The sequence below is a fragment of the Pinus tabuliformis genome, chromosome 5_1, assembly GCF_031772625.1.
Source record: "Pinus tabuliformis cultivar Carrire ecotype Pingquan chromosome 5_1, CPIR1, whole genome shotgun sequence".
NCBI classification, from domain to species: Eukaryota; Viridiplantae; Streptophyta; class Pinopsida; order Pinales; family Pinaceae; genus Pinus; species Pinus tabuliformis.
The window spans coordinates 82,055,150-82,199,328 of NC_142305.1; the positions used below are offsets into that span (position 1 = coordinate 82,055,150).

General features: G+C 39.5%; 1 pseudogene; it reads right to left on the reverse strand.

The window, feature by feature from the left end:
- Positions 1–32,890: 32,890 nt before the first annotated feature.
- LOC149163541 (lysine histidine transporter-like 8) lies at positions 32,891–63,556 on the reverse strand (annotated as a pseudogene).
- Between the last annotated feature and the right edge of the window lie 80,623 nt (positions 63,557–144,179).

Here is a 144,179-nt window from a genome sequence, read left to right on the forward strand (position 1 = left end):
TTAAAATGTCTCTCATTATCGGATGTTATTTGAAGTTGCTGATGATTTTTTTGAGAAAAATCAACATTTTTGGATTGCAGGTTTCTGTGGAGTGGTTTTTGAGAGTTTGAATTCACAAGATTATCATAAATCAACATCTTCAATGTCAAAGTAATTATCATAAATGACTTCACAAGATTCTCTAGATTTCCCTTCAATCTCATCCAATATATCAAAACAAGGAGGGACAAGAATTTCATGTTCATTAATAGCAAAACAATGATCATTAATTGCTTCTCTATCTTGATAAAAACTTATTGGTAATTCATTTAGATTAGTCTCTGTATTTTCTGAAATATCATTAATACCAAGAGGGGAAAAATTACCATCATTAAAAATATCAGGATAAAGGAAAAAATGTGAATCTGAAATAATGCATTTAAACATGTTTCTGTTTGAGAATTCTTGTACATTTTGCTCATTGTAAATTTCAGATTGCAGATCATTTCTCTGCGTACTCATGCTTTTTTGAAGAAGATTGCTTTGTTGCTCTGATCTCGGCATTTGTTCATCATGGAAAGATTCAAAAATTTGTACAGCAGTTTGCATGTTATTATTTACTTCAATTGCTGCTTGCACTTACTGATTTGCAATCTGATTTTCTGAATTTACCTCAAAGTAGCTTTCAGATTTCAAAGCGGCTCTTTCTCCAAATTGTTGTTGTTGTCTTCTTGCATTTAATTAGAAATATTTTCCAAGCTTTTTGAAACCTCTTCATCACAATTTATTTGTACATCCAAATTGGATTTCTCATTTATATTGGAAGGGGATGGAACAAATCTTGAACTAGTTTCATATGGATCGGGAATAGGAGGAAGAGAATAATTATGTTCAAACCAATCTAGCGATTCTTCTTTCATAGGTTCATCTTTGACATTAAATTTTAAACAATTCAAATAAAATCGAATATTAAAATCTCTAACTGACTCATTTTCATTTCGTAGATATTCAATTTCATCACATACCTGATCATAATCATAGTGGTCAAATTTACAAACGAAAATTATAACAAATTGATCCCAACGGTGAATTGAGGCAACTGGAAGAGTTCTACACCAGTTTCTGGCTTCTGCCACAAATGTGAGAGTGAAAATTCTGCATAAGATGCCTTCATCAATTCCTTGAAAATCATAATTTGAAACATTTTGAATAAATTGAAGGACATGATTAAAAGCAGAAGAATTTCTCTTACCATTGAATTTTACCTGAGACAAGAGTCTTACCACTTCGGGTGGAGTATTGGAAGATGCACGTCCATGGATACAACTCCAAATTGGAAGTTTAAGAGGAGTCATCGTGATTAAATAAAATGTTAAAATTGAAAAGACTCCAAAAGACAACAAGTTTCAGGCCCTCCTTCTAGCGCCAAAATGTTGAAGCCTCGAAAATCGCTGCAACAACATGGGGGATGACCACCCGGTCCGGACCTTAAAGCAGCTCCTTTTCCATTTGGAATGGTGGTTCCGACTGGTTCAACTAGGTTCAGTTACATTCTCTCAATCTCTAATGGCTTTAAAATATGACTTTCATTCACCAATGGAAAAAAGACATCAGATCGTCCTTCCTGTTGATCAGGCAAGAAAGTGATCCTTAAGCTGATTTAGGGCTCAGCCAATCCACTACTAAAGTTTGCCTCTTTGGGAAGAGGATATTAAAAGAATGTATAATTTACTCTAAATGCAAACTTGTTCTAAGATGCAAGCAAAAGAAACTATCTTAATCCTATCTCAATTAGGCAGATATAGATCTAACCTAACCAAGAGTAGGTATTTAAAATATTGAGATTGAAATATGTCTTGTTTATAATGAATATCAAGTTAATGAAATAGTTCAATTAACTGACATTATGGATAGAAAAACACATCCTATTGAGACCTTTTAACCGAAATAATCAATCAACAACACTCAAGAAATAGTTCACAAAATGGAATTGATCATTTAATCAGTAATTTGAATTATTAAACAATAATATGCGGAACAAATTCACAACATATCACTATTTATTCATCCAATATTAAAAGATAGATTTATGAGTAAATAGTTACTCAGAAATCAGAATTCAACCCATAAAAGAAGAGATAAATAACAACATAAAATAGAAGCAAATTACCCATACCGACAAAAGTGCACAAATATGTAAGTAAATTGACACCATTCCTGTTATCATAAAACAAAACCAGCATTTAAAATAATAGTATTCGAAATACTAATTTATTGAATCCATTTCTCCAACTCCAGTCTCTAATAGTCCTTTACAATGCCCAAGCTCCTGTTTTCAAAAGCAAAGCTACAATAGTGCAAACTCTGTTCATTATACATAACTCATGATGTACAAGAAAAACTTCAATAATCTCCAGATCTGAGATTCCACTCCTCCCACCTACAACTCTGTTATAGACATTTTTGGGCCCTACAACCCTAAGCATGAAATGTCCATAAACCAAGGGCTCCTAAGTCCCTAAAAGTGTTGTTCTAACCCCTAAAGGAACAAGGTCAACAGATTACAGCTTCTCCCAGAAGTTCTCCATGAGAAACTGCTCAGAATTGGTCAAAACAGGATCATTGCAGCTGCTCCACTGGCTAAGTGCGTTGCATCTCACCCAAATACACTGTGAGGGTGTGTTGCATTTCAAAAGTCCCTTTTGTGGGGTGCGATGAGCGAGAAATGACAAATGGCAGTGTCATTCCGCGAGGTGGAGAGGCAATGGAAGCTTCCAGAATCTTCTCCTGTGACACTTGCCTCACTGAATTTGACCAAGGATGAGTAAGAGGCCATTAGTCTCCAAGTGGAAGCAAGAACTATCAGAGAGAAGACACTAATCAAATCACAAGATGACTCATCCCCCTTACAGATATCTATATATGGATCCCTCATCACAGAGATCCAGGGGCTGGAATTTTGCATATTGTAAGGAATTGCTGTTGGTTTCTTGAGACAAACATCAGATTGTTGGGTGATCTAAGCTTTGTTTGAGGTGAAGAGGGGCTTCTTTGATGGGAGGTTGATGCTGGGTCAGAACAACTGGTTGTAACTCCTCTTGGCTCTTTTCTTGTTTATCAATAAAAGCTATTTGAGTTTTCCTCCATGCTTTTGTGTCATTGATGCTTGCTACATTTGTATGGTCAATTTACATCTGATCTTAGATTGTTTATGATTATAAATCCATGTCTTTGTATAGTGCTATGCTTCTGTGATCTTACAGGTACTTTGTGAAGCTGGGCGTGTAAGGGATCAGGTAGTGAGGACTATCAAAGAAGAGAGGGATCAAATCGGGAGATTAGCGCAAGACAAAGGTTGGTCTTTCTGTTCCTCTCTATCTATAATTCATAAAGGAAAAACGAAAGTAGCTTTTCTCTGTTTGTTTCTAAGGCAGCTGTCACACCTTAGTGGGATAGAGCAGTTCTATATAGACACTTTTCCCTGTAACAAAATGGCGACTCCGCTGGGGAGATAATTAGTTTGTTTGTTTATCATTCTTTGTTGTTTGTTTCATAAACTTACAAGTAGCATTCGAATTGCATTTGCCATAACAAATGCAAAGTAGATAACTGCTGCTTCAATCCATCCACTAGATATGTTTATGATTTAAACAACTGATTCACAAACTATCTGATTGCCCTTGTGATAGTTCTTAGATCCTCCTTAGATCTACCCCTGATTGTTGCATTACTGATTACTTTTTGCTTGGCCAAAACCCAAGAACTAAACTGCAAACTGTGACCCAGAACTCGAACAGAGTCTCGTTTTTGGCCCAGTGCAGGTACTGTTCAGAGATTCTGAATTTCAGCGCTCTTCCCGAGTGGACAACCTGCGCTGCATTTCAGATTTTCTGTGTTATAGGTGCGCTGATCAGACTAGCTCTGTGCAGTTGTGGCTTCTGTGGTTCATTCTTTCCAGTTCTATTCCTGAATTTTGCTACCTATGATCAGTATATGTCTGTTTGAAACCAATTTTCCTTGTTGTTATTCCGCCTCCTTTGTACAAAAGAACTGTAGATGTTTTTGTGTGTTTGTTGAGTCATTTACAGTTCTCCTTTGCAAAAGTAGCGTAATCGTACTGTCGTCCTTTGATTTGAAACTTTCGCAAGTGTCGAATTCAATCATAGGAAAGAGTTTGATTGCTGTTGATGGTCAATTATCCTGTTACTATTGCTTTTGGTCTGAATTTGTAATTTTCTAATGTCAAGAACAAGTATTCAGTTCAAAATCGTAAAGTGTTGTGATCGTCTCCATTTTTGATTTCGAAAAGAAACTTGTTGATATTTGTCGCTTGAAAAGAAATTCAGATTTGTGCATCAACTTTCTTTTTAGCATTCATATACTAAGAAAGTCGAAAACAAATACATGCATGTGCATTTGCATATAGACAGTCTGATTGGATTAATTTAGGAAAGTGCATTTAGAGTGTGCTCTTTGCTCTTTGTGAAAAGATTATGTCTTTCTTTTCCCTAGTAGCTAGGATTTTTATTGCATAAAGGAGATAAAAAGTTTGTTTATCATCTTAGATTGCATTTTAGGAATTACATCTACATCTCGTGGTGAACTCGAAAGGCAAACTTCATAAACAAGATCAACTTAAAATAAATTCAATGAATCTAACAACGCTTTGGAACTTAACGCACAACATTTAGAAGTCTAGGCTAGAGGCGTATTCCGGCATCGTAAAGCCTGGTAACTGTTGTTCTCACTGATGGTTGGGTGATTCCTCCACTTTGAGACGATAAGTGCCAGTACGGACTTGTGCTCCCACGTACCGTCGAGTATATTTTGGGAGACCCCAATAGGCTTAATCCTTTATCCATAGGAAGCCGTGTCTGCCGCCCTATCGATCGCAATGCACTGAACACAGCATTCGGGAAGATTGACTGCCGTACCGTAAAAATTATTCTGTAGTTTTGCGATTGGTTTGGTAATCCCTCTACCTAGATTTCCAGAGCAGTCCCTTTCGTTCCTTCTAAGACTCCTTAACAGAAAAGGTCCATCAAAGCACTTGTCACTTCAGGCTCATTAAAAATCGAAGGAGACTAGAGTCATCTTTTGTTTTTTCTCGACTCTTAAAAATTGAAAAAACAAGTTGTGTCAAAGCATCTAAAATTTATTTTAAACAGAATATTCATTACCCTTTCCTACGTTGATCTTGGGTTGAGAAAATGGAATCCACCAACCAAGGAATTCCCCTTGGAGGAAATCCTAGTCCGTTCTCCTCTTGGGGAGATGTTGGTGCACCCCATATGGCCACATTGTCGCTTCCAGGACCGACAATTGGTTTACCTGTATGGCTCTTCTCAACCTCTGTCGTTCAAAACACCACACTTCCTGAACAATCGAATCAGCAACTAGACGAGTCCAGAGTTACCCACCAACCTTCTACTTCCTCTAATTCTTCCTCTCCTCCTTCCTCTTCGCTTGATGGGGCTGGTAAAGCCAAAAGTCAAGTACCTAAATAGAAGAAGGAAAAGAAGAATAAAGAGAAGAAGAAGAAGGAGCCAAAAGCAAATGGGGGCAAATGAGTGTCATCTAGCGAAAATCCACACACTGCATCGACCAAGCCTAAATCGCCATGTGTCATTTGCAAAGGAGACCACTATCACAGAGATTGTCCTTGCATCCCTTGGATCTTAAGGGACTGGTCTCCTCGTTTGCACAACCCGGTGTTGTTAACCTCTGATAGTCATGTTGAAAACACACCGTCAACTAGTGAAAGTGAAGCCCTAGGACAAAAAGGAAAATATAGATTTCCTTGTAGACTGTGCAAAGGCGATCATGCCGTCCACCATTGTCCCTTCTTAGACGAAGCTGAAAGAGTTTTGGACGATCGTCCGGTTTCACCGTTACGACTTCCTCCTGGATATTAAAAACTCTTGCCGAGTCCGTCACTAGTTGAAAATCCGGCTAACCCGCTCAGGTGGTCAGCCAAAGCATCTATCATTGAAGATAAACCATCTGAACCCATACCAAACGAAAGTCAAAAGGTCGAAGCGGCAGTTGACCTGGTCTTGCCTTCAGAGGTTCCATCTTCAGATGATACAGTCACGAAAGAGAACAAGGATGACACTATCCAAATTCTTTTCATAAGCACAGACTCCAATGAACATGGGGGCAATTTACTCGTTCCTTTACCGCAGGAAGGAAGTTCGTCAGAGTCATACCCGGCTGTCTATTCGGTCCCACCTCCAAGCAAACTAGTTGTCTCCTTCAACTGGAATCAACTAGGCAAACCCCGTTTACCAGCTAGTATACCATTCCGAATCATTGTTCAAATATATAGAATGGTTATGGCTGGTACCATCATAGATGAGGGGGCTTCTGTGAGTATCCTTTCCTCAACTGCTTGGAAAGCGCTTGGTTCGCCATCACTTTTGCCTGAGATGAGAAATCTAACAGGTTTTGATAAAGGAACCAGTGGACTGTTAGGGATCCTTCCCAATGTGCCCATAACAGTGAGAGGGAAAACCATTCACATGAACGTTATGGTAGTTCAAGGACCCCTGGATTACAATCTACTCCTTGGACGAGACTATATTTATTGCATGAGAGCCATTGTCTCATCACTCTTTAGAGTGATGTGTTTTCCGCACGAAGGAAGAGTGGTCAAGCTCATAGACCAGCTTTCATTTCCCGGATCACGCATAGCAAATAGTCATATACCATCCCTAAATGGCCTTTTCACGCAAGAAATGTGTCAATCTCCAGTCTGTCCACTCGATGAGCGCGAGTGATTCGAGGGGACATGACTGAAACCCAGGGGGCATGCACTCTGGTTTGCTTCGGCAGGAAAACTTCAGGTATAGGGTAGGTTTCCGCAAGAAAATATGACTAGTCTGTACTCCCGTCCGTGATTGGAAGAGGGGGTTATTCTAGAACAAGATTCTTTTGTCAAAGTTATGTGAGTGGAGTAGCCTTCTTCACTCACCCTTGTCTATTTCGGTAAACATCACCAAAGAATTGTTTTGTTTGCGCTGTGAATAGAACAATCTTTCGGTAACCTGTAAGAGGTAGGCCTCTTTCGGTAAAACAAATGTTTTAACGGACTAAAGAAGAGGTAACCTTGAAACTCTGTTTTATACCAGGGGGCATGCAAACCTTTTGGAGTGCAAGCAAAGAGTGATCATTTATCCGTTTTTTGGATTGGTCGTTTCCTAGCTTGCATAAAGAAAGGATGTGGGGAAAAACTCTAAAAGTTTCCGTTTTTATATGAGACATTCTTATCACACGACTGGATTAATCGAGCAGTTTTAGCACATAGTTCAAGCTCGTTAAAAAATAAACATAAGACATGAGCAAATGTTTCCCCCCGCGTTTAAGCTCGTTAAAAAATGAACTATTCCCCGGTAAATAACCACAGTGAATGTAGTACTTCAGCCATTAAAGCCTTGGTTGTGTTTGCACCGTCACCTCCACTTTTTTCATTGGCCGATCATTCACCTTCATTTGATTGTTTACCCATTTTGAGGAACAGCTGCGAAGAGTGATCTCACTAGCCATCCTTGTGACACTACCGTGATTGGAAAATTCCAAACCTTACCTGGAATCAGCTGCTACCCATTTTATCACTCGTTCCTCAAAAGACGAGTCTCCTTTAAGCTCTTTTCAACTGACTCGTCAAATATGAAAAGATTGCCGAGTCATTGGCCTCTCCAACTCTTTAAAGGGACAGGAAGTGCTATCCCTCCTCTAGATTTTAATCTTTTTGGACTTGAGGGATTATTACACAAAAAGATCGAGTGCTTGTTTTGTTCGGCTCGTTAAAAGTATCGAAAATTCATCCCTTCTGTATTGTTTTATACTTTTTCGTACTTAAGGGATTAGATGATGAAAAAGGAATTTTGGAGTTACCTTTATGTCCCTTTTCAGACTCTCTAAAATTGAAAAGGACCGAGTTATCTTTGTCGTTAAACTCGTTAAAAAGATTAATAGCGACAAACTTGTCTATAGACGAGAACGAGTTTCACTATCGCTAGGCTCGTTAAAACATAGCGATGGGTTTGCTCGAAAGGAAAATTATAGAACAAGCATATGTTATCCTCCTCAAGCTTGACAAAAATAAAGAGGTACTGGTCAGCAATGACTGGGGAAAATTGGGAAGAAAACTTAAAGAAACTTTGTTGGTAGCAAGTCGCTCTTGAAGTTGACACTTCCACTCCGTGTCCGAGTCGGGTTGGGTTGTTTCATTCACCGGTCACATCACCATGGTCATGCCATACCATCCAAATTTGGGGTTAATGCTACCAATCCATCACATCAGTGTCGCCGATATGTTTAAGAGAAGTCATTCAGAGAATTCACCTGTGTCTCACCCACTACCATACATTATACTCCATTCTTTCATGACCGCCACCCTGAACCTTATATCACCAGATCGTTTTCACCTCCATTAAAATCATTTGCTCTATTCCATGTCATTGATGTGGGATTCATTAAGGCCCTCCTGTGATGGATCACTTCTTGTCGACATCAGCTCATTATCCAAGAAGTTGATCTAGGAACACCCCATTCAGTACTTTGAAGCTTGCATACCTCAATGGCAAGTTTCTCACTTCCGGCGAGAGGTTTACATCAATGGCCTTCGACCGAAAGTTTTTGCGTGGTGTTCGACGCCAAGTCCTTTATTCACACCACGTGAATTGTACTGCAGTACCTTGAGGGTCATTATCATTATCGGTGATTCCTCTCGCGCTTGTTAACAGTTTACATCATTGAAGTGTAATCAAGCGATGTCTTTCCATGTTCGACTTCAGAACATTTCTCACATGGATTGACTTGTACTTTGAGTGAAGATCGGACGAGATTGAAGACCCCGGATCTAGTTTCATCCATCCGGGCTGCGATATATATTCAGGGAAATAAAGGCATTAAATGTACATCATTGCTGCACAGATAATCATCCACTCAAAAGGATGATGACTCTATCAAAATCATCAATCTACACTCAGACGATTGTCTGTCCTATGTACATGAAAATGAATTTATAAAGCTGAGCATGAGAATGCCCGCCTCAGCTAGATCATGAAAATATTATGAAGATAATGTATTGTATTGTATCTTATTACAGGTCTCCGCTCAGCATTGAAAGAACTTCGGATCCTCATAATAAAGCATTTCACCCGACATCAAAAGATTAACGGCCTCATGCTTTAGGGGGAAACTGTTATAGACATTTTTGGGCCCTACAACCCCAAGCATGAAATGTCCATAAACCAAGGGCTCCTAAGCCCCTAAAAGTGTTGTTCTAACCCCTAAAGGAACAAGGTCAACAGATTACAGCTTCTCCCAGAAGTTCTCCATGAGAAACTGCTCAGAATTGGTCAAAACAGGATCATTGCAGCTGCTCCACTGGCTAAGTGCGTTGCATCTCACCCAAATACACTGTGAGGGTGTGTTGCATTTCAAAAGTCCCTTCTATGGGGTGCGATGGGTGAGAAATGACAAATGGCAGTGTCATTCCGCGAGGTGGAGAGGCAATGGAAGCTTCCAGAATCTTCTCCTGTGACACTTGCCTTACTGAATTCGACCAAGGATGAGTAAGAGGCCATCAGTCTCCAAGTGGAAGTAAGAACTATCAGAGAGAAGACACTAATCAAATCACAAGCTGACTCATCCCCCTTACAGATATCTATATATGGATCCCTCATCCCAGAGATCCAGGGGCTGGAATTTTGCATATTGTAAGGAATTGTTGTTGGTTTCTTGAGACAAACATCAGATTGTTGGGTGATCTAAGCTTTTTTTGAGGTGAAGAGGGGCTTCTTTGCTGGGAGGTTGATGCTGGGTCAGAACAACTGGTTGTAACTCCTCTTGGCTCTTTTCTTGTTTATTAATAAAAGCTATTTGAGTTTTCCTCTATGCTTTTGTGTCATTGATGCTTGCTACATTTGTATGGTCAATTTACATCTGATCCTAGATTGTTTATGATTATAGATCCATGACTTTGTATAGTGTTATGCTTCTGTGATCTTACAGGTACTTTGTGAAGCTAGGCATGCAAGGGAGCAGGTAGCTGAAGACTATCAAAGAAGAGAGGGATCAAATCGGGAGATTAGCGCAAGACAGAGGTTGGTCTTTCTATTCCTCTCTATCTATAATTCATAAAGGAAAAACGAAAGTAGTTTTTCTCTTTTTGTTTCTAAGGCAGCTGTCATACCTTAGTGGGATAGAGCAGTTCTATATAGACACTTTTCCCTGTAACAAACTCTAAATCCCTATTATAAAAGTGCTTTTAGAATCCCAGAATTGCAGAGGAGAGCAGCCCCTATTACATTCTGTACTCTGCTATTTATAATATTTTCAACAGAATTCTTGAGAGGAAAGTTTGTTGAAGAAAAATCTGTTCAATCAAATTTTATTTGCTCAAAATTTCAATCTTTAATTTCTGAAGCATTCTCATTGATTGAGATACTTTTCTCCAAATTTCTTTTACTATTTTCCTGCGAGAAGAAATCAAAATAAATTAAAATACAACAATAAAATCAAAATATCATTTCTGGCAGATACTAATATTTGTATGTATGTGACCATGTTGGAACGCTGTAGCGGTGGAAAAATGCTGGAAGGACTGGAGCCTGACTGCTAGGGTTTTGTACTATTCTCAGACGGCGCAGCCTGATCTGCGCAGATAGCCATCGCGGACCTGACCCTGCACCCAGAAATCACTCAACTGCATTGTAAGGGAACGAAGGGCAAATGGATAACCCCCAGGGGGGGTTACGGCGACCTCCCCCAAGGCAAACAAATCGCAGCACCAAACCGAAAGAACGATACTCTTTGGATCGATCAACGAGAATGTGATCAACCAGGAGATCCCGCGCCGGCATGAGCGCAATGGCAAAGACAAACTGGAAAATAAGGCGGATGAAGAAACAGGGCGGAATAACCGACCAGACGGTACCCCGAAGGTCTCCTCGACCACCTGCAAACCAATAGCAACAGATCGACCCAGAATCGAACTGCCGGGAGAAAAAATAGAAGAAAGAATCCAGTTTATGACAGATCATGCACTCATCGGAAAATTTATAGGGTTTTGGCCGACGGAAAAAGCCCTACACAGTTGGATCGCAGCGAAATGGAAGCCTAAGGGCGATGTGACTCTGCAGCTAGGCCCAAAAGGATTCTTCACAGCGATCTTCTTTTGCCTGGAAGACAAATACAGAATCCTAGTTGAGGGACCCTACTTCTTCAACTCAGCCGGCTTATACTTAAGGGACTGGGCACCCAGATTCAACCCGGATAAGGAGGACCTCACATGGGCTCCGGTCTGGATAAGACTATACTCACTCCCAGATGAGTACTGGGGTGAGGATATCCTGAGAAACATTGGAAATGGTTTGGGGGAATACATAAAGGCTGCTGAAGAAACGAAAATGCGTAGATACACATCATACGCCCGCATCTGCGTCTTCATGCGTCTGGACAAAGCTCTGCCAGAATCGGTAAGTCTCTCTCACCGTGACTATGAATGGATTCAACCCTTAGACTATGAACATGTCCCGTTTCGATGCCGTAAATGCCATGCCATAGGGCATCTTTTTAGAGATTGCCCCCTAAATGTTAAAGCTACTGCCCCTAACCCCTCTGACTCTCTGACCCATGATGGCTTCACCAAAGCCCCTACCCGCAAACGAGCTCATAAAAAATCAACAACAGGGAAGAAACCCCAGCAAAATAATACCTCTGACCCTGCGGTCAGAAACAGCTTTGGAATCCTGGCTCAATCCACGGAAGAGCAAAACACATCCTCTCCCCCCAACTCTGATATCCCTTCCTCCTCCACCCAGCCACCTCCTTCAGCCCCCTCCTCTGATCCACCTCCAACCAAAGCAGCCCCAGATAACCCCTCGGAAAGCAAGGAAAAGCAAGTGGAAAAAGAAAATGAAATGGAGGTTGACGGATCCTCAGACCCTCTCCAAAGCCCAAACATGCCCACGGAAGAAGACAACCAGATGCAACGCATGGAGGAAGAACCGGAAAGTATAGATCTAAATGGATTAGACATATTGGAACTAGAAGCAGCATGCAAAAAGAAAGCTTATGAAAGCATCCCAGAGTTTCAGCTTAACAAACTGGAAATGGTTATTTCCAGAGCATACCATCAGCACCAGCTTGGTATCCAAGCAGGAAGCCAATGGGATTTAGGCCAAACTCCAAAAGACTCCAAAAAAAGAGGAAGAAGAACTGATCTCCAAAGAACAATAGCGGTAGGGAAGATCCTGGTAGACTCAGGCAGGTATGCTAAGCTTACGAAGTACTACAAGCCCTCTACCAATAGTGAATCATGAAGCTCATTTCATGGAACCTAAGGGGGCTCAATAGCCCAGGAAAACTCAGAATGCTAAAAAATATGTTAAGAATGGAAAAGCCGCAAATATGCTTTCTCCAAGAGACAAAATGTAACAGCTCAACTCTAGAAGTGATCCTCTCTAAAGCCTGGCCAGGATGTCAATCGGTGGCTGTGGATGCCTCTGGCGCATCTGGGGGGCTAGCTATCGCATGGAACTCTCAAGCACTTACCCTCACGGACTTTCATGCTTCACATAGTCTAATTCAGGCTGCTTTCCACATAATAGGCACGAATATACATGGGAATCTCTCGAATGTATACTTCCCTCAGGAAGCAAAGGAAAAAATTGCTCTCCTCCACACCATAGAAGCTCTTAACTCCAATAGAAGGCACCCGCTCTAGATTGTTGGAGGGGATTTTAACATGATAACAAAATTGGAGGAAAAGATTGGAGGCAGAAACAGGCTGGAACAGGAAAATACCCACTTTAAAGACTTTATCTAGAACGCATCCCTGATAGATTTACATTTTTGCAATGGCACTTTTACGTGGAGCAACCGAAGAGCAGGAAAGCATCAAATAGCCTCCAAGCTAGATCGGTTTCTAATCTCAGACAACTTGATTCACCTAGGGGGAGACTTCTCGGCAACCATTCTTCCACACTCAGGATCCGATCACTGGCCGGTTGCCCTTCAATGGCAACGTCCTGGCAGCACCACAAGAAGACCTTTTCGCTTCGAGGAATTTTGGTTCACCCATCCCTCACTGAAAGATTTGGTTCACTCTACATGGACATCCTTCAGGCCTCCAGACGGCTCCAAGATGTACCAGTTCCAACAGAAACTCAAACATCTAAAGCTCTGCCTCAAGCGATGGAACAGAGAGACCTTTGGAAACATCTTCAAGGCGCAACATGATCTTCAAAAAGCCCTGAAGGAACTGCAGCAAGAAATAAGTACAGAAGGCCACACAGAGAGAACCCTTAAGCAGGAGCAGCTCATCCACAATCAACTTGAGGAGAGAAGAAAGCAGGAGGAGATATACTGGAAGCAAAAGTCCAGAATCAGATGGTTAAAAGAGGGAGAACGAAACACCAAATTCTTTCACAGAACCACTGTGCAACGTAGAATGTGCAATAATATCCCTTACATTCAAAAATCAGGAGGAGAAAGGGTGGAACAGCACGAAGAAATTGAGAAGGAATTCCTCAACCACTTCAAGCAAGTCCATCAAGAGCCTGATATCAACAGACGTCCTGCAATTGAAAGAATCATACGCAATGTGCCAAAATTAATCACAGCGGAGCACAATGAACTCCTCCTCAGTCCAATTCAAACACAGGAAGTGGACGTAGCTATGGCTCAGCTTAAAGAAGGTAAAGCTCCCGGCCCGGACGGTTTCACCACCACTTTCTTTCACAAGTTCTGGGAACTGATAAAATTGGAAGTATGGGAAGTGGTTGAGGAATCGCGAGTGAATCACTGGCTGCTTCCCTCACTTAACTCCACCTTCATAGCCTTAATCCCAAAAGAGGAGGACTCGATCAAACCGGACAAATTCAGACCGATCGCACTCTGCAACGTAATATACAAAGTCATCTCCAAAGTCATTGCAAACAGGCTAAAGCCCCTCTTGCCAATGCTCATTTCTCCGGAACAGTCAGGATATGTGGAGGGGAGACAGATCATGGACGGCATCATCCTCTCGCATGAGATCATACACACTCTCAAGCACTCAAAACAGGCAGGTATGCTCCTAAAACTTGATCTTTCCAAAGCATTTGATAAACTCAGCTGGGATTATGTACAGCAAATGCTAACTGCTTTCGGTTTTAGTCCCGCATGGATTCGCTGGGTTATAAGCCTAATCTCCTCCACTAGCTTTTCCATACTCGTGAATGGGATCCCCTCTCGACCCTTCTCCCCCTCCCGAGGCATAAGGCAAGGGGACCCTCTTTCCCCCTTCCTCTTTGTATTAATGGCTGAAGGACTGGGACGTCACATTAATAATGCCCTTCACACTCATCAGCTTAGAGGTCTCTCCATTCATCAATTGCCTGCCATTTCCCATCAGCAATTTGTTGATGACACCATGCTCTTTGGTTACCCCTCCGTTCAAGAAGCCTCCAGATTTAAAGCCGTGCTCAATGACTTTGCCGAAGCCTCTGGAACCAGCATCAATTGTTCCAAATCGCAGATCTTCTTCTTTAATACCCCTCCGGTTGTTAAGTCTGCTATAGTCCAAATTTTGGGGTTCCCTATTGTCTAGTCAATTTAACGTCTTAAATTGCTCTACATAAATTATCAATCCGGGTATCGTAAACTGATGAAGTGTGGTGCACTATATGTGCTTAGTTAACCTTTTTCTTACTTCGTTGTTTTATAGTTTATTTTGTTTATAGTAATGATTTTATAAACAAATGAGTGATTTGTGTGTGTATGGTGGTTTCTAAATGAGTGAGTGTGTGTAACTGGTGGTTTCTAACTACCTTCTAAACTTGCAAAGAAAGAGCTTGAAAGAAATAACTTGAAATGAAACTGAAAGCAAAGCATAAAAACTACTTTCTAATGGCACTAGTCACTACTCATGCTGCTGCAATAAAAAGGTAAGAAAAACCACTTTAAAGACCAATTATAATGTTCATCTCTTCCTAACACTCTGCTTCCAACATATAGTACTATGTGAAACATGATTAAGAAGTAGTTAGATATAAGTCTAAAAAGTAATCAAGCTCTAAGATGACAAATTATAACACCACTTTGCCTTTCTCCAACATTCTGCTTCCAACATACATTGTAATGTGTAACAAGTGAAGAAAGAGTTAGTGATATAAGTCAAAAACTACTCAAAGCAAGCTGTGATTTATTAGTATTATGATCTCTTAAAGATGAACAACTTATGATAAGGAGACCATCAATATGTTAGCATACAACTTGAGAAACTAAACTTAGAAATCAAGCTAGAAAAATAAAATAAAGGCAGCAACTTATGAATATGACAATTGAAAATACCATTAGAGATAAAGCAAATACAACAAAGACATCTGTACAAGGCAGGGGCCCCCTACCACCTATGAAATCAAAGCAAAATTAAACACACTTGCATAAATTAAAATTGCATAAATGAAAATCTAATCTACCTTACATTCTACAAAGCAATATTTACAAAATGAAATCTACTCTACTTACATCCTAATATGCTCCATGACATCTACTTCACATCTCCTTCCATGTTGAGAACATCAAAGCTTTATTCAATTTCTTCAAAAGTACAAAGTACAAAATCTTTCAAAAGCCATGGGACTAACAAGCTAAAAGGACTAAGAAAAGACTAAAGGAAAGACTAGCAAATGAAGGAGAGAGATCTCCTATTTATACAAAAAGATGAGAGCCATCTCATTAATGATAGTCCATGAATCTCTCCCTCTACCTCTAGAGTCCTAATCAAAATAGGAACTGATAAGACACATGTCTTTATAGAGTTACAATACAATTAGGAGATGTGACACATATCCTCATGATCCTATGATTCTTTCCAACCAAATTCGAATTTGGCCTTAGAGTGCCACATAAGGGTCTTCTAGAAGCCTCCTTTCAACCTACACATGTCAACAAACTCAACCCATTTGTTAGGTATAAGCATATGCACATTATTTTATAATGTTTAACCACAAATTCACTTAAAAGGCTTAGAAATAATAAAGATTGGAAAAACATAAAGGTGGCCCAATGATAATGAAAGTGGGATGAATGTGGTGGCATAGTAGTGAAATGGAGGTGAAATGGAAGTGACATAATGGACATAATAGTGAAAGTGTAATGCAAATGAATGACATTTTCAAGACTCAACATACCCCCCAACCGAAGCTATTGCATGTCCTCATGCAATATATATTACATTAACTCTTTTGATCCTTGAGCTTTGGCTTAACTTTGCATGATATCATTTGATAACTTCATATTTCTGCAAAGTGTTTCACTTGAATTGCAACATGGTTGGTTCTTGTGTTACAACCATTTTTTTTCTTTTGTTGCCTTCTATTTTGATCTTTGAACTTTGCATAATGATATTTTGATTATTGTTGCAAAGTATATCTTTATTGGATTGCATGATGGTTGGTTCTTGTGTGACAACCATGATTTTGTTTGTATCCAATTTATCCTTTAAGCACTTTTTCAAAAGCCATTGTATGCTCATAATAGCAATGTAATATTTAATATATGTTGGAAGTATGTGAGCTCTTGAATATGATATGGACATGGCAAGATATGAATATGAATGTATTCCCCCCCCCCAACTGATGGTATTGGCAATTTTATGAAATGAGGAAGAGAAATGTTTTTCCAACAATTATCATTCTAGCTTTTTATGGAATTCTATGGTTAAAAGTTAGAAAATGTCGTACCTACACTTACCCTTTGGAATGGATGAGTTGTATGTGTAGTGGCTGAAAACTTCTGATCATTTTCTTCTTCAAGTGGCTGATCAAGAGGAGTCATGGATAGAGAGATAAGATGACTTTTTATTGCTTCTACTAAAACTTGCTGAATCTGCTCCAAAATGCTGAAAATAATAGTCTTCATGTCTTCAAAACTCATTGGCACAATTCCTACTATGTGAAAAGATGTTCTGATGTCGAACATAGTAGGAAATTGTTGGCTTAGTGGCCATTAATGGATGCCACTAGTCAACACGAGCACTCTCACCATTGATGACAATGGGAGTCAAGATGCCCAAACACATCTTGCTAGGTACGAATGAATTTGCTGATGTCGAGTCACCTAGAAGATCTAACGAACAAGGGACATTAATGTATTCCCATTGTTTGTCAGCATGAGGACTTGCCATTAAGGCATGCAAGCCTCAAGGTGTTTTTACAAAGAAATTAGACTCAAAAGACTATGGACTCAATAATTTGCATTGAAGCAGGGTTTATTTGCGGAATGAAAATGACAAGGAATGGAAAATGAAAATGGAAAATGGCAATGGAGAAAAGAAATGACAATGGGCAATAAGCATGTGAATGTGCCTTTTGCTTTTATTGGTGGGTTATGAATGGACAAAAAGAGATGGAAAGTGTATGTGAATGAAAATGGAAAATATGGAGTGGAATAAGGTGAATGGTTTATTATGAAGTATGGATGTGATGGATGGATGTGATGGAGACAATAGTATCTGAAAGTTTTTCAAGTGTTTGGATCTGATTTTGCATCAACATATTTCCTCTTTGTTGCTGATCATCCTCTTATGAAACAAATTGGTCTCTTAGAGAGACACCATTCCCTTGTAGTCATTTGTCCTTCCTCCTGGAACCTGCAAAAAAAACTAATACTTCTTCTGCAATGGAATGTAAGATTATCAAAGGAGAGAGGTGGCCAATCTCTCTAGTTATGATATTTACACACAAAACTAAGAATTTGTATTACTGAAACAAGTTCTCAAAGGAAAAATCAAAAGAATTTATACCTGCTTTGGAATTAGTGCCTCAAGTTGATGTTGCTTCTTTTCAGCAATTTATTTCATTATTTGCCATTTCAAACTCTAATGATATATTTCTCATTGTATAGATCTTGTTGAGATCTTTCCAATGGTACTTAAATCATCAAAATCTGATTTTGTATGAGAAAGATAGGCTGATTTGAACAATGAGGTTTTTCTGGCTGCGGAATTGGGGAACAGCTCTGTAGCTAAAAATCTTGAATAAAAAGTTAGCCATTCATCTTTCATTATCAGTCCAAAATTAATCAATACCTTCAGAAAAGTGAGAAAATAACTTGTTCATTTCATTGATTCAAAATTATTATTTTTTTCTTGACATGCAGCGACTTAGTGTGGCGACTCAGTATGGCGACTTTGTGATAATACACAATTTGACTTCCCTTTGACCGGGGTCTTTTTCATCAAATTTGACCGAATGAATAGGACACCGTCCATGTACTGACATTTCCCTAGCTACCCATGTGACCTGTTTTGCCTGATGACACCTACAACCTAGAGTTTAACAAAACAGCTGCGGAATCTGGGATTGGTTGCGGAAACGCTGTATTGGCTGCGGAAACACTGTATTGGCTGCGAAAAGTGCAGAGTGTAGTAATTACAACAAAAACCTCAGATCATATCAGGGGATCATATGACAAAAAGTTCATAACAAAATTATTTTGATCCTTTGGAGTCCAAATCTTAATGTTTTGTTGTTTTTTTTTCTTTGTGACATGAATTTCCTATATGGGAAGATGACGGCATCATTCTCTGCTCTCTCAAGGGCAGCAACAACAGAGTATATCTCTCAAGGGCAGCAACAACAGATTTTGTAATAGCAAAAGCAGTAGCACATGGTGAAGAGACAGGCATTATGGACATGGCTTTTCGTCAATAATATTGATGCAAGATTAATTTAGTAGGATAGCCCTAAACAGGTTGCCCATATGTAGCAGAGCCATAACCAAAAAAATTCATGTGAAGTGGCTATAAGATGGTTACAAATGACGGCATGTACAAGTTCAACCTGTTCTCGAACTTCATTTGACAATTCAAGTTCTACATAAGCCAATTCACTTAAAGCCTGCTCCAACTGAGGAGTTACATTGTGAAATTTGCGCTCTGAACAGCTTGCTACTCTTGTGGCCAAACTTGAGGGTCTCCACAACATGTTTAAGAGCCAAGCGCAGAGATGTCAAGGCCTACAGGGTATTATCCTTAAGCAGGGGATCCGTCAAACATGATTTTCTCCCAACATCTAACCGACAACGACTTCATGAGATTTAATGGCAGAGAGTCGTGTTCAATTGGAACACGTCTCTAAACAGGTTTGAATTGAATAAGAGGGAAGGCGTGTAAAGGCATGTAATTGGTGTTATATGCTAGATTGTAATTGATCCCAATTAGAATTCCTTCCCTCAGGCACGCGGAGTTAATCCATTAATCAAACTATCAGTTTAATAACTCAATTTTTTCACGCGGTGGCAAAAAAGAGGCTCCAAAGAACCGAAGATTTCTCCCAGACCGCCACGAATTTTCTCAAACGGTTTCTGGGTTATTGAACTAACCCACCTGGAAAAGAAACCCATGTTTTAGTTTTTTGAAATTCATCTCCATGTGGGCAAATCGAATGTTTGAAGTTTGACGTTTTTACTGTGTTTACGTTTTTTTTTTCTGAGTTTTACTGTTCTCTGTTCTGCATTCTTTCTGAGTTGATGTTTTTATTGCTGCATTCGTTGTTCTTGTTTGATCTACTGTTTTGCAGGTGTGTACAGGTTCAACACATCCAAATCATTCAAATCATTCAACCCCCTGCATCTCTGTACTTTCACAATCCGTACTGTTTGCACACATGTTTTCTGCAAATCCGATAATCAGCTAAACATGAGTTTCATGACTCCAACTTTGAAAAAGGCCCTAGCTGACTTGTATGTCATTGATAAACAGTACGAGAAAGCTTTTGCAATATATGCAGATCTGAGGAAACCTGGCATATTTGAATTTATTGAGGAGCATAATCTACATGATGCTTTGCAAGATAAGGCGTTGGCACTCATGACTTTAGATCCAAAAAGGGCAGTTGCCTTACTAGTCCAACAAAGAGAGTTTATTAAACCATCTGAAGTGGTCTCACAGCATATGAATTTTGATGAGCTTGTTCCATTATTGAAATTCTATTTTCATGAAGAGGTTCAGAACATCAAAGCTACTCCGAGCTAGAAAACTGGCCATGGCTGAAGGACAAGCACAGGGATGTAAGCAACTCTCTGTTTGACTGATAATGTAGCTATCCAAGGGTGAAATCAACTCAAAAATATGCCACTAAATGATGAATGCCTCCTACAGGAACCAACCTCCAAAACTGCACAATTCGGTCCTTTTTGTTTTCTCATATATACAGTGCATTTTTTATGTTGCATGTTTATTTCAGGCCAAAGCTTGATCAAGGAGGCAGATTTTTTATTGAAGCCACAATGAAAACTAGGAATGGAGACAGCCATAGATTGCTTTTCTCTTTTTTTTCTTCTCTGAAATTGTAAAATTTTATAAAAAGGATTAATGATTTTCAATTTCAGGCAGCAAATACTTAAAAAAAAAACATGCTAAAAACAAGACTTTGACTGAGGTCTTAGGCTAGTTTTTCATCGATCTGAGATGGGTGACTAGGATAGGATCCATGTTGGGACAACTCTGGAGATGCCCATGTGGTCGGTTTTTTTATTAGATGCCTGTAACCTGCTAAACCTTGAAACAACTGCGGAATTGTCAGCTAGCTGCGGAATCAGGCAGTTTCCGCAGCTAAGTTGCAAAACCTTATTAAAATAGGATACAGTGTTTTGAAGACCACCACAAAGCATAACCAGACAATTTTGGACAATTTGAACCTATCAAAGCACTTGAGTTTCATTTTTTCATCATCATTTTTTTTTTTTTTTGAATCAATTGAAATGTTAAAGTTTATTTTGTCTCCTATTTTTTCTTAACAATTCTTTTTCTGATCCTCCAGATCACACAGAGTGCAGGAGGAGAGCATACTCAAGAATTATTATTTTTCTTTTCTACTTAACAATCTTTTTTCTGATCCTCTAGATCACACAAAGTGCAGGAGGAGAGCATACTCAAGAATTGTTAATTTTTTTTTCAGATGTAAGAAATAAGGTCTCCTAATTACACTTCCCCGGCAACGGCGCCAAAATGTCTAGTCAATTTAACGTCTTAAATTGCTCTACATAAATTATCAATCAGGGTATCGTAAACTGATGAAGTGTGGTGCACTATATGTGCTTAGTTAACCTTTTTCTTACTTCGTTGTTTTATAGTTTATTTTGTTTATAGTAATGGTTTTATAAACAAATGAGTGATTTGTGTGTGTATGGTGGTTTCTAAATGAGTGAGTGTGTGTAACTGGTGGTTTCTAACTACCTTCTAAACTTGCAAAGAAAGAGCTTGAAAGAAATAACTTGAAATGAAACTGAAAGCAAAGCATAAAAACCACTTTCTAATGGCACTAGTCACTACTCATGCTGCTGCAATAAAAAGGTAAGAAAAACCACTTTAAAGACCAATTATAATGTTCATCTCTTCCTAACACTTTGCTTCCAACATATAGTACTATGTGAAACACGATTAAGAAGTAGTTAGATATAAGTCTAAAAAGTAATCAAGCTCTAAGATGACAAATTATAACACCACTTTGCCTTTCTCCAACATTCTGCTTCCAACATACATTGTAATGTGTAACAAGTGAAGAAAGAGTTAGTGATATAAGTAAAAAACTACTCAAAGCAAGCTGTGATTTATTAGTATTCTGATCTCTTAAAGATGAACAACTTATGATAAGGAGACCATCAATATGTTAGCATACAACTTGAGAAACTAAACTTAGAAATCAAGCTAGAAAAATAAAATAAAGGCAGCAACTTATGAATATGACAACTGAAAATACCATTAGAGATAAAGCAAATACAACAAAGACATCTGTACAAGGCAGGGGCCCCCTACCACCTATGAAATCAAAGCAAAATTAAACACACTTGCATAAATTAAAATTGCATAAATGAAAATCTAATCTACCTTACATTCTACAAAGCAATATTTACAAAATGAAATCTACTCTACTTACATCCTAATATGCTCCATGACATCTACTTCACATCTCCTTCCATGTTGAGAACATCAAAGCTTTATTCAATTTCTTCAAAAGTACAAAGTACAAAAGCTTTCAAAAGCCATGGGACTAACAAGCTAAAAGGACTAAGAAAAGACTAAAGGAAAGACTAGCAAATGAAGGAGAGAGATCTCCTATTTATACAAAAAGATGAGAGCCATCTCATTAATGATAGTCCATGAATCTCTCCCTCTACCTCTAGAGTCCTAATCAAAATAGGAACTGATAAGACACATGTCTTTATAGAGTTACAATACAATTAGGAGATGTGACACATATCCTCATGATCCTATGATTCTTTCCAACCAAATTCGAATTTGGCCTTAGAGTGCCACATAAGGGTCTTCTAGAAGCCTCCTTTCAACCTACACATGTCAATAAACTCAACCCATTTGTTAGGTATAAGCATATGCACATTATTTTATAATGTTTAACCACAAATTCACTTAAAAGGCTTAGAAATAATAAAGATTGGAAAAACATAAAGGTGGCCCAATGATAATGAAAGTGGGATGAATGTGGTGGCATAGTAGTGAAATGGAGGTGAAATGGAAGTGATATAATGGACATAATAGTGAAAGTGTAATGCAAATGAATGACATTTTCAAGACTCAACACCTATTGCCACCCTTCCCTCCAAATACCTTGGGGCCCCCCTCACTGTCTCTGCCATCAAGCACTCCTCATGGCGCAACCTTATTGAAAAGCTTGAATCCCGTCTCAACCAGTGGACGCACAGAGCTTTGAACTTAGTCAGCCGCGCAGTGCTCATAAAGGTCGTTCTTCAAGCAATGCCGCTGTACTTATTTTCCATCCTGGCTGCACCAAAGTGGGTCCTAAAAAGACTAAGGAATATTCAGAGAGGCTTCCTTTGGGGCAGCAATGCAACTAATCGCAAATGGGCACTGGTAAAGTGGAGCACTGTATGCAAACCAAAAGCAAAAGGAGGCATTGGTCTAAGAGATCCCGAGCACAGCAATGCCATCATGGGAGCCAAAATATGGTGGCAATGGCTCACCAATCCAGGTAAACCCTGGGTCACATTATGGACGGCAAAGTATGCCAATCATCGACCCCAGGAAGAACTCATCAGATTAAAGCCCAATGATAAAGGATCGCTAATTTGGAATGCAGCCAAAGAACACTATCAAATGATTCAGCAGCACAGTTTCTGGGAGGTAAGAAACGGTCACACCACTAGATTTTGGACAGACGCCTGGAACCAAATGCCTATTCTTAGCAATGTTCTGAACCTGCCACCGGACACCATTGAGGAGGAGACACAACAAGCTAAGATTAGGCAGTACTGGGCTCAGGAATCTGAGAAGGGCTTCAGGATTTGGAAACCGGGTAACCATGTACTCACAAATGAAGATCTCCAAATTTCCATGGAGCTGGAAAGGGAACTCAGCAAAAGGAAAATTAGGTGCGACGAGAGTAGAGACATTCTAAGGTGGGGATACCAACCGAAAGGAGCTTTCACCACGTCCGAGGCCTACAAAATCATATGCAATGACTCTGTTCCCCAGGACCCAATCTGGAGTAAAATTTGGAGTTCTGGCTCCTGGCCCAAAATCTGTCACTTTCTCTGGTTGGTAGGACATCAGAGAATTCTAACCTGGGACAAGCTTAGAAGAAGAAACTTTCATGGCCCCTCCATCTGTTTCAACTGCAACGCCCATGAGGAAACTCTCCAACATCTGCTGGACTCTTGCCCCCTGGCAAATCAACTTTGGGAAAAGGCGAGCTTTCGGTGTCAAAGAAGATGCAGACTTGAGAATGAAATCACGAATTCTATACGTCAGTGGCAACAGGACCCTTACAAGAGTGAAATCCTCAATCATCTTTGGAGACTAGTTCCCGGGCTAGTTTTGTGGAGCATATGGAAGGAGCGAAACAAGCGTATTTTTAAAAATCAGTGCTCCTCGATAGACAGCATTTGGAACCTGCTCTGCAGAAATCTTCAAGAGACTCTTATGCTAAAACCCTGGAAGGAGGAGGACTGGCCTACGCTAGCCAACGAGAAAACCATTATGGACAACTGGAAAATACATCATACTCAAGGCTCTCACAAGCTGGACCACTCTAAAACCAGCAATAAAAATCAGAACACATGGAAGCCCCCACCAAAGTATACATTCAAACTCAACTTTGATGGTGCCTCAAAAGGGAACCCCGGTCTCGCAGGCTTTGGAGGAATAATAAGGAATCATGAAGGTGTTCCCCTGATGCTGTATTTCGGAAACATTGGATGGGACACCAACAACTCAGCTGAGCTAGAGGGTCTATGGCGGGGATTACTACTTGCTGGGGGACACAACTTTCACCCCCTGGAGGTGGAAGGAGATTCTCAGATCCTCATAAACATGGCCAAAAAAATCCTAAATGGATCTCAGGCCAGGAAAATAGCCACCAGCTGGAGGCTTGAAGCAAGACTGGAGGCCATAGAATGTGAGCTCCATAACAACAGAGCAATCACCTTCACACACACAAGACGGGAGGGCAACAGGGTTGCAGACTTCATGGCCAATGTGGGAGTGGAGACTGACCACTCTCTAATCACAGGGCAGCTGAACACTATTTTAACACATGACAAGGCTCAAGAGTGCTCTCGACTGGTCCAGAAAGACGCAGCTCCCCCGGATGCGGGTGCTAACTGAGATGGGACAGGCGAAGGGGGATGGCCACATGCCGGCCAATGGCCATCACGTGGCAGCCGTAGACAATACAGCTATCGATCGCAGATGGTATAAGGTGGAATGGTAGGGGTTAGTTAATGCTCCGCGAGGTAATTCGGCTCAGGCGACAGCAACAGTTATGGCGGGTGAGCTCCAACGCAGGGCCGGTGAAGTCATAAGGGATATCACAGTATATGATCAGAGAATGTTGGTGGTAATGCAGTTGCCTGGCCTCTCCGTCTCTGTCAGGATATCTTCTCCGTCTGTCTGGTTCATCCCTCAGTCGGCTCTGGTTGCAGGGGGTCCGGTTGTAGGAGGTCTGGATTACCCCGTGGTCTGTTGGAATTTCCTTCCCTTGCCTCCTGCGAGAATGGTGAGACCTCAACAGCGTCTTCTTAGCCACCGAGGCACTTCCAGAGGGGGAATCTCGCGCAGTCATGAAGCAGACAATGTTGTCCATTGCTGCCACTGCAACATTGCTCGCTCCACTGGCGCTAAACCCCTCCATTCCAACCAATTCATGGATGCAGGGGCTTCGAGCTCGACTGCCTTGCCTGCCTTTGGCTCAACTATCTTCAATTTCAGCAGTGCCATGAACAATCCGCGGATCAGTGCGCATGTCTCAGTCTTGTTCATCGAAAATGCCCGGGAAGATGAGGACGCCCTGGATGAACAGGGGTAGAGGACGACTGACAATCAGAAGCATGAAGCACAGGCCCCTGAAGCTGATAAGGAGCAGGAGGTTAAAGGTGTGGCCTCAGATCCGGAAAACGCAAAGCAACGCAAGCAAGATCAGAGGACGGGAACTGGCGGGGAGGAAGACACCTTTCCCACCGCTGCTGAAAGAGAAGCCTATGGTTGGTGCCGGGTAGAGGAAGTGCAAATGGACGATTGATGACGCCCGCGCACAAGGTTCCTATGGCTTTTTGTTTGGTCTTCTGGTCTCTTCTGCTGTTTGTTTTTTGACTCAGTTATAGTAACAATGCTTCTGGTCTCTTTCGTTCCCTGGTTTAATGTCTCTGTTCCTGAATTTTGTGTCAATGATTTGGGTAAGGTCAGTCTCCCCTGCGTGGGATGAAATGGTTGGTGCCCCTGCGTGGGCGTGCTCTTATGGGAAGTCTTGCTCTTGTGTCTGGCGCCCCTGCGTGGGCTAGTTTTTTGGATGCCTCAATTGCTCTCGGGTGAGATACCCAGAGCCTGATTCTCTCTTGTTTTACCATGATGTATTTTTTGACTCCTGTACATAATATAATAGTTTAGTCTTTTACCGAGAAAAAAAATATCATTTCTGGCATTTAAAACAAATCCAAACAAATTTAATTCAAATAAATAATTGAAAATAAAATATAAGCTCTCTATTGATGCCTGGGATGGTTTAATTGGCCAAGGATATTATTGACGAATGGATCTGCAATTAGAAGAGGCTTGGGACAAATGAAAATGCAGAAAATATCTCAGAGAATTGATTTTGTTTTATAAATTCGGAGCTTGATCTTCTACATGATTTTTGATTCAATTAATGACCAAATCTATTAGTGAAACCTCCTCAGAAATATTATCCTTGATTTTTTCTTTTCAATGAGCTGTCCTGGGCCTCATTTGGTCAAGTAAAACTCATTTTATGAGCTTCCAAAGTTGATGAGTCGAATCTGACATAACTCTGGAAATTCTGTTGCTGGGCTAAAAAGGAGAATTTTAATTAAAAATCTAATCTTGAATTAGTATTCTAATTAACTAATAATTAATTCTAATTTACTTGTTAATTATAAACTAAACCAATTATTTAATAACCTGCTTATTAATCTAACTAATAATTAATTTTAATTAAATTAAATTAATAATATATATATACACATACAATTATTTTAATTAAATTAAATTAATTATATACTTAAATATTAATTAATTTTAATTATATTAAAATAATTTAATAAATAATTTATTATTAATATTCATTAACTATATTAAATTTTAACATAGGGCCTGGAGTATGCCCTAAAACTGCTTCTGCTTGGCTAAGAGCTCGTCTTCCTCGGACGTAAGGAAATAGGTTAATGGCCCAAGACCCAGAGGCATCTGGCAGGAGTGAAAGCCTGCTCCCTTACGGACCACCAGCGGGTTATTTCAGGTGGCGTGGTTTTCCTTGATAACAGTGATGTGTCAACTGACATTCGCGGATAGCAGCCAGAGATGGCTGTCCTCACTGTTGGTTTGACAAACTGAGTTTGATAGGTTTTTCCACCTTTTGAAAAAAAAAAAAAAAATATTAAATTTTAACATGAACGTACATATATGTTTCAAAATGCATGAAGAATAAACCAAAAGCTAATTAAGCCAAAGTTAAAACCTCTCTCCCATTGCCCTCATCGCATGTGTGCTTTTTGGTTTAAGTGGTCGTTTAAGAAACATGCGATAAGAATTATGCGAGAAATATGTTTTGCAGTATGAGATTTCATCGCATCGTATGAAGGGTTAAGTTGGGTTGTAACAATTGAGGACTCCGATGCGATGGAGCGATCGCATTGAGACTTAAACACATGGTATTTTATTAAATTTTGGTTAATGCTTGAAGAGCCATCGCGTATCGGGAAATGAAGGTAATCGTGTTTTTTAAGATGTGCATGTTATTAAAATTGTGATGGTTGCGATATGCGATATAATTTTTTGTTTTATATATATATATATATATATATATAATTTTATTTTCATTAAATTAATCATATTAATTTAATTAATTCAAAATTTAATATTAAATATCATTTTTTTATTTTTAGTTTTATTTTAATGAAATTAGTTATGAAATTATCTAAACTACAGCCACTCCGAAAATAAATAAAAATAGCTTTTTTAACCCAGATTAGATAAATGATGAGACTTCAAAGGAGTACCATTTTCAAACCAGTTGACCAAATAAAGCAAAACAAGCGTCAATGAGAAGCTTATAAAAATTTGATTTTAATAAATAAATAAATAAAAGAATCCAAAGAAAATAAAAAATTAACAAAAACGTAGAATAATCAAATAAATAAAAATCCTAAAAGGCGTTTAGCCAAAAATTTATAGAAAGGGTCCCCATTTTTTGAAGTGAACAAGTCAGAAATGGGGGTGTTGTGTTTTTACCACAACAGGATGAAACTCATACTTGAAATCAAAATTACAACTTTGGAAAGAATCCTCACATGTTTGCAAATCCTCTTTAAATAAAAAAGGGATATTATTTTGTTCACTCTCATACTTTTTCTGGCCTTATGCAGTGAAATGGAGTATTATTGGACCTTGAAAAATGAAAACTAGTGACCCAATGAGACCTTGAATGTCTAGACTCCATGTGGACTTGACTGACACAAAACATGATGAAATGAGCTTTCATGATAAATGTATGCTCAGTAAGGCACAAGAAGGTGGACTAGCAAGTATAGATTTTTTGAGGGAGAGTGAGATTTTTGAGTAGGGCTACCATCAGTGAGTAAATTTTTGAATGAGGACCTAGGTGGAATGAAAATATTTTCATAATGGGACCCTAATATGATCCAAAAGAGGAGTTTTGATCACTAATGGAAATATGCAAATATTGACTCTAACATCAGCGGTATTTGGGGAGTTTAGCTCCTTGGAGGTGCCAAGAACACTTTCGACCAAGTGTCTAACCATGTGGGCCAATACGGTCAAAAACTTAGACTAAAATGCATGTCTGAATTCCGATAACTCAAATAACACAAACTGACTTAAAATAAATTAAAAAATGACTCAAAATTGACTTACTTAACTGATGATTGAACATTGAAAATGGAAGAAAATCAGTGAAGCTCCATGGCCTTCACTTCAGGCTCTGAACTCTAGTGATTTTCTACTTCACACTTGCAAAAAGTTAAACTGTTATGTATAATCAAAACCGGGACATTTCCAAGAAGCATATTTCAAAAAAGATAGTGCTTAAGGAGCCTACCATTAACTGGTCCTCCTAAGCATGGTTCTCCATTCATCTCATCCAACAAGAAATCATTTTGCCCTTGGAAAGCTGAAATCTGATAAGGGCCTTTCCACAAATTTTCAAATTTACCATGCTTACCCTTGTCTTTGTTTCTAGCATCCCAACAAAGCACCACATCTCCAATTTTGAAATCATCCTCCTTTGTTTTCCGGTCATATATTTTCTTTATCCTATCATGGAGCTTAGAGGTGTTCTAAAATACCTCATCCCATGTCTGCTATAGGTGAATCATTTGATTGATCCGACATTGTATATCATTCTCTTCACTTCCTTCTTCTTGTAACAATTTCATGACATGGACTGTTAATGATGAAGGAAAAGAAGTATCTACTCCATATACAATTTGAAAAGGAGAAAGTCCAAGAGATTTCTTACTACTCACCCGATCTTCCCATAATGTATTGATTAGCTTTTTGTGCCAACTCTTTTTGTTGGCCTCCAACATTTTCTTGATGATGTTGTTAAGGATTTATTGGAGGACTTTGCCAAATCATTTCCTTTTGGATAGTATGTTGTAGAATGTCCAAACTTAATGTTATATTTGTCACAAAGCTCAGTCATCCTTTTAGACTTGAATGTTGCCGCGCTATCTGTGATGATCTTATTAGGACAACCAAAATGGGACAAGATATTAGTCTCTAAAAGCTGAATGATAACTGAATTTGTTGCTTTCCTGGTTGGGATCACTTCGATCCATTTAGTAAAGTAGTTTGTAGTTGTCAATATCCACTTGTGTTGTGCCGATGATGATGGGTTAATCTCACCTATGAAATCTTGGCTCCACTGCTAAAAAGGTGAATGAAATGATATAGGTTGTAAAGGCAAAGGAAGAAGTTTTTTTTTTACCTTGGAAAACTTGGTACTCGAGACAACTCATCACTACCTTGTAGATATTTTCAAAAAGTGTAGGCCAATAGTAACCTGCTCTTAGTACTTTGTTGGTCGTGGTCTTCCAGTACAAGTGGCCCCCACAATCTCCTTTGTGGAAGTCATTTATTACTTCTTTATATTCATCTTTACAAGACTTCAACTTCAATGACCTGCTATTAGCCTTAGACATGCCTGGAGGGGGATTTATATGTTTTAAAACATAAATAATATCAAAATATCATGGAGATGATAAAAAGATATTAGATACCTGAATGAGATCTACTTCTTCTTGATTATCAGACAATGCTGCTACAAGGTTGATATCTAGAGCATGGAAATTTGACTCAGCCATGAGTTTGGCTAAGCCTTGACCCTTGATCAACTTGGTAAGCTTGATCTCAAGGTCATATTCTAATAATGTTGCTATCCATATACCTCTTCTACCTTCTGGTTCATTCTGCACAAGAACTTCTTTTACCACTGCATTAGGCACATAAGCAAGAGTATGCGAATGTAAAATGTAAACTTTGAAATCTTTCACCGCCTTTACCAAAGCCAAAGCCTATTTCTCTATGATTTTGTACTTAAGCACTGCATCCCTGATATTGCGACTGAAAAATGCTATTAGAAGCTCAGTTTTATCCTTCTTTTGCATCAATACTACTTCCATGGTATGCTTAGAAGAAAAAGAGAATATTATGAAATCAAGGGAGTAATCGGGACTGATAAAACAGGGGCAGTGGTCAAGGCAAGTTTTACTGCATGAAAGGACTTGTGGGCTTCTTCGAACCAATTTACATCATTATATTTTTTCAACATATTTGTCATCTCTCTAAGATTTTGAGCCAAAATAGGAATAAATCTGCATAAGAAATTCATCATACCATTGAATGCTTGTATTTATTTCTTGTTGCGAGGGAAATCAATTTACTGAATAGCTTCTACCCATGAAGGGTCAATACTGATGCTGTCCTTTGAGATGATGTGGCCGAGAAGTTCTCCTTCCTCCATAGAAAAAAACTTTTCTTCAGATTGAGAGAGATCCCGAACTTTCTACATCTCTGGAAAATAACTCTGAAATTATGTAAATGCTCATCATTTGAATGTGAAAATACCATTACATCATCTAAATATACAACCAAGAAAACATCTTTTTCATTGGAAAAGGCTATGTCCATGGCACACTGAAAAGTGGCCCCTGCATTTTTTAGACCGAATGGCATTTTTTCATATTTGAATGTGCCCCAAGGTGTGGTAAATGTTGTCTTGTCCTCATCATCCTCGTGCACTAAAATCTAATTGTAACCAGAATATCCATCCAGTAGTGACATCCGGGAAGTGCCAACAACTCTTTGAAGGATATGGTCCATTTTGGGAAGCGGATAATTATCTTTCAGAGATACTTTGTTTAATTTTTTGAAGTCTATGCAAAGCCTAATTTCTCTGGTCTTCTTTCTCGTCGGGACTAGATTTGATATCCAATCAGAAAATCTGATGGGAACAATGATGCCCACCTTGAAAAGTCTATTAATTTCTTTCTCTATGGATGGCAGCAACCTTGGGTTAATCCTTCTTAGCTTTTGTCTAAAGGGCTTTTGATTTGGTTTAATTGGGATGGTATGCTGAATTATTTTCTTGTCATACTCCTTTAAGTCTGCATAATCCCATGCAAAAACATCAGAAAATTCAAACAATAAATGAATATATTTTTCTTTTACCTCAGGAGATAATGATTTGGACAACTTGATCATTTTTGGTTTGTCTATTTTTCCGATGTTTACGTCTTCGACACCTTTCTCTGTAGGAACCAATGTGGGTTTCCTTGCTACATTGTCCTGATCAAACAATTCTTCCAAAGGTACAAGACCTTTCGGAATATTGTTATCCTTTAACTGCAGTACATCAACTTGGGTTGCCTCGATGACTTGATCATCCCTGTCATAAACTTCATCCATGGAAAAATTCTCAAACTCTCCTTCACTTTGAAGAAAATTATTTACCTACTTATCATCCCAGAATACTTGACAATATCGCAAGTTGTTAGGAACAGAGGGTCGATGCTTTACATGAATCTCAAATTTCTTGTTTTAAAAAATTGGGATTTTGAAATTGTTTGCAGTTGTAGGAACTTGTAGCTAATGAATCGGCCATAAGATTTTGACTCCTTGGTACCACCGAAAGTGTATATTCAAACATTCTCAAAATATCTAAAACAACATTTCTATATTATCTCATCCACAGATGGTGAGCTTGATATTCACCTTTAACTTGCTTGATCACAAGTTCTAAATCACCATACACAAAAATTCTTCTTGCACCCAATCTTTTCAAGATCTTTAAGCCTGTGATCAGTGCTTCGTACTCCACCTCATTGTTAGTGCAATAAAAAGCTAACTTGCACGAGCATAATCTAACATTTTGAGGGACCTCACCTTGCTGATGATGTGTACTTCAGATCCAAATCCCAATGCATGCCCCATCTTTCCCGAGAACACCATCAAAGTCCATGGTCCAAAGACCATGCTCCTCTTCCAAGGGTTGTAAATCTGGTCTCTACTTTGGGTCAACTTTTTGAACTTTCTCTTCAGGCTGTTGTGAATTTTCCATTACCTTCTTTGATGGTTGTTCTGAGCCTTTCTCTGCCTTGTCCGATGGCTATTTTTGTTCACACCTAATCTTCAACGATTGGGTAACTTGGAACGTGAACAGTCATCAAGAAGATGAACTGATCCGTCCATTTTATGTATATAAACAATAGCTGTCTAATGAAATAATCAATCAATTTCTTCTGTCCATTCTGGAGTTACCCTGGTCTGACATGGTATCAGAGCTAGTCCTAAGAATAGTCGTAACTCCTCTCATTGATTCTCTGCACATCGGTTATGAATACCTGAGCGCTGCCTCTGTCTTGCGCCCATGAATACTTGTGCGTCTCATTGATTGTCCTGAGTCTCTGCCACGCCTGTGCTGCCCTGACGCTCTATCACCTAACATTCTCACTTAACGCATCAGTATCTTAACGCATCTGTATTAACACATCTGTAGTTTTCTCATCCGAATAGACCGTTGTTAAGATGCTTTCACCTATGTCGGCCTCGTGGGTATACCAAAGCCTTATGTTCCAAGAGATTGACCGCAGTTGGTATGAAAACGCATAGAATTTTCCCTATTATGTCCTCTGGCATGTTGCTGTTATCTGCAAATGCAATAGCTATGTACAAGGTACATCTGCCGAGAATGTTTACCAGTCCGTTGGCTATGGTCTGGTAGACCAGTTGGAGTTTACCACAACTAGCCAGGTTTAATTCTCGGTGCATTGCTCTCTTCTGCCGTGTATTTTCTGGCTGCGACAGTAGACATTTGCCGAATCCGGCACTGTATTTTCCATTCCGTCAGCCGTTATCTTCCATAACGGTGAAATTACCTTCAGACCGCGGAAATGTTTCAAAATTGCCCGGCTCACCATTATTTTCCTCTGTGCGGACAAACTTGAAGATGAGCGGAGATGATATCTGGTAAGGTATATTTGCTACACATATGTCAAAAGTTGGCAAGTCTGTTCGTAGTATGTCCCCTCGCACCAACTGTCCATAACAGAAAAGAAAAAGGAGATAGTCATATTAGAGAAGAGAAACTTTGATTTATCGTAATCCCAAAAATTAATAAGGTATCACCAAAGACAGCAATCACAAGGAACAAAAAAAAAAAGGAATTGCAAGAGACAATTACGAAGACATACGGCGCCAGATAACCTAACTGCGTATGGTAACAAAACTGTGTTTGGTAGTTCAAATTGTATTCCGCAGTTTATATATATCATTCAAGGCGTTTATATAAGCAGTTTTCAAAGCATTCAAAGTTATATCAGTCAGAGTGTTTTATATATCAAAGCATTTGTAGTGTTGCATGATAAATTGATATATTGAAGTGATATATTAATACATTGAAGTGATATATTGAAGTGATCCCTTGCGCATTTTTTCAAAACATAATAGCATTGCAGTGATATGTATAATGAAATGCTGATGCTTTTAGCAAATATCAGAAGGATTTGAAGGCTGTAACGTAAGGATTTTTTTTTATCAGCAGAAGTAATTTTTTACAGAATGCATTCAATCATCTCTATGGTCGGAATAGTTCTCACTGGCAAGGAGAACTATTCTGAATGGTCTCGGATGGTAAAACACACCCTCATCTACAATGAGTTGTGGAAAGGAGTGTGTGTCGGAGAAGAAGACAAAGACCCTGTGCAGCCTACATCAGATAAAGAACTTGTCATTTGGGAAAACAAGAACATCAAAGCCTATGCATTGATCGCAACATCCATAAATGAAGAAGTAAGTCGTCATATTTCATCCTATTCCACTACCTTTGAAGCTTTACAAAAGCTGAAAGAACTCTATGATACACATTCTGCACTTGAAGTTGTTCAGCTCATGATTAAACTCTTCACTCTTGAACTGAAAAATAATGATCCTCTTGCTCTTGCATCTGAAATAAAGTCTATAATGCATGATATTAAATCCACTAAGGTTGAGCTGGATATCTCTCTTATTTCCTTTCTCAAAGCACTCTATCCTACCTACTCCAATTATCTTGAGTCATTACAAGCAAATGGAAATCTTAAAGATATAACCTTTGACTCTCTTGTGAAAAAGTTTGCTGAAAGAGAGAAAGCCTTTGGAAAGAAGACAGTCCCTGAATCTTCTGAAGAGACTGTTTTCCTTGCTCATAAAGAAAAGCATCCTGCTCAAGATTCTACAAGAGGAAGAGGTGGACGAAGAGGAAGAGGAAGATACTTCAGAGGCAGGGGGGGCAGAAATTCTCAAGAAGAAAAAGCAGATCTGCAATGCATTCGCTGCAAACGAAATGGATCACATGATGCTTCTACATGCAAGCTACCATGGGACAAAATTGAGCAGAGAAGAAACCAGCAGAAAGGTAAAACTGATGACACAGACAAAGGTAAAGCACCTGAATCTGCTCACTATATTGAGGCACAATGTAACATTGGAGTAAATGAAGATTTGTTTAATGCTTCACTTGCTTCTTCGAAAAATGATTGGTTGCTTGATTCAGGAGCAACCTGTCATATGACTCATAGGAAAGATTTTTTTGAAGATTTCACTGATAATGTTGATGGAGCAGTATAATTTGCAGATCAGTCAAAAATCAAGCCATCAGGGCTTGGCACAATCAAGCTTAAACTGCCTGATCTTCCAGACTTTCTTCTGGATCATGTTCTATATCTCCCACAGCTCAAGAGAAACTTGTTGTCCTTGGTCCACATCCGCCAGCAAGGTCACTCCATTCATATGTTTGGAGGAAAGCTTGAGGTAAGAAAGGCATCTGACCACTCACTTGTCATGAGGGGAATAGAAGAATAAAGACTTCTTAAACTGCAAGGAACCTCTGCTCATGCACAACATTTCTCATATATTTCTCATCATGAAGAAGGTACACTTCCATCAAGTTTATTATGGCATGCTAGATTTGGACATTTAAACTATGATAGTCTCCGCTTGTTGAAGAAAAATGGTGTTGCTGGTTTGCCTACAATTCCTAGAAAACATAAGCAATGTGATGCTTGCATTCTAGGAAAGCATAGCAAACAGTCTTTTCATGATTCACATTCAAGAGCACATAGGAAGCTTGAACTCATTCATTCAGATTTATGTGGTCCAATGCCTGTTCCTTCTGCAAATGGAAATAAATATATCATGACATTTATTGATGATTACACCAGAATGTGTTGGGTTTATTTATTGAAGAACAAATCTGATGCTTTTCAAACATTCAAGAATTTTCGTAAGTGGATTGAAAATGATGCACAATCTCATATTGGGTCTATTCGCACTGATAATGGAAAAGAATATACATCAAATGAATTTGAAAACTATCTTCGCCAACATGGAATCAAACATCAAACAACTATACCTTATAATCCCCAACATAATGGTGTAGCAGAAAGAATGAATAGAACAATCTTGAATATGGTACGATCCATGCTTTTCTTCAAAAATGTAAAGATAATGTTTTGGGCTGATGCTGTTCTATGTGCTACATATATAAAGAATAGATGTCCATCTAGTGCTATAAGAAACAAGACTCCTTATGAATTGTGGTATGGACATGTTCCTTCGGTAAAACATCTCAGGATTTTTGGTTCCACCTGTTATGCTTTAATACCAAAGGTACATAGAAACAAACTTGGTGCTAGAAGTCGTAAGTGTATCTTCCTGGGGTATTCAAACACCTCTAAAGCATACCGTCTCTATGATGAAGTAAATAAAAAGTTTGTTGTATCTAGAGATGTCATTTTTCTTGAATCATCCAAATCTGACAGTGTTGTTGAGCGGCAACTTGATCGCTTGGATAGATTCACAAAAACGAAATCATTTCAAGAGTTTGATAATCAGATTCCACATCTTGAAGGGGGGATTCCTATACTAGATCAACATGTGGAATCTTCTTCTGAAGAACAATCTCCCGTGCATGAAACTCCAACACCGGATGATCCTTTAAGTGATGTAATTGATAGAATTGGGAGACTCAATCTTGATTCAGTCCCAACTCAATCAACAGAGCAGCCTAGACCATCTCAGAAAGGTCCCCCAAAGTGGCTGACAAAGACACTTGAAAGTGTTCATCCTGATGAAATTGGAAAAACAGGAACCAAAAATACAAACCGACAAGATGGAGGTGATGTAGATAACACTAATTCACCTATTGATATGGATGTTACTTATGATTGTGAATTGAACTTGTCTATAGATTTTGAACCAACTTCCTTCAAAGAAGCTGCTTCTCATGATGAATGGAAAGAAGCGATGCAGAAGGAGTATGATGCCCTCATAAAGAATGGCACTTGGAAGATGGTTGATCCTCCATTTGGAACCAAACCAATTGGCTGCAAGTGGGTCTACAAGAACAAGTACAAAGCTGATGGCTCACTTGACAAGCACAAAGCTAGGCTTGTGGCAAAAGGTTTTGCACAGAAGGAAGGGGTCAATTATGAGGAAACTTTTGCCCCCACAGCAAAATGGGCCACCATCCGGACACTCTTTGCACTAGCTGCTCAGAACGGTTGGAAAGTCCATCAAATGGATGTAAAAACTGCATTCTTGAATGGAGATCTAAAAGAGAATGTTTTTATGTCCCAGCCTAAAGGATTTGCTGTGAAAGGACATGAACACAAAGTATGCAAACTTGTGAAGTCCTTGTATGGCCTCAAACAAGCACCACGAGCTTGGTATGAAAAACTAACTGAGCATCTTCTGAAACTCAACTTCAAACATTTTGATCTTGATGATGCAACTTTATTTGTCAAGAAAGTTGGCAAAACAGTTGTATATCTTGTGGTATATGTAGATGATCTTTTAATGATAGGGAACAATGAAAGCTATATTGCATCCATAAAGAAAGAATTAGGAAAAAGTTTTGAAATGACTGATTTGGGCTATGTTCATTACTATCTTGGCATTGAAGTAACCCAACATCCAAAATCCATATTTCTTTCTCAAAAGAAATACATTGGAGATTTGTTAAACAGGTTTGGCATGACAGAGTGCAATCCTCTTTCTACTCCAATGGAACAAAACTTGAAGCTCACATCTATTGAAGGAAAGGAATTTGAGGATGCAACAAAGTATAGACAGCTTGTAAGAAGTCTCATCTACCTCACTACTACCAGACCAGACATTTCATTTGCTGTTGGAATCCTCTCTAGGTTTATGCAAAAGCCTTGTGAGGGACACTGGTCTGCTGCAAAAAGAGTTCTAAGGTACTTGAAGGGAACTCAAGACCTTGGAATCAAGTATACACAGGTGGACGACTTCAGCTTGATTGGATACTCTGATTCAGACTTCGATGGAGACAAAGAAACTGGGGTATCTACTTCAGGATATGCTATGAGTCTTGGATCAGGAGCTGTCTCCTGGAGATCACGCAAACAATCAGTTCCAGCAGATTCCACAATAGAAGCAGAATACGTGGCAGCAGCTGAAGCAACGAAAGAAATTGTGTGGCTCAGGAAAATTCTTGAAGATTTGCAGGTAAAACAAGTACAATCAACTCCACTCATGATTGATAACACCTCTGCAATAAAGTTGGCCAAGAACCCAAAGTTCCATGATCGTACTAAGCACATCAATACTAAATATCATCTGATCCAACATCATGTTGAGGCCAAAACAATCCATCTCCATCATTGTTCCACAAATGAGCAAATTGTAGACATCTTCACCAAAGCGCTTGGTAGAGAAAAGCTTGAAAGATTCAGAACGATGCTTGGACTCACCAACATCCCTTCAGATTAAGGGGGGGAATGTTCACACCTAATCTTCAACGGTTGGGTAACCTGGAACGTGAACAGTCATCAAGAAGATGAACTGATCCGTCCATTTTATGTATATAAACAATCGCTGTCTAATGAAATAATCAATCAATTTCTTTTGTCCATTCTGGAGTTACCCTGGTCTAACAATTTTGATGAACTTGGAATATTTTATTTTTCCCGATCTAAAACTGTCCTTATACAATTGGAAATCTGCGGTACATATTTTATTTCCACAAGCTGACTATCTACATCATTTAATCGACTATCATTATATAAAATAAATTATTCTAAATCTGTATGTACAACATTTATAGGATGATTATTTGGCCTCTCCTTGCTAGTTATCATTAATTTCATTTTGGTTTCTCGGTACAATTTCCTCAATTGCCTAAAAACTGAGATGGTGGCATAGGAGAAGTCTAACTGCAGTGTGCATCTTAGTTTCACTCCCAGGACCTTGACAATAACATATGAAACCGTGGTGATATATCAGCTAGCACCACAACCATTATGACATTCTTTGTTAGGATTTGGTCGAGGGATACTACCAAATCTTTGATTAGACCAAGACAACAGACATTATCAGAATAAAAAAAAAACAAGTCATGGTATTCACGAGTTATATCTAAACCCAAATTTTCCATGATGGCCTTGGGAATTAAATTATGGGAGGCTCTAGAGTCAAGCATGGAGTTATGAAGAATGTACTGGTGGATTCTTAAACTCAGGTAAAATGGAGGAACCTCACTATCTTCTCATTGACCATCTATGGTTGGACCAAAAATTAATTTAGGCTAGTCATCTTCAACATTAACCATGTCATACATAGGGTCAACTTCAACATTTTAACTATATCAGACTTGTAATGGCTATTTTTGACTAGTTCAATAAGAGGGATTGACACTTTCAACTTTGAAATTTCAGTTTCTAAATTGAATGAGCTAGATTTATCTACCTCTCTTTGGGTGTTGTCTCTATTCTCGAGCATATATTTTGATGTCTGATCCTTCTTCTAACTATCATGGTCCTTGTTTGGATTGCTTGTAGACGTCTGGTTTACTTATTTTTGGTTAGCTATTGCCAGCTCTTTGCCTTTACTTTGATTATCTTGAGGATTTGTCTTCAGTTGGGTATCCTTCTGCTACGATGTCCTTTTCTGAATGGGAGTGATAGGGACATCCTTTTTTCTAAAGGAATATTTCTTCTACTGAGAGCTGAGTGCATTCAAGTATCCTCTTTGATAATCATCTGATTGTATTTCTAATGCATAGTCATTCGCCAATATGTAGTATTCATATTTAGATTCCTCTGTCTTCTCGACATACTTCTCATTTTCAGTCAAGAAAATGGGGTGGTAATGTTCCCTAAAGAAGTGGTTTTCTTTGACAATCAGGTCTGTTTCATCCTCTGATTCTCCTTAAGCATAATTCTGTTGCAAGGGTGTTTGAATTTGCTATTGAGATGTTGATGCCTCCAGATATTTCTGCTCTCTTTGTTTTATGTTGTACCGAGGTTGTTGTTGGTTCCTGAAATTTGGATTCCTAACTTGTGGCTCCTATTGTCTATCTAAACTTATCATTTGGTCAACCATCCTCTCCATGGTTCTGATCAGAGCATCTAGTTTAAGACTGGTGGAAAAAGAGGGTTCTTCTTTGATGGTTACCTTCTTCTCTGGTTTCTCATGTTTCAACTGAGACTTTTTAATCATCAAGTTTTCTTCCAGGCTCACTAAATTATTTTGCATTTCTTCCAGAGTGGCAAGATCTCTTTCCCTTATTTTATAAGCCATCTTCGGATCAAAGGCATCTGAATAGTGTTGAAGTGCCAAATCAAGTGGAGGTTTCATGTTATCTAGAATGGAATTGTAGATCTGATTGAACCTTATAGTAAACTCTTGAACCGTCTCATTAGGATTCCTTTTGAATGTATTGTATTCAGCCAACATCTACAATGGATTCTTCTTTTCCTGCCACCTGGCTAAGAACAATTCTTTTAGCCTCTGAGGAGTATCAAAGGAGTGAGTTGCCAAACCACGGATCCATTTTTTCACATCTCCAGAAAAACTTTGAGCCATTAGTCACGTTTTGGAATCATCTTCATCAACCTCTTCTAAATCAATGAAATCATCCATCTTGCCAATATGTTGTTGTATTTTGATTCCCAGGTTTCCATCAAAAGGAGGAAGTCTCTAGCCAAAGGTCTGAGGCAAAGTTCCCAACTGACCAGATAATTGTAAGGGAGAAAATCGCGGCATGACTCATAGGGGAGGGCATACGGGGATTACAATGGGTTGAGTTGACTGGGATGAAGATGGGGATGTAGACACGGTTGTTTTTGGAGGTATAGTAGAGGGTATGGTAGAATATAAGCTTTCAAGCTGATACTAGATATAGGCTTTTGCTACAGTAATTTTTAATTGATCATCTAATCTTTGAACTTTCTCGAAATTAGACCAAACCGCGTGTTCAAGTTTTGAAGACTAAGATGTAGTGGAAGGTTGATTAAACAAATATTTTGAGGTGGGTAATTATGAAACAAACTTTATTGGATCAAACACTATCTCTATAAGACAAGACTCAGAATTCGAACAAAATAGGGATAGCTCGAAATTAATATCAAAAGGAATATCCTGAATACTCAGTATCTGATCTGGCAAGGAGGTGGTCCTTTCCAATTTTTTGCTTTCAGTCTCGGGGAAAGAGACTTTAGGTTTTCTTAACAATCTTTAAGGATGATCAACAGGAGGAGGGTTTGATTCAGGGTTTGACCTGGTATATATTTTCAAAGCAAGAATCTTAACAAGGTCAAAGACTATTGTTGTTGGGAAAAGTATCCAATTCGGAATGCCCCTATCCCACTCTAAGGTGTGATAGTGCCTTAGCAACAAACAAGGAAAACTATCTGAGTATTCTTCTTTATGAAATGTAGATAGAGAAGAAGGATGCAACTAACCGATGTCTTCCGCTAGTTTGTCGATCCAATCGTTTTCTCCTTTGTTCGTTTCCCGCTGCTTGCTCCTTCACTGGTCCAGCTTCACTAAGTTCCTGCAAGATCACAAGAGAGGAAAACTACACAAAAGACATGGATTTACATTCATAACTAGTTTAGGATCAAAGATAAACTAAATATGAAAATATAACAAAGAATCATTGACATACAAGCATATAGGAGAAACTCAAATAGCTTTATTGATATGATAACAAAGTCCAAGAGGAGATACAACCAAGTGAGTCCCGATCCAGCATCTACCTCCCAGCAAAGGAATCCCTTCCTCTCCTCCAACAAAGCATAAATCACCCAATGTACTAATCTCAATCTCAAACCAACAGCAATTCTCTGCAAAGTACAAAATTCCAGCCTCCTGGATCTCTGGGTGAGAGATCCATATATAGATGTAAGCAGAGAGGATGAGTCAGCTTATGTTTTGACTTGTGGCTTCTCTCTATCAGTTCTTGCTTCCACTTGGAGGTTGAGAGCCTCTTACTCATCACTAGTCGAATTCATTGAGGCAAGTGTCATTGAGGAAGATTCTGGAAGCTTCCAGTGTCTATACACCTTGCGGAATGACATTGCCATTTGGCATTTCTCGCTCAGCACACCCTGGTAGTGCTTTTAGGTGCGTTGCAACGCACCTAGCTAGTGTAATGGGGTGCACTGCAACGCAGGTAGCTAGAAGAGCTTCTGAATTGATCCTGAATTGACTGTTTCTGAGTGGTTTTTGGTGGAGAACTTCTGGGAGAAGCTGTCAATGGTTGACCTTGTTCCTTTAGGGGCAGGAACAACTCTTTTAGGGACTTTGGATCCCTTGGATTATGGACATTTCATGCTCAATGCTGTAAGGCACAAAAATTTCTATAACAGTTGCCCCCTAAAGTATGAGGCCTTTTATCGGGTGAAATGCTTTATTAGGAGGATCCGAAGTTCTTTTAATGCTGGGAGGAGACCTGTAATAAGATACAATACAATACATTATTTTTCATACTGCTTTCATGATCTAGCTGAGGCGGGCATTCCCATGCTTAGCTTTATAAATTCATTTTTCTGTACATAGAACAGACAATCGTCTGATGGTAGACTGATGATTTTGATGAAATCATCATCCTTTTGGTAGGATGATTATCTGTGTTGCAATGCTGTACATGTCAATGTCTTTATTTTTCCTAAATATATATCGCAGCCCGGATGGATGAAACTAGATCCGGGGTCTTCAATCTCGTTCGATCTTCACTCTAAGTACAAGTCGATCCATGTGAGAAATGTTCTGAAGTCGAACATGGAAAGACATCGCTTGATTACCAGTCAATGATGTAAACTGTTAACAAGCGCGAGAGGAATCACCGATAATGATAATGACCCTCAAGGTACTGCAGTACAATTCACGTGGTGTGAATAAAGGACTTGGCGTCGAACACCACGCAAAATCTTTCGGTCGAAGGTCATTGATGTATACCTGTCGCCGGAAGTGAGAAACTTGCCATTAAGGCATGCAAGCTTCAAAGTACTAAAGGGGGTGTTCCTAGATCAACTTCTTGGATAATGAGCTGATGTCGACAAGAAGTGATCCGTCAAAGGAGGGCCTTGATGTATCCCACATCAGTGACATGGAATGGAGCAAATGATTTTGATGGAGGTGAAAACGATCTGATGATATATGGTTCAGGGTGGCGGTCATGAATGAATGAAATATAATGTATGGTAGTGGATGGGACACGGTTGACTTCTCTGGATGACTTCTCTTGAACATATCGGCGACACTTGTGCGATGGATTGGTAGCATTTACCCCAAAGATGGATGGTACGGCGAGACCATGGTGATGTGACCGGTGAATGAAACAACCCAACCCGACACAGGCACGGAGTGGAAGTGTCATGTTCAAGAGCGACTTGCTACCAATAAAAGTTCTTTGAGTTTCTTCCCAATTTTCCCCAGTCATTGCTGACCAGTACCTCTTTATTTTTGTCAAGCTTGAGGAGGATAACATATGCTTGTTCTATAATTTGCCCTTCGGGCAAACCCATCGCTATGTTTTAACGAGCCTAGCGATAGTGAAACTTGTTCTCGTCTAAAGACAAGTTTGTCGCTATTAATCTTTTTAACGAGTCTAACGACAAAGATAACTCGGTCCTTTTCATTTTTAGAGAGTCTGAAAAGGTACGTAAAGATAACTCCAAAGTTCCTTTTTCGTCATCTAATCCCTTAAGTCCGAAAAAGTATAAAACAATATAGAAGGGATGAATTTTCGATAGTTTTAACGAGCCGAACAAAACAAGCGCTCGATCTTTTTGTGCAATAATCCCTCAGGTCCAAAAAGATTAAAATCTAGAGGAGGGATAGCACTTCCGGTCGCTTTAACGAGCTGGAAGGCAAAAACTCGGCAATCTTTTCATATTTTACGAGTCAGACGAAAAGAGCTTAAAGAAGACTTGTCTTTTGAGGAACGAGTGATAAGATGGGTAGCAGCTGATTCCAGGTAAGGGTCAGAATTTTCCAAGCATGGCAGTGTCACAAGGATGGCTAGTGAAATCACTCTTCGCAGCTGTTCCTCAAAATGGGTAAACAATCAAATGGAAGTGAATGATCGGCCAATGGAAAAGTGGAGGTGACGGTGCAAACACGACCAAGGCTTTAATGGCTGATAATGTTACATTCACGGTGGTTATTTACCGGAGGGTAGTTCATTTTTTAACGAGCTTAAACGCAGAAAAACACTGCTCGGTCTTATGTTTATTTTTTAACGAGCATGAACTATGTGCTAAAACTGCTCGAGAACATGGTCTAGTTTTGATTTTTTACCATAAATAGCTTTGCCCTTTTCAAAGATAGTACTGTACCCTCAATTGCTGCATCAAACTAGTTAGAAATGAATAACATTTGCTTGAAAATGAGATTAAAACCCTAATATTTCGCTTTGAACTACGTAAAAAGCAATTAAAAAGTGTTTTTACCTCTCATTTTACCATTTCATTTGAACTTGGTTTGTTGGAGCTTTGGAGGTGCCTCTTCCCCCTTGATTTTCATCAGTTGATTTCGGGAGATTCTGTGGACGATTCTCGGCGCCGTCTGGACCAGGTAGGAGCTAAACCTGAGCTCTTTCATTTCATGGTTTCCTTTCTGCATTCTGTGCTTCATTTCCTGTTTTTCTGAGCCCCTGGGGTTTGATGGGGTCGCTCTGCCATCAGCGCACCTTGTGCACTCGAAACCTGCGCTGAATGTCAAGCAGTATGAAGGCAGTTTGACCTTCAACGCAGGTGGAACACTGGGCAGGTGCGCTGGGCGCAGAAAAGGGTTTTGTTGCACAGTTTTTGATGAAAATTTTTGCCAGTTTCTCATCAAAACCAGGATCTAACTCCTCTCATGTTTGTTTTTCAGAGATATTGGAGCAAAATGACCCTTACATGGCGAGAACGAGAACATGAAGAAGAGGACATGATTGCCCTACATGATCCGGTCACGGTGAACGCGCTGCGGAACTGTGGCCTGCTGAAGTTCTTCCGCATCTCCATCATGAGATAGCAGATCAACCTACTGCAGTATTTGCTCGATGCTTGGGATCCTATCAACCAAGTATTCCAGATTAGGGGTAAATCTATCCCCTTGACCGCAGTAGACAATTTACTTCTTGACTGGCTTGTCGAGGCGGGGTACCCCCATCTCTTTATCAGGTTCGGCCCGAGGGAGTGACTCTGTGAGAGATTATGTCCGCCAGTATTGCAGGGAAGGATCTCAGCCGAGTAAAGACGGCAAGATCATTATCCGCGAGGTTGCCGACAGGTCCCTTAGGTCTATCCTGTATACCATTGGTAGGATGGCCGGGAGTGCGTCTCTTCATGTAGCCAACAGATCCTATATGCAGCATGCCTTGGAATGCCTCCAACCGAAAATATTCAACTGGTGTGATGCAGTACTTCTTCAGATGAAAAGTCAGTTGACCAAGGTAAAGGACGGGAGGTTGAAGAACTTTGGGTTCGGTTCTATTTTGACCACCTTTGCATTGGAGAAGATACCACTGATGCAGCCACAGTACATTGCTCTTGACTTACCTTCTCCTACTGAACCACGCATGCAGAGATGGGTTGACCACATGTCTAGGCATGCTGGTCAATCTCAGATTTCTTTCTCTGATATCTTCTTCAGGTGGTTTGAGCGTCAGGAGATGGTCTATTCTGAGTATCCATATGTTCGCATGGACTTCCGGGCTGATCCGGATTTGGTACTGCCAGATGGCGAGCAGTGGGGCGCTATTGGTAAAATCTTCGACCATATCACTGTTTACTGTTTTTATTTATAATGCTCATGTGCTTTATTCTATCAAGACTTTTAATCAAACTCATGTGTGTATGCAGATGTTGGTCCTGTTCGCCCAGTAGTTCGCCTGAGAGCGCCAGCCGCTGCCCCAACAGGAGAGGCTGCCGGGAGGGTTATTCTTCATGACCTTGATGTGGCCGAGACCCTCACAGCTGTGCAGGAGCAGGTTGAGAGCCTTACTCTCGATATTCCTGATGTGAGGATCAACGAGTTACCTTTACAGTTGCAGCGGCATACTACTGGTGTGCCTAGACGATGGACTCGTCTCTTACGCATGATTGCACAAGCCGTGACGTGCTATCATGAGCATCACTAGACTAGGGTGCCCCCTAGCGTTTTGAGTTTTTGGGTCATGTGACCGATTTTGTCTTGGTTACAGAACATTATATGTAAACCATAAATAGTTTATATATATATATATTTTGATTTTCGGGGTTTTATTCTGGTTGAGTTATATGATCCACATGTACAACATTGATGATGTGTTTCTTTTTTATAAATGTCGCAAATGTCTATCTAACACATAGTTTGCTAATGAGTCGGTTAATGTGTTTAAGTTTCTGGAAATATGTTGGTATTGAATTAAATCAAATTGTCTTTCATCTTAACCCTTAGGAACATGCGATAAATAGCTGGGTTGTGGACGGAATATATACCATTGAGTTGTAGTATTACGAGTTGTGAGTCTAGCCTGACGATTAGTCGGCGTATACCATGGGTGATGGCATCAGAGAGAAGTTCTATCAACGTGCTATACTCAGCGATGTTATTCGTTGATTGACCAATACATACACCTCTGAAACTTACTAACTCGCCGCTTGGATCAAAAATGGCCCAGGCTGCAGAGGACAGGTTCCGCGAACTACAACTCGCTCCGTCGGCATATCCCACACATGTCTCCAAAAGGTTTGACATCTGCAATAAATGTAAAAAGGTGGATTACTCGACCAAAACGACCATTTTAGCGAAAACAAAATACAACAAAAGCATATTGGTTACTATTTAAGCATAGTAACGCTTGAGGTACAACCCATTACGAGGTTGCGCCAGTGGAATTCCGTCATAATCCATTAACTCATAGGCTCCTTTTGCTAACACTCGTTTAACAATGTAGGGGCCCATCCATAAAGAATTGAATTTACCTGCTCCCAATTTATCGGATTCTTGGTCGTAAAGCAAGACCAAGTCACCTTCTGAGAAGACACGGGGTTTGACATTTTTGTCGAACTGCACCTTGACTCATTTCTTATGGGCTTCGTTAGCCGAAGCGGCATCACGATGGGTTTCACCCAATTGGATTAATTCCAAGAAACGGGCCTCTTCTTCAGAAGTTCCGGGGAGGAGATCGATTGCGAGTTTAAGAGACGAGATTTCGCACTGGACTGGTAGGACTGCTTCTAGGCCATACACCAGTTGGAAAGGTGTGAACCCGGTCGCATTCCTTACCGATGTTCGGTAAGCCCACAAGGCTGATTACAGGATTAGATGCCACCTTCTTTTGTGAACTCTGATCATCCTTTGCAACATATGCTTCAAGACCTTGTTGATCGCTTCAACTTGTCCGTTGGCTTGCGGATAATACGGAGTAGAGCTATCGTGAGATAGCCCTAGCTTGGCAGCTAATTCAACCATCATGTGATTGCGAAAGTGCGATCCATGATCTGTGACTATAGCCTGTGGTACGCCGAATCTGGCGACTACATGATTGAAAAAGAAAAGGGCAGCTGTTTCACCAGTGTTATCTAATGTAGGCATCGCCTCGGCACATTTGGTAAAATAGTCAACGGCGACTATAATGTACCCATGCCCCCCGGTCGAGGTGGGGTTACATGTCATGAAATCGATGCCCCATTTGGCGAATGGCCCAACAACAACTATCGGCTGTAATGGTGTGGGTGGTCTTCTGGTTTTGCTATCAAAAATTTGACAAGCATGGCAACTTCTGACTGCGGTTATGCAATCTTTGAACATGGTTGGCCAGAAGTATCCTGCTCGTAAGATTTTTTGTGCTGTAGCATATCCAGATTGATGTCCCCCACACGCGCCTGAATGACACTCATTCAGGGCTTTTTCGGCCTCCTCATGGGTGAGGCACCTTCTCAGAACTGTATCGACACCACGACGGTAGAGCGTATCACCGACGATCATGTAGTCTTTTGCTTGGTATCGAATACGTTTTTGTTCAGAGTGAGAGGTGTTAGGCCTAAACTTTTGGGTTTGGAGATAAATTATTATATCTCCATACCACTCATTGCTTGTAGATATCAGAAACAAATTCTCGTCCACGATTGATTCTTCGGATGTTTCATCGTTGGACGACGATGGGAGATCGCACAATAATTATGCGAAAACTAGAGCTTTCTTTGATTTGGATTTTACAAATTCCAGATCAAACTCTTGAAGGATCGCTATCCATTTTGAATATTTGCCCCCCAGCAACTGTCGCGACAATATATAGGTCATGGGGTTGCAATCTGACAGAATGGTAGTTTTCCGAAAGAGGACGTAGTGTCGAAATATTTGTATCGCTTGAACAGCTGCAAGCGCTAGTTTTTCAACATAAGAATATTTGCTTTCTGTATCAATTAAGTTTCTACTTAAATAATATATTGGGTGTTCAATTCCATCGACTTCTTGAACTAAAACCATTGTGATGGTTGTATCTGCTGCAGCCAGATACAGGTTAAAATCTCTTTGATAATCGGGGGCGTACATTAATGACGCTTTTATTAAGGAATCTTTTAAAGCATCAAAGGAAGCTTGCGCAACCTGATCCCAGACGAAGGGTACCTCCTTTTTCAAAAGATGTGTATAACCTTTAGCAAGTTCGACGTAATTTGGAATGAACCTTCTCAGAAAGTTTGCTTTCCCTTGGAGTTTCCGAATCTGAAGCAAATTCGAAGGTGGAGGCAAATTTATGATTGCCTGGACCTTACAAGGATCGAGATGAATCCCATCCTTGGAGACTACAAAGCCAAGTAAACGACCAGAACCGACGTAAAATACACATTTGTGTGGATTGAGTCGTATCTTGTAGTGTCGGCAACGTAGAAATATCGCCCTTAAATGCTGCGGATGATCAGTTCGCTTTCACGAATGAGCCGGAAGGTCGTCGAGGTATGGTTGAACGATGTTCTTGATGTCATGGAAGGCATAATTCATTGCCCTCTGAAAGGTTGCCCCTGCGTTCTTTAAACCAAAGGGTAATTTTCGATATGCGAATGTGCCCCACGGACAAATGAATGCATTCTTTGACTGGTCCTCTGGGCGGATATTTATTTGATTATACCCGGAAAATCCATCCATGAATGAAAAGATTTCGCATCCGGCGCATTCATCAATTATCTGGTCGATGAAGGGTGTAGGGTAGTTGTCTTTCGGACAAGCTTGATTTACATCCCTATAATCGACACACACTCTAATTGTCCCTTGTTTCTTCATAATAGGGACAATATTCGATACCCAATCGGTTAGAGGAACCGGGTAGATGAAACCAGCATGGAGAAGTTTTTCAACTTCTGCCTTAATGGCAGCGACTTTCTTGGGGTGCACCTGCCTAAGCCGTTGTCGTACCGGTTTGACATCTGGATACATCTTAATTTCGTGTTCAACGATACTCGAGTCAATGCCTGGCATTTCGTCATATGACCAAGCAAAGACATCTCTGAATTCGCGAAAAAGAGCATCATATATTTCTAGCTCTGAAGGAGAACAACCTTTGCCGACATAAATATTCTCTACAACATCCGTTTTAGTCGAGATATTTATGGCTATAGTCTCTTCAATATTGGATAAGTTTCGCTCGGAATCCACCGTATTTACAGTATTTGATAGGAATTCAAAGACTGAAGGGTGATAAAGGTCATCTTGAGTATCTTCTTCATATTCTGGAAGAAGGGAACGATGGTGGCAATCATTCCATGGTGCCCCTTCAATCAACATTGATTGTATGATTCCTTCGTCGGTTCCATGCACTCGCGACCAAGGATCTGAAGGGGTACCATATTCTCTAGACCTATCTACCCAAACGCTTGATGAGCGTTGACCAGGGTTCGCCTCCCATGCTAGAAACATTGATTGCTACAATATTTCTATTGGGCTTGGGGGCAAAACCATTACATGATCCATGTTGATATCGTCCTCTGAGATCTTCGTGGAAGATATCATATTGCAGGTACCTATCGACGCTACTTCCGCCAAATCAATTGGAGGGGGAAGAGTGAAAGTTCCCATTAGTATAGGATCTTTCAGTAGGCCTACTCCGATATTCTGAAGTGAATGGGGGCTTCCATGGATCATGGGAATACTTCCTGTAACTTGTGAACCGTTGGGGAGGAAGTTTTGTTGGTCGACGATCGTAATCCCCCCTTGAAAGGGAAATGCAATCTTTCTAAAATAGGTCGACACAACAGCTGCCATGGCATATATCCACGGTCTTCCTAGTAGGATGTTGTAATCAAGATTCCCATCGATGACTTCAACATCTATTTCTACTGTTTTACCCCCTAGTTCAACCTTCAAGTTATTTAGGATACCATATGGGGTATATGTCCTTCCGTCGAATGCTTTTAACGTCATCGAAGATCGCGACAAGGTTGGAGATCCTAAAGTTTTCCAGCAACTCATCGACATAATACATGTAGATGCCCCCTCATCAATAATTGTTCGATGAACAGTTTTGTTGAGGGCTTTCACTTGAATAAGGAAAGCTAGTTGGGCTGGTAACTAAGGATCGTATCCTTTGTGATCGAAGGATACAAGATTGGAATCCTTAGGGTCAACCCCACCAATGGTCGATAACAAAGCCTGCCTTTGGGATGGACAATTTTGTAGTACTTCAAGAGTCGACATAGCGGATGGCGATTGTGCCAAATCTTCCACTATGTTATAATGCAGCGCTGCTCTGGCGCGAGGATTAAATGTTGACTTGTGTACTACTCCCTTTGGCGGGTTTATTGTTAATTCAGGAATGATGGGTGGTACAACTTCTGTTGAAGTTGTTGTCGAACTACTTGGTTGATCTTTACCCTTGTCATTCGACAGCTGCGGATTCCCGTAATCTTTGTTTCTTGTCGAAATCAAAGCATCATTTTGCTGCTTCGAAATCGACAACATTAGCACTTGCGATGGGGAAGCATTTCCACTATCAACCAGATTTGTCCCTGGATTTGGAAACGGGTCAGTTAACACAGCTGATGTTTGTGAACTCTTAAAGAATCTTTTAAGCTCAGCTTTGTATGGACATTCTTTCGTCCAGTGATTCTCATCACATATCTGACACCCAAAGGGGGGTGGTTTCCTATCTCCAGGAGGGTTTGAAGAAGTTTTTTCAGGAGATGACTCACCCTGTTTCTTCTTCTTCCCTTTGTTTTGTTTCTTCTTGCTTCCTGGTTGTTTGGTTTCTTTGCCTTTATCTGCTGATACGACATTTACTTCCGAAGCAAGAATTTTGTCTTTTGCATTTTGATCTGAAATCTTACGGGCCTTCTTGGAGTTGGCCTTTGTCGATTTTGCGTTTGTCGTGCCAATCACGCCATCACCGGCATGAGAGTCATTGTTTGATTTAGGAGGAGGAGGAATTGAGAATTCCGGTCTAGGGGCGTCAGGTATTTTTCGTAGAGCGTGCCAGACTGAGTATAGACCAAGTCTAGATATTGCGCACGAGCGATAACTTGCTCTTCCGTTACGACTCCGCCCTTCGCCACATCTTCCGTTATGGCAGGAAGTAACGACTTGATAAACCATTCAGCTAATAGCTGATCGGGAACGTACGTTTTCACCATCCTACGACAACGTCGCCACTCATGTATATGATCAGATATGTGAGTGGCCGTTGTCTGTTTGAAGTTGGTTAAGATCTCCGTTCCCGTTTCATACCTTATCGGTAATTGAAAATGGGTTAAGAAAGTCGTGGCTAAGGTGCTGAAATTGTCGAATGAAGCTCTAGGCAATTCAATATACCATTTTGCCGCTGGACCCGTTAACGTCCTCTGAAAAAGGCGAAGTCTTATCGAATCATCGTTTAGGGTGTTTGATGAACACCATAGATGAAATGTCATCACGTGATTCGACGGGTCTTCACCTGGATTTCCATTAAATTTAGGAATATCTGATGGAAGTTTATGAGGAATCGCTGGCCACCAAGGGGCGTAAGCAATTGGATCGTTTGTTAACCGGTGTAAATCGGGTAACTCTAAAGTTGCCACGAATGGTAACTGTTGATTCAGGTTAGGTGAAGCATACCCAGGATACGATGGAATTTCCTGAGCAGTTGGCCTTTGCATACCGGCATAATGTAGATGATGCTGGTATGACTGATACGGTTGGTGGACATGACCACCGTAAAGTGGTTGATTTTGACCGTTTTGAATGTACGGTTGTCCACTGTTCGCAAAGATCTGCTGCTCAGAACCTTGGTACACTTGTTGGAATTGTGGTTGTTGGTATTGCACCAGCCACGGTTGTGAAGCCATGCTCTGTTGCACTATACTAACTGTTGGACCAAGATGTGGGGTAATTGTACCCATTTGGACCTGTGTCGTCCCACCAGTTGGCGATTGTGGTTGAGTCACAAGGTCAAGGGGCTGTTGCATTACAACCTGAGAAATCTGAGGTTGACATACAACAGGAAGCGTTTGAACTTGTGACACTGTTACAATAGCTGGTGTTATCGGGATGTTCGACATAGGTACACATTGTTGCATAGAATACACAACTCTTGGTTGTTGGGGTAGTATAGGTACCCAACCACTTGTCGTAACTCCAGTATAACCTGAATACTGTTGAGAACTCCCGTATGGATATCCTCCCGGAGGGGGTAATGAAAGGGCATACTGCCCCCCATACGGTGGTAATCCGGAACTCAAGGGGATTGTCTGCCCTTGGGGACTGGATTGCCCAAATTGACCTCCGAATGGATCAATTTGTCGAGTTTCAACATAAGAGTTGCCGGATATTATTCCGAAGGAACAAACAGGAACGGACCATACTGTCAAAACAGTCCCTGGATGGACTCCTTCTAGCAGTTACGAGCTAGTCGGGACAGATGGTACACCGGCAAACATTGTCGGAGTGACGGCAGGGAGTTCTGCTGTCGCTGTGTCATTCGACACAGTCCTAGATGTTGACGGTTGTTCAGATATTTTGAGTCTATCCAAAAGATTACCTAGCGATTCTATAGGAACTTCCACTGGAGGCAGACTAACTTTTGATGTCGAAGGAAATAGAGTGACCCCGACTCCAAAATGTGTTGGAGTACTTGCTTGCAGATCTTCTACAATTTCCTCTTTCGCAATCAAACCAGGTGGAAGGGGAAGACCGTCAGGTCCGTAAAATATTTCTGGTGCCAAAGAAGGGGTTGAATCGATAGCGACAGATGTTTGAGGAGCAAGACTCTCCGAACCGGTTACAGATGGAACTAGTTCAGTAACACAAGTGTTTGCTCTCAGACTAGGATCAGTATCACTGTCCCTCTGTGGCTGTTGAACTTCTTCTGTAGAGGCAGGGTTTCCAGAAATGTTTGGAGTAACCGGAGTCTCAGATGTCGTTGGAACACTTGTTCTAACTTTGATAGGAGATTTCGAACCGGTTAAATGAGTTCGCTTTGTCCGTACTATTTTCGATTCCAGAGACAAAGACGGTTGACTCGTAAGCCTCCGCGAATGACAGGGTTTTAATTGACTTTCTTCCACGATTGCGGATTACTCGATCAACCAAAATAAAAAAGGGGAAAGTGTGTTTCCGAATTAAATGAATTTTTAGACGCTTTAGACACAACTTGCTTTTTCAATTTTAAAGAGTCGAGAAAAAGCAAAAGATGACTCTAGTCTCCTTCGATTTTTAATGAGCCTGAAGTGACAAGTGCTCAGATGGACCTTTTCCGTTAAGGAGTCTGAAAAGGAACGAAAGGGACTGCTCCGGAGTTCTAGGTAGAGGGTGTGCCAAACTTTTCGCAAAACCACATAATACTTTTTAGGGTACGGGCGGTCAATCTTCCCGAATGCTGTGTTCAGTGCATTGCGATCAGTAGGGCGGCCGACACGGCTTCCTATGGATAAAGGTTTTATGCCTATAGGGGTCTCCCAATATATACTCGACGGTACGTGGGAGCACAATCCGTACTGGCACTTATCGTCTCTCAGGAGGAATCACCCAACCATCAGTGAGGCGACCAGTGACCAGGTTTTACGATGCTAGAACACGTCTCTAGCCTAGACCTCTATGTTGTGCGTTAAGTTACAAAGCGTTGTTAAGTTCATTCAATTTATTTTAGGTTGATCTTTCTTAGAAGTTTGCCTTTTTGGATCACCACGAGATGTATGATACAATTCCTAAATGCAATCTAAAGATGATAAGCAAGCTTTTATATCTTTTCAACAATGAAAATCCTAGCTACAAGGGGAAAAGAAAGACACCATCTTTTCTCAAAGAGCATAGAGCACACTGTGAATGCACTTTTCCTAAATCAAGACATACAAACTGTCAAAATGCAAATGCACATATGCATGTATTTTTTTTCACTTTATTAATATTGATGCCTAAAAAGAAAGCTGTTGTACAAATTTGAATTTGATTTCAAGTGAAAAACACAAACAAGTTTCCTTTTCGAAATCAAAAAGACGATTATGACACTTTATGATTTACTTGTTTCGACACCAGAAATGCATAAATTCAAACCAAAAGACAAAAGTAAAAGCGTAATCAACTGTGAACAGCAAACAAACTCACTCCTAAGACCAAAACGACACTTACGACAGGTCTAGATCTAAGGGCGACAGTATGACTAGTTTACTTTTGTGATGGGAAACTGCAAATGATGTAACAAATACACAAAGAACAAATACAGTTTCTTTATACAACTGAGGCGGAATTGAGGCAAAGAAAAGGGGTTTCAGATAGGTACACACACTGATAACAGGCTGCAAAAAACATAGATAAAACTGAGCAAAAGGAAGCAGGGAACCACAGCTGCACAAGGCCAAAGCTGATCAGCGCACCCCCAGCACAGAGAAACTGAACTTTAGCGCAGGTAGCCTTCACGGGACCTGCGTTGAAATGCAGAACCTCTTCACAGAGTCTGCGCTGAAGCAGAAACGAGAGTTGTTTCTGGGTTCTGGGTCATGGTTTGCAGTTTAATCTACGGTTTTTGGCCGAATAAAAGCTATCAATTAGGTACAATTAGAGGGATGATTTAAAGGAGGACTAAGATCTATCACAAAGGGCTGTTAGAGCACTTTTGGATCAGCTGTTCAGATCATAAACAGGCCCAGCGAATGGACTAGAGTAGCAGATCTCTACTTTGCATTTGAAAATGGCAAATGCAGTTCGATTCGGCACTCCTGAGTTTATGAGAAGAACAACAATAGAAACACAAATAAACTAACAAGATACGTTCCCCAGCGGAGTCGCCAATTTGTTGTCGAGAAAAGTATCCAATTCGGAATGCCCCTATCCCACTCTAAGGTGTGATAGTGCCTTAGCAACAAACAAGGAAAACTATCTGAGTATTCTTCTTTATGAAATGTAAATAGAGAAGAAGGATGCAACTAACCGATGTCTTCCGCTAGTTTGTCGATCCAATCGTTCTCTCCTTTGTTCGTTTCCCGCTGCTTGCTCCTTCACTGGTCCAGCTTCACTAAGTTCCTGCAAGATCACAAGAGAGGAAAACTACACAAAAGACATGGATTTACATTCATAACTAGTTTAGGATCAGATATAAACTAAATATGCAAATATAACAAAGCATCATTGACATACAAGCATATAGGAGAAACTCAAATAGCTTTATTGATATGATAACAAAGTCCAAGAGGAGATACAACCAAGTGAGTCCCGATCCAGCATCTACCTCCCAGCAAAGGAATCCATTCCTCTCCTCCAACAAAGCATAAATCACCCAATGTACTAATCTCAATCTCAAACCAACAACAATTCTCTGCAAAGTACAAAATTCCAGCCTCCTGGACCTCTGGGTGAGAGATCCATATATAGATGTAAGCAGAGAGGATGAGTCAGCTTATGTTTTGACTTGTGGCTTCTCTCTGTCAGTTCTTGCTTCCACTTGGAGGTTGAGAGCCTCTTACTCATCACTAGTCGAATTCATTGAGGCAAGTGTCATTGAGGAAGATTCTGGAAGCTTCCAGTGTCTGTACACCTTGCGGAATGACATTGCCATTTGGCGTTTCTCGCTCAGCGCACCCTGGTAGTGCTTTTAGGTGCGTTGCAACGCACCTAGCTAGTGTACTGGGGTGCACTGCCTCGCAGGTAGCTAGAAGAGCTTTTGAATTGATCCTGAATTGACTGTTTCTGAGTGGTTTTTGGTGGAGAACTTCTGGGAGAAGCTGTCAATGGTTGACCTTGTTCCTTTAGGGGCAGGAACAACTCTTTTAGGGACTTTGGATCCCTTGGATTATGGACATTTCATGCTCAATGCTGTAAGGCACAAAAATGTCTATAACAACTATGTAAGGTAAAAGACTTCAGACTTGAGCGGAACAAAGAGAGCTTCAAATTTCACAACCAAGGAATTTCTTCAATAGAAAATTTTAACAGGTAACAATCAAGAGCTTACCAATGGAATGAGGTTTGGTTGAACTTGTGATTTGTAAACTTCTTCCCTTTTGAACAAGCTCTAAAAATCTTTGACTAAATCAGCCGGATCAGGATCTGGATTTTGATCTTGTTTGTCTCATCGAAGCCAACTCTACAATCTTGACACTGCAATTATGGAATCAACCATTTTGAAACCTAGTCCTATCATCTAGAGGACCAAATTCCAATGAAAACTTTTCGTACAACCACGGAAAATCAATATTTCATTCCTCGACAATGGCATGAGTATGTTATCACTCCTCCAGATCTCCAAGGCTAAGGAAGAGTCTAGCTGAGGTAACCACAAACCAACATTTTAGCTTGGTAGCTAGCCCTACCAGGCTGGAGAGGTTTATCTCCAAAGAATCACAGCCAAGAAGGCTAGATGGATTAGGGTTTTAGGCTAGGTATAAAGTGAAGAGGTTTTTTTGATTTGATTTGATGGGGTTTATTACTGGATGAGGGTATTAGGTCAAAGAAGGTAGGTCAGGGCAAATGAGATATGATTGCATAAATTCAAAGGGGCAAGTTAGGTAGGAAGCTTAGCACTTCAAAGGTGGTTTGGTGAGATGGTTTAAGATTGATAAGGAGACAGGAAGAGCATAGGAGATGTATTCTTCCTAAACTGAAGAAAAATGGAAAAATTATGATAACTTTCCCAAAATAGAGCATGAACAAACATGTATTCTGCCTATCAACTTGAAGATTACCATATAATAGACATGAAGTGATTTATGAGCATACAAAAAATTCATACAGATGATCACAAAGAAGAAAAAAATGCTAAACATTCAGACCACATGTATCCTTAAGAAATAGCCGCAACTCATCTATTAATACTGGCCAACATCTGATATAGTAGTGTCTCTTATCACTATTAGAACATCCAACTGAGTCCAACCTTTGAAAAGACTGAAAATACAAGATATAGACCTCAAAACAAACTCCTCCCAACCTTAGGGTTCAGATGCATGAGAGGAGGAGCAGTCCCACCAAAATCTAAACTGATAGCTAGAGTGCAAGGTGGTCAAAGTGACTCATCCCTAATTACAATGAAATTGATTCATTACACCTCATAAAGTCTATTTACCGAATGTATTTACCCTAGGTAATAGTAAAAAGGCCATAATTAAATTTACATCATGAATTACAATAGTAAAAACTTGATCTTCCAAGATAAAAATCAAATCTGGAGATAAACAGTGAAAAATTAGGCAACTGGTCAAACACGCCCCTCTGTGTCAAACGCTCCCTCCACCTTGCAGGCTGATTTTGACTACCTTTCTATTGTTCAAATTGAGCCCAAGATAGCTCATTGGAAATCTTATCCTGTCTAGTTTCCAGAACTACCTTTAGTTTTCAAAATGGGCTTTATTTGGCCCTCAAAAATCGGATTCTCCCAAGACTGGTCAAACATACAATGCCAAGGTGAAAAAGGAGGCAAAACATTGATTTTTTAGGTGTTTTTTGACATTTTCACCTGCCAATTGTGCAAACCAAGGCTTTTAAAGTTTTTTTCATGCATGTCTTCCGTGCTCTGAATCCAATGGTGGTCTTATTTTGTCCCAAAAGTTCCCCCTTTGACATTCCAGCTATCAAAAAATTGTTTATAATTACTTGGAAAACACAAAAACTTCAAAATTACCCCAAAACTTCTCAAAATTGGTGAAATGATTGCTGATCATGTGGTTTGTGCATGGAGTGAGGTTTCAGAAAGGATTTCAAGTCTTCCTTCCTCTTCTTTCTTTTTTAGGGCTTCAATATTTGCATTAGCTCTTCTAAGCTTTGCCCTTGCAATCTTGTTCCTCATGGCATAATGTTTTTCCATCTTTCTCTGAATGTCATTTTCTTTATTGGCCTTGTTTAGGAGATTCTCCAAATGTTGGTTTACCTTGTCAATCCAATGCTCCTGGTTCTCATTAATCATGATGGCAAACTGTTCATTCCATGTGAGCTAATTTGCAAGCTCAACCTCCTTTTGTCTCTCTAGTTCTAGAGCTCTTTTCAGCCCTCTAGTCCGAGGTCTACTTTTTAGTTCTTATTTAGGATCACCATACCTATCATAGGCTTCATCAACCAATGCTTTAGCTTTCATTTCTTCTCTTTTTTCCTTGATGAGCTGAATCTCCATGGTATCGTGCTTGGCTTGAAGTTGTTGGTTTTCTTGCTTATACTATGAAATGATAAATTTAGACCTTTCTAAATTTGTCTGCAGCTCCCTGATGAGTGCATATGTTTCCTTGATGAAAATGCTAGTGTCCTCATTTTCATCATTCTCATCTAGGTCAAAAAGGTCAAAATCCTGCTCTGTCTCATGGAGGTCCTCCTCCTCATGTTTGATCCCTGCCTAAACCTTTGCTTCTATCATCTTTTCTTTGCCTTTGTGTACCTACTTTTTTGGTGAAGAAGGCACAACCCCTCTCACAATCTGTGGGGAAAACACCTGCCTATGATCTCTCTAATAAGTATTTGCCAATATGCCCAAATTTTTCCTCTTAGGCTTGATGACGTCAACCTTCTTTGTCTGCTCCAACTCATTGATCTCATCTTTCTAGGTGACTCAATGTGCTCATGAACTGGTGATGGTGGAAGTGATGGTGAAGGAGGTTGATCTGATGATGATGCATGATCTGTGGGCTGAAATGTAGGAATGGATGTGGAAGGATGAGACGATGAAGGCACATCTTGAACATGTTGAATAGATGGATCAGTGAATATGTCATTGGAAATGAAGGTACTCCATGCAATGTTCAATTATTTGAGGTGATGGAGGACAATGATTTTGATGAGGGAGTGGTGGAAAATACTTCTCACTTGATGCTCATATTCTCTATTTTGGACAATATATGCCGTCTTGTCAATGCTCCAGAAAAGATAATAAGGTATGTTGAGCATCTTAACCCTTATGAAATACATGAGTAGCTGGATATGCTAGGTATAAAGTCTGGAAAACATTCCTTCACAAGTAAAGTATCTCATGATGATTTTCATCATGGGAACATATCTATCTAGGAGGTAAGAGAAATGAAAAATCCTCTTTCTCTCATTCTGTATCTAGGTTTGATATATGGCTCATAGTAATTCTCCTCCAAATATGTTTGCTTAAACCATTTTCCCCCAACATCAGGGATTCTAGTAGCAGCCGATATGATGGTAGTGGACACAGTGAAAATGACACTAGCAAGGGTTACCTGTTTGTCATGGAGATTGGAGATGAATAGTCTACTCAACATAGGATGATGTTGAACCTTTTGTAGTTTCTCATAGAATTTAAAACATCCTATATGTTTAAAAGATGCCACAGTGATGGGAGATGCCATGAGTTCATTGGTATTTCTTGGCTCAAACCTAAGGATTCTCCCTCCTTTGTTTGACTTCCTCCCCTTCCTTTCCTCCTCACTGGAACTTCTATTTTCTTCTTCTGACATGGTGTCTTGATTTTAAAACCGTAGGGAGATGAATTGATAGTGCAATGTAGGTATAGGGAGTTAGGAATGGTGTGAGGAAATTGAAGGAGATTAGGGAAGGGGTTTATGGTTTAAGGGAAGCGACAGGGAGTGGGAATGTAAAGGGATTTGAGATAGGGAATTTTATTACAGGTTGGGGGTTTTGGGAGATAGTGAAATGATTTGAGGGTTGGGAAAGGGTTAAATAGGGGTATGGGAAGGGAATAGAAGTACTAGGGTGTGAAATTAGAGGTGTTGGAATGAAACTAGGGTTTGCAGGTTTGAAAACTCCAAATTTCATTCAAGAGACTTATCACCATGAATTTATGAGTTGTGAAATGCAAGGAGGGTATACTTTAGAGCTACTTACTTGCTGGAGGAATAAAACAACCCAGGTAAAGCTTCAGAGGCAATGGCACTTTGTTTTAGAGGCTGGAGAGCAACCTGGTCAAATACGCAGCGCACAACTAAAACACACCCTTCACTGGTCAAACACGCAATGTATAACTAAAATGTGCTCTCATGGTCAAACCCGTAGCATGACACTGAAATGTGTAGCGTAGTACACAAATTGACCCTCCAGTTGCCAAACGCGCATCAAAAACTCTGTTTTGCTAACTTCACCTTTCAAACTCGAAAATTTCTCCTTTGTTGAGGTTGTTTGACCATGACAAGAGAAAATGAGAGGAAAATAGATGTCTTGAGGGTTTAAATACTTGATAGCATTTGATTTTGTTGATTTAAAACCCATTTGCTAATGTTTGAAAGTGCTTTTGAAACATTGCACTAATACCCCTTTACCTTGTGCTTTTGCTTTGCAGATTGATCAATTGCTGGAGTAGACACTTTTTGTTTTGAGATTTAATGTCCAGTTGGCATGTGGAACTGAATTGGCAGCTTGGGAAAAGTTACTTATTACATATAATGACAAAAAATTACATAAATATAAAAAATAGAATTACATCTATGTTTTTGGAATAAAATTACATTTTGGGATGAATCTCATACTTGAAATCAAAATTACAACTTTGGCAAGTATCCTCACATGTTTTCAAGTCCTATTTAAATGTAAAAGGGATATTATTTTGCTCACTCTCATACTTTTTATGGTCTAATGCAGTGAAATGGAGTATTATTGGACCTTGGATAATGAAACCTAGTGACCTAATGGTACCTTGAATGACCAGACTCCATGTGGAATTGACTGACACAAAACTTGATGAAATGAGATTTTATGATAAATGTATGCTTAATAAGACACAAGAAGGTGGCATGTTTAATAAGACACAAGAAGGTGGGTAAGCAAGTATAGATTTTTTGAGGGAGAGTGAGGTTTTTGAGTAGGGCTACCACTAGTGAGTAAATGTTTGAATGAGGATTTTTGATCACTGATTGTTGTATGAAAATACTGACTCTAACAAGGCCAACCAATTGACAACAAAATTTGAATTATGCAGGTTCCTAAGGCATCAAAGGAAAATATATTTTTAGCAACTTGGCATAAAAAACTACGAAGAAATAAATTAGGAGCATGAGATTTACTGCCATAAAATAGATCAATAAGATATAAAAGTTAGAGAATTTATGATTTTACTCAAATATAAGTTTGAGAAGGCAAGTGATCGATACTTACAAAATATCCATAAGCCCAATAACCTCCAATTGCAATGGGGAACATGCACATGGCCACAAGTAAATAAGCAACCTTTGCTCCTCTCCACATTGGTATAGAGGCAGGATGCTTGAGACTAGATGGCATAGTAGCCTGCATTCTCAGATACAACTTCCTATTCAATCTCATAGGAAAGAAAGATCATTGATAAGGTAAGCTATCAACATGTAACCTTCTCTAGACAATATAGACAAAGATAAGAAATCATAAGGAAACACAAGTCTATGCTGCTACAAAAGCACAATACCTGTATTTCTAGAGAAAGATTGCGACCCTTGAATTCAAAGCAATAATTCTGTTGTTGTAGTATCCATCTTGGACTTTAGGTTTTCATAAGATATGCCCAAGTGTCTATATTTTCTTGTGGAGAAACCCCAGACCATAGTGTATTAGGTAATTGCAATTATAATGCCTATAAGGTAGATTCTTGCAATGGAATTAAGATTAAGCAGCGAGGAAAAAATAATGCAAAGGGATACGAAAACCAAATATCATTCCACTATAGTAAGTGGACACAAAAACTAAATATCATTCCATTGTAGTAAGTGGATTGGATCCAAAAGTTGGGTCACAAACTATTTGAAAAAAAACTTCATTGTCTCTCCACCAATCAGTATGAGGGATGTTGCCATCGCAATTGATAGATAAACAATTGGAAACAAAGTCAACCATACACCAAGCCTCTCCCCTGAAATGTTTAAAGACAAATTGGCATCCATACATTCCTTCCATATAGGATTATTATATCCAACATTAATATATACTTGAAGCTATTAGGTCTACAACAAATATATCTAAACTCAGATGTTTATACCTAAAACTGAAGATTGTATGGACTCTGCATTAGAGATAGAAATCCACATTTTGATATCCAATTGAAACAAACATGTAGCTTAAGCTTAGTAATAAAGAAAACTAGATATCAAGATTGCAATTGCAGAAGGTATCTGTTATTGTTACCAAATGCAGTTTGCGCAAGCTCCACATATTTGTTAGGGCATTTCCCGCGAGCATCTTCATGAAGCATGATAAGAACCCACAAAGTGTAGAGTTTCCACAGGTATGCTATGGTCAGACAGATTATTCCCCAACTCTTGTTTATATTCATGGACAAGAAAGTACAAATCACAACAAAGTTGTAGAAGGAATAAACCCACAACAACACACTTCTGTATTCATAGCTCTGAGAGGCACATTCTAAAACCAAGGTAGAGGTAGTAATATCAGTGATTTTGAATCCAAACAGGTTAAAGGACTATTTAACCCCATCAAGTGGGTGAAAAAAATAAAAAAATTTACCTTTAAGAATTCAAAACATAAAAATTGTCACTTTTAGGAATTTAATATTTATTTGAACAGATCTAGAATTTGGGAAACAAAGTACAAATCACAACAATGTTGCAGAAGGAATAAACCCACACCAACACACTTCTATATTCATAGCTCTTAAAGGAACATTCTAAATCCAAGGTAGAGGTATTAATATCAATGATTTTGAATCCCAATAGCTTAAATGACTATTTAACTCCATCAAGTGGGTGCAAAAACATAAAAATTGTTATTTTTAAAAATACAATATTTATTTGAAAAAATCTATAATTATGGAGTTTAGATAGATCTATTTAAATGTAAAACTAATAGAAATTAGTTCTAAGTCATAGTACAATTATCAATGAATTCCATAGTATAAATATCAAAGAAAAAAGAAAATGAAAATGAAAACAATGGTTGCAGAAGAAACAAACTCACAACAACCCACATTTTTATCCATTACACTCCATTGGACTGAGACACATTCTACAGAGGCAACCCATGTATTTATCCATTACATTCCTTTGAACTAACACATTCTACATAGGCACATTCTACAACCTAGGTAGATATAGCAATATCAATATGATTTAATCACACCAAGTGGGTGTGAAAACTTTGAGATTGCTAACCTGAGGAATTTGATCATTTTTGAAGTATAATAGATTAGGGTCAATATGAATCTAAAATCACTTCAAATTATTTTACAAAATACATCCATGTGATCTGACATTAGATCATATTTTGATGGACCTAAAAATCAATTTTGTAAAAAAAACATTGAAACATGAAAGCAAAAAAACAGAGAAATCAAGAACATCCTACATACCATCCCAAGAAGGTAAAATCCATTGGCAGAATCAAGGCCTGAAACCCAATCCTTGCATTGAGATTATGAAATGTTACATAGTAAGCATTCCCATTCCTAGACTCTGTGATGGGGAGCCACACATCTTGAGGATTGAGCTTGGTGAGGTGCCCAACCTCCTCCAGATAGGTCTTCATATTGGTCAAAACCCTTCTCTTGGGAGTCCCAATGTGGCTCAGAAACCTGGGAGAGATAAGGGAAGGAGTCCATGGTGTCCTTGGAGTCCTAGGAGCCTTGAGATGAGGGGACCTGAGCACAGAAGGAGACACCAAGGATGAAGGAGGGAAAGTGCTGGCAAGTGTCTGAGAAGATTTGGGGGATATCTACCTAGGGGTAACAACATGAGAAGGAGAATTGGTAGAAATATGGTGGTGGGGAGAATGAGCACCAGGGGTGAAAGGGGGCATGGCACCCATGGGCGTGGGTGGTATTGAGACCAGTTCTCATTCTCCCCATGATTCCTCCATAGTCCCGGAAGGCACTTGCAACCTGAATCTCCTCACAGAATCCTCAGATGAATTTTCTTCTTCCTTAAATTTTATGTGCTCTGTTCCCATTCTCATAACAATAAAACCACCCCAAGTAATCATCATATCCAACATGGACAACTAATTGAGTATACAAACACATGCTACCCACATTCCTCACCTCACCATACATCTTTGTTCATGAGATTCTCCTCTTCCTACTTCGCATGGGAAGCTCCACTGTCATCGAGTACTACAACACAATACATTGCCATCAATAGTAATGCGCTCAAAACAATGAAAAAGCTATATAAATGCTGAAAAAAATGCATGAACCCATGAGCCCCAAAATCTTATCCCATCTACCATATCTTATACTGGGAAGTTGGAACCCCATGGTTGTTGTAAGTATTTTGTTATGGTATATCTTATAGATATTTGCGTGCAATCAAATGGTAATGATAGTATGAGCTCCTGCTATGCCTTCCAGGTGCAACAAACGTGCAAGTCCAGGGGTCCAGATTATTACTAATTTTATATGGTTGTATTTTCTTGCTATGGATATCATGTGAGCTTGGAAACTTGTGGTCTCCATCAAGAGAAATAAATGGTGTCCTTGTTTTTGGAGGTGAGGCCACATCATGACTACATGTTTTAAAATTATTTTGTCAGGATTTCTGAAATGGTGGGTACTAAACACAAAAGGGAGTGACCAACCTTGAATACATTTATTGATTTTGGAAGTAAAATAATGGTGGTCGCTACTCCTGAATATGTATGTATGTATGTATGTATGTATGTATGTATGTATATATATACATATACAGATATATATATGTGTGTGTGTGTGTGTGTGTGTATCTCTCTCTCTCTCTCTCTCTCTCTCTCTCTCTCTCTCTATATATATATATATATATATATATATATAGATATATATATATAGTTTCAAACTTTTGATATTCCTATATGCCATACATTATGACACTTTTCAAAATTATTTGAAAGTTACCAATGCCATGTTTATTTTAAAACAAACTGTATTTGATGGCTAAAAAAATTAAAAACGTGTAAACGGACATCAAATTTAACCCCTGCACGGGGTTCTCCAATTTTCTTATGTTTTAAGCCTTATCCATGTTCTAGTTGTACTCATACAAACGCACATGATAAGAAACCATTTTCACTTGATTTTCACATGATATATTTGGTTTTGCATGATTAATAGTTGTCTTATTATATCTTTGTTTATCCAAGCATGAGTGTCTGTGTTTGTGCTTGTGGGGTGTGTAAGAGAAAGAGGGAGGAAGGGATACCCTTTGCAATCTGTGACCAAATTTGAGAAAAAAGAAGCTAGAAAGGAAACTTAAAACATATATTTGGAGAATATGTACATATATACATAAATTGAGTTTATAGAATGAGGCAATCCCAGGTCATGGCTAAAATAAACCAAGTGTTATGACTAGGGCCAAAATTCGGGCCTGCTAGGGTTAGAGTTCAAAAACTAGCCCAATTTGGTGTTTGTTTAACATTGAGGCTAGTGTGAACAAGATAGGTTATTAGGTTAGTTTACAGGCATATTTGTTTTATTTTGGAAATTGTGATGTTGTGTGCTAAAGAATCCGTTAAGCTTGGTGGTTACCATAACAGAGGATGTGTTTTTTTGTGTGGTGAGTGGTGTGTGGTATGCAACATACCATTTGAAAATTTCTAGAAAAAATTGACCTGAATAGCCATCCTCATTTTTGGAGACTTGGTTTGCCTTAAGGTGGATACTTTCTTCATGTGGTTTTCCTTTGAGGCCATCTCCAATTCGAAATAGGTCACCATCTACTCATCATAACCTCGTTTGACACAATTTTTGCAAACCCTTGTTTGACACTTGTTTAGTCGAAAACAAAAAAGAAAAATAAATAGATATCATTATCATGCGATTAGGTGGACCAGCAGCCATTCCCAGGCATTCCATGGGATGACATGAGGTGCATGAAGTGGAAAAAAGAGGAAAAGGCAAGTAGCAAGAACCTTTAATGGCCAGATCCATTGCTACAAAATTTAGGCAGAGTAGCAGGAGAAATAGTAGTACAGAGAAAACGCACTTCCACTTCCAAAGAGAAGATATGGACTCCATTGAATATTTGTTCTTCCGAAGCTGGAAAGGTCACGGCCACCTACTCTCCTCCATCCAAATTGGGTCTCTCTACCTTCCTTCTTGAATTATACTCAACAAGTTGTAATCCCATTTGCTGGCCATAAATTAACCCTAATTACTCTGCACTAGTAAGCAATGGATGCATTTTCCAGGTGACAGGAAAACTAGTAATTCAAGCCAAGTATATAAAGAGTATTCCAACCATAGCTACTTTTTCGATAGAAATTTCTCCCAACAAACTTTATTTTTCTCAAATTGATAAAAACTCAAAATAAGAACGGTAAATATTTTTGCAAGACAATAAGGGTTGGAGTGCATTTGCTCAGAGACTCCTTAAACTTCTCTCCAACGTCAATAGCAGTACTAGTAGTAGCATGAGAAACAACACTATGCCTAGGAAAAGTAGAAGCACAAGTTCATTAAGTTGCACGACTATTGCTTCCCTCACGAGTTACCATGTCCCATGTTTGGCCTTTTTGGTTCTCTTCCTTCAACTCTTCATTTAACTACCAAATCTGCATTGGGATCAACACCCCCAACTCCACTAGACAACTCCAAAATAGCTCCAAGATGACAAAGAACCTCCAAAATTGTTTTTGTTGCTCAAAAACTCAATGTTGGTGCAAAACTATCCAAGCTCGCATATGCACATGAAACTAGAAATCAAATGTGTGAGGAAAATAGGAGCTTAGGCATTCTTTTATAAGCTTAGGGGGCATGTTAAGAAGGGAAACTACCATGGTTTTCAGCTAAGAAGTCATGGTTGAGGATTATTTTTTTCTCCAAATTCAACTAAGGCTTGAACAAAGCACCACCCACTTAAGACAACCCAATTGCACAGGTAAGATGGCCTTGAAGGAGAAAAATGTGTCCCTAGGGGATTTGAACCTTGTTGAGGATTGTGAAACACCCCTTATTTACCATCTATCCAAGACCCCATAGTGACATAGTCTAAAATATTCACCATGAGGTAAATATAAATCCGATCTTGTTATTGGTCCCACAATTTATCATTACATTTGTAATAACTTAGCCTCGTTTTAGTAAATGGTAAATGGAGACAGTTGAGAACAAACCTGGTTATCCCAAGAAGTAGCCATCAAATAGTTATATTTTGGATTGAAAGAGAGGCTTGAGATACTATCATTTGGGGGTTGTGCGATTTGAAAAACGAATAATTTTCGAATATAATAATCTTATTGTGTTACTTGACTCATGAATATGATGTAATACTATTTTGCAATAGAATACCAGTAAAATAGTATAATATGACCCATGCATAAAATACCCATATATAACAACAAAAATAAATACAATGTCTAGACTTTAAGAGATCAAAGACATTTTCTCATGCTTACCTCTAATAATCTACATGAACATAATGAAATTGGTTGTTATATAAAATACGAATGCCAAGAAATTCAATGGGATTGAGGTTGATGGTCCTTGTTAGGCATCCTAAAATAGCCATGGTTCACATAGAGGCAGGGGTTGGACTTGTGGCTCCCAAAGATGAATATTTAGTGCTCATTTTACAAACCAAACCAAACCCATGTTCTCCTTAAGGCCTAGGAAGTAGTGATTTTAACCCATTGGCCAAGGTTCCATTCCAACCAACCAACTAATCTGATTTGTTAGGCTGGTTTGATATCTCGGGGAGCTAACCGGCCAATTTGACCAATTTTCGGTTCAACTAGACTGATTTTTAAAACTAGGCATCAGACACATCAAACAAACAAAATAATCCATAATGTGATGGTGAAGACTTCATCCTCCACTCTTATTGAGAGGAGAAAATCTATTTTTCTCTCATAGAGATAAATTTTTAGCATAGACATGAAATTATGACATGTCAAAGGATTTTTACCCTAAATAACAAAAAGTAAGTCCTGATAATAACCAATTTTATCCAAATTGGTGATTCAGAAAAACATAATTTCTTAGTTTTTGCAAATTTTTCCATTTTTTCCATTTTTTCCCCTTTTTTTCTTGACTTATTTTTCAAATCCTTGTTGAGTTATTGTTGTACACTATTTTTGAAACATCAAAAATAAGTTAATAACCCACTCAACATTTGTGTCTGCCATAATGGGAAGAAAGGCATAAAGTGTGAACAAATCATATATGTACAAGGTTAGCAACTTACCACAATCCTAACTAATGGTCAAAATGACTCAACAGACAATCACTCTTTACATATCCTAAGCTTGTGAGAAGTTAAACTCAATTTTAACACGATGACAATGCTTGGAGTCACATGAGCTAGAATCAATGAAGAAAAGGGTGGTGTAGCCATACTCCCAACATTTCAAAAATAATGTTTTCACATCAGTAAGATATTGTCCTAAATTAGTGTGAGTTTTGTTCAATTTCAATAGCAAGGGGGCTTGTAACATTGAAAAGGGCCAAATTTCAAAATGGCTTAACAAATATAATATCATTTGGGTTTGTGAAGAAAGGTTGTATATCCAATATTACTCATGTGTTGGTCCATTCACCGAAAATATTTCCTAAGGGCCACTAATATCCAATATAAAGGGCCTAAGTCATTTCATATAAAATCTTATTTTAGTTTGTAGGTGAACTTATGACAGCCACAACACCAAAGCAAGCTAGAATGTTTGTCAAATAAATTATTTTGGCAAGATACTTCCCATTATCACTATGCAACAAACATGCCCTTTCCCAATATGAGAATATCACAATGCAATGTAATCGGATTACATCACTCAAAAAATATCCCTTCAGCTGAGAAGTCATGGTTGAGGATTACTTTTTGTTCCAAAGTCAACTAAGACTTGAACAAAGCACCAACCACTTAAGACAACCCAATTGCACAGGTAAGATGGCCTTGGAGGAGAAAAATGTGTCCCTAGGGGATTTGAACCTTGTTGAGGATTGTGAAACACCCCTTATTTACCATCTATCCAAGACCCCATAGTGATACAGTCTAAAATATTCACCATGAGGTAAATATAAATCCGATCTTGTTATTGGTCCCACAATTTATCATTACATTTGTAATAACTTAGCCTCGTTTTAGTAAATGGTAAATGGAGACAGTTGAGAACAAACCTGATTATCCCAAGAAGTGGCCACCAAATAGTTAGATTTTGGATTGAAAGAGAGGCTTGAGATACTATCATTTGGGGGTTGCACGATTTGAAAAACAAATAATTTGCGAAGATAATCATCTTATTGTGTTACTTGATTCATGAAGATGATGTAACACTATTCTGCAATAGAATACCAGTAAAATAGTATAATATGACCCATGCATAAAATACCCATATATAACAACAAAAATAAATACAATGTCTAGACTTTAGGAGATCAAAGACATTTTCTCATGCTTACCTATAATAAATCTACATGAACATAATGAAATTGGTTGTTATATAAAATATGAATGCCAAGAAACTCAATGGGATTGAGGTTGATGGTCCTTGTTAGGCATCCTAAAATAGCCATGGTTCACATAGAGTCAAGGGTTGGACTTGTGGCTCCCAAAGATGAATATTTAGTGCTCATTTTACAAACCAAACCAAACCCATGTTCTCCTTAAGGCCTAGGAAGCAGTGATTTTAAACCATTGGCCAAGGTTCCATTCCCAAGGGCTTTACCAGGAATCTGTAGGGGATCTTGGAGGTAGATGTTGAACTTATGGCACATGGAGATGAATACCAAGTGCAGTGTTACAAGCCCAAGCCCACTCCTTAATTCTAACTTCTCCTTGAAGCTTGGGAAGCAAAGAGCTCAACACCATTGGCCAAAGTTTCATTCCCAAATGCTTTACCAGAAAATAATGAAGGCACATGGAGGTAGGAGTTAAACTTAGGGAACATATTTCATATTACATACCCTAGCCCACCCCAATGTTCCCCTTAAGGCCTATGGAGTGGGAGCTTGACAAAAACTACCTAGGTTCCATTCCCAAGGGCTTTACCCAACACCTTAGGGTAGCCTTAGGGCACCTTGAGGTAAGGATCAAAATCATGGCAACTTGATATCAGGGCCATGTGTGTATATTAAAAATTCAAGCCCACCTTCATGTTGTGGTTTTTCATGAAATGGTAATTCAAGTGCACTTGATTCTACCTGAGTTCAATTGTTTTAAAAAACATGTTAACACAACCAATTATTGTGCTATATTGTCATATGTATTGGGCAGAGACAGTGTTTTGTGTAGGTCAGAAACAAAGCCCCCTCCCTTGATAAAGTTCCATTTGTATAATTCTATATCAACCAAATGGGGGCATAAAGACAACTTTTTTCCAAACACCTACCAAGAGATAATTGAGAAATTATATATTACTTCAAATGTGAGTAAATTATCTCTTGAAAAACATCTTTGAAGGACTTACAACCAAATTGTGATCTTGATTAAAGTCTTGTGCTGTAAATTATTTATTGGCATGGACCAATTGACCTTAAGAAAGCGAAGCTAGCCTAAGTCAACTGCGCTGAAACATGATTCATAATTTGAAAGCAAAAGGGATAGTCAGTGATCAGCTCAAAACGATGAAATTGTATATTGGTGTGTTTCTAGAGGCTTTGACATACTCCATATTTAAAGGAAGAAAATACTAGAAAAATAAATGCATACCTGGAAGGATTTGTTGGGATTGTGAGTACTTGTGGTAGTACTAATGATGTCAAAAGTAGCAACCATTGAAGAAAATATTTGATAACTGAATTTTCGATTATGACGAAGCATGATAGAATGCCTAACGTTACACTTATAATGATCTATAATCCCTCAATTTTTCCTCATTTAAAAGGTCACAGAAACTATCACTGTACAAAATCTGTCAAAACATGTTTTAGTAGAAATTTTTAATAGTCAAAACCCTCAAATATCCAGAAACCATAGGCTGTGTGATTTTTCATGTACAAGTTTCCCTAGGCTTGTGCCTTAGCTTTGCCTCCAAATGATAACCCTCCAAAGTTCAAATGTTTAACATACATCCATCTTGCTTCTCAATTTTTTAACATCTATTTTGCAATGGTCAAGGCTCTAGATCATCGTGTCCATTCCCTTGGGGCCAAGTGAGGTGTGGAGGCTTCTCACAATAGCCCTAGCAGCCACAATGTTGGCCTTTTGATCATTTAATCCCCTTATTTGGATTTTATGCTCCTGCTCATAAAAACAATGGATTTTGAACCATGGCTACATAAAAATAGTGGATTTTGAACTACATACCGGAGGTGGATGTACTCTTCTCTATGTGGAACACTGAATGTGAGGCTAAAATGCGTTGAAGTTAAAAATGGAACATAGCACTGTCAATGGACTGAAGATCTGATGTTGGCATTATATATCGAGTATACCACTACGGTGAAACCAAATCCCTCTCCATCCCTCACCCCTTTCTTCATTTGTTTGTGACCTTTCCAACTAGAATGGAGAATCATCTAGTTGTTCCCTAAAATATTGTTTTTTCTCCCACCATATGAAAATAAAAGAGATATGAAATTTTGGTTGGAGGAATTTTGTAAGCAAAATTAAAACTTAATTTTTTCAAAATGTTAAAATTTTCGCGGCAAAAAAAATACAACATTTAAAAATTTCGTGGTGAAAAACAACATTCAATATTTTTTTTCACCTAGATCATGTTATAGTTGTATAATGGGTTGTATTTGATAAACTAGCGGGATCTTATAAGTTTTTAGGGGTGGTAAAAAACAATATGAAATATTTAAAATATTTATGGTGAAAAATCATATTCAATATTTTATTTTCACTTACATCATATTATAGTTACATTTGAGAAACTAATGGGTTGTATTTGAGAAACTAATGGGATTTTATAAGTTTTTAGTGCTCTTTAAAAACATTTATGGTTGGCATTTATCATAATAATAAAAATTTATTTTTAAGGTTATGGTTTATATCCAATAATTTTGTTGTTAAATTGAAGGTAGAGTTTGAGATGTGGGAAGGAAACAAATTTTCTTAACATGGTTGCATTGAAAAAATTTAAGTGGTCTTGTATATTAAGTGGGTGCAAACAAAATATAGTATATAGTAAGTAGATTTAATAGTTAAAATAAAGTGTTAGTTTTTTAAAAGTCATATGCAAATTTGGAAGGAGTATGGTATGTATCCTTATTTAGGTTGAATGTATTCAAATTGTTGCGTGAATGGGGTTGTAATACCCTATGTTTTCATCTTGAGAAAATAGAGTCTTGTCCTATTCACTTGCATACTTTAGGTTGTCATAAGAAAAGTACATGCTTTGCCTTAAGATGTGAACATTTCATTTTAGGAAAAGTGATAACCTTGTTTCAAAGAGCCATTAAAAGAGGGAATGAACATGCACATTTGGGATGCTAGTGTTATGCTCTACTTTGGGCATGAGTGCACATCTAAGAAGACTCTAACAAGGGTTGAAGAGGTCAAATAATTAGACAGTTTTGGGGGTTGTAGTGTCACTTAGAGGTGTATAAAAGTAAGTTAATCACCATGAAAAGTTGTGAAGCAAAATTAATACATTTGACAATCTACATGAAGGAAACTGGGTAGTGGTACTAAGTGAACATTCATTGATTGAAGTTGATACCCTCTCCTTGGCGCTACCACTTTGCAAGATAAAAAATAAATGTTAAATAGATATGTATAGATATGCATGAAAAGTTAAGTCTTTAACTAAAGGAAATGTGTCCTCTACTAATTAACTAACACTTCTCCTTATAGTTATTTTTCATAATGTATTTGACCCAGTTGTAAGCCCACTCCCATTTTGGATAATTTGTCAGCCTTTGAATTGAATTCCCTATGTATGTGATCAAAGGATATAACCTTGAATATTCTAATTAACTCTATAACTCTAATCATCCACTAATTCAATAAAGAAGTGTTTAAGGAAGTATAATATTTCAGTCAATCTACAACAACCTTTGAATCCCCTATCACTTGTAAGTTTAGATTGTCAAAGTGACACAATTAAAATGACTAACATAATTGACTACTTTGTATTATTGGAGTACTTGTTATCTAGTTGTATTTTTGTTCCTAGACTAAATTAGCAATTAATGTTAATCATTTTTAATTGTATTACTTATTTGTTAGTCATTTATTTTAACTTGGGACTAAATTAGTCATTTATGTTAGTCGATTTTAGTTCAGTCACTTAAGATTTCTCATTTTTGGTAGTATTTCACTAGGAAAAGCTATGGCGACTAACGTTTTTAGTCACCTAGTCACTAATTTCATCATTTTCTACCAGTGTACATTTTAGGAAAAATTGTCTGAAGATGTTCAACATGGGTTTTCCTAATAAAAGCTAAGCTGGAAGCATTAGGACAGTATAGTGCAACAAGGTACCAGCAAGGGTCACTAGTGATGAAAAAAGCGCTGATCCTAAAAACAAGGTTTTTGAGCAAGTTTCTTCAGAACTTTTTCAGGGAAAGTTTTATTCTTTTCTTTGGGGATGCTTATGTATATGTTCCATGGTGAATATATTGAAAATTTTCATCATTTCGACACTTCAGGATATGAGACGGGGAGTGTGAAAAAATACTTTATAACATATACCCCCTAAAGCATGAAGGTAGAATGGGAAGTGATGGTTGAAGTGCTTTACAAGACAAGGTGAGGACCCAGAAACACTATCAGGAGACCTGCAAATCAATCATGATGCAATATATTTGACATCTCTGATGTAAGTATTCCTAATAATACATCTCTGAGTAGGCATTTAACAATACATGAATCCACGGCATGGACGCAACCATCTGAATAGAAGGGACTATGTGTATGAATCCACGACATGGACGCGACCATCGAAATAGAAGGCATCATGTGTATAATCATGATTATATAATAACTCCATGCAGTCTGGATTTATCAGACTAAACACAGGATTTTCATCTCTATCTCGATTCAACCAAAGTATGAGTCCCACCATGTGAAAAGATGTGTTAGAGTCGAACATGGTAGAAACCACCTGATGTAAACTATTAACAGGCATGAGAGGAAACACCAGTGATGATGATGGCTCTCAAGGTACAACAACACAATCCAAGAGTGTGAACAATGAAGCTGAAGTCGAACACTCATAAAATAATTCGATTGAAGGCCAATGATGTGAACCTATCGTTGAATGTAAAGAACCTGCCATTGAGGCATGCCAGCTCCAAGGTATTGAAAGGGAGTTTCTAGATCATATTCCTAGACAATGAGTTTGAGTCAACATGAAGTGATCCGTCGAAGGAGGGCCATAATGTTTCCCACATCATCGACATGAAACATAGGATTTTGTAGAGTTGGCAAGAGTGATTTAGGATTGTTACAGAAAAAGTCAAACAGGGTATAAGTGGTTTGAATTTGCAGGTGGGACTTCCCTTGAACATATCAATGACACGACTCCAAATTTGGCAGAATTTGACTCAAAATAAGATCAGAGGTCATGGTGACAATAAGATATAAAAAAATGAGAGGAAATTTTTTTTCCAAAACCCAGTAAGACAAGTGAAAAAGTGAGGATGTCCCAAACCCGATATGAGATACCGATAAGTTTCATGTTTAAGAGTGACACACTGTCTTTCACACAAAATACAGAATATATGTTTCTTTCCATTTTCCCCCACTATTTCTAGTGATTTCCTCTTTATTTTTAATCTCAATATTAAAGAGGATACCATATGCTTGTCCTATAAGTTCATCCTTCGGATGAATCCATCCTAGTAATTATAATGTTCCCTAGGAAGGAGTAGCTCGGTCTCATCATCGTGACAAGGCCTTCGTCATTTTAGTTTTATAAGTCTGACAGAGGGGTAACTCGACATCTTTTTGATGCTTAGAGAGTTTGAAAAAGGGTAAAAAAAGAAACTCCAGATGTCCCTTTTTGTAGATAGTCTCAAGTACAAAAAATTAGAAGCAATACTTAAGAGAACCTCTTAGCCATGTTCGACTAAGGTATTCCTTTTTCACAGCAAGTCTATCTCAATCTGGAAAAGGGTAAAAATTATACTAAGTAGACATATTTTCATTTACTTTTACAAGTTCAAAAATACAAGTCCTTTGTCATTTCATATTTTTGGAGTCTAGAAAGAGCTAAAAGAGGATTCCACCTTGCGAAAGAAGTGGTATAAAAGGATATAAACTGGTTCCGGTCATGATGGAACTACTCAAAACATGTAAAGGTCAATAGGATGGCTAATAAGACCACTCATCACATATGTTCCTCGAGCAAGGGTAAAAAAACCAAGTGAAAACGTTTGATCAACCAAAGAGATGGTGACAGTGGAACGAAAAAACCAAGGCTCATTTGGAAACAATAAGCTGATAAAAATGTGGTAAAGTGGGACTGGTTTCATTTTTACACAAGTTTGAAACATGGGAAACTATGCTTGAGGATACTTGAAGATGGTTTCATTTTTTCACAAGCTTGAAATGTGAGAAACAACTATGCTTGGATTTGGTTTCATTTTTACACAAGCTTGAGATGGAGACAACCTATTCTTGAGATTAGTTTCATTATCACAAAAACTTGAAACAAAGAAAAACCATCCTTGAGATTGGTTTCATTTTTACACAATCTTGAAACAAAGAAAAACTATGCTTGAGATTAGTTTGCATGCCCCCAACACAATGACTTAATTCAAGGTACATGCCCCCAAGCTTCATTTCACTCACCTAAGTAGATGACTAGTTACTAACAAGTGGAACTAATGAAGGTTCATTTATGAGATCAAGTGAAAGACTTGGAATTTATGAGATCTAATCAAAGACTTGAATTGGAAGGGGTTTTGTTTCATTTTTTAACGAGCTTGACACAGGAAAAGAACCATGATCATGACACTTTGTTTCATTTTTTAATGAGCTTGACACATGTAAAGGAAATCTGCTCCGAGAAACTTGATTCATTTTTTAAGGAGCTTGACATAAGAAAAGGAATTGTGCTCGATGAACGTTGATTCATTTTTTAAAGAACTTGACACAAGAAAAGGAATTGTGCTCCAAGAACCTTGATTCATTTTTTAAGGATCTTGACACAAGACAAGGAAATCTGCTCCAAGAACCTTGATTATGGACCATAAGAGGCCATGGCTTCCAAGAGGTTCTCATCAGATGGGAGAACAATGCTCTGGAAGGGATACATGTCAAGGGATCTAATGGAAAGATCAGGCTCCAATGCCCCCAGTACATGATGCACTATATCACTGACTAGATCATCAGTAGATGCGGGCATGGAACATGTGGCCACATAATTAACCTGTGGCGGGGGTGATACCACTTGCATACATGGACCATTTAGGGAATATGGTTGATTGGGAGCCATATTAGGACCAACAAACGAAAGTTGATCAATGGTCACAATTCTTCCTTCATGCAAGAAACATATCACACAAAAGAGAGAAGATACAAGAGCTCCCATGACATAAACATAGTCACGACCAAGGAATAAATTAAAATCCAAAGGGAATTGGACAACCATCACATCGATATAGACAATTTTTCCTCCAAAAGTAATAGGAAACCTAGGAAGGATCCCTAACGGTTGACTGGTTCCTTTGTTAAAAACCAACATATTCTAGGAAATGGGCACAAGTTGTGGAGAACCTAAAACTTTCCAAGTAGTTTAGGAGATAATACTAACAGATGCACCTTCATCCACAATTATGCCAGGTACGGGTATATAGCCTATACTGTGATCTGAAAGGGCACACAAGAAGGAATACAATATCGTGCCAGTCGACTCCAATCAAAGAATGTGACTAAACTAATTGGAGAAGGTTCCACCAAAATGGGAGAACTTCCCTCTTACATCATGGGAGCGAAGGATCACCCCCCTGTACCGCGGGAATGGGAGGACTACCCCCAAATTCATTGGAATCTGAAGAAACAAGAAGAACCTGAGTGGTATGAAGTTCACTCTCTATGGGAAAGGTACAATCAACTGAAGGTGGAATCAAGTCAACCATTTTCTCAACCAATGGTTGGTTGGGAATGGGCTCATGGGATTCACATTCAGAGAGAGTGGGATTGACTAGAGATGAATTCTGATCAATCACTTGATCAACTAGTGGAGGATTAGGGAAAGCTTTCGATAACCAATCAAAAGATGAGGCTGAGAAGACGTAAGGTTGTCCAACACTTTGGAAGCTTCATCCATATAAGGACAAATGTGAATAGGATGATTCCCTTCACATAACCTATAGGGAAATTTTATCTTACCCTTTTTCTTATGGACCTTACTATTACTAGTTGAGGGTGTGTCACCAGCATGATCTCCAAAAGTTGATAACAAAGGTTGTTTTGAGCCAGTGGACCACACTTCTAAAACCTTGGGAATACCAAGACAATCTCTAAGAAGGTGATCACCCTTACAAAGCTTGCGAGGGAACTTCAATTTACGGCACTGATTGGAAGGTTTCTCCACATCAGTTGCATTTGTAGAAATGGTTTCTAGGTTGCCCCCTTGGTTATATTTATTATTCTTAATCTTCATTTTATTCTTCTTCTTATACAACTAGTTACTAACTTGCAGGATTTCATGAGACGAAGAGGAAGATGATTGAACAAGCGAAGAAGGAAAAGAGTCAAATTTAGGATCAACCAGAGGTTGATATTGTTCAAGTAGAGAAGAACCCAATTGAGAAGAATTTTGGACATTCGGAACCATAGGGGTCGAAATTAACCAAACTGGCAGACCAATGGTAAATTCGGGAAGGGACAATGTTTCCATGTAAGGAGCACCAATATTTCCAAAGGAAGGAAAAGGCTAGGATTCTTGTCATAGGGGTTTCCTTAATTTGTGGACTCAGGGACTGTTTCCATTAGTCTCAACCTACGATCTACTAAGGAGTATTTCCATAGGAAGGATCTTGTCTCGTGCTCAATTAATTGATTTTAGAAATTAAAGACACAAACAAAAACAAAGAAAGATAACTAGGAAAAAGGGTTTACCAAGAAACCATGAACTGAAATATACACCTTTGTAAAACAAGGACTTAATGTATGACAACCAATCTCCCTGAGTGTTCGGTGTATCACAATATACAAGGCGAAAAACTTAGTTACCTATGGATGGAAATAAACCTATAGGGGAATCCCAAAATATACGCGATGGTACGTGGGAGTGAAGTCCGTTGTAATGATGTCTAATGCATAACCATTCGATGAGAGCATTCCCATAAAGTATTGGAGAACAATCATATACACTTCTGTACGTGGAATGATATTTCACATTGGGATGCAACGCTAGAAAACAACAACAGCTGCTATATTTAATGACGCTGAAACACGTCTCTAGCCTAGACTTCTAAATTTTTTCATTAATATTCCAAATTCTCCTTAGGTTAATTGAGATAAATTTTAGATTTGATCTTGAATTAATTTTTGGTTTGAAGGCTCAAATATTGATGTCACCTAAACACACCTATGATGCAACTAGTGTGAGAAAAAGATTCTTTTCATTTCAATGAAAGCTATCTAGCATAGGGAAGAAGTTGAGGCATTGATAAAACAACCATGTATGCAACAAACAAAGCTTCCTAACTAGAACTTTCACTTTCACTATTCCAATGCACCCACCAAAAGTAAAATGAATTTCAATTCACTAAGATGCACCTACATGAATTTTTTCACTTTTCCTTTTCAATGAATGAAAATGCACTTTTCAGTTTTCAACACTAAGCGATGTAATCTATACTCAGTGATAATCCCAAAATGAATCTTCAATGCAATGAATCTAATGCAATTTGAAAAGTAAATTTTGAGATGAAAACTAAGCATATGAAAATGCCATTTCATTTATGATTTCCAAAACATACTGTTACACAGCAATTTGTCACCGTTTGTCACTGTCCCTGTTACCCCTCACCCGCACAATGGAGGACTCATTCCGGGACCTATGAGAAGTGACATGACCTGAAACCACTTGCATCATATTCCTCTAAGTATGAGCTTCATATGCCCTGAAGACATCTCCTGCAGAATACCCATGAAAACAGTTTTTTTTCATTAGCGTGGGTCCATAGTGTACTGCCCACGCCAATGAGGGAAATCCTCTAAAGAGGGTGCGCCATTGGTGCTCTGTCTCAGAGTCGCACTCGCGCCAACTGAATTGAGTAAAGTTTTTAACAAACAAGCTTCCGAAGGTTCTCCTTAACCCATTCACCAACTGAATCTATGTTGGGCTAGGATGGTTTGGCTTCAAATCTCCATAGAAGGGAAGTGGTTTGCCACCTTTCATGGAAGTTTCCAAGTGATAAAGCCAATCCCATGAATAATGTGGTTGGTCCTATCTCTTTCCTCTCTATCTATAAAAGCTTGTCTCTATGCCTTGAGCAAGCTAGTTCCAATTCCAGTTCCACCATAGCGATAGAGAATTCCAGGAGTTCAAGATTTGAAGCTGCAAGAGCCTTATTTGCACCCATAAGGCCAAATCTAAGTGAGGAGATTCTTGTCACCCAAGAGAGAGAGGCTTGTTTCCCATCCCAACGAGCTTTGAAAGACTTGAGTAGCTGACTACCCAGCCAAAGGAGGATTTGACGTCAGAACTATGGTTGTATTCTTCTTTGTTATTTATCAATAATAGATGACTATCATTATGGTTCCACTCTCATTGTCCTATGATTGATGTTGAGTTATATCTTTTCTGACTGTTATATAATTGCATCTATTGGGTTTTATGCTTGTATTTGTGTTGTTCTTTGCATGTGCAGGTGTCCAATCACGGAGATCGTGGGGATCGTGACCGGCCAAGGCAAAGGAACGAGAGCGACGTCCCTTCTACGAATATTAGTGTTGGAATCCAAGTAGGTTCTCATCATCCACCTTTAATTTGCAATTAGGAACTTGCGTGATAGCATTGTTTGATTGTTGCTAGACCCGGTCTGGGCTAGTAGGGATTGTCTCTGTCTGCAGAGGGGATTTACCTCCACAACAATTTGGCGACTCCGCTGGGGAGTTAACTTGTTGTTTGATTTGTAAACTTTAGACGGAACCTGAAGTACGGCCAGATAGCCTTCGAAACACTATTGCTTTGCATTAGCGAAGTAGATCAACGCCACCTCAGTCAATCTCCAGTTTGGTTTACGGACTAAACAACTTGGAGTTTGTCTTGTCTCTTTGGTTTCTCTTGTTTTGATTGCTTAGATAGCTTTCTGGGTTGGGTTTCTTGCTGTCTCTTGCTTCCTGGTCTGCCTGGATACTGCTTTCAAGCCCTGGATTGCTTGTTTTGTTTTGATTTATCAAACTTGATTAGCACACTTTTTAGCCTAACAGTCGCGCCAATTGGCGCAAGTTACTCAAAGACAACCCGCGCCAATCCCATAAAAGCACGAGTTGCAGCCTGACAGTCGTGCCAAGCCTGTCAACTTTTCTAGTTTGCTTGTTTTCGAGCCCTCTGAGCTTGGATTGGTATCTTGCCACGTCTTTTTCAATTACTAGAGTGTGTTTGATCCTTGTTTGACTGGTTTTAGACCTCCGTCCTTCGGGTGTTTGCCTCTTTCCATCGATCTCACATTTCAGCCCTAGGGCATCTAGTGGCTTTGTGCATCGAGCCTTCCGTAGGAGTCTTGGGTTCTTTGATCGTCCAGTCGACTTTGTGATTACTTTTTGCACTTTCTCAGTAGTTGTCAAAGCCTTTTATTGATATTCAAGTGATTTGCTTCTTTTCCGCTTGGATTTCGCTTGGCTTCGTTTGGGCTTAGATCACATAGCTCATAGAGGTCTTTGTGTTTTTTTCTTGGTTTGAAGGACTATCTTGGTGTTTTGGGGATTTGATTGTGTTCTCATTGAGTGAAATTTGTCTCTTTTACTCGGTGTTATTATCTCTCAAAATTTGTTTAGTGCACTTTTCCATTGAAAAGAAAACGAACAATCTCTTTTGCGTTGAATTAGTTAATTGAAATTAGAAGCTTTTCATTGATTAGTGATTTAAAACAAAAAAAAAAAAGTTTCATTTATTGCCATTAGCTGCATTAGAGTGGTTCTTGATTGTTTGTGGTCATTTTGTTTGTTTGAAAAATTCTCAACTCTCTCGTAGTTAGTATTCATCGAACGAAATGATATTCTTTGGCATATAGCTTGCATTTAGGGAATTGTGAGAGATTACATACGGTAGGACCTGGAAATTGAAACCCAATCAAAGATCAACCATAAAATGAACTGAATGAACTTAAAAACGCATTGGAACATAACGCTCACTGTTTAGAGGTCTAGGCTAGAGACGTGCTCCGGCGTCGTTAAACCTAGTCACTGTTGTTTCACATTACGGTTGGGTGATTCCTCCTTTTGTTACTCGATAATGGTCTAGCACGGACTTGAGCTCCCACGTACTGTTGCGTATATAGGGGAGACCCCACTAGGTTATCATCCTTTATCAACAGGAAGCCGTGTCTACCGCCTTACAAGCCGTAACGCACCGAACACAGCATCGGAAAGATTGACTGCCGTACGGGAAGTCCTTGGTTTTCATATGACTGCCAAGGTGCATATGCAGTTTTACAGATTTGTTTGGTAAACCCTTTTGCCTAGTTCTCCAGAGTAGTCACATTTGATCCTTTTCAGACTCCTTAAAAGAAAAGGCTCACTTGAGCAGTTTGTCACTTCGGGCTCACAAAATATTCGAAGGCGACTAGAGTCACCTTTTTTTTCCTTTTCTCGACTCTTAAAACATGAAATGGTCAAGATGTGTCCTTGCGTCTTAAAATCTATTTGGCCACAATTAACATTACCTGGTTAGATCTTGTGTGCGTTAGTTTGAGTAGGGTCCTTATCGTTAGATTCCCTTAGGTCTTGTTTGAAGTTTGTCATCCTGGCTGAACCATCGACTCCCGTTCCAAGTGATCAAGGGTCTCCGTTTTCCGTTGCTCCTGAGGTACCGGTTGTGAGTGATACTCTTCCTGCTATCCCGAGTATCCAACAGATCAACTCTCGCACCCCGGACGACGAGGATTACGAAATTCATTGGAACCCCATCTGGGAGCCTGAAGAGGACGATATTCCTTTTACCCCCCCTGGTGTTTCGTCTCCAATGTCTACCTCTCACATCGATGAGACATCTCCTAGAGTGAGTGAGACACCCGTTTTGTCGAATATCGACACTCCTATCCCGGCTACTTCTCCGGTACCCTCATGCTATAAGTCGTTGAGGGATAATATAAGTGCCAGGATCCCTGCTTTGAGTATGTGGGACCCCCATATCACTCCCACTTCAGGATCTTTTGTTTCACGAGTCCACAATACACCTGTCACTTCAGTTCCAACGAATCCAACTATTTGTGTAGCACATTCAACTCCAGTTGTTAGTGTCGTTACAACATCTTCAGCTCTGAATACTGGTGCTGGTCCCCCTCACGGTCAAGTGAGTAGCGGCCAGCCGGCACACACACCCAAAGTTGTCCATCCTGCACAAAGTGCACCACCCTCTTCTGGTCCCGTCCCAGGGGGGGGCCATATGATGAGTATGGACAAGCTGTTCAGGATCCGAATGCACAGGGTCCATTCTATTATTACGATTCTACTGGTCAATACCTTTATCCTTCTCGACCCTTGCCTACTCAACCTATTGTTGAGGTTTCGGTACCATTATCCGTTGCTTGGAATGCCACCACTTTCCATGGGGGCCAAGTAAGGCCTGCACAGCTGCAGGGACCGCCTAACCAAGGCCAGCCATCTTATATGCAAACCCCCCAAGGGCAGCAATATTATGGCCAGTCTTACCCAGGACAACCTGGGGGCCTACAAGGACAACCCTATCAGGGACAACCTTCGGCCGCTAGTGGTCCATCTTTTACTTATCTGACTCAACCTTCTGGTTATCCAGGGCAACCTGGTACCCAGCAAGGTTACCTGTCTAGACAACCAGGACAACCTTACATCCAACAAGGTCAACCTGGTGTCCAGCAAGGTTATCCCTCTGGACAAGCAGGACAACCTTATATTCAACAAGGTCAACTGGCAGTCCGACAGGGGTATACTTCTGGGCAAGGGGGTTAGCCTTACGTACAGCAGGGCCAACCCACTGCCTAGCCTAGTCATCCTTCTGGGCAAGGGGGTCAGCCTTCCGTACAGCAGGGCCAACCCACTGCCCAGCCTAGTCATCCTTCTGGACAGGCTGGCCAACCTCAAGGTCAACCGGCTGTCCAGCCCGCTCAACCATCTGTTCCGCAAGGACAACCCTCGGTTGCTCAAGGACAACTTGGCACCTAGCAAGCTCATCCTTCTGGGCAAAAGGGTCCGTCCCAAGCCCAACCATGACAACCTTCTAGCCAGATGGTCCAAGCTCAACCTGTTCAAGGACATCCTTCTGGGCCCCGGACTCAAATTGGTTATCAAATGCAAGGTGGGTCACAATCCCAACCTTCTTATCAAGTGCAGCCTTCTTACCAAGCTCAGTATGGAGCTCAACAACCGTATGGTTACCAACAACCCTAGGGGCAAACTCAGTTCACCCCTTATGAAAATTATCAACAAATGTAGGACACTCCTTACCAGAATTATCAGCAACAGTATGTTGCACCCGCAAGTCAAGTTGCTAATTCATGGGGTGCTGGGGGGTAGACCCAGGGTCAGCTGTCTGCTTATGGACAAAATCCTTATGGACAGAACCCCTATGGGCAAAATCCCTATGGGCAGAACCCTTATGGGCCAGGCCCATCCGGACAAAGTCCATCGGGGCAACCACCACCTGGTTGGAACCCTGGTACTACCTCTCTTCCATGGCCACAGATGTCCTTCAATCCTCAGTTACCTTTCTTAGCGACATTGGAACTGCCAGATGTGTCCAAATTGAAAAATGATCCCATTCTTCATAATCCATATTGGCCACCAGTTCCAACTAAGATACCCAGTGATTGCACGAAATTCGATGGCAAAGCTGGTGAGGACCCTCAAGCCCATGTCATGACCTATCACCTTTGGTGCTCATCCAACTCGTGGCTTGATGATTCCATCCGGCTCAGCCTCTTCCAAAGGACTCTCACTGGCTCGACCACTAAGTGGTATATTGAATTGAATCGCAGAACATTTCAAGATTTCAACTCACTGGCTATGGCATTCCTAACTCATTTTCAGTTACCCATTCGGTATGAGACAGGGACACATCTCCTTACGTTTCTCAAATAGGACACAGCCACCCATATATCCAATCATATACATGAATGGAGACGGCGTCGTCACTTGATCAAGTTTTGGATTCTTGATCAGCTCCTAACCGATTGGTTCACGACCTCCTTTGTCCCTGCGATCGCACGAGACATTGCCATGGGAGCTTGTGTGACTGAAGAGCAAGCTATCGCGCGTGCTCAGTACCTCGACTTAGTTTATTCTCAGTCAGGTACTTTATATGATTATTTTCCAGACGCCCCGAGACCCGGAACATCCAAAGCTCTGCCAAAACCATCTGTTGACGGTGTTATTGGCTCTGTAAACGCATCTTCAAAGAAATCATCCGCGAACCCTGGGAAGCAAAAACCGAATGCTTCTAGTGAAAACACTTCTCAGGGTCAATCTAATTCTGGAAACACTTCCGAGGTTAACGCCATCCAGTCCACCACGGCGGATAAATCCTCGAAAGGGAAAAAGAAAGGGAAAGCCAAGAATAAATCCGAACAGCCCAAATAGGACTCCCCTAAACCTCCACCCGAGGAAGGAGCCAAACGTAAACCTAAGTATCCTTGTCTTATCTGTGATGAGGATCACTACACTAAAGACTGCCCCAGGCGGTCCGAAGTTAGTCGATTGTTGAAAGGTGCTCCTGGGACTCTTGCTGTGCTTAAAGAACCTTTCCCTTCACAGCAAACTCAAATTGTGGCAGATCCATCGCAACCCTCTTCTTCATTCGGCTCTCAAGTATTTATGGCTGGGACGATTCCCATCCATGTCACTACTCGAGCAAAAGAATATCCATCTCATTCCGGGAAAGAGCTTGAGGTCTCCTCCAGCACTTCTCCATCCAGTTCTGGTCCACTCCACATCAAAAGACCTAGCACTGAGACGACTATCCGACCCCCTCCAAAAGGTGTACTCTGGAAGTCTTCTTACAACCCTAATGCTCGTGTTGCCCAGCACTACAGCATCGTTGAGGACTTAGCTCAGGCTCCATCTGATATGTCCGCCTTAGAAGTCCTCCAGAGCTGCCCCTCCTAGAGGAAGTCCTTGCTATCGGCCATCGGTGGCATAGACTCGGCTGACTCGGATCTGATTTCTTTTTATCTCGAGGGCCATACGCCAAGATTGCCTCACCAAATCGCTTTCCTCATCCAGGTCATTATCAATACTAAAACGATTCATCATACAGTCATTGATGAAGGTGCCTCAACTTGCATCATGTCTGTTGCCTGTTGGAAAGCTATTGGTTCTCTGACGCTGAGCTAGTCTCCTACGCCATTGGAAGCCTTTGACGGAAGAGAGTCCCGTCCTTATGGTATCCTCCAATGATTGCCCATCTCTTTGGAAGGGAAGACGGTAGAAGTGGAGGTCGAAGTTGTCGATGCTAATCTTACCTACAACCTCCTCCTTGGACGTAGATGGACATACGCCATGCAAGCCATGGCTTCCTCTCTTTTCCGCGTCATTCGTTTCCCTCATCAGGGGAAGATTGTCACCATGGACCAGCTCTCCTTCTTCGCCTCCTCTTCCGAAGGCAACGTGCCTTTCGTGGAGCATACCTCCAAATCATGTGAGAGCGTGGGAGCCGGGCTCTTTAAAGATCTCGCCCTGATGGGTGTCTTTCCCCTCCCACCTCCTAATCTCGCTCCTATTAATATGATTTATGTGCGCTCTGATCCGTGGGTCCTTCCTCCGGCTAATCAGATAGAATATTGGGGCGATATGATGCCGTTGAGTCCCGCCGAGCTCAACCACATCGAAATCATTGCTGCATTGGCTCCCCCTCTTGACCCTACTCCTCCGAGCAGCATTCCCAACTCGTATGTTCATTTCCCTTGGCTTCGAGATGATGGTACTTCGGATCCATTAAAGGAAATATTTCCTTCCGATGAAGCCATTATAGAGACCATGTCTCTTGAGGAACCCCCTTGGTCTGATCGTCACCACCATTCCTCGTTCCTCCCTGCCCATTAGGAAATGATCGCCTGTCTCGAACGGTTTGCTTCTTGTATCCGATTTCAGCCCCTTCAAACACCTATTCAAATTTATCAAGTGGCTTCTGAAGGCAATATGGGAAACATTACGCAGACCCAACCCATCGACATCTCTCTATTGGAAATAATACTGAGAGGGGGGGTGAATCAGTATTATCACATCAATAAAACTTTTTCATTTCCATATTCATATTCACATATGCTACTGCCACAACTTCTTATGATTCAGTTAGTTGATCCTTAATGAGTGCATTAGAACATTATCAACCATATTAATAGTAAACAGGTGCAGTAAAATAGAACAGATCATCACACATAAGCCACACACATGAACACCATGATATAAGGTGGAAACCCAATGTGGGAGAAAACCACCTACTGCAAGTCATCTCAATCTTCTTCTTAATAAGAAAATCCTTTTACAATATTTCTGTACTGGTGCAGTATTATACCAGTACGCAGGCTTCCACCTGCATAGAGCTACAACCCTCTCTCGTTCTCCAGTCTCTCCTGGAAGGGAGCTACAACCCCCATAGTTCTTGTACTAGCCGATCCATTTACTAGTACACAGGCTGCTACCTGCTACAATGCTCCAAAGTTTTCAACTGCTACTGGAAGGGAGCTACCACCCCCTTAGCTCTTGTACTAGCTAAGATACTAGTACGTAGGTGCCGGCCTATGATCTTCTCTCCTCCAGGTACCATGTTTCATACATTTTCAGACTGGATACTCCTGAAGCACAACACATAATCTGAAAGGCCACGTTTCATCCAATTTTCATACTGGACCCATTAATATCATTGAAGCACATAATCAATCAATCTTCTGAATCACCCAAACACTAGATCAATACATATACAAGGATAATATATGTGTTAGCACCCAAATCTAGTCCATCAGATCACATAAATATGAGTCATTATGATCCTGATCCAATATTAGTTCTCATCCATCAATACTGAAGCTAAACACACTCAACCAAACAGGATATGCAGAATACTGACACCTTTAAACTGTCATCAGAACCCATCAACAACCAGAACCACCTGTGACTTCAAATATCATAACAATGAACCAAACCTGCATACATACGGGCTTACACCAAAGCCAACCCACGTACAGACCTATAAATATTCAAACATTACTTGCAGCGATTTCAAACTTAAGTTATACCCAGTTCAGATCATTACAAGCGTCAGTATACAGATCTAGAATAAGCATAATCAAATATATAGAGATAGTTCATTTCAAACCATTTGATCCCGATCTATCCTTAGATCTTGTTCTCCATCAACTGGTGAGATCCCTCTTTAGCTCAGATCCAGATCTGCACCATAACCCAATCACAGTATTCCAAATCTAGCACTTTATCAGATATTCAATAATTCAGATGATGCTTTGCCAAATGATCTCCTTCCTCTTTTATAGCCTTAGTCCTTTCTCAATACCACGGTCCAAAACCATAGGATCAAAAAACTATTGGAATAATACCATGAACCAACCATGAAAGTGCGCAATACCACGGGCCAAAACCATAGGATCAAAAACTGTCGGACTAATACCATGAACCAATCATGAAAGTTCGTGAGATCAACACTTTTGGATGCAATACCACGGACCAAAACCATAGGATCAAAAACTGTCGGACTAATACCATGAACCAACCATGAAAATGTGTGAACTTTTCTCTGCATAAAAGTGCGTGAACATTTCTCTACATGAAATAAACTCTTCTCTGCATAAAAGTGCGTGAACTTTTCTCTACATGAAATAAACGTTTCTCTGCGTAAAAGTGCGTGAACTTTTCTCTACATGGAATAAACTTTTCTCTGCATAAAAGTGTGTGAACTTTTCTCTACATGGAATAAACTTTTCTCTGCATAAAAGTGCGTGTCAAACTTTTCTCTACATGGAATAAACTTTTCTCTGCATAAAAGTGTGTGAACTTTTCTCTACATGGAATAAACTTTTCTCTGCATAAAAGTGCGTGAACTTTTCTCTACATGGAATAAAATTTTCTCTGCATAAAAGTGCGTGAACTTTTCTCTACATGAAGGAAACTTTGTTGCACTATAATTTATCAAATAAATTTTCTACACTATAACTTATCATTTGTGTGATTTTCCATCAAGGACAACACTTGTCTCATAATGCCAACAATCTCCCCCTTTGGACTTGTCATACTGAGAATTGTCATTTGATATCTCTTCCGTAGATTCATCTAGATATATATAAGTGAGTTAATCTTCTATGAGTTGTTTGCCATCAAGTACAACACATGCATCATAATGCCAACAATCTCCCCCTTTGGACTTGATGGCAACAATACCAAATCACTCTCCCCCTTTGACATCAAGGGCAAAAGGCGAACCAAGATATTCTCTTTCTTAGAAAGGCATTCCGTTGTTCATACTCCCCCTGAGTACCTGTTGAAATCTCTGAATGAGCTCCGCCTTTGTATATGCCAAGGTGTACCAATCTGTTCATGCTACATGCTGAAAGCTCTGCTCTTTCTGAATTGTGTTGGTCATGCTCCCCCTGTCTGTAAGCAAGGTCTGCAAAAAGGTGTTCTTCAAGAAGAACCAAGACTTATGCATCATAAAAGACCTTCCTATCACCAAAAGACTCAATACATACATCCATCACCCAACCAAGTGGGGATCAACCACCCAACTAAGTGGGGATACATCAGAAATTTGCATATGACAACCAAATACATTACATCTTCATCCCAGGCATAGTGGGGAAACCAAAATAGGTCGTTACATGACCTTGACACCATAAAAGAGATACATGACATAGAGATGAAATATCTAGATCAAGACTTATGAAAGTCACCAATAATTGATAGCAGCAGCATCTGTCAATCACCATTCAGATCAGCAACCATGATTTCCTTCTATTCTCCCTCTGCAAATGTTCCACCTGAAACCAACAACAGCTGTGAACTAGAACCAAAAGCTTCTATGATAATGCCAACAATGCATCATTAGAAGTTTATCTGCTCCCCCTGAACCTGTGCCAGATGGTCTCTGTCAGACCCAAATCAGACTGTTCTCACCCTGAGTCTGGCCCACTGATTTCCTCCATATTAACATATACGCGATTGTATCCATAGAAACAAGCATGTATACGTGGATACTCCTTATGAAACTCGCGTACAACAAATTCCAGATCAGCAACTTGTAAATGTCCTATGACAGGGTATGTCTGCAAATAGATATCAACTCATCATCATAAAATCATTCACATTATATCATATGTGTAAAACACCATAGCCATCCAAATCTGCATGGACCAAGTATCATCAATTGGGAATATCAATCAACATATGTACGAAACAACCTATCATCATATAGGTAAGAACTCATCATCATCATGTCTCCAACAATGCAACTTTGAATAATCATCCATGTATCCAGCCAACAATCCTCATCCATATATGTGCCAAGAACAATAGGAATCCTGCATCATAACTGTAATATATGATCTTTATGCATATGACGACAACAGCATATGAGTGACTCATCATCAAGTAAAGAAGATGTGAATTCAAGCTATGTACTTCTCCTTATCCTTATGAAGATCACCATGTAAGCACCATTAGAGGATCAACCACAAATCTGATCTAAATATCAACTATGTAACCCCAAGAATCATCTGAACAACTCATAACCATATCATAGCAAGATGAATCATTTATCCATATAAGCATCATCACCAAGGACTATTAACCATAATGCCAACAATGCATTAAAAGAATATGCTCCCCCTAAACCTGTGCCATCTTGTTTACTGTTAGATCTGATCATGCATATCAGCAAGAAGTATCAAGACATCATCATTATCAAGTTAGAAACAAAACACTTCTAAGAATCAAGTCATTTCCACACATCATCAGCAAATTGTAACCATTATCAAACAGCGCAAATAATAAACTGAATTATGACTGATCCTTTTCCTGAACCTGTCCCTACTGCCTTTCCTCAAACAATCATATACGCGACTATGCCATAACCAACTCGTGTATATACGTGACTTCTCTTTAAGAGACTTGCGTATGAGATTTAGGACATTGAAGTTTTACACTTCCAGCTCCCTCTGATTCTGTTATGTCTGTATGTTGTGCTGTGCCGCCTCTTTCTGATTGTACTTCTTTCTTCTTCCACATCTTCAAGTGTGATGATGATGTTTTCTCCTTTTGGTATGGTGCCCATACTTTTTTTCTGCATTCCTTAGCTATATGTCCAAGCTTGTTACATGTGTAACATCTTACATGTCTCATATTTCTTTTATAGCAATCAACGACTCTATGACCAAACATATTGCAAGCAAAGCAATATCCATTAAAGTACCTTGAATGTGATGATCTTTCTGCATGATGGTCTTGAACCCTTCTTCTTCTACATCTGGCTGCAACATGTCCAAGATTATGACATACATAACATTCAACATTATTCATAGGAGGAGTAAAAGAGCTTCTTTGAAGAATTTCTTTCCTTGGTTGATGATGAGATTGACCTTTCATATCCTTATTGAGCATTTCAGATTTTGCAGTAGAGTCCCTTGTCTTACTTTGTGAACTAGATTCACCTTCAATAGATTCATGAAAACCAAGACCAGTTTTGATAGCATGAGACCTTTGACTATTAAGAATATCATCCAAGACTTTAGTACTATCTTGAAATCGTAACAGTTTATCCTTTTCTTCTAATTTATCTTTTAGAATATTTACCTCAACTTGATGTTGCTCTTCCTTTTCAAGATACTGCTTCTTCACGTTTTCTTCAGCATTTCTTTCTTCTTCCAACTGACGTCTTAGTTCAAGAACTTCATTTTCATGAGCTTGGAGTAGTTCTTTATTCTGCTTCTTTGATTCTTCAAGATCTTCTTTTAGCGAGCGGATCGTGGCTTCAAGACTTTCATAGTAACTGGATCTATCTCTGAGTTTCTTGATGGTTGTGCTTCTTTCATTGACTTCATCTCTTAGTGATGTTACTTCATCCTGCAACTTTTGATATTTGTCCTTGAATAACTTCCTTACCTTGTTTCCTTCCTCTAGTTGAGCTTTTAGTTTGGCAGCTTCTTCTTTGAAGACACATTCCCTTTTCTTCAATAGATCTTGTTGATCTCTAATTTTGTCTGTAAGCCTTTTAAATTCTGCCTCTATTTGATATCTTTCTTGCTCACCCATAAAAGCAAATTCAGTTGTTTCGCTATCACTTTCATCTTTTCCAAATGGATAGATAGCTGGAACATCAGAGGATAACAAATTCATACCTGATAGTTCATCTTCATTCTGAAATGATTCTGAATCTGAAGTGCTTCTTCCACATAATCCCCAATCGATTCTCCCACTGTCATAGTTCTTCTGAGATGTCTTCTTTTGCTTAGGCGCTTTCTTCTTAAGCTTCTTTCCCATTGTTCCACGGATCTCCTTCAAGCGATCAAGCTTCTACAAAAGGACCTGCTCTGATACCAATTGTTGGAAATAATACTGAGAGGGGGGGGGGTGAATCAGTATTATCACATCAATAAAACTTTTTCATTTCCATATTCAGATTCATATATGCTACTGCCACAACTTCTTATGATTCAGTTAGTTGATCCTTAATGAGTGCATTAGAACATTATCAACCATATTAATAGTAAACAGGTGCAGTAAAATAGAACAGATCATCACACATAAGCCACACACATGAACACCATGATATAAGGTGGAAACCCAATGTGGGAGAAAACCACCTGCTGCAAGTCATCTCAATCTTCTTCTTAATAAGAAAATCCTTTTACAATATTTCTGTATTGGTGCAGTCTTATACCAGTACGCAGGCTTCCACCTGCAGAGAGCTACAACCCTCTCTCGTTCTCCAGTCTCTCCTGGGAGGGAGCTACAACCCCCATAGTTCTTGTACTAGCCGATCCATTTACTAGTACACAGGCTGCTACCTGCTACAATGCTCCAAAGTTTTCCACTGCTACGGGAAGGGAGCTACCACCCCCTTAGCTCTTGTACTAGCTAATATACTAGTACGTAGGTGCTGGCCTACGATCTTCTCTCCTCCAGGTACCATGTTTCATACATTTTCAGACTCGATACTCCTGAAGCACAACACATAATCTGAAACGCCACGTTTCATCCAATTTTCATACTGGACCCATTAATATCATTGAAGCACATAATCAATCAATCTTCTGAATCACCCAAACACTAGATCAATACATATACAAGGATAATATATGTGTTAGCACCCAGATCTAGTCCATCAGATCACATAAATATGAGTCATTATGATCCTGATCCAATATTAGTTCTCATCCATCAATACTGAAGCTAAACACACTCAACCAAACAGGATATGCAGAATACTGACACCTTTAAACTGTCATCAGAACCCATCAACAACCAGAACCACCTGTGACTTCAAATATCATAACAATGAACCAAACCTGCATACATACGCGCTTACACCAAAGCCAACCCGCGTACAGATCTATAAATATTCAAACATGACTTGCAGCGATTTCAAACTTAAGTTATACCCAGTTCAGATCATTACAAGCGTCAGTATACAGATCTAGAATAAGCATAATCAAATATATAGAGATAGTTCATTTCAAACCATTTGATCCCGATCTATCCTTAGATCTTGTTCTCCATCAACCGGTGAGATCCCTCTTTAGCTCAGATCCAGATCTGCACCATAACCCAATCACAGTATTCCAAATCTAGCACTTTATCAAATATTCAATAATTCAGATGATGCTTTGCCAAATGATCTCCTTCCTCTTTTATAGCCTTAGTCCTTTCTCAATACCACGGTCCAAAACCATAGGATCAAAAAACTGTTGGACTAATACCATGAACCAACCATGAAAGTGCGCAATACCACAGGCCAAAACCATAGGATCAAAAACTATCGGACTAATACCATGAACCAATCATGAAAGTGCGTGAGATCAACACTTTTGGATGCAATACCACGGACCAAAACCATAGGATAAAAAACTATCGGACTAATACCATGAACCAACCATGAAAATGTGTGAACTTTTCTCTGCATAAAAGTGCGTGAACATTTCTCTACATGAAATAAACTCTTCTCTGCATAAAAGTGCATAAACTTTTCTCTACATGAAATAAACTTTTCTCTGCATAAAAATGCGTGAACTTTTCTCTACATGGAATAAACTTTTCTCTGCATAAAAGTGTGTGAACTTTTCTCTACATGGAATAAACTTTTCTCTGCATAAAAGTGCGTGAACTTTTCTCTACATGGAACAAACTTTTCTCTGCATAAAAGTGCGTGAACGTTTCTCTACATGGAATAAACTTTTCTCTGCATAAAAGTGCGTGAAATTTTCTCTACATGGAATAAACTTTTCTCTGCATAAAAGTGTGTGAACTTTTCTCTACATGAAGGAAACTTTGTAGTACTATAATTTATCAAATAAATTTGCTGCACTATAATTTATCATTTGTGTGATTTTCCATCAAGGACAACACTTGTCTCATAATGCCAACAATCTCCCCCTTTGGACTTGTCATACTGAGAATTGTTATCTGATATCTCTTCCGTAGATTCATCTAGATATATATAAGTGAGTTGATCTTCTATGAGTTGTTTTCCATCAAGTACAACACATGCATCATAATGCCAACACTCTGTGAAATCAGGGATTGTCGAGCACATTCACATTGGAGTCACTTGCACTCCAGAGGAAGTTCAACTCTACACCGATCTTTTTCGCGAATTTCATGATGTCTTCGCTTGGTCCTACGAAAGATGCCAGGCATTGACCCTAGCATAGTGGTGCATGAGATACCTACGTATCCGGGTGCTAAGCCCGTTCGTCAACGCCTACGCCCCGTGCACCCCCGAAAGGCTGCAGCCATTAAAGTAGAAGTTGAAAAGCTTCTCAAGGCTGGTTTCATTTACCCCATTCCACTTACGGATTGGGTTTCTAATATAGTCCTTGTGAACAAAAAGCAAGGTACTATTCGAGTCTGTGTTGATTATCGTGACATTAACCGCGCCTGTCTTAAGGATAACTTCCCCATACCTTTCATCGATCATCTCATTGATGAGTGTGCAGGAAGCGAAATCTACTCGTTTATGGATGGTTTTTCTGGGTATAACCAGATCAATATTGCGCCCGTTGACCAACATAAGATTGCCTTTATCTGTCCTTGGGGCACTTTTGCTTACAAGAAGCTCCCATTCGGTTTAAAGAATGCCGGTGCTACCTTCCAACATGCAATGTCCTATGCTTTTCATGACATCCGTCACATTGTACAACCGTATCTGGATGATCTTCCAGCTCATTCAGTCAAACGTCAGGACCATCTTTCCCATCTTCGTGAAATTTTTCTCCGCTATCGACACTACCGTATCAGGCTTAATCCTCATAAATGTGTCTTCTGCGTTGAATCAAGCCGACTACTCGGGTTTATCGTCTCCCGAGAGGGCATCCGTCTGGATCCCCTCAAAGTCGAGGATATTTTGAATCTTCCTCCCCTTGCTTCTTTGCAACAGTTGCAGAGCTTGCAGGGCAAAGCAAATTTCTTAAGACGATTCATTCCGAACTATGTCGAGGTGGCTAAAGGTTTTACATGGTTATTGAAGTGAGATACACCCTTTCATTGGGATGCTATCGCTCAGGAGTCTTTCGAGCGTCTCAAGGGTCTCCTTGTCTCTGCTCCATTATTGCGACCTCCGAACTACCACCGTGATTATACTCTGTATCTGGCCGCCGCCGATACCACTATCGGCATGGTTCTCGTGCAAGACGATGATGATGGCAATGAGCACGTCATATATTACCTCAGCCGCAACCTCTTGGATACGGAAACTCGATACGCTTACGTCGAGAAGTTGGCATTGGCCGTCGTTTGTGCCGTCCAATGCTTCCGACATTATATCTTGTTGCGCACCACAACCGTGATTTCTGACTGCAACCCGATGACGTACATTTTGTCACGTCAGTTGCTGGGGGGCAAATACTCAAAGTGGATCGTCATCCTCCAAGATTTTGACTTGGAATTTACTGCTGCCAAGTCTAAGAAATCCCTGGTCTTTGCTAAGTTACTTTGTTCTTTGCCATCTCCTTCTCACCCCCTCTTTCATAAGATCATATCCCGGACGAAACTCTTTTCCTGATCAGCACCCTCGATCCCTGGTATGGGGATATTATTGTTTATTTACAGACGTCCTCTTTCCGCCCCGCTGTATCCAAAGATGCCCGGCGGCGGATCCGCCATCAGTCTCAACCCTATCGTATCATAGGGGACACCCTGTACCGTCTCGGCGTTGACTCCATCCTCCGCTGATGTCTAACCCTCGAGGAAGCTGAGAGAGTCCTGAATGACTGCCACTCTGGCGCCTGTGGTGGTCACATGTCTGGATATGCCACAGCTCAGAAAATCCTTTGCGCTGGTTATTTCTGGCCCTCCATTCTTAAGGATTGCATTCTTACCGTCTGCTCGTGTCATGCATGCCAGATATACCAGCGGAAGATGTGTGCGCCACCAGCTCCACTGCACCCTGTAGTCACCGTTGGCCCTTTTGCAAAATGGGGCATTGATTATACGAACTGTAAGCCTCACTTGGTCGGGGGGCATGGGTTTATCATCGTTGCCGTCAATTACTTTACAAAATGGGCCGAGGCGATGCCCACATTAACTGAAGACGGTCACACGGCAGCACAGTTTTTGTTCAATCATGTTATTACGCGGTTCGGAGTTCTGCAGGCCATCGTCACGGATCACGGAAAGCATTTCCGTAATCACATGATGACCGAACTAACAACCCAACTAGGCTTACGGCATGACAGTTTGACCCCGTACTATCCTCAGTCTAACGGCCAGGTTGAAGCCGTTAACAAGATCTTGGTTACGATGCTTCAACGTATTATTGACATGCATAAGTCTAATTAGCATCTGATGTTGTTTCCCACCTTGTGGGCCTACCGAACCTCTGTGAAGGATGCCACCGGTTTCACTCCATTTCAACTAGTTTACGGACTGGAGGCTACCCTTCAACTAGTTTAGAATGTGAAATTCCTTCATTGAAAATAGTCGTCAAGTTGCTTCCCAACACTACTCCAGTAGAGGAATGGCTTCTTTGTCTAGAACGGTTGGACGAGACCCGTCGCCTAGCCTCTCTAGCCATCGAAGCTCAAAAGAAGAGAGTCAAAACTCACTTCGACCATACCATCCATCCTCGTTCCTTTGTTGAGGGAGATCTAGTCCTACTATACAACCAAGCAAATGACAAGCTGGGGGCAGGCAAACTCGAGCCCATGTGGCTAGGCCCTTATATTGTAAAGAAAGTGTTGCAGAAAGGGGCATATGAGCTAGTTGACTACGAAGGTAATCCTCTTGATAAGCCCCGCAATGGGCTGTACTTTAAAAAGTACTATGCATGATTCATGCACTTCAATTTATACATGCGTGTGTGTGTGTTTTCATGTTTTCGGCTTGGTATGAAGGCGTGATTGCCTCTTATTGTGTTTTTGCTCCTTGTGCAGATGTCGGGTGCACCTTATGTTGGTTTCGCTGATGGTGCCTGCCGCAGCACTCGCAATTTGTCCTCTGCGGCGTGGGTGATCTACGACCCTCACGGTGAGTTGATAGATCTTCAAGGTGTGTGTTTAGGCTGTACTATAAACAATGTTGCTGAATATAGCACTGTTATTGAATTATTAGCCGAGGCGATTAATCTCGGTATTCGTACATTGCTTGTTAACCTAGACTCTCAACTTGTCGTCCATCAGCTCAATGGGCGATATTCCATCAGAGACCATCACATTTTAGGTTTGTACTTACGTGTTAAATTGTTAGAAAGGAATTTTGACTTTATCACATATCAACATATCCCACGATGATTAAAAACATTATCTGATGCATTGGCTAATCATGTATTAGATAGACATTTGCGTAATTTATAATCAAAACATCATACAAGCAAGCACATAAAAGCACAATAATAAACCATAGGCATATGTATATATATACGTGTATCATAATGTTTGCACCACGTGCATTACATAGTTCAAAAAATAATACATGTTCATCCTGATACATCTCGGGACGACATGTCCCTCAAAAAATATGCATAAAAGAAGCCTAAAAGTCTAGTCGCGGTGGTGCTCATGATAGCACGTCACCGCGCGCACCAAGCGTCTCAACAGACGATGGATGCGAGTCAGCATCCCCACTGTGTGCCTCTGGTATGCAAAAGGCACGTCCGCCAATCTAGCGTAACCTGGAATCCCTCGGGTGAGTCCCTCGAGATTCTGCACCAGCTCTTCCCCCACGGCACCCCTTGCCTGAGGGTCAGCTACGGGTTGGCCCCTCTACGCTATAGGAGACAAGCCGGCTGGTCGCTCTGGGCCTACATCTGCATATACATATGACTGTCATCAGAACATGCATGTATTGACAAAAACAAAAAAAAAAACGAAGAGATCATACCTAACTCCTCGTCCCATTCCTCTCCCTCTGGCAGTGGGAGGTCTAGATCCCCCATGAAATTAGTCCCCACGTATGGCCAATCCTCTACCACGATCAGCTGACAGCGGAGCCATATGAAGAATTCGGGCCGCCAAGACATCTGTTGGCCCCCTCCTCCTCTGGGCATCAATGCTGCCTAGCAAGCCATCCTAGGCTCTCGTGGCAATGGATCAACCACTACAGCTCCCTGGATCTGAAAGAGGGGTAATCATTCCAAGAAGAATGACACCACAATCGAGCCATACCCGAACTGTTTCACTCCTCCGCACTTACACTTTGTAAGCTGCCTTTTGATATTGGTAGTCACCGCTGTAGCCCAGTCAAAGATGGTGGGGCTGAGGCATTCTGTAGCTAGTAACAGATGATTCTTGCTCGCCTCATGGGGTGCCTATACCCCAGCTGCACGCGTGATGGTGAATAGTATCACCTTAAGAACCAAGTCCTGGATGGTGGCGATATCCACCTTGGCACTGTTTCTCCCAAATTGTGCCTCTGGACACACTCGGGCTTTCACTTCACCTATCTTCTCCCCGGAAGGTCTGCTTCCGGTCAAGATGGGACTCGCCCCTCTCCGTGATAATCCAGTAATAAAATACACATCAGACACATCCAGCTCTAAGGTTTGGTCCCGTAAGCGAAATACTTGGTCATCAACATCCCAAGCATCAACTATGAACTGTAATAACTCGGGCTGAGCTCGCAGATAAGATGTGAGGAAGAATTTTTTGAGGCCACAGTCTCTTAAAGCATTCATACATCCCTCATCCTCTATGGCCAAGGCATCTACGACATCATGTTCCCGTTCTTTCCATTCCACCACCATTTTTGCTTGTTTCCTGCACCCACAAGGATGAATAAATCATTATTAGAACACTGGTAAGCTTACAAACCAGACAAATTTCAAAAATAATGGGCAAATTCAAGGTAAAAATTAGGTCGCGCGGTTGGCGCGACTGTTTCTAAAACAGTCGCGCCAATGGCGCGGCCCCTTTGGGCAAATCACCCCATTGGCGCGGGTCCGTGCCGGATATCCGCGCCAATGGGGCGCGGCCCTAAATTTTAAAATCCTCCTTGCAGAGGCTCAATCAGGGAACAAAATGCATAAAAAGGGTATGGAAATGGAGCTAAGGGAAGCGCCTCTTACCTGGAACTGGCGAAATCTCGAATGGTTGCACGGATTGGCTGTAATCACTGTCCGAAGTTCACTCCCCAAACGGACCACTGCTACTATTCAAGAGGTAAAAAGTAAAAGTAATTCTATTTTTTACATTTTCACCATATTTATAAACTTTTTGACTTGTACTTAGGTTTAAAAAGTTATTTTTTGAATATTTTAATATATTTTTGGTCGAAAATGGATTTTACGCTTGCTTCTGGTGCAGTGACAGGTCTTTTACGCAACTTCGATGGTGAAACGAGTTGTATTTTATACTTTTTCGGACTCGGTAAATACACGAAAAAGTCACTGTGGAGTCATCTTTCAGCTCTTTTCTGACTCGCTAAACATGAAAAGATCGCCGAGTTATCCCTCTTGACTCGTTAAACGTAAATAAGAGGCGGTCATCATTAAACTCTTTTCCGACCGTGAAAAACGAAAAGATCGTCGTACCCTTGTCATTTCAGGTTCGTTAATGGTTAATAAACGACATGATTTTGGTCGCTTTTCTACTTTTTCATGTCGAAGTCACTAAACATGAAAAGTACTCCTCGATCGTAATGGTCGAGCGGTTCTTTCGAGCATTGTTTTATACTTTTTCGGGCTCAGGAGACACAACTTTACGAAAAAAGGACCCCCCTGGAGTTCACTTTTCTGCTGTCTTTTCAGACTCTCTAAACAGGAAAAGACGCTGAGTTCTTCCTTTGTCAGAATCGTTAAAACTTAATGACATCGGATCTGTCGTAACGACGCCTTACAAGCATATGCTATCCCCGTCAAGCTTGTTAAAAATAATTGGGGTACTCGCCAGAAATGGTGGGGAAAATGGACCCATAATTATTGTCTTGTCGGCAATATGTCGCTCTTGAACATGGCACTTTTCTGCATTCGTGTCTGGGTGGGGACATCTCATCTTGTTTTTACACTAGCCTCCATGGGTTTGGGTTATCCTATTTGACCTCTCATCTGCTCCTTGCCTTGTCACCATGACCTCTGCTCATTTGATGTCAAATACTGCCAAGTCCACTGTCGTGCCGCCGATATGTTCAAGAGAAGTTGACCTCTGCAGAATAACAACCTCCCTCTGATACCTCACATAATTTTGATTCACCACAACATTCTTCCTCTGTCTCGTGTCACTGATGTGGGAAACACTATGGCCCACCTTTGATCAAGGTCACTTCCTGTCGACTTCAGCTCATTATCCAGGAAGCTGATCTAGAGACTCCCTTCCGGTGCCTTGGAGCCTGCATGCCTCAATGGTAGGTTCTTCGTGTTCGACGAGAGGTTTTCATCATTGGCCTCTGATTGAATGATTCTACGGGTGTTCGATGCCAGCTCACTCATTCACACGCCGTAGATTGTACCTGTAGTACCTTGAGGTCCATTATCATTATTGATGGTACCTCTCGCATCTGTTAACAGTTTTCACTATTGGCTGGTAATCAGACAATGTTCATGCATGTTCGACTTCAACTCATGTATTCACATGCTTGGACTTGTACTCTGTTCGGGTCGAGATGGAGCGCAAGACCTTGGATTTTGGCTACTGGAATCCAGGCTGCGATTTGTGGCTTATTATGATCATTACATGACTCATTCACTGGATGGCTGCGACCATGCCTGAGTCTATTTATCGATCCTCACTGGATGGTTGCACCCATACCTTGGATCTAGATTGTTATGTACTCTGTTATGGATGGCTGCACCCATACCACATATATCATGTCCTTGAGATATCAGTTGTACTTCTTTTCGCAGGTTCTCCGGTGGCTGTGGTTTCAGTTACACATGTTCTTGTAAAGCATTCCACCCCTCTCTCTCCCCCGGGCCTCATGCTTTAGGGGGCATCTGTTACACAGCAATTTGTCACCGTTTGTCACCATCCCTGTTACCCCTCACCCGCACACTGGAGGACTCATTCCGGGACCTGTGAGAAGTGACATGACCTAAAACCACTTGCATCATATTCCTCTAAGTATGAGCTTCATATGCCCTGAAGACATCTCCTGCAGAATACCCATGAAAACAGTTTTTTTTTCATTAGCGCGGGTCCACAGTGTACTGCCTGCGCCAATGAGGGAAATCCTCTAAAGAGGGCATGCCATTGGCGCTTTGTCTCAGAGTCGCACTCGCGCCAACCGAATTGAGTAAAGTTTTTAACAAACAAGCTTCTGAAGGTTCTCCTTAACCCATTCACCAACTGAATCTATGTTGGGCTAGGATGGTTTGGCTTCGAATCTCCATAGAAGGGAAGTGGTTTGCGACCTTTCATGGAAGTTTCCAAGTGATAAAGCCAATCCCATGAATAATGTGGTTGATCCTATCTCTTTCCTCTCTATCTATAAAAGCTTGTCTCTATGCCTTGAGCAAGCTAGTTCCAATTCCAGTTCCAGCATAGCGATAGAGAATTCCAGGAGTTCAAGAGTTTGAAGCTGCAAGAGCCTTCTTTGCACCCATAAGGCCAAATCTAAGTGAGGAGATTCTTGTCACCCAAGAGAGAGAGGCTTGTTTCCCATCCCAACGAGCTTTGCAAGACTTGAGTAGCTGACTACCCAGCCAAAGGAGGATTTGACGTTAGAACTATGGTTGTATTCTTCTTTGTTATTTATCAATAATAGATGACTATCATTATGGTTCCACTCTCATTGTCCTATGATTGATGTTGAGTTATATCTTTTCTGACTGATATATAATTGCATCTATTGGGTTTTATGCTTGTATTTGTGTTGTTCTTTGCATGTGCAGGTGTCCAATCATGGACATCGTGGGGATCGTGACCGGCCGAGGCAAAGGAACGAGAGCGACGTCTCTTCTATGAATATTAGCATTGGAATCCAAGTAGGTTTTCATCATCCACCTTTAATTTGCAATTAGGAACTTGCATGATAGCATTGTTTGATTGTTGCTATACCCGGTTTGGGCTAGTAGGGATCGTCTCTGTCCGCAGAGGGGATTTACCTCCACAACACATACAAAAACAACAAACAATAAATTCAATTGACCTAAAGAACTAAAGATTCAACCAGAATTCACTTTCACTACTTCAAACAATGGGATGGACTTTTGTAAACCAATAAGAAATTAACCAAAGTAATGGAAAATTCAATGCACACAAAGCAGGAGGACACTTTAGAGATCAAGACACGCTATAACTTTTTGGTATAAACCCTAAAAATTCTCAATTTTTAAGGATCAACACATCTATAACAGTCAAAACCCGTGTTGACATGGATTTCAACGTGACTATAATGGAAAAAACCATGTTGGAAGCGTGACTGTTTCCAGATAAAACGCAATGGGCGAGAAAGACTTAGGAAAATGAAAATAAATTCAAAGAGAGATCCAAACTTGAAATTCTAAAGAGAAAACTACTCAAAGTGCAAACCCATAATGAACCTAAGTTATAGATCACTAGGAGGTTGGCCAAACTAAGCAAAAAGATTAAACATAAAAAAGAGGTTTGAAGGGTTATAAGCTCCCCAATGGAGTTGCCATTTTGTTGTGCTAGAAATCCTTCGTGCAGATAGAAATGATCCCTCTAGTATTATGGGAGGATCTAGCAACAAACAAAGACAAATGTGATCAAAATTTTCTAGTTTATACCAAAAAACACTGAGGATAGATGACCTACCTCACTCTAATGCTAACGTTTGTTGGTGTCATCCTTGATTCTTCCACTTCCAAGCTCAATATCCTTTTATCCGTTATGGATGAATACCTACAAGGAGAATCACGTGGAGACAATAAACACATACATAGAAAAAATCATTCCAATATAAACCATGTAACAGATCAAGAGTATTACACTAAATGAGCAATCATTGACACATTTATGTAAAGTAAACACATAATGTATTATTAATTGATGGTAAAGGGAGCATTACAACCACTTAAGCCTTGATGTTGGAAGCCTCCTTTAGGTGAGTTTCAAAGTCCTAGCCTTAACCTTCAAGCACTCCTTTCTCCTTAGAAAAATTGGTATCATTTGGGCATAGTTTAGCAATAGGAAGGAAACTAATCAATAGCCAACCAGTTGTGGATAGTAGTGATCTTATTTATAGTTAAGGAGAGGGAGTTGAGGATCCATAAAAAGGAGGGAGAGGTTCCACATATTAAGGGAAAGATCCATGAAAGTAGGATCAAGGACCAAGAATGGGAGATCTCGTTCCAATCCTCGTTCACTTATAACCAGCTCGTCACTCTCAAGACTTATAGTAAGAGAAGATTCTCCTCCATTTTAGGAAAAATTTCCTGAAGAAGTTCATCGCGAGTTTTCCTGATAAAATCCACCCTAGAAGTCCTAGGAAAGTATAGTGCAACAGGGTACCAGCACAGGTCACTAGTGATGTAAAAAGCGCTAATTCTGAAAACAAGGTTTTTGGGAAAGTTTCTTCAAAACTTTTTCAGGGCAAGGTTTCCTGCTTTCTTCGGTAATTCTTTTGTATATGTTCCATGGTGAATATATATTGACAACTTTTTCCATTTTGACACTTCAGGATACGAGACGGGGAGTGCGACAAAATATTGTATAACACCATGTAGCTTCCATATTGTTATTCTTGCACCCAATAGAAGTCCACTATTATTATTGTTGTGCCCTTACGTTATTAATGATATGTAGGACTTGATAATATTGTGACCCTTTAGACTTGTATATATACCATGGAGGTCTTGTCATTTGTATCATCCAAGAATTGTTCATTTATGTGATGTAAAAGAGGTTGCACCCTCGAAGAGGCTTATTTTCAAGTCATTGATCTATATTTTGTTTTGTTTTGTTATTTGGTTATATAACACACTCCATGCTTCTTCCATAATCATATTCCTTACACTTGATTGGACATATGTTTATAATATAAATTGTGAATTCTACAACTTCAACCCAATATTCATTTCGAAAATTCTTTCCTTTTAATATACTTCTTTCCATTTCCATAATTGTTTTATTATTTCTTTCAACAATAGCATTTTCTTGAGGTGTGTACCTTCTTGTGAATTGTTTGTGAATTTCACACTCCCTGCAAAGACATAAGAATTCATTTGAAATGTAATCACCACCTCTATATATTCTCAAAGTTTTGATTTGATTCCCTCTTTTTTTTTCAACAGGAGCCTTGAATTGACAAATGCGCTCAAACACTTCATTTTTATGTCTTAGAAAATAGACCCCTATATTTCTTGTGTAGTCATCTATGAATTTCAAGAAACAATAGCTTCCACCAATTGATGGTGTATGCATTCGTCCACACAAACCTGATTGGATGATTTCCAAAGGTGTTTTTTCCCTTATTTACTTTCTTGCTGGAAATGATTCTCTATGTTGTCTTCCCAAGATGCATCCTTCACATAATATTTCTAGTTTTTTTATAAGTGGAAAAACCATACCATGTACATATTATCTAGTAAGTTTAGACCTCCAAAATTAAGCTATCCAAATTGGAGATGCCATGACCAACTTTCATCTTTTATTTCTTCTTAAAAGCTTGTTTGTGTGATTGCTACAATTTTTATTTCATCTTCTTGTGGGTTCATTGAGAGTTGTGCTTGAGCAACCTCTTCCTTCAAATATGGTTTTATCCTTAGGGGAAACATTCTATTACTTGTCATTTGGACTTTTGCAATGATATTTTACTTGGAAATTTATCTAAGATTGTGCATTCTCCATTTTTGAAAAATAATTTATACCCCTTTTGCATAAGTTGTCCAATACTTATCATATTGTGTTTTAAGCATGGAACAAAATACACATCTGAAATATAATTTTTCTCCCCTTCTTGGTTAGAATATTGACATTCCCTTTACCCATGATTAACACTTTTTTATCAGTCCCTAATGTGATTTTTGATTTTACACTCTCATCCAAATTATAAAAAAATTATATTTTCCCTGTCATGTGATTACTACAACCTAAGTCTAAAAACCATACATTCTTTTGCTTCTCTTGTGTTACATTCCAAGCTAAAGACATGTTGTCTTGTTTTTTATTTTCCTTTGTAACATTTTCATTTGGTTTACTTAGATCATATTGATTCTTTCTACATTCATTTGAATAATGTCCATACTTCTTGCAATAATCACATTAAACTTGATACTTGTCATACCTTTGACCTTTTGTTCAATTTTGCCTTGGATTTTGACTTGGATTTTGAGTGCTTCCTCTTCCACTCGAGCTTGAACAATTGCATCTTCCACCTCTATATGTAGTTCTTCCTTCACCTATAGAATTTGATTTTACTCTACATCTACCTTCACCAATTGAAACTTGTGTCTTGAAAGCATGTTCCAAGTAAGGATTTGCTAACTTATTCAACATATTTTCATGAGAAATGAGTGAAGCATGGAACTTATCCACTGAGAACTGTGAGAGATCTTTTGTCTCCTCTATAGCCACAATAATATAATCAAACCTTGATGGTAGACTTATTAAAATATTTTCAACCATTCTCCTTTCTACTAGTCTAATAATTTGTGTGAAAATTGATTCTATTGTATCATATTCCTTCATATATATTGTTTCAAAATCCCTTCTCAACATTTGCAATTTTTATATCTTTACTTTTTCCATGCCTTGATATATTGTATACAGAATGTCCCATGCTTGCTTGGACTCTATTGCTGTTGCGATCCTTGGAAAAATATTCTCATGCAGTTCTTGGAATATGTATAAGATGGCTTTGGAGTCCTTCTTCCTGTTATCTCTCAACAAATCTCTCTCTACTTTTTCAAATTCTTTGTATGTTGCACTATCTAGTTATTGGAACCCATTCTATACAAGATCCCACATATCTTAAGAACAAAACAATGCCTTCATTGTGATTTCCCAACAATCATAGTTCTTCCCATTAAACTGATGAATCTGTGGATTTTTCAAGCTTGTGCTTGAAACTACCATATTTAATTGATATAAACCTCAAATCCTTATCTGGTTCTAATAAACCTGCTCTGATAATCCTTTCCTCTAATAAACCTTCTTTGATATAATGTGAATAAAAAGGCAGAGGAACAAAAAAATAACCAAAATAAAGTATTGCACAAATCCAATGAAAATTAAAATTTCCAAAATTGAGTGCGTAACAAAATATATATTAGAAGTTTATTTTCATGAGTACAAATACATTTACAAGAAGAGACGGAGGCTACTACTCCCTTTACCCAAGTAAAAGATATTTATCTAGATCTACCACAACTCTATTTCACACATAGTAAAAAACATTATTTTACACAAACAGTAAAAACCTCCATATATGCTTAGTAAAAAACTTAACTTATGAACCTATATTTAAACATACATTTTAACCCTTTTATATATCACGACAATTCAACACAATAACCTATTTAATATATAGTTGTGTAATTCACACTTTAATTGTGTGCAATGCAAATTCATATTTCATAGTACAACCTTACATTAAATGACCATTCCAACTGTGGTTTTTTTTCTTGATTTTGGTTGATGGGTGCTAACTTCTTGTCATGGATTTCTCATAGAGATGAAAATTTTACACTTGTTAGATGATTCATTTACTTCCATATTGCTTCAATCTTACAAAAAAATATGAAACATGATTTTTCTTTGTACTCTTGGAATGATGTGATCATGAACATTAAATGGGATAGTTGGGATTATTTACAACAATATGGTCTGCATTTCCTCAAAATTTGGTAGAGTCTCTAGTAGCGGGACTACCCCTAATTTCATCTTTTATTTTCATAGCCTCTACAAGCATTGGAAAAATGCATTGTCATGCAAGCATTTCAGCCGCCTATGGGTGTAGGTTTTAACCCCGTACAGAAATTACCTGCATACGAATTCTAAAACACAGAAAATAAACAATGCAAGAGCATAACACATAAAACACATATACACAAAGATTTCCCCTTGATCCCAAAATCGGGACTACCATCTTGATTTTTCATTATGTTCCTTTCAATGTTATAATACATATTTATACATGCCAAAGCATCCAATACCATGGACAAAAAAACCATCGCGTCCAATACCATGGACCGAAAACCATCGCGCCTAAAAAACATGTGCGAAAATCATGCACAAAACCATAGGTGGGTCCACCCAACCTAACATAAAGTCCAAAACCAAAATTTTCTGGGGTGCTACCCTGGACCCCATAAAGTGGGGTTACGGGCACACCTAAGACCCCTTGTGACCCCCCCCCCCCCCCCCCCCACACACACAATCAACGCAACGAAGGGGGTGATCCACCCCCCCTCTAACCCCCCCGGTTAACTACATGGGCTAGTCATGGAAAGAATATAACACAACCCAACATTCTCCCACTTGTTGTTTTCTTTCCACAGGGGGCCACAAGAGAGCTTAGTCATTTATCCAGCCTTGCAATGTCCATTGTTTCTCTAGAGTAAGAGAACTTCTCAGAGCTCACAGATTTTGTCAATGCATTTACAATATTCTTCAAAGTGTCCACCTTTACCAGCAACACCTTTTTGTCTTCTATCATATCCCTCACAAAGTGATACTGAACATCAGTGTGCTTTGTATTTGAATGATATGCAGGGTTCTTTGCCAAGAAAATTGCACTTTGGTTGTCACAGTCTATCCTTATAGCTCCTTGTACTAACCCCATACTTGAACACAATCTTTGCAACCAAACGACTTCCTTGCTTGCATGAGTGGCTGCCATGTATTCTTCCTTTGTAGTTGATAGTGCCACTACAGATTGTTTCTTACTCATCCAACTGACTGCACCTCCAAATAGGTTAAACACATACCCACTTGTAGATCTTCTCTAATCTAGATCTCCAACCCAATCTGCATCAAGAAATCCATGAATATCCACCACTCTGTCCAATCCTGGTCTTCCTTGGTAGCACAAACCATAATCAGTAGTGCCACGCAAATACCTAAAAACCTGCTTCACTATTGTCCAGTGCTCATTCCCTGGTTTTGACATAAACCTACTCAATACTCCCACTGCATGTGAAAATTCTGGTCTAGTACAGACCATTGCATACATGAATCTACCGACTGCACTTGCATATGGAACACGGGACATGTCCTCTTCCTCTTCTTGTGTCTTGGGACACTATTCAACAGATAACCTCACACCTACAGGAATAGGGACCTTGATCCAGGTGGATGTTGGTGGCCACCCACCTATCCCATTTGGACCCCCACAACTGTCTCTTTCAGTTTTTCTGTTTCCTTAATTATAGCACAGTTTACTATTTTTAGCAGTTTTTCAAGTCCTAAACTTCCGGAGCCGTTTTGAGGCCCTAAACGACGTTTTTTGGGAAATCCACCTCTAGCAATTTTTTGTCTGGAAATCGTCTTTTCCGTCGTAGTCCTCAGAGAGATCTTTCCAACGGGCTATCATGCGCGTCAAACGGAGATAGTACGACCAATTCGCGACCCCGGGAAGTTGATGTACGAACTTACCCAAAAACGGGGCCCACAATTTGGTGTTTCATCTTCTAGGGTTAGGTTTTGGAATGTGAAGGGTTTTCCATTGTTTCTCAACAATAAATAGGCCCTCGAGCCTCATTGTAACAGAGTTCAGGATAGTTCAGAGGCATGTAGCCACCACATCTCTTCTCAGAGATAAGCTACCATCGCCCTAGCTGGTTTATTTCTATTACTGTTTGTAAGCATATTTCAGTATTCTCCATTAATGAAATGAAGTATTATTTCTGTTGCATCTCTATATTTATGGTTATCGCATCTCTATATTTATGGTTATCTCTGTAATATATTGCGTTCCTGTTTAAATCCGGATCAGACCTTCACCGGTTTACTATCCTGCATATTAAACCTCTACAATATTGTCTCGACATACTTCCTCTAGTTTAACCAAAGCTTCCTCTTTGCCCGATCTCTTTTAATTTCCATGCCCAAAATATAGATTGCAGCACCAAGATCTTTCATGTCGAATTTGGAGGACAATTGGGTCTTCAAATCCTGGATAATTTCTTTATCATTTCCAACCAACAACATATCATCCACATACAAGACTAGATAAATAACACGGTCACCAATTAATTTAAAATGCACACAGTGATCTGCTTTACTTCTGGTGAAGCTAAGTCCCCATATAAATGTATCAAATTTCTGAAACCACATCCTTGGTGACTGTTTTAACCCATACAGAGACTTCTTTAACTTTCATACCAGTTCTTTCTTACCTTTCACCGCAAAGCCTTCAGGTTGCTTCATGTATATTTCCTCTTCTAGATCCCCGTGAAGAAATGTTGTCTTCACATCAATATGTTCTACCTCAAAATCAAAAGCAACAACAACAGATAAAAGTAATCTAATAGAAGTTACCTTGGCAACAGAAGAAAAAATATCACCAAAATTAATTCCTGACACCTAGGAATAACTTTTTTCTACCAACCGAGCTTTGTATTTCTCCACCTTTCCTTCTGCATTTGTCTTCTTCTTGAACACCCATTTTCTGCCAATGGGTTTCCTTCTAGCTGGCAATTCCACCAAATCCCAAGCCTCATTTTTGTGCAAAGATTCCATTTCATCAACCATGGCCTCTTTCCAGAGTTTTCCATCCTTTGAATCTACTGCCTCCTTCACAATTTTGGGATCATCATCAGTAATAGACAAAGCAAAATTTGAATAGAAAGCAGATGGGATATACCTTTCTGGCTGCCTTCTTTCTCGAATTGATCTTCTCACACCCAGAGTTTGTGGCTCTTCATCTTCTAATTCTTCCTCCTTTAGCTCAAAATCTATCTTCTCAGGTTCCTTTGGTTGGACTTCATTTCTAATAACATCTTTTACCTCTCTAAACACCACATCTCTATTGTACACAACCTTCCTTGATACTGGGTTCCAAATTTATAACCCTTTAAACCATCCTTATACCCAATAAAGATGCACTTTTCAGATTTACTATTCAACTTGGTTCGTTTCTCCTTTGGAACATGTACATATGCATCACATCCAAATACCCTCAGATGTGAAAGAGAGGGTTTCTTACCAGTCCATACCTCTTGTGGAGTCTTATCCTCCAATGCTAATGAAGGTGACCTGTTGACCAGGTAACATGCAGTATCCACCGCTTCTGCCCAGAATTCCTGTCCTAACCTAGCACCACTGAGCATGCTTCTTGCCCTTTCCATCAATGTCTTGTTCATTCTTTCTGCAACTCCATTTTGCTGAGGTGTATATGGAGTAGTCTTCTGCCGTGCTATACCACACTTCTTATAGAATTATTCAAATTCCTTTCTGCAAAACTCTCCACCATTATCTGTCCACAGCACCTGTATCTTCTTCTTTGTCTGATTTTCCATGAGAACCTTAAATTCTTTAAACTTGTCAAAGACTTCAAATTTCTTCTTAAGGAAATATATCCATGTATTCCTTGAGAAGTCATCTATAAATGATACATAGTACACAGAATTGCCTAGTGATGGAACCTTCACAGGTCCAAACATATCACTGTGCACAAGCTCTAATATCTATTTCGCCGTCTTACTACCAGAGGGGAAACTCACCTGATTCTACTTCTCGTATACACAATTTTCACAGAAATCAAAATCCAGAGAGCTATTACTCATACCTTCTACCATACCTTTACCATGAAGTATTCGAAGGCCCTTCTCTCCAATATGTCCAAGCCTTTGATGCCACAACATGGTCTTCTCTCCAGAGACCACTAGATTTTCTTCTCCTTTCAAGAACCATATAACTGTTGCACCCATCAACAATCGTGCTACCTTGTAGCTTGTACAGAGTTCTAATCCAAACTCCTTGCATCAATACCAGTGCTCCCTGAACCATCTTGCAGGTATCCTTCTCAAACACTATTTTTACACCTGCATCATCCAACTTGCTTACAGAAATCAGATTTCTGGCCAATGCAGGAATATGCAGAACACCCAGAAGTGTTCTAACCCTTCCACCTTGTAGCTTCAACTTTACTTTTATGTGACCAACGCTTCTAGCCTTCCTATGCTAAGAAGACATCACCACCATCGTATTTCTCATACTCGCAAAACCACTCTCTATGGGGAGTGAAGTGAAAGGATGCACCTGAGTCAATTAACCATGCCTCATGATCTACATGTGTACTTGAAGAAGCGAAGTACACATCCCCACCTTCATCTGAGTTGGTTTTCGCCTCTGCAGAAGGAGCATCATCAGATCCATTTCCTTTATCAGGAGCTTTAGATTTACAGTCCCTTTTGTAGTGCCCTTCCTTTCCACATTTCTAGCACACCACATTTACAGTTTTTCCTGTAGATTTAGATCTCCCTTTAGATTTAGATCTCCCACTTGATGACTTATTTTTGTTTCTATTCTAGGATCGTCCTTGTACAGACAAGGCATCACCATTCTGGCTCTCCATATTTTTCTGTCTCATCTCCTCCGTCAGCAAGGCTGAGACAATTTCATCAAACTGCAAGGCAGTTGCATTGCTACCTATTGCAATAACTAGACTATCCCATGAATCTGGTAGAGAACACAACAAACTAATGCACTTATCTTCATCTGAAATTTTAATATCGACAGATGTTAACTGACTTACCATAGTATTAAATGCATTCAAATGCTCTATCACCGAGTTTCCATCTTTCATCCTCAGGTTATACAACTTTTTCTGCAGGAACAGTTTATTCACCACAGACTTAGATTGGTACAAAGTCCCTAACTTGTCCCACAAAGCCTTTGCCGTAGCTTGCCCTGATACATTCAACAATACTGAATCTGAGACATGCAATCGTATTGTGCTCTTTGCCTTCCTATCCAACTTCTTCCATTCTTCATCGGACACTCCCGTTGATTTAATACCTGGATCTATCGCGATCCACTAATCTTTATCCACCAACAGATCCTCCATCTTGAGTTTCCACAACTCAAAACTCTGACCATTAAATTTCTTGATCTCTATCTTTCCATTGCTTGCCATCTTCTTTCACCACTAGAATCGATCTCACAGATCTCCCACTGAACAAGGTCTACCACAGGCCCGAGCGAAACCCCTTAGCAACAAAGGCGTCCCCTTGAAGCCAAAACTGCTTTGATACCAAATGTAGGTTTTAACCCCGTACAGAAATTACCTGCATACGAATTCTAAAACACAAAAAATAAACAATGCGAGAGCATAACACATAAAACACATATACACAAATATTTCACCTAGATCCCAAAACCAAGACTACCAGCTTGATTTTTCATTATGTTCCTTTCAATATTATAATACATATTTATACATGCCGAAGCATCCATTACCATGGACCAAGAAACCATTGCGTCCAATACCATGGACCGAAAACAATCACGTCCATAAAACATGTGCAAAAATCATGCACAAAACCATAGGTGGGTCCACCCAACCTAACATAGGGTCCAAAACCAAATTTTATGGGGCGCTGTCCCAAACCCCATAAAGTGGGTTTACGGGTACACCTCAAACCCTCTGTGACCCCCCCCCCCCCCCCCCCAACTACACAATCGGCCCAATGAGAGGCGGCTCCGCCCCCCCTCTAACCCCCCCGGTTAACTATGTGGGCTAGTCATGGAAAGAATATAACACAACCCAACAATGGGTTGAATCGAGTGACAAGAAACCATTCCTTATTTAGTGTGTTCTCAAAAACCAAATGGGTTTTATGCTTTAATCATTCAACTACAGAGCTTGGAAGATAATTTTCATCTCATTTAGGTTGAATGTTTGTGGTGTGAAATACAGAGGATTGACCACATGGTTGTGCTTTTGGTGGACATCCTCATCTATCCAATAACTTTTAGAAGTTTGTACTTGTAGATCCATATTTTCAACATGCTCAAATGGTCATGTTTTCCTCTATTTGGGATTCTCAAAGTGAGTAGTGTGATGGAAAAGATGATTGTATCCAATTTGAGAACTTACAAGGTCATTGTGGTGGGAAAAACGAGGTATGACATAGTAATAGAAAAAGTGTATAGTTTATCCACAAAATCGTTGAAGGTTAGATCCATCTTTCCTTATGCTATGGTGATTAGGAATGATGATATGTTTATGCGCAACGGTTTGTCGTTCTTCTTAACGGTACCATATGACATCAAGTCCTACCATGTTTAGGAAGGAAAGTCATTAGCCCTTGATCTACCTGATTCAAGACCTAATATATGGCATCGATTGGTGGCATGTGAATCATCAATACTTATGGTTAGAGGCTGTTGGGTCCCTATAATACTAGTGATTACCCCATTACTATTGTAGTTATACCCCTTATTTATATTGTTGTGCCCCTATTACCCCCATATTGTTATTTATGTGCCCCATAGAATCCCTCTATTGTTATTTTTGTGGCTTTATATTATTATTGTTAGGTCGGCTGGATTATATTGTGACTCCTTAGACTCCTATATATAGAAAGGAGGTTTTGTCATTTGTATCATCCAAGAATTGTTCATTTATGTAATGTAAAGGAGGTTGCCCCTTCGAAGAGGCTGAATTCTAAGGCGTTGATCTATCTTTTCTATCTTTTCTTGAGCTGGTTTCATAACATTTGGTATCAGAGCTTTGGATTCTAGGGTTTCGCTGCTCCAAACAGGTCATCGTGGCATTTTCACTATAACTTTTTTCTGTGATGTTTCAGAAGTCGCAAAAAAAACCCATTTGAGAAGAAATCGCGATGAACCTTGGGTCCGAATTTCAGATCTTTTCGCATGATATTTGCGGAGATATGATCTGAGGAAGTTGGTCTTTTTGCAGACTCCTGAATTACATTCAAAACAGGTGACCTGGGGAAAATGTCATAACTTTCTCTCTGGGGATTGGATTGAAATTTCGTAAGAAGGTACAGAAAGAGGACGGACTGTAGTTTCTTGTATATTTTTTTCAGAACCAAAGGTAAAAAAGTGTACTCGTGGCACGTCATACAAGTTCGCTCTTCTGGGAAGGTCTATAATCAGGTCACTTGGGAGATTTTGCATAACTCTTTCTTGGAGAATCCAATTTGGATCAGACTGGTGGCATTGGAAAGAGGACATAGAGAGCTACTACAGGTCACAATTTCAGAACTAGATGATTGGAAAGTACAGAGATACATCAGAGGCAATATCAAGCTCCTACAAAGTGAAAAAAGGTGTGTAGATTTTTTTAAATTTTTGCTTAAGCTTGGCTTGAAAATTTATTTTGAAGGAATTCAAAGGGCATAGTAGAGCATTATTATCGGTAACTGATGCCCCGAGGAAAGAAAATGCAAACACCTAGTAAGGAACCTGAAAGCTCTAGCATGACTCATGAAGAAGAGGAAGAAATGCAACATGATATATCAAAATTACAAGACCAAGTGCAACAACTGTCCCTTGCACAAAAAGGAACAGAATCTAAGATGGAGGGTTTAAAGAAAGATGTAGAAGCTAAGATGGATGGTTTAAAGAAAGGTGTAGAAGCTAAGATGGACTGTTTAAAGAAAGGCGTAGAAGCTAAGATGGATGGCATGGAAGCTAAGGTGAATGGCATGGACGCTAAAATTGATGGCATGGATGATAAGATGGAAGAATTGAAGATAAATATGAATAAGTTGCTACAAGAAATGGTCACTAAGGGTGAAAGGTAGTAAAGGAAACTCATGATGAGAACAAAAGAAATGTTAATCATGATTCCATAGACTCTAATGTTGGATCGAAGACTCACCATGTTCCAAAAATCGATATGAGGAAGTTTGATGGCAAGGATCCCGCCACATGGATATTACAGATGGAGCAATTCTTCGATCTCAATAATGTGCAAAACACACAAAAGGTACGTATGGCAACTTTATATTTGGAACCAAATCAGTTTGTATGGTATCAATGGCTTTGTTCTCGTAAACAATTTATCACTTGGGCAATTTTTACGGAAGAATTGATAGCACATTATGAGGATACAAAAAGCAACACTTTTTTTAGCCAATTGATAAGTCTCAAACAAAAGGGTTCAATAATGGAGCACATTGAGGAGTTCCAAAAATTGAACATAAGGGTAAAAGATATTCCAGAGGAGCATAGGATTGATGTGTTCATAGGGTCTTTAAAGGATAATATCCAACATGATGTTCGCCTTTGGGAACCTGATTCATTAGAGAAGGCATTCAGGTTAGCAAGAAAAATGGAAAGCAAAATTATGGCAACTAGGAAGCATACCATTCACAACTATAAAGACGGAAGTGTTGTTGCCCATAGTCTTCCACAACCTACAAGGTTGACACCACAACAATTGGAAGAAAAAAGAGCAAAAGGGCTTTGTTACAATTGTGATAGCAAATACACAAAAGGTCATAAGTGTGCTGAGAAGAAATTATTCTACATAGATTGTGAAGAGGAAGAAGAAAAGGAGCAAGAAAGGTCAAAAGAAGAGGATATATCCAGGAACAAAGCCTAGATGAAGAACAAATAAATCCGACCATATCTTGTAATGCATTGGCGGGAATTACCACTCCTCAAACCATCAAGATAGAAGGACAAATCAAGAAGAAAAAGGTAATAGTGTTGATTGATTCAGGAAGCACCCACAATTTTATTCATTGTAGGGTAGCAAAAGAATTGAATTGCTTCCTATATCCAGCACCAGAGTGTCAAGTGATGATTGCAAATGGAGGAACAATAAATTGTTCTGGAAAGTGCCATAATATCAAGCTATCCATGGGAGAATATGTATTGACTAGCCCAATGCTTTCCATTCCAATGGGAGGTGCTGATGTTGTACTAGGAGTCCAATGGCTACAATCCTTGGGTACAATAGCTTTTAATTTTCAAGAACTTTTCATGAAATTTTCTGTGGAAGGAAAGGAAGTTGAATTAAGGGGTATTGCAGGGAAACCAGGAAAGATAATCAGCTCTAATGGCATGACAAAGCTTCTAAAAAAGGAGCAAAGAGGTGTAATTGCACAATTATGTTCGCTAGATGTTTCCACATTGGAATCATCTATTTCTCCAGATCTCCAAAAAGTCTTGGACAATCATTCCAAGGTATTTGAGACTCCCAAAGGTCTCCCACCTATGCGTGATCATGATCATGCTATTCATCTGATTCCAGGAAGTGTTCCTCCAAACATCAGGCCGTACAGATATCCATATGTCCAAAAAAGTGAAATTGAACGTATGGTTGCAGAAATGCTAGAGGCTGGTATAATTCAACCGAGTCAAAGTTCTTTCTCAGCTCCAGTAGTATTGGTGCACAAGAAGGATGGATCATGGCGCATGTGTCCAGATTATAGGGAGCTCAACAAGCTCACTATTAAAGATAAGTTCCCCATTCCTGTCATTGATGAATTACTGGATGAATTGCATGGATCAATTTACTTCACCAAGTTGGATCTTCGTTCGGGATATCATCAAATCAGAATGAAGATTGAAGACATTCGAAAACGGCATTTAGAACTCATGAGGGTCATTATGAATTTTTGGTCATGCCTTTTGGCCTTACCAATGCACCTTCAACATTTCAAGGTTTGATGAATTCAATTTTCAAACCATTCCTTAGAAAATTTGTGTTAGTATTTTTTGATGATATACTAATCTACAGCAAGTCTTGGAAGGATCATGTTGAACATGTTGACAAGGTGCTACAACTATTGGAGGAGAAACAATTATATGCAAAAAGATCCAAATGTTTCTTTGGAGTCCAGGAGGTGGAATATTTGGGTCATATTGTATCTCATGAAGGAGTTAAGGTAGACCCTAGCAAAATTAAAGCCATTAAGGAATGGAAAATCCCCACATCCATAAAGCATCTGCGAGGATTTCTTGGGTTGACAGGGTATTATCGCAAGTTTGTTAAGAATTATGGGAGAATAGCAGCACCTCTAACAACATTATTGAAGAAAGATTCATTTTCATGGACTCCGGAAGCAACAAAGGCCTTTGAACATCTTAAAGAGGCAATGTGCCAAGCACCGGTCTTAGCTACACCGGACTTCACAAAAACCTTTATTGTGGAATGTGATGCTTCAGGAAATGGAATTGGTGCTGTTCTAATGCAAGATGAAAGACCCATTGCTTTTGAAAGTCGTCCAATCAAGGGAAAGTTTTTAAGCAAAGCTATTTATGAGAAGGAAATGTTGGCAATACTCCATGCACTTAAGAAATGGCGACCCTACCTAATGGGAAGACACTTCAAGGTAAAAACGGATCATGATAGCCTTAAATACTTTTTAGAACAAAGATTATCCTCTGAAGAGCAACAAAAGTGGGTCACAAAGATGTTGGGTTATGACTTTGAAATCATCTACAAAAAAGGGAAGCAAAATGTGGTGGCAGATGCACTCTCAAGAAAGGATGAGGATGTGGAAGCATTGTTGTGTGCCATTTCTATTATCCAACCAGATTGGATAAACGAAGCAAGGAGGAATGGAAGAATGACGAAGAAGTGTGGGCACTTATTCGAAAGCTACAACAAGATTCCAGTACTTCTGATACATTTAGCTGGCAAAATGATTCGTTATGGTACAAAGATCGCTTATACCTCTGTAAGAATTCCCAGCTAAAACAAAAGATTCTTATGGAATTGCACACTTCTCCCTTAGGAGGGCACTCAGGATTTTTAAAAACTTACCACAGGGTTAAGAAGGAATTTTTTTGGGATGGCCTTAAATCAGATATTCAAAAGTTTGTGGCGGAATGTTTGGTTTGCCAACAAAATAAAGTTGAAACAATTAAGACACCGGGTCTATTACAACCTTTATCCATTCCAAGCCAACGTTGGGAGGAGGTTTCAATGGATTTTATCACAGGTTTACCCAAGTCTGAGGGAAAGAGTGTCATCATGGTGGTAGTTGACAGACTTACCAAGTATGCACACTTTTGTGCATTATCACATCCATTTAAAGCCAGTACAGTTTCTACTGCATTTATGGAAACAGTTCAAAAGCTACATGGAAACCCAAAGATTATTGTAAGTGACAGAGATCCCATTTTCACTGGAAATTTTTGGACAGAATTATTTTCTTGTCTTGGTACTCAGTTAGCTCATAGCTCATCTTATCATCCTCAATCTGATGGGCAAACTGAGATAGTAAACAAATGTTTGGAAGGATATCTTCGTTGCTTTGTATCTGATAAACAGACACAATGGGTCAAATGGTTGCCTCTGGCTGAATGGTGGTATAACACTTCCTTCCATACAGCAACAAAAATGACCCCATTTATGGCACTTTATGGGTATCAACCACCATCAATCACATCATATTTAAGAGAAAATTCTAAGGTTCAGGCAGTGGAACATCACATCGAACATCAACAACAAGTCCTCCAACTCTTAAAGGATAACCTCGTGTTGGCACAAAATAGAATGAAACAACAGGCAGATCAACATCGCAGTGAAAGAAGTTTTGATGTAGGTGATTGGGTATTCCTACGGCTACAACCATATAAGCAAATGTCCCTAAAGCAAGCTAAGAAGGATAATAAATTATCACCAAAGTATTATGGTCCGTACAAGGTGTTGGAAAAGATTGGTACTATGGCATACAAATTGGAGCTTCCTGCAGCTTCTCGATTGCACCCAGTTTTCCATGTTTCATGTTTAAAGAAGGTTATAGGCGACAAGCTCCCAGTTCAAACAATATTGCCAGAACTTGACGAGGAAGGAAAAATTATATTGGAACCGGAAGCAGTCACAGAAACAAGAACTCGACAGCTACGAAATCGATCAATTTCAGAGTATCTTATCAAGTGGAAGAACTTATCCGCTGAAGATTCCACATGGGAGGATGAGAATTTTATGCAGAAGTATCCAAACTACTCAAGCGTTGAGGACAACACTTTTTTGAAGGAGAGGGGCATGTTGGGTCCCTATAATACTAGTGATTACCCCATTACTATTGTATTTATACCCCTTATTTATATTGTTGTGCCCCTATTACCCCCATATTGTTATTTCTGTGCCCCATAGAATCCCTCTATTGTTATTTTTGTGGCTTTATATTATTATTGTTAGGTCAGCTGGATTATATTGTGACTCCTTAGACTCCTATATATAGAAAGGAGGTTTTGTCATTTGTATCATCCAAGAATTGTTCATTTATGTAATGTAAAGGAGGTTGCCCCCTCGAAGAGGCTGAATTCTAAGGCGTTGATCTATCTTTTCTATCTTTTCTTGAGCTGGTTTCATAACAGACGCATAAAAGAGAACCATGTCCTAAAAGAAGGGATGATGTGGACACTTTTTCACAAGGATGGTTTTGATCACCATGGGTTTTTGTGGAAGGAGATGGGGAGGATGCATGAATCTGTGTGTCAACAATTTTGAAGGGATTCAATCTTGACCTAGTTTGAGTGCATCAGAGTGGGGGGCAATATATTTTTCAGAGCCTATGGGATTTTACAAGTGGTTGTCAATAATTTCGCCCACAACTCATGGAATTGGCTACTTATTTGTCCTAATACACATCGGGATTGCAAGAATTTACATTTGAGGAGCCTCAACTTTCAATCCAACCTGGATAAGTAGAAATTTTGATTCAAAGTGTGTTAAATGAAAACATTATTGCTATTTTTGTTGTGGCTTTTTACACACACAAGGAGTTGTTGCTCTATAATCCTATGCCCTGATTAGGATCACTAGACATAAAAATAAGTGGCTAAACCAATACAAGGGACAATTCCAAACTATATGATCATACAAACAACAAATCATATATTCCCTAATTCTATATGGTTTGAACCAAAACTTGGCCTCCTTGCAGATTGGTGAAAGCTCTTGAATTCGATGTAGAATCCTTTCACTCCAACGAGGAGATCCCACTCTTATGATATTGATCTAGGCCTTCACACAAGTAAAAACAAATAAGGATGACACATTATTTTCCACAAAAGGTCATTAATTCAAAGGAATAAACAATAACATGAACAAATAGCTTCAAATATCGATCTGAAGAGAAGGGAACATATATTTGTATTAATCATAAACCAATGATATAATGTTTTACCAACGACTTTGGATCTCCTCTCCAAAATCCGACAGAGTTTCCCCACTATGAGAAATGTGACCTCAAAGAAAAATGTGTCTCTCAAGGACTAAATCAAGATAGTTGAAACATCTCAATATAATTATCTCTCTAGCTCTATCCCTCTCTCTCTAGACTAACCCTCTAGGATAACCTAGTATACATAGAATCAAGAAGAATCTTGGGAGGATGAATGTAGACACCTAGAATGACAAGAAGTTAATAAGCTTCTCCAAGAATGTGTCTTAGCCAGCTCGAGTAGGTTAGATAAGATGATGAGTCGAATTGATCTCCCAGGAGCCATAAGCATCTAGAACAAGTATCCTAGCTACAAGTTGGGTGTGTATGTTGCATTCTTTCCATGACAACAAGGGGGGAATTTTTTTTTGGACCCTATAATAGGTGGGAAAACCTACCTATGGTTTTGTGCATGGGTTTTGCACATGGTTTTAGGCATGATGGTTTTCTACTCATGGTATTTTGTAGATCTAGTCAAGGGAACTATGGTTATCTTCTAATCCAGGGGTAATGGATTGGGGTTTATGAATACTTTGACATCTATATATATGTATTGTAACATGGAAAGGAACATAATGAAAAATCAATCTAGTAGTCTCGGTTTTGGGATCCAGGGGAAAATATCTATGTATAATTGTTTTATGTTCTTGTCATTGTTTATTTTTCTGTTTTAATAAGTCGTTTGTAGATAATTTCTGTACAGGAATAAAACCTACATTTGGTATCATAATTTTTTCAGCTTCAAGGGAATTCCTTTGTTGCTGAGGGGTTTTTATCGGGCCTGTGGTAGACCTTGTTTAGTGGGATATCTGATGGATCGATTCTTGTAGTGAAAGAAGATGGCAAGCAGTGGAAAGATAGAGATCAAAAAATTTAATTGTCATGTTTTTGAGTTGTGGAAGCTCAAGATGGAGGATTTACTGGTGGATAAATATTAGTGGATCATGGTAGATCTGAGCACTAAACCAACGTCATTGTTAGTAGAAGATTGGGTGAAGTTGGATTAGAAGGAAAAGAGCACAATACAGTTGCGTATCTCAGATTCAGTATTGTTGAATGTATCAGGGGAAGCTATGACGAAGGATTTGTGGGTCAAGTTAGGGGCTTTGTACCAATCTAAGTATCCGGTGAGAAAATTGTTCTTATGGAAAAAGTTGTATAACCTAAGGATGAAGGATGGAGATTTTGTGACAGAGCATCTAAATGCCTTTAATACTATGGTAAGCTAGTTTTTATTTGTTGACATAAAAATTTCAGATGAACATAAGTGCATCAGTTTGTTTTTTCCTCTAATAGAAGTGTTGGATAGTCTGGTTGTTGCAATAGGTAACAATACAACTACCTTGAAGTTTGATGAAACATTCTCATCCTTGTTGTTGGAGGAGATGAGACGGAAAAATATGGAGATCCATAATATAGATTCCTTGCATGTACGAGGACAGTCCCAAAACATAAATAAAAATAAGTACTTGAGTGGGAGATCTAAATCTCCAGGAAAACCTGTAAAGGTAAGTTGGAAATGAGGAAAGGAAGGACACTACAAAAAGGAATGTAGATGTAAAGCTCCTAAGAAAGGAAAAGGGTTTATTGATTCTCCTTCTACAAAGTTGAGAACCACCTCAGATGAAGGTGAGGATGTGTACTTGTCTTCTTCTTCAAGTACAGATGTAGATCATGAGGCATGGTTGATTGACTCAGGTGCATCCTTTCACTTCACTCCCCATAGGGAGTGGTTCTACGAGTATGATAAATATGATGGTGGTGATGTCTTCTTAGGGGATGATAGGAAGGATAGAATGATCGGACATAGAAAAGTCAAGTTAAAGTTGCAAGGTGGAAGGATTAGAACACTTCCTGGTGTTTTGCATATTCCTACATTGGCTAGAAACATGATTTCTATAAGCAAGATGGATGATGCAAGTATAAAAATAGTGTTAGAGAACAATACCTGCAATATGGTTCAAGGATCACTGGTATTGATGCGGGGAGTTCGGATTGGAACTATGTACAAGCTTCTGGGTAGCACTATTATTGATGGATGTAATAATTATGTGGTTCTTGAAGGTGGAACAAAAAACCTAGTGTTCTTTGGAGAAAAGACCATGTTATGGCATCAAAGGCTTGGGAATAATGGAGAGAAGGGCATTCAAATATTGTATGGTAATGGCATGGTAGAAGGTACGTCTAATTGCTATCTAGATTTTGATTTCTGTGAACATTGTGTATATGGGAAGCAAAATCGGGTGAGTTTCCCCTCTAGTGCTAAGAGGGTGAAAAGGATATCACAGCTTGTGCACATTAATGTGTTTGGACCTATGTCAGTTCCATCACTAGGTAAGTATGTGTACTATGTTTCCTTTATAGATGGCTTCTCAAGGAATACATAGATATATTTCCTTAGGAAAAAATTTGAAGTCTTTGACATGTTTAAAAAATTTAAGGCTTTGGTGGAAAATTTGACAGAAAAAATATCAAGGAATTGAGGATAAATAATGGCGGAGATTTCTGCAAGAAGGTGTTGGAATAAGGAATTGTTTAAGGGGGGGAGGGGGACAGGAGTGAATCAGTAATTGTGAGTTTCTTTTATTTTTCTAGTATGATTACAGTCCCTTTTTATATTATATTACTTGTGAGAGAATTCATTCATAAATGGAGTCAACAACAAGTTCACACATACATGTTAATACAACAACCACATTAGCAACACAAACATTTGACACAATGTTTTTCACATGGAAACCCAGAGGGAAAAAACCATCAAATATGTTATTTGTTTATGATGTAAATTAAGAACCTACTTAATTACATATCTTTGTTTGTGAGAACTGACTCACAGGAGGCACTGACCCCCTTTGGTTAGCAAGCACCAAATTTCCAAGAGGCACCATCCTCTTCTGAATGCAGGCACCAACTTGCTCTTGCCAATGTTTTACTATTTCATACAATTTTCAAACTAAAAATAGAGGCATTTACATTACAAGTAAAATACCAAAATGGTTAGTTGTAGACTCAACTTCTGCTCACTGTCTTTTGCTATTCCACTAACTCCCTTTGGTCTCATGCAACAGTTCTTTATTTGCTGCTTACAACAACATCTCCTCATCACTCTGCCTCCTCTCTCATGGAGTCTATACTACAACTACCTCTGTTTAGCTCACACTATTCTTTTCACAACAATATCGTTGTTCTTGTTGCTCCAATACATAGTATGCTCTCTATGCATAGACCTATTGGTCTCTTCCAAGATCTCACTCTTCAGCTCTCCGACAATATGCTCTACTCCCCCATTTTCTCAATTGCAAACGATGGTTTTGTTTCACAGAGGCACTCTGCGCAAGACTATCACTGTTTTCTATACTCTAGCTGCCCAAATGTACTTCAACATGGTTCCCCCTATCAATGTTGCATTTCTTGGTAGTTTCCTATTGCAGTATTAAATCAAAGATGGAACATGGAGCTTTTTACTGATAAAACTATGTAAATATTCGTGCTGAGAAATTAATTCTTAGATGACCTACACACTCCTCCGAGAGACCCATTCTTAGTTATGTCTCAATAGAGCTATTCCTTAGGGATGGCTATTCTAACTTCATTTAATTCTCCCAGTTGTGCATGTGAAGAAACTCTTTTCTTCCTTCATTACTACACAATCGTCTATGTTAAATGATGTTCGTGGTTCCTTGTTTCAGAGTCTTCTGCAACATTAGCCCATTTCAACAATCAAATCCAATGATATTACATTTAATTCTTCAACTTCCAACTAACACATCCTCTAAACTCACTTTTCCATCTCATCAAGGCACACCATATCATAAATTACATAGGCGTATTGTTACAATATTGCACTCCCCAATATCCTTGGGTCCCTTTTCCCTTAGCTCATCTAACAACTGCTTTCTCATAGGACCAAACCTGTGACCAATGGCGTAGCACTATATCGGATCCCCCTTAGTATTGTAACTTTCACAATTGAAATGTTATGATATTTCATTATTCGATACCCTTGGCTCCCTTCACACTTAGCACCCTCTGTGTTTTCCTTCTCATAATATTGTGGTTTGTGACCAAGGGCTTAGTCCTAGGTGCTAAGACTTGTTGTTCCTTCTAGGAGAATATCTTTCTATGTTAAATATTTTTCATCTTTGGTTCCTTTGGACTTATCATGACTGAATGTCTAACCAACATCAGAGCTCTCTTCATTGGAACCTTCTTTAGCCAATAGTTTCACAAGAGTTATGATATTGCAACTCTTCGATATTCCATCCTCCGATATGTATCGTCACTAGTTGTTGCACATTCTCAGGCCCATTGTCATGCCTCCATGTGTCCTACAGAAGGAGAGAGAAATATTCTCGATCACCTTTGACTTTGCAACAGCTCCTTTGTTGACTTGATCGATGCTTTTGGCACTATCGTCCCTGTTGGATATTGTAACTTATAAAATTTCCTCTCTTAAGAAGTTCTCATATTTCAATGTTCTAGACCTCTGATATTATCTTCTATGATGCTACAATATCCCGATATGTTGACTTCTCTAATATGTTGTTCTATGGAGTTCCGATATCGGGTCTTGATGGGTTCCAATCTTCAATATTTCATCCTTCTTAAGACATCAAGTCCCGAGACTTCGACAACCAATATCTTTTGATCGAGGAGTCAATTTTTAGACTTCCACATACCATTTGATAGCTCTTCTAGAGCACTTTCCAATCGAAAATTTCTGATGTAGGTTTTGAACCCATCTTCTACCTATGAGATGGTTGCAAACTCTTTGCCACACTTTTCTCCTTAACTCTTCTTCTTGTGCTTGGAATCCTAAACTCCCAACCACCATAGTCATAATTTTATGGCTTCTCTAATAATCCTGATATTATGATGATTCTCTACATGGAGCCTACAACTACCAAGGGATTCCATCTGGTCCATCACTATAGTCATCATTTTATGGTTTTTCCAATAAGCCTGCTACTATGATGATTTTCTACAAAGCATTCCAACAACCATGGGATTCCTCCTGAACACCAAATCATCCTAGTTGATATCAATCATTAGGTTGACCTTTGTGACATTAATGCTAACATTAACACAACCACCCATACACCACCAATTTTCCAACAATCTCCCCATTTGGCATTTCTGGCAACACCATAAGCTCCCCCTCAATCTAGGCATGGTCTTCTCAAATGCTAATTTTCTCCCCCTTTGGCATCGATGGAAAAGCATACTCCCCCAAAACCATTGTAGCTTACTCTTCCATGAGTCCCACATGCTGAATAGCTACCACCACCCACTAAAATGTAGTCATTTGGAGGGAGGAGTTACAACCCCTATCTACTACCTGAGATATTCAAATGGTTCTCTTTCTAGTGGCTTAGTAAATATATCTGCCAATTTCTCTTTAATGGCCACATATTCAAGTCTGGAAATATTGGATGAAAATGCTTCCCTCAAGAAATGGAACTTGATAGGAATATGATCGATCTTTGAATGCATGATTCAATTTTTGGAAATGTTGATGGCACTTGTGTTGTCACACATTATTGGAATGGGATTAGTCAACACTACCTGACTATATTTTAAAGTTTGCTTCATCCATTTCATCCATAAAATCTACGTACAACAGGTAGCAACAACAATTATACTCTACTTTAGCAGTCGATAAAGAAATAGAGGCTTGCTTCTTGCTAACCCACGACACCAAGAATTTTCCCAGGAAGAAATTTGCACCAAAGTACTCTTCTTGTCATTCGGGATGCCAGCCCAATCTACATCAGTGTAGGCCTTCAACTTGAATTCTTCGCTCTTCACATACCATAGTCCATACTTTCTTGTTGTTTGAAGATATTTTAAAATACTCTTGATAGGAAAAACATGACTTTTGTTGGGGAAAATTAATTTCTTAATAAAAACAACTAATCACTTGAACATTAAGTATCAACTCGAGGAGCGTCCTTTTTATTTCAATCAGAAAATATATGCATAACAAATACCAATAGCTAACACTGGTTCTATATGATTGAGTTCTATACTATCAAGCTCGTTCAATAAGAAATAAAATGTAAGACTTGAACAATAAAACTAAAATTAAAAAGGAGAAAGTAAATGACAGGAAAAATAATTATGCTAATCACACAACTTGAGTCATTGCTAAATTAAACCACACATTTCTGAATTGAAAATTTAATCTATTACACTCAACATAATGAAATGCTAATCTAGAGCAGTAAATTAAGTGAAATCTAAAAATTGGATGAAATAACAAATATGGAAAATGCAACAAACAACAAGTTACTTTGAATAAAACGAAATTTACTTTAAATAACAATGATTGAAATTGAAATAAATAAGCACATAATTAAACTACTTTGGATGCTCAAGGCAACACCTCATCCAAGGTAGTAGGCCCAACTACCCAAGACTTAGTTCCGCCTTCAGAAATAACTCAGATCAGATTACAGATAACATATATAGAACTTGATGGATAACTTCCTTGATTAAAACATATGAGAGAAATAATTACATAAAATTGAAGTTCTTAGCTTTGCCTCCAATTCAACAATTGTACATATCCCATCTCTCATATTTTATCTCATCTCTTACATCCTATCTAATAATTGTCCATCTCCTATCTCCTAATTACCCCCCCTCTCTTTGATCTTTGTTTTCATTTAAATACAGAGGGAGGAAAGGGAAGTTACAAAAAAGTTGATTACAAAATGATTTCCATTAAAATTTTGGATTGATTACATAATGTCAATAAACAAGATTGGACTTGAAAGATATTCTGATCATGATACAGTTGGAACAACTTGAATTTGGTATTGCAATTGGGAGAATTTGGAAAATGGCCACAACAACAAATCAAAGAAAATCACCTTCAGAGAACCTTGCGTCTGTCTCAATCCAAGCCGAATTTCAGAAAATTGCTTGTTAAAATATTGATTTCTTCTATTCTACATAAAACCCATGTCTCAGATTTTCCAGATTCATCTTCATTGCCCAAAACATCCAACGCAAAATTGTCACGTCTTATCCCATCAAATTTCTGAGTTGGAATATTTGGTTATGAGTTGGAAATCAAATTTGCAATCTGGAAAAGATCATGGAGGCTAAAATTGTGAGTGATGTTATAAAAAATTCATTAATAAGCCATCATTGGAAAAATAATGCATAATAATATTCAATATATTAAAAATAAAGGAGAAAAATAGTATTTAACATAAGAGCATAAATAATTATAAAATTGAATTATATGATAACTTATGATAAATGATGTGATAAAGAATGGTAGAAATTGATGGAATAGACGTTAAAAATGATAATAATCATGAAAGATTAGTGTCCCAACATACCCCCAAACTGAATATGTTGCTTGTCCTCATGCAACCCAAATCCTTTGTATTAACCAAGCTATAATACAAAAATGTTCATCCCAACTCATGAAATTGATCGAACAAATGACTTCTTCCTCAAATAATGAATATTCAATTTTAGCAATGTACATGAAGACATAACAATTTTCACATTTACTTTCAACTATATGTATATGAAGTTGCAGCAAAATATGATATAAGTAATGACAAAATCCATTAACCATTTTCTCAAAAACTACAAACCAGATTTTGCTGAAATTTTGCAAGTAGATTTCTACTATATTAATGCTTCTCTAATCCAAAAATCAGATCGTTTTGATGCACAAATCATGAGATATAAGCAAAATGGCTGTAGATGACAATGCATGATTTCTGAAATTTACAAACTATTTAACTTGAACTTTTTCAGGTTTTTGTATTTTAAAGATACCTCTTTGTTGTCCAAAAATCACAAGAATTCAGTTCATATTTTAAAGATATACACAAATCAATTTCTGTATTGTATAAAAATGAAATTGTATGCTTTAAATGGGAAAGAAAGTAGAAAACATCCATAATGTGTTGCAATTCCTTCCCCAAACTAGAGAATTAGCATGCCCTCATGCAATACTAGAAAACAAATTGAGGTGGTTGCTACACTCATTGTTGAAATCTATGATTGGTGTAAACAACATGGAATAAGGGAGGTTTTGAGAATGAATAAGGAGATCGGTGGATGATGGCATGGTCATAATAAATAAATAAATGAAAGTAACACTCCCCAAAATTAAAGCTTCTATGTCTCTGAAAAATGGAGAGTGGTAAAGATGTGGAATGAATGATGATAAATAATGCTCAATGGATTTTCATGAAATTCTCCTAAATTTTTAATAAATTAGAAACTTATGTTATTTTACCTCAAGTTTTACCTCTGAAAAAATGTGGAATGACATGTATGGACTGGCATTTGTTGAAGTTGATGTAGGCTGAAATGATGTTAAAAGTGATGCAAAAGGTGGAAGCCATGCAAGCACATCATGTCTGAACAATTGTTCGCATTCATGAGTTGCTCAATCCTCTTCTATTAGTTTCAATAGTGTGGGCTTGTTTCAAATAGAATTTCCCCTCATACTTGTTGTTCTCCTCCCCCCCTCCAATTAGAAAAGGGCATCCACAACCATAAAGCATAGGAAAAGGGAAAAGATGTTGAGGATTCATAAATGTGGCAGGAAAATAGTCAGAGCGGCGTAAATATGGCAAAAAAATGCTCAAATCAATACAAATTGTGAAGATGGGAAATGACCGCAAAAGGAGTAAAACATAGAATTGATCATTATGATAAGAGATGTTTCCTTAGGTGGAAAAATATGAAGAAAGCATGGAAAAATATATGCCTACCCATTGATGGGGTACGCACAAGGAATGCTTTGCTGGATGGAGAGAATACCACATAATGATGAAGTTAAGGTTTGGTTACGCTAACACCAGGATGACAGAAAATACAGCGGGAAGGATGATCCATGCGATCATTTAGCACGATGGACTAAAGCATGGGGAACATAACCACAACCAGAATGGGTGCATATATTATGCCATATGCTAGATATGATCCCAATGAATAGGCATTTGGAAATAGAGCTTCACCATGGAACTACAGAATGGGATGTTCTAAAAGAAAGTTTTCTATTAACTTTCAGCTTTAAGGATGACTTTGAGATCATTGATGAAGTGTTGCAATAAATAAAAGCAGTGATATTTAGAATGTTGAAGGAACTTATAGCATGGACTCAGGGAGATTAGAGTACACAACTATGCCATGTGTTGGAATGCTATAATGTGATTGCTAAAGAAGAACATGACCTACAAAATATTACCATCCCTGAGACCGAAGGACAACGTGAAGTCGAGGGATCGAAGGTAGCGAACCCAGATATATCAGAGCCTCTGAAAACTCAACAAGTAAACATTGGGTCTAAAGAACCCAAGTTTGCGAAGATAGGAGATTATTGGGACGAAGATATGGTTGATAAGGTAGTTGAGTTGCTGCATGAGGACCAGGACTTATTTCCAACAAAGTTTTCAAATTTAAAAGGGATTGTCAAATATTTAAGTGTTATGAAGATTACATTGAAAATAGATGCGAAGCCTATTAAACACCGACCTTATCGATTGAATCCAATTATAAGGAAAATGTGCATCTATAATTGGATAAGATGTTGGAAGCTGGCATTATAAGCATGTAGAAGAATCTGATTGGGTAAGTCCAATGGTGGTCCAAGAAAAGAAACAGAAGGGTGAAATCTGCATATGCGTAGATTTGTGGAAGCTGAATGATGCCTGTGTGCATGACCCATTTCCGACACCATTTACTGACGAAGTATTAGAGAATGTTGGCAGACAGGAAGCGTATTCATTTACTGATGGATTTTTGGGTTATCATCAAATAAATATCGCACTAGAGGATCAAAGAAAAACAACCTTTGCAACAGAGTGGGGTTGCTTCCAATATACAGTTATGCCATTTGGATTGAAGAACACGCCTGCAATCTTTTCCCGGGTAGTGATCACGGCGTTCAAAGAATTTATTCATAAGTTCCTGGAAGTATATTTCAATGACTAAACCATGTTTGGGTTGGTGAAGCACCATGTTGCGAGTCTGCGCCTCATGTTGGATACATGTCCAAGATTTCAAATCGTACTGAACTTGAAGAAGTGTATATTCTGTGTGCCTTTTTGGATTTTTCTCGTCCACGTTTTCTGTAAGTAGGGATTGATGGTGGACCCTGTGAAGATCACCATTATTGAAAATTTAGAACCCCATAGGAACGTGAAACAACTGCACGTGATGTTGGGACACACTGGTTACTACAGAAAGTTCATCAAGGCATATGCCTAGATAACCATGCCAATGGAAAAGTTTCTAAAAAAGGATGAGATGCTCTGCTGGGACAAAGATTGTCAGTGCAGTTTGGATGTCTTGAAGGAGAAGATGGTGACAATGCCTATTTTGGTGTTTCCCGACTAGAAAAAGGAGTTTCATGTGCATGCTGATGCCTCTTGTATTGTGTCAGGAGCATTATTAACCTAGGTAGGAAACGACGAGATTGATCATCCAATAGCTTTTGCGAGCAGAAAGCTATTGAAAGTTGAGAATAATTACTCTACCATAGAGTGCGAAGGGTTAGAAATGGTCTATGCGCTGCAGAAATTTAGGCATTATTTGTTGGGCGAACACTTTAAGATGTACACATATCACTCTGCGTTAAAGTACCTAGTCAATTAGCCTGTGTCAGGGGAAGATCTGCCGATGGTTTTTGTTGTTCCATGAGTATGACTTCGAGGTGATTGTGAAGTTTGGAAGGTTAAATGCGGGCCCGAACCATATATCAAGGATCAAAACAGGTGAAGAACCCAATAGCTAGAAGGAAGGATTGCCAGAAGCACAGCTCTTTGCGGTATGTGTCGTGGATGACCATTTTGCTAATATTATTTAGTTTTTAACGAAGGGAATAGCTCCAGAAGGCTATACCACTCAACGAAAGAAGGAGTTAGTAGTTCGCGCCGTCACGTTTTCAGTAATTGCGGATCATTTGTATAAGATGGGGACAAATGGGATATTGCGTGTAGGAATTTACAAGGTAAGTTCCACAGAAAGAATACCAAAAGGACACCGCTCACAACCAGATCTCAAATCAATACACCAGTATTTTTGACGTGGTTAAAACCCTCAGAGTGCAAGGAGGGAAACAGTCCACGGCCTGTCCCAACGTGGGTACTACAGGCAATTTATTAATCAAAGAATGAAAATTTACATAAGCTTCTCTCATGCACGGATTACCCGAACAATGACCCTCCATGCGCTTTAAATAGAACTCATGGACCAATCGGGTGTCAAGCCACGGATCAAGTGTCGGTAATACCGAGGTGAGAGTGAACCGTCGGATCACTACATATTGTGACCGTCGGATTGTAAGTTACAAAATGTACAACGGTAAAGAAACACACTTTACCTAACTCTAACCTAACTCTATACTAGACCAAGTTGAACTTAACTATATCCTATGTGTCGGAATATCCTAACATCCCCCCTTAAGAACAACTTGGGATAGGATTGAAGGATTTACAAATATGACACAATAGGAGAAGGAAGGAGGCACTAGAGCCTATCCCCCCTTAGTGACAACTTCCTGAACTCCAAGCATATATCGAAGTTTAGTGAACTTCGCCTCTGTGAGAGCCTTTGTGAAGATGTCTGCAACCTGATCATCTGTTGGACAATATTGCACTTCAAGAACATGGTCATGAATGAGCTTTCTGATGAAGTGCATGTGTAGTTCAATGTGTTTGCTGCACTGATGCTGGACTGGATCTTTGCATAGCTGAATGGCACTTTGATTATCACACCAAAGTGTGGTTGGATGCTGCTGCTCAAAGCCAAACTCTGATAGGATCTGACGAAGCCACAAGGCTTCCTTACTAGCTTCCACGGCACCACGATACTCTGCTTCTGCTGACGAAAGAGAAATGGCAGCCTGTTTCTTACAAGCCCATGTAATAGGTCCTGAACCAAGAGTGAAGACATAACCGGCAGTAGACTTCCGATCATCAGGGTCACCAGCCCAATCAGAATCAGTGAAACCAACTAACAGAGGAGCTGCTTTGGCACTGTAATGAATCCCAAACTGTACTGTACCTCGAACATAACGAAGTATTCTTTTAGCTGCTTTCCAATGACTTTCACGGGGGTTTTGCATAAAACGAGCAACAAGGCCAACAGCAAAGGAAAGATCAGGACGAGTATGGGTTAAATACAAGAGTTTTCCGACAAGTTGACGGTATAAGGTAGCATCAACTTCAGGAGAAGTACAAGAGACTGAAAGTTTGACTCCAGACTGAAAGGGAGAAGGGGCTGGCTTACAGTCTTCCATGTGAAAATGACGAAGAATATCACAAGCATACTTGGACTGGGAAAGGAAAATACCCTCTTGGGATTGCAAGACTTGAAGACCGAGAAAATAGTGTAAGTGTCCTAAGTCTGTCATTTCAAATTTCTTTTTAAGGCTTGACTTCACATGGTTTATAAGGTTGGGATCACTACCAGTAAGAATAAGATCATCAACATAAAGAACAAGGATGATAAGAGAGTTGCCCACTTTCTTGGTGTAGACAGTATTGTCAGAATGACACCTAGAAAAGCCAGATTCTAAAAGAAAGCTATCCATTTTGGCATACCAAGCCCGAGGAGCTTGCTTGAGGCCATAAAGGGATTTCTTAAGTCGACAAACAAGGCTGGAGTCTATTTGTATGAAGCCAATGGGTTGTTCCATATAGATTTCTTCCTGCAAGTCCCCATGCAAGAAGGCAGATTTAACATCCATCTGATGGACTTCCCATTTTAAAGAGGCAGCAAGGGAAAGAACAAGGCGGATAGAGTTCATTTTGGCAACAGGGGAGAAGGTTTCAGTGTAGTCAATGCCTTCAACCTGTGAAAAGCCCTTAGCAACGAGACGAGCTTTATGTTTATCAACTTTCCCATCTGGTCCATACTTGGTTCTGTAAACCCATTTACATCTAACAAGTTTGCGTCCCTTTGGTAGAGGAACAAGATCCCATGTATCATTTGTCATCAATGAATGATATTCTTCATTCATAGCTGCTTCCCAATGTGGATGGCCTGAAGCTTCTGCAAAAGTGTCAGGATCATGATTTACTGGAGCTTGAGCCAGTAAAGAAGAGGCTCTTTCAAACTGAGAACGTGTACGTCGCTGATCTGTAGGATCACCGGCAAGATCACCTGCTGCATCCCGAGTAGCACGGACCCATCTTGGAAGTTGAGGATCCTGAGAAGGTGGGGGAGGATTATCATCCTCGCTTTCATCATCTGAAGAAGAAATGTTTTCAAAAGTAGAAGAGATAGGAAGAGGTGGCACATCCGCCGGACTAGGCTCGCAGGCCGATTTATTTTCATCAAATTTTACATCTCTTCTAATGATAACATTTTTGGACTTAAATGGAATAAGTCTATAACCTTTTACATCTTCAGAATATCCAACAAAAGTACATTTCTCACTCTTAGGTTCTAAAGCTTTATGCTTTTCATCTGGAATATGGGCCCATGCTTCACTTCCAAACACACGAAAGTGACTTACATCTGGTTTAATGGAACTCCAAGCTTCTTCTGGAGTGATATTCTCTAGAACCTTAGTAGGAGTGTGATTGATTATATAATTTGCACAATTAATTGCTTCGGCCCAAAAACTAAGACTGAGTCCTTTAGATTGCAGCATACAATTAGCCATTTCCTTTAAGGTGCGATTTTTCCTTTCAGCTACACCATTTTGTTGTGGAGTGTATGGAACAGTATGTTGCATTTGAATTCCATTTTCGGTGCAAAAGTTGATGAATGTGTTTTTAACATATTCTCCACCATTATCAGTTCTTAGCTTAAGAATTTGATGTCCAGATTGTTTTTCAACAAAGGCTTTGAAGGCCAAAAAAGTGTTAAATACTTCACTCTTGAGTTTTAAGAAGTATACCCAAGTGCGTCTGGAGAAATCATCAATGAAAGTTACGAAGTACTTGCAGCCAGAGAATGAAGCAACAGGAAGAGGACCACATAAATCACTGTGCACAAGCTGTAAAGGGGCTGAGGCGTGCCAAGAGGCACGTTTGTCAAAACTGTCCCGATGATGTTTTCCGAGTACACATCTGGAACAAACACCATCTCTGCAAGATATCATAGGAAGACCTGTCACCATATTTTCTTTACATAGATGCTGAAGGGAGCGATAGTTTAAGTGACCAAATTGCTCATGCCAAAGTTTGCTCACTTCATCATTATGAGCAACAAATACTGAGGGAAGATTGGATGACCCAAAGTTGTGAAACTTATACAACCTTTTGGAATCATCAGCAAGACCAGTAGCTAGAATCTGTTTAGGATCTTTTAGATCCTTGATTACAACATCATGAGGTGAAAATTCAACAATTTTACCTTCACCTGAATGAGTTATCTGATAGACAGATAGAAGGTTGCAGGATAAGGTTGGAACACATAATACATCATTAAACTGACCATTGTCTAGATGAACAGTTCCAGTCCCTACAACATTAAGAGATCTATCATCACCAATATATATATTTTTGGTGTTACAATCATTTAAAGAAGAAAACATGGCTTGGTTTTTGGCCATGTGACAAGAGGCTCCAGAATCAATGAGCCACTCATGAGAATGAGAAGAAGAAGAAGATACATTTAATGCATAACCAGACTGAGATGATTGATAATGACATGCAGAAAGTGCCATTCCGGAAGTTGAAGTTGAAGTAGGCTCCACATGGATGTTATGTTTCTTCATTGCGGCTTCCAAGGCTTCCATCTTCTTAAAGCATTTAGATTCTAAGTGGCCATCTCAATTACAAAAGTTACAATGTCTATCAGACTTCTTCCATTTGTTTTTATTGGTCTTATCATTTTGCTGAAATGATCTTTCATTTTGAGGCTGAGATGGTTTAGGACCATTCTTTTGAGGATATGACTTCTTAGGATTCTTTGAATTTGGTTGCTGCTGGGCGGCTAACGCTTTCGTGGAAGAGTTTCCAAGATTAAGAAGACCAAGGTGTAAGAGTTTTTCTTGTTCTCTTATTAAGGAATCACAAAAGGAGTCAAAGGAAGGGGCCTTGTATTCTTGTCCTTGACAAATGAAAGCTTCCCTTGTAGAATGGAAAGTGGAAACAAATACAGAGTAGGCTGGTCCCAACTTAGTAAGGATGGAATAAATGAGGTTACCATCTTCTTTCTTAACTTTAACACCTTCCAAGAGATATCTAAGGGTCTTGAATTTGGACAAGAAATCTTCAATGCAAGAAAAATTATTAGGATCCAAAGTAAGCAGCTCATTTTCAAGTTGATGGGCTCTAATTTCATTTTTAATTCCAAAAACTTTAGCAAGTTTTTCTAATGCTTCATGAGGAGTCTCAAGTTCTGCAATGTGGAATCTAAGATCAGGAGAAACAGACATCCCTATCAAACCACGTGCTTGATCTTGTCTATTTTCCCATTTTTCCGCCTTGTCTTCATCTTTTGGTTTCTTCTCTTGGTCTGTGGCTATTCTGTAGAGACCTTTACTTCTAAGTAAATCTCTCATGTAGGCTACCCATTGGAAGTAGTTAGTGCTGTCAAGAATGACTTGGCATGGACTTTCCATTTAAAAAAAAACTGAAGCTGAAGATGCTGAAAGTAAGTGTTCCAATGGATAGATCTCGAAAAAATAGGCGGTTTTAAAAAAAACGGCTCTGAAAAAGGCTTCCGGATGAAGAAGTTATGGCTTTTTGAAAAAAAATGTTGACGTTGCCGGCAAAGTGCGCGAATGTGCGGGAATGAAAAAATCTGCCCCCACAAAATGGAGACTTGAACCCAAGACCTCTACTCTCTTAAAATAGCTTTGAACCAATTGATCTATACAAAAAATTTGAGAGAGAGAGAGAGAGAGAGAGAGAGAGGGGGGGGGCCTTGGTTTGCGTGCTTGCCTTGAGAAAGCTCTTTTTCCCTACAAAACACAAAACACAAAACCCAACATGAATATGCAAAGAAAAACGAACCTTACGGCTCGAAGTTAGCTTTAGCCAAAAAAACTAGAAATTTTTAAAAAAAAATCTCAAAGTTAGCTTTAGCCGAAAAACTAAATATTTTTCTCAATGTTTCTGATTTTCCGAGATCACACTAAGGTGCAGGGAAAAGAGCATACGCATGAGAAAAATCCTTCCTTTCTGTTTCTGATTTGCCCAGATCGCACAGAGTCGCAGGGCAAAGAGCATACACAGAAATGAAAGGTATAGATCCGGTTAAAAAAAGGCTAAATAAACTGAGACCGAAATAAGCAGAGAGAAAATAACAGTAAACTGCAAAAAAACACTGTATACCTCCCGATCTGAAAAATGACGCAGCTAGGGCTACCGGAAACCTTTTCGCGTGAAACGAAAGGGGTTCCTCACTGGAACAGATGCTCCGAACGCAACAGAGCAGTCCTCTTGGCCCGAAAGCAGTCAGAAACAGCAGATCTAGGAAACGACAGCCGCATGCAGTTCTACCGGCTTCAGATTTGGATCACCAACGGACGCGGCCCTCAAATAGCTCCGATAGCATGTAGGAATTTACAGGGTAAGTTCCACAGAAAGAATACCAAAAGGACACCGCTCACAACCAGATCTCAAATCAATACACCAGTATTTTTGACGTGGTTAAAACCCTCAGAGTGCAAGGAGGGAAACAGTCCACGGCCTGTCCCAACGTGGGTACTACAGGCAATTTATTAATCAAAGAATGAAAATTTACATAAGCTTCTCTCATGCACGGATTACCCGAACAATGACCCTCCATGCGCTTTAAATAGAACTCATGGACCAATCGGGTGTCAAGCCACGGATCAAGTGTCGGTAATACCGAGGTGAGAGTGAACCGTCGGATCACTACATATCGTGACCGTCGGATTGTAAGTTACAAAATGTACAACGGTAAAGAAACACACTTTACCTAACTCTAACCTAACTCTATACTAGACCAAGTTGAACTTAACTATATCCTATGTGTCGAAATATCCTAACATTGCGAAGGTATGTTCTAGAGTTTGAACGCACGAGTATCCTAGCTGAAGCCCATGGGGGAGTGGTAGGAGGCCACTATGCAGTGAAAGAGACTGCGCAAGAGATTTTACGCGTTGGGTTATGGTGGCCAACATTACACAAGGATTCTAAGGCATATTGTAATGTGTGTGATGATTGCCAAAGGATGGGGAAACCTTCATGAAGGGATGAATTGCCTTTAAATCCCCAAGTTTTGTTGCAGGTATTTGAGAAATGGTCCATTGATTTTATAGGTCCCATACAACCACCAGGAAATAAGATGGACGCATGGTATATTATTACTATGATAGAGTATTTAGCTAGATGGGTGGAATCACAGCCAGTGAGGGACTGTACAACTGCTACTGCTGCAAAGTTTCTCTTCGAGTATGTCTTAACATGGTTTGGATGTGCGATGTTGGAAGAATTTCAGGTATATGATCAGAAGAGCACGTCCTTTCACCCATAGGCGAATGGAATGGTGTAATATTTTAATAAGATCTTGGAGCATGCATTGACAAAGGTCTGCAACGCGTAGAGGAATGACTGGGACATGCACGTACTTGTTGTATTATGGTCTTATAGAATGACCTGCAAGAAATTGATAGGAAAAACATCATTCAAGCTAGTCTATGGAATTGAAGATGTCATGCCGGTGGAGTATATTGTGCCCAACTTAAGGATAGCAACCTTGACTAAGATGGTGGATCACAAGACCTTGGAGGAATGGTTTGTGTAGCTCATGAATCGGGAAGAAGACCACCTCCTTGCAGGATTTCATCAACAAGTGCAAGAGGAATGCAAAAAAGCATGGCACGATCAACAGATTAAGCTGTGCATGTTCAAGGTGGATGATTTGGTGATATTATATGACATCAAGTTCACGAAGTTTCCAAGAAAATTTCAAATGCACTGGTTGGGGCTGTATGTTATTAAGGAGATCACAGATGGTGGTGCAGTTCAACTCACGAAGATGAATGGGGAACCATTCCCTGGAAAAGTGAATGGCAGTAGATTGAAGCTGTATCCAGGGCAGGGATAATTTTAAGGATGAAAGTTTATCTTAAAGTTTAGAAACCTTGACGAATCGTACTAGTCCCTAATATGTAAATTGTAAAAATTTTGATGATATTTTTGTAAAAATATTTAGGTTTCTAATTATTTTATATTAGCATATATAAAATTTTAGCGATTTTTAGGGTAAAATAAATTTATACTATAAAATTTGGGAGAATCAATTTTCAAAAATATGTAAATTGGAAAATATTTCTTTTGGAAAAAGCATGGAAAGTTAGCCCACCTGCGAATATTAACCCCTATAATTTTCCCTGATCCGGGGGATCCTGCCCCTATGCAATGACTATATGGCAGCAGTACAGTCTCAGTAATCTGGGCAGCTACAAAGGATTGCAGGACTATAATCTACGTTTCCCAAATCAGGGAAAAGCTTGGTAGGGAGGCTGCATGATAGATGACAGGGGTGTGACAAGTGAATGTGCATTGCATGAGCTACGACATAGAGGACGGTGTCGCATAGGTGGGTCCAGAGGTAACCGTTGAGTTTACTATTCATGATTTGATGGCTAAAAAATAGTTATGGTGAGTGGGCAGGCGCTATTTATTGTGAAAATCTTTGGAGATCTTTCACATAAGGGGCATTTATTATCCGAATTTGGGGGGACCAGTCATATTTGAATTCAAAACCCCCTATAACTTATGTGTGTTGGTCAAATGAAGAACACTTTGCATTCTTAGAGTTTCTTATGTGTTTTGTTGTCTGAAGCATATGAATCGTGCATTTTGGGAAGAGTTCATGACATGCCCCTCATTTGCAAACTACACTACAACAACAATTCATTGAGAAAATGACCTTTACAAACCCCCCCGTAGCCACAAGTTCAAAATTTGTTGTTTTTGACGCGTGAGGCCCTTATGTAACTAGTATGGAAGCTACGAATGCTATGCCTATGACGCTGAGGTCACCTAGGCCGAAGAAAACTACTGCAAAAGCGAAACAACTAGCCGCAAGGGAGAAGCACTCCACTGCAGAAGAAAAGTAGAGGAAGTTGGTGCCTGTGAGAATGTCACGAAAGAAAAATATGTAGGTGCGGAAGAAAGAGAATAAAGACAAACAACCATAAAAAGTGGTGGATTTAGAAGAGGAGGAGTACCAAGGTTTTGAGGAAATCGATGCCGAAGAGATCAATCCTATCTCAAGCCTTCCTGAGTATGTCCCTCTGCGAAAGGGAATAACAAAAGTACTCAAGGATCCTGCTTTCGGGAAATTCACAATATTGACACTCCTGCTATCTGAGCAGGTAGAATTTGAAGGTCCTACGCTAGTGCGCATTCTGGTATTAAAAATGGAGGACTGGGACCTCGTGGACCATGAGAAGTTCCCACATTTAGCAACCCACAAATATATGACAAATATATATTATGAAGAAATGAGGGTTACAACATTGGAGCCCACAAAGTGGGTCCACGGTTTTGAGCAGGCAGAGCTACTAAACATGCTCTTAATGCCACACTATCATTGCTCAATTATCAAAACGGTATGCATGCGCTAGCTCATTACGCTGGTGCACAATGGATGTTTGTGGCTTGGGTAGCCCATTCCAATAACATACCTGTTGATCCACAGGATCACAAAGTTGCCTCACAAGGGAGCGCACCCTACCAAGGAGTTTGGAGGGAAAATTGGGGAAAACGAATTAGCTGGCAAAATGAAGAAAAATTATGGTCTTGTGAAAAATTCGTGCAGATACTCTATCCTTTCAATTCAAGACCAGGAAGTACAGTGCATTGCCCAAATTATCACGAGAAATATCATGATAAAGTGTCGCGTAGACAAATTTCTGATGACGGTAGTGTCGCTTGCAGCACAGTGTGCAAAGGGCATTCAGTATAATTGGGCCAAATATCTATGCCAGGAGTTCGTCGTGAACTATCGAGAAGCCCAAAAGGAAATAAATCCATTTCATTATGCTTGCTGTTTATTTTCTATTGTGTTAGTTTCTTAGAGGTTGCCAGAGGACATTGAGTTTCCTCTGCACAAGGAAGATTTGCCTGAGGCAGTGCAATTTTCCTCGTTTTGGTCTACAAAGGATCAGGCATGAATCAAGGAGACGAAGATTTTCTAGATCCTAATGAAAATGGACCTTCATATGGTGGTTAATTAGAGGCCAAGGTTGTTCGCAACATTTTTCAGACAAATGATGGCCTACACGGAGTTTAAGGCTAATTTCCACAATGTGTTTATCCACGCGCGGAAGGACCCCGAGCTCACATGGCATATGCTGCCTTATTTGGTCTCGGAGATGGATGTGCAAGAAGTTGTGGGGTATTGGCCAGCAGAGTGGCCTGAACCTACCACACTCAATGTGGGGACAAGCAAAGCTGTAAAGAGCTATGCTATGTAAAAGCGAAAGGAATCAGCTCAGAAGGATGCACGTGCCTTGGCTGAGGAGGAGGAGACAGAAGCTGCTAAGGCAGCTATGAAGAAGGAACGAATGGAGAAAGATCACACTGCTTAAGACCAGGAAAAGAAGGAACAATAATATATAGAAGAGGCTAGAAAGTTTTCTTCGCATCATACTGACGAACAAGAGTTGTTAGAGCAGGGAGGAGGTGGTGGTGAGGAGCAGAGCACTCCTTTCATCCTAAAGATACGTGGGAAAGAGTAGACAGGTAAACAATGGAAAAAGCATAAGTCTAATAAGTAGACACATATTGATCCCATGGTGCTGACAGAAGGCTATCTCGATGAGATCGGAGACAAAGTGCAGGACACGACAACGGAGGTGCTGCAACAATTTGAGCAGCAATATATGTAGACGTTGGGGAGCGTCCAAAAGGATCTACACGAGATGGAGATCCAGGCGAATAGGATCCAGGTGGGAATCGGGAAAGTGATCAGAGTGTAAGAAAGCCTGAAATAGGGAAGTAGCACAGTGGTGGAGCTAGAACAAACTCTAGACCTCAGAGTCATTCTATTGCAAGAGGGGTCCATTCATGCAGAATCAGAAGAGGATCGTGCTATGATTAATACATTAAAGAATATGGAGCTGAATTTTGCCACTCCAAACCCTCCATACGCTACATCAGGGGGTGTTAGAAGAATTGAGGATCAGGGAACAGTGTGTCCTCACCGTCGTCAATGAGTTTAAGCTCAACAATGAACAATTGTTCGCAGAGAAAACTCAGGTGCTGAAGGAAAAGGAAGAATTGAAAACACAACACAGAGCCTAGAAACAACGATCGAGTAGGCTTGCAAGTCAAAACCTTAACTAAACATACTAGAGGATGTAGAGGCCTCAGCCAAAGTACAGAAATTCGCTGCTGCATGACGTGCATCAAAGGAGGAAGTCGGTAGGGTGACTTTTAATTTCTAGATGAAAATAGCAGAGTCGTAGTTGAAATTGCAACCAACGACTCCACCTGAGGTTTGGGAGCAACACGAAGCAACAATCAAGGAGGGAATGAATACATTGGATGCCGCAGTCAATGTCTTCTCGTCAATGTTTGATGCAACGATGGAATTATGGACGAATCTGTAGGAGGACTCAAACCTGAAAAAGCTAAACACAGATGTTAGAGAAATGGAGCAGTAGTATGATGAGGTCCGAGCAACTGCACGCACTTTTGCACCAGCACAATGCCTAGCAAAGTTACAGGAGGGAAAACAATTTCTCACACAGGTGGAGGATTTACAGAGGAAGGAGGCCTTGCTGAAGGCAAGATTACAATTGTTGCTAGAGGAAGCTTGTTAGCTTACTCTGTCACTTCAAGAGAAGCTTAAGGGACTACAACAGACACAGAAGACCATGCGCCTAGCAGTGGAAGGGAAAACCATGGAGAAAATGGTCAAAGAGGTACAATAGGCAACGGCACAGAGCACTGCAAGAGTTGCAATGATGCAGGTTGAGTTGGGTGGTCTTTGCAGCAAGATTGTTTTAGAATAAGTACCCTAGGGATTTGGGTTAGAATCCTAATAGAGCAGAAGAAAACTACAACAAAAACATTCATATGACTCAGGAAAAATGCTTATATAATCAAACTACATAAGAGCGATCATACACGGATTTCCTTCGTTCGAGTACGTCCCGCAGGGTTCAAACCCTCAACAACTCCTGATGTTCTTCAAACCTGAAAAATCATTCAATTCGAACATACATAGCAGTATAGAAGTAAAGCATATTCACAAAATTTGAATTTATATCATATAAGCAAATGATTGATCATACATCAAAACAACATTTATATATGAATTACAATAAAATTTGATGCATGAACAAAGTTAATTTTGGATTCAAGACAACATTTCTTTTATTGCAGTAAGCTATAAATAACATGGAGAGAATTCACCTGAGTCTTCTTGTTCTGGCTCCAAGTGGAACCGTCCTCCGGATTCATCCTATCCCAATGTTCAACAATCTCCTTCCATAACCAACACCATCATATCTCAAGAAAGAGGGAGAATATCTATAATCAATGAAACAAGGATTTCCTGAAGCTTGGGGAAGTGCATGAGGCACAGGGATTCATCCGACTCAGTCAGGGATAATCTTAGTATAGTAACTCTATCTCTTCTCCTCCTTTAGGACTTCCCATAGAATTCTATTTATACTTATCCCAATTAGTTTTTAAGTTGGGAAACAGTTGGACCACGGGAAATAGGAGGTAATCAATAGGTAAAACCCATGAACTCCACCCATAATTAAGGAAATTTAATTTTTTAAGTGTTTTAACACATATACTTGGGTTTGGTATTGGCTGACCCATGTGTACATGCTTTTATCTCAGGGCAAAGTAGTGTACATGGAATAACACATTGTTTTTTATATATTTGGACCAAGTTTGGAAGAAGGGGTTGCCCTAGGCCATAAACCAAGCATCACAAATACCAAGGGTGGTAAATGGTGCAATAACAGATGCCCCCTAATATATGAGGTTAGAAGGGGTACATGATGGCTGAAATGTATTAAGTGTATGGAAAGAATCTTGTCGAGACTGAGAAGGACTTCACCAGAATTCAGCCTGTGAAGCCATCAAAAGAGATCAAAAAGAAACTGTGGTCTGAGGTAGGCATACCCGTGCTCAGAAAAAGGAAATCATGTCCCCATATCAAGTACAAGCGGATCCAATACGTATACAAGTATAAAGAATTGAAAGTACATGATGGATAATCTAATCATGATTGAAAAAAGTACATGTCTGAATATCACATATAAGAAGACAATCAATGATGCTGAAGGATGAAGCTAATCACTGATGTCAAAAACTAATCCCAATAGTACCAAATGAACATGATGGAATAAAATGATACTACATCGCAACTTGGATGCTAGCATATAAGATGTCACTGTGAAGAACTGCAACATATATGGTGGATGGTGTCAACTAGCAACAATAGAAGCAACTGACAAGTGAACCAAAACATGTTGATGCAACTCGAGGTCTTCACTAACCATCGCGGTACATTTCTACACAATGGGAATAAATGATCTGAGGTCGACCACGTGAGAAATCATTTGATTACTAGTCATTGATGTATATTGTTAACAAACGTGAGACTATTCACTGATAATGATAATGAGAGTCAAGGTACCTAGTACAATCTAACAAGTGCGAAGAAATGCACTGAAGTCGAACACCTAGAAGAATCTATCAATCAGGGGACAATGATGGTTTCCCACTGTCAATAGCGAAGGAATCTGCCTCTAATGACTGCAAACCCCAAGGTACTGCCAAATGGACTCTAGATCTTTTTCCCAGAGCAAATGACTTGTAGTCGATAGGGAAATATCCACTAGAAGGAAGGCATTAAGGCATCCTTCATCAATCTAGTTCGAGTGTAACCCGTAGGCCAATAATGTGGAAGGAATCAAATGAAAAAGATGTAGTAACTCAACCAAAGCACGTTTTCAGCGTACACAAGATGTAGCTGGCGCACGATAGAAACCCTCTGAATCAACCAATAATGAAAGCTGACACAGAGGTGAGGTATCCAAGAATAGGTTCAAATGGAAACTAATGCACTGCATGAATCCCAATGTGTGATAATGAAAGATGATGTCGAACACAAGGGAAACCACTCAGTCAAAGACCCATGATACTAATCGATACTGAGCACAAGGTGACCTATTAATAATGAAAATAGGGCCAGGGTGCAGCTCTAGGCCTGCCCTCATAGCAATATGTCATCGTCGATAAGGACAAGACCTGCCAACAAGAAGTCAATGGAGAACTTCTCAAACCAGAATGAGAAAATGACCAATATAACTGATGTGATGACAAACATGACACTGACAACTAGGGATGGTCAACTGAAAAATAGGTTAAGAGACACCACAGAGAGGCCGACTCAGACTTACTTCCCTTGAACAAAAGCACGACTCAATGATGACTATATGGCAGCAAATGATAACTCTGTATAAGTTCGTCACGCAGGAGGAATGAGAAAACCCTCCATATGATTGGAAGAGGTGACCAATTGAAGGAGTACTGACTCAATAACTAGGTTAAGGCATACCTAATGCAAACTAAATCTTGCCCAAATGGAGGAGAGACTTTCTTTTGAGTGCTTTGTTCAGGAGCGACATGACTGACTCTAGCTGCCAACAAAATATGGAAATGTTGTCCCATTCCCGCTCTTTTTGGAATATATAATTTCTTTGTATTTTTCTTTAAGCTGGAAAATTAATAAAAGAATGCTATAGTACAATGGAAGGAACGAGTGTTAGAGAAACAGATGATCTAGTTCCTGAGAGGGGAACATTCCTATGCTCAATGCAGGGAGGCAAAATTGGTTGGGACACTCAAAGGGATGCTCTTTCCACGGGCAAAAGGATGTGTCAAGTTGCAGAAGCTAAGTGATTGCATGGTTGATTTTGGAGAAG